Raw genomic sequence first — 128,850 nt, 5'->3', positions numbered from 1 at the left:
GGAGCGGGCGTGGGCTCAGCGTGCGAGCCGGAGCATGGCGGGCCCGGGGATGCCGAACACCGGTGGTGGGGCCGGCAGGGGGCACCCCCAAGCATCCCCTGGGCGGGAGGAAGCCCAAGCACCAGGGAGGCTGCCCAAGGGGCACTGGGGCATCCCAGGCACGGGCAGCGGAGCCACAGGGCAGCATCAGGCCTGCTGGAGGCACTGTCTCCTCCTCACAGCCCGACGGCACCCGTGTTCCCATGGAGATCGTGCTCATGGAGAAGGTGGGCTCTGGCTGCCACAACATCATCCAGCTCCTCGACTGGTTTGAGCTGCCTGACAGCTTCCTGCTGGTGATGGAGCGTCCGGAGCCATCGCAGGATCTCCTGGCCTTCCTGCTGGAGCAGGGGTTCCTGTGCGAGGAGATGGCGCGCTGGCTTTTCTGCCAGGTGCTGGAGGCCGTGCGGCACTGCACCGCCTGCGGCGTCCTGCACCGGACATCAAGCCAGAGAATCTCCTCGTGGACCCGGAGAGCGGCGACCTGAAGCTCATCGACTTCGGTTGCGGCACCTTCCTCCAGGAGCAGGCCTTCACGCGATTTGCCGGTGAGCCCACAGGCCGGGCCCTGCTCCCAGTGCCAGGCACTGCACGGCCCCGCTCCCTCCTGGGCTGCGGGGTGCGGCATTCAGCCGGCTGCCGGCTGCCCTTTGGCACGGGCCAGATGCTGTGCCAGGAGCCGCTGCCGGCCCTGCCCACAGAGGGGGCTGCCAAAGCCAGGCCCCGGCCGCTCGGCTTGGCAGGCCCGCAAGGGCTTGGGCTGCTCCGCTGGCCTTGTTTGCCTTGCAGAATGGTTTCCTGGCTTTGGCCAATTGGCTGGGGGACCCGGTGGCCTCGGGGGAAGTTGTGGCACCGGTGCAGCCCCTGGCTGCACCAGGCTCTGGAAGCCAGCAGCCTGCGCCTGGACAGCGCTGCCTGTGTCCTCTAGGAACACACACGTACAGCCCACCCGAGTGGATCTGCCTTGGCTGCTACCACGGCCATTCAGCAACCATCTGGTCCCTGGGCGTGCTGCTGTACGTCATGGTCTGCGGGAACATGCCCTTCCTGGAGGACCGTGACATCGTGTCGGGGCAGCTCTTCTTCTGGCAGCAGGTCTCTCCAGGTTGGTGTCCGGCCTCAAGAAGGCAGGCTTTGGCAGACGGCACCACGCAGCCCAGCGTGGCTCTCACGCAGCTGCGCGGGAGACCCATCTGCCTTCAAGGGCTGGCCGCAGGAGGCGGCCCATGACGACATGGTCAGTGTGGCCCGCTTGGCTGAAGGAGGTGGCCCATGTCCTGCTGTGCCACTGTCCTCAAAGGGCAGAGTCAGCCGGGAGGCTGGCACAGCTCTGAGCACACGCAGCACGGCCGGGCCTGTGGTGCCGGGAGCAGCTGGGCAGGAGCCTTCTGCAAGTGACCGTCGCTTTCTGGCTTCTCTCCCCAGAGTGCCAACATCTGATCCGCTGGTGTTTGTCCAAGCACCCCGCGGACAGGCCAGCGCTGGAGGAGATCTTGCGCCACCCTTGGGTGCGGGCAGGCGTCTTTGATGCCTTGCCGGAGCCTCTGCAGCACCTGATTACCGAGTTCCACGCAGGCCTGAGGACCCAAGAAATAAAACAACCACAAACCCATGCCGTTGTGTCAAGTCTGGTCCCGTTTAGCAACTTCAGCTAAAGAACCCTCTTGGGAAAAGTGGTAATCAGAGTGTTCCCTTCAGCCTTTGTCAAGCTTTTGATGCCTTTTCTCCAGGACGGTAGTTCTGTGTCTTCAAGCACAGGCTGTAGTACAGGCGGAGGGGCTGTAACCAGCCAAGAAAGGTAACAGTGAAACAACAGCTGCCCTTTCAAACTGACGCGGCCACTTGGGTTCACCAGAAGTGATACATGGGCTCATGTGTGCATTCCAAGGGCCAGCGAGTGGCAGGGACAGAGATGCTGCTCAGCTGCCAAAGCTGTGAGAAGAAGCAGAAGCGCCAAAACGTCATTTCAGGTCAAGCCCTAATGAACTCTTGCTCTTTCTTCCCCTCACACTGGCAGCAGGCAAATGCAGCCCGGTCTGCCTGGATTCAGGGGATAGCAGCATCTACAGGAGCTGTGCAGGGATGCGCAGATGCTGAAAGAGACTCTGGGACAGATGGACACGCTCCAGCAGGCTCAGCCTCCCACGCTGGGGCAGGGAAAGAGCGTGAGGAGACCCCCGTGGCAGAGGAAGGAGCGGCAGAGAAAGTGATCCCTAGGGACTCCAAGGGAACCCCCCTGGTGTTACCAGCCTCTAACCCCGTCTCACATTCGGGAGTTGTGTTATGTAACGGAGCGATTCTTGATAACTTTGTTGCACCGTGTAGCCCAGAGCTTCAGAACACTGGGTGGAAGGAGTGGTATTTCTCCCCAGCTCCCTTCTGGAGACTTTGCTATGCCAACAAAGGATCACTGAATGCTCGTAGCACCTCCTGTCCAGCAAGGGAGGGTTCTCCCTGCACTTGTGCACCCCAATACGGTATATTTTTGTCAGCTCTGAATTTTCCCTTCTCCACCTTCAGGATGAGAAAAAAGCCTGACTTTGTCTCTTAGCTTTCCTGCTCATTCACAACTGAAAGCTGTTGACATCCTGGACTTGCTCCCATGGTGTTGGGCCCATTGTGCCCCTCCCAAATATCTTCTTCTACCCTAAAACAACTGATGGAGATGGAAAGTGCAGTAACCAGTCTAGTTACAGGAACAGGCCCGGGTACCAGCTACAAATCTGTGCTACCTTCTGTCTACTGCCGTGACCTACCGAAACAGGGGTTGGTAAAAAAAAGGGGTTTTCATAAATGCGCCTGCTCTTTCATTTTTCTTTTCTTTTCTGAGGGCTGCCAACCCTCTTGTGCCCTGAATGGCTCTCCAAGTCTCTACCCAAAGTCCTGACCCAAGCTGTGATGCTTCCAGCCAGGATCCCACCGTGAGGGGATGGAGAGAGTCCTGTCAGCCCTGGTCTGGAGGCTGAGCTGGGGGTGACAATTATCCCTTTTCCGATGGCCTGTGAGCAGTGACTGCCAATTCTCCAAGGGCCGTGGCACGTTTCCTCCGGGAGAGGGAGGTCCATTGTTACAAAGCTTCCATTTTTACGGAGGAAACATCTTCAGTTTCATTTTCTCCCTGTAGTGGAAGAAGAAACATCACTTACAGCTACTATTGTAAATAAACCAAAAGCATTTCAGACAGATTTGTTAAGTAGAAGCTTCTACTCCTCAAGGCACAGCCCCACTCTTTTTACAAGGTTTCCATTGAATGCAGTGTGGAATCTGCTCAAGTAGGAACTGCTGGGTGATGCTTATTGAGATGTATTTTTTCTTTAGGATGCGACTGTCTCCAAACTGGAGGATATTTAACAAACGGTAAGTAAATGGGTGTTGTCTCATTTAAGGTATGGAATGGCAGAGCGATGCAAAGAACTGGTAGAAGCAGGATATGATGTTCACCAACCAGAAAATGTGACTCTTCTTCACTGGGCAGCAACAAACAACAGACAGGAGCTGGTGAATTAAGCCGGGAGTCCCTGTGGCAGTAACACAGCGTATTCTGCCACTGTTACCTATAATCGCTTTGTTGCTTTTGTACTTGAAGACAGAGAAATGCACTGCCTAAGAAGAAAAGGGCAGACAGCCCAGTTTCTTTAGACGTGAAATCATGTAGTACGTGAAATCATGAAATGTTCCCGGGTTTGGGTTTTTTTAACAAAGTGTCCTGTTTTAAAAGTTAAATGTCTGCTAAGGAAGTGGGAACCTTCCTGGAATGGCAAGAAGACCGTTTTCTCCAAATCATTATAACTTCGAAAATTATGGGGCTGAAAAAATGCAGGAAAGGAGTAGCAGTTCTGTGAGAAATGAGACAACTCTTAAATAAAAAATTAATTTATTGAAAACAGAAAAATTGAAAAATTACAGAAATTAGAAAAATATAAAAATTTGGGATCCTATGGCTCGGTAGATGCTATGCCCCAGGAGCACAGGGATCTGAGATCTGGCTGAGACAGCACTGGACCTCAGGTAGAGAAAAAGAACTTGCAGTGCTGGGCTGGCTTTTGGCTGGTCCAAAAGTAAAAAAAATTACTAAAGGCTCCTTAATAGGAGTCAGGCTTTTAATGCCCAGCGCCGACACCCACCGCAGCTAACCTGCAGAGAGAGAGAGAGGCCGCCTCTCTGTCTCGTTGTTTTATAGTGCCTTTGCTTCGCCCCAGTCTGCCCACAGCCCGCCCACAACCTGCCCCTTCGGTTTAAAGTGATTGGTGCTTTCCCTTTGATAGATCATCTCCGTCCACCAATGGCTCATCGTTGTCAGAGGGGTGGTATTAGTTGAGATAAGGGTGCTAAAATGCCTTCATTAAAATTCAGGTTGCCATGGGGCTTGCCTACAGAGTAATGGTTGTGGGGCTAAAAATAGCTGCTGGCTGTTAGAACTGGGGTTTTTGGCCTTGGAACCAAAGTGCAAGTAAAAATACCTTAAAAAAGTATTAAAATACATCCAACACATCTTAAAACACTTGTAAAAGTATACAGTAAACACAGGAAAGATAACTCTTATGGTGTACAGGTGGTTTGAAGTTTGAAAAGGGGAGCATAAGTTGGGATTTTTAACTGGGGAATTTTTAACTGGGAAGGGTGCAACTCTCTTAATAAACTACTTTGAACAATTGAAAACACTGATAATGGACCTTGATTTTTGTACCTGGGCTGATGGGTTAATTTTAACATTCAATTTAAAAATATTTAACTCAAAATTAATTAATTAAAGCACTTAATACGCAAAGACCAAGCACAAATAGGGATTTCATGTATGACAGTTCTTTAGTACAGAATATGCACAGAACAAACCCCAGCACACGCACAGGAGGTTCCCCCGGCGAGGGCCGTGTTTGCCCTTTGCTGCAGTTACGGCCACGCCCGGCAGGGGCCGCTGGCGGCTGCGGCGGGCGCGGGGCGGGGCCGGGATCCCGCGCGGCCGGCGGGGGCGGGGCCGGGGCACTCGCGGCCGGCAGGGGGCGCTCCGCTGCACGCTTGGCCCCTCAGCGGGGCGGGGGCAGCGGCGGCTCGGACACAACGGAGCGAAGGGAGCGATTCCCCGGGCACTCAGGGGACGGCGGACACAGCCCCGGCTCCAGGCGGCACACCGTGCACCGTCTGTGCATTCCCGAGCGGCAAGGAGGCAGGGAAAGCAGGCACATTCAATCACATTGCCGAATTGCAGCCTAGCAAAGTCCCGAAGCCGAATGCACAAAAGCTCCCGCAGCAACCACGCAAGCGACTGCCCCGATCCGCCGGCGGAAGGGAAGCAGGCAGTTTTACACCCCAGTCACTGAATTCCAGTGTGAAAAACAAGGTTCACTCTTCATAAAATTTCCCGAGAAGTTTAATAAAAGGGGAGAATTGGGAGACAATAGCAAAAAGGGTATTACGGCCGGGTGCTTTGGCAGAGCCAAAGGCACACTTCTACATCTAAAAGATCGTCTTTAAAAGTACAACTCTTATTGCATATTCAGCACAATCATGCATGATTCATAAATTCTTTGGAGTTTCTATGTATCATCCCATCAGCCTTATCTTCCTCCTTGGCTCCATTCTGTCTCTGCTCCCTCCATAAATTCTTCTCTCTCTGGTTTCTGGTTTTCTTCTTCTCCGATAAGATACTCCAGGAATGTGAAGACTTTTTCTGCCTATCTTTTCTAAATTGACTGCCTAAACAGTAGACATTCTATATCATGTAGGTAAAGTTTTTCTAACATTAAGTAACATGCAAAAGCCAACATCACAATACATTTATAACAATACCTCACTTTTCTTTTTTTTACAGATCATTTGGCTTGAGCTGTATCCCTTGTTTTCTAGCCTTTATTATTTGCTCATTTTTTTCACAAATCAATCTTGCTTCTTCAAAGGGGTTTTTGATATAATTTTGCTTCTTCAACACCATGATCTTTTGTGCCGTTCCAGATGTAGCCAATTTTGATTCCACAGGCATTGGTACTATTTGCATGCCTTGGACCACGGTAGATATTAATCGAATAAAACAGAGGATCAGGCAAGGGAGAAATATCAAGCCTGCGGTGGCACATAAAAGGAAGAAGCCTTGTAGAGAAATGGCTGAGTGAACAGGGACATGTGTACGTTCACAATCCAAGCTATATTAGTGAACTGTCCTTGACTAGGGAAAAAAGAGAGGAGCAATGCTGATGTGGCAAGCAACAGGATGTTGGGGAGGGGGATGCTGACCATAGAAAGAGAAAGACTTATGTTAGTTAGTCGCGTGCATATTAATCTGTAACCAATCGCTTGGTATTAAAGGCCATGTGACCAGTGGCTGTAACCCAATAGTATGGAGCTTGCTTACATGTGCTTGAGGAATTAGAGTATAACTATGGGTCTGACAATAGAATAAATGGAGTTCCATCATATCTCTATGAGAAGCGTGGTTCATCCCGGCAGATCTCTGGCTATTAAGCCTAGCTTCTTCCACCATTCTATTCCCAATACATTATCCCACCAGCTAAGTTTTAGTGTGGATTCCCACTTTTGGACCAGTACATGGGCTATTTTTCTGATATTTTTGGCTATATCTAGGACGGCATCCCCATGGTCATCTATCTTCAAACAACAGTCTGATGTATTAAATTTTCTACAAACACCTCCTTCTTCAGCCAATAGATAGTCTAAAGCCAACCTATTCTGATACACCACAGCTCTTGTTTGGCTCTGTTGGCTAGCTAGTAATTCCAATGCCTAACCAGTTTGGTTTGTTATTATTTCTACAACTGCTTGGAGTCTTATAATCCAATTCAGCATGTAAATTGGGGTTCGATACCCCCAACTCCCATCTTGTGCCCAGGTAGCTGGCCCATAGGTTTCAATTATGCACTCAGCGGGCCATTCCTTATCTCTCCATTTTTGAGATCCTCCAATCAATTCTCTTTTATTCCTTTTCAGATCCTCCTACACTGGTATTCCTAGTTGATCTCTATTACCGCAGGCCTGGTTCCTACGGTATATCACCGTGTCCCGCAGCCATAGGGAGGAGGAGGAGAGAAGATCCAGCAGGCAGGAATTGTGCAGCAAGATTGATTTATTTAATTATTTTACAAACTCTTTTATAGACTTTTTTCTTCATAGTCCAATTGGACAAAGGACCAGCCACCCCTTGGGGGTGATTGGCTAAAATCCTAAAACATCCATTGTCAAAATATTTTTCTACTATACTATACCATAAACAAGACTTTTCAAGGTTGCAGGTGGCTTGGTTGTTTACATTCCCTGCTACCTCTTCTGTGAGAGAGAAAAGTCTCTCACGGACTTAGAAAATAGCAAGAAAATCCTTGCTAGCAGCATTTTTGTATCTACAATTCCCCCTTTTTGTTTGATAAGATAACAACTCTACTATTAATCCTAAATAGAAATCTACATCAGTTATTAATTCTAAATATGTCCTTAAGGCTTTAACTATCTGACTCCATAACAAGAAATTTAAAGTTCAGTCTCTGCTTGTGGAAGGACCATCCCAGTCTCTGCTTGTAGAAGGACCATCTGCCTGATGGTTGACATCCTGGTCATCATCAGAAGAGTCATTAGGCTGATGATCTACATTCTGGTCGCCATTTGGATGGTTGGCATTCTGGTCATCATTTGGAGGTTGCCTGTTCTGCCTCTGGTGCCGTAGGTCAGGGCAAACACATTTTGCAGGTAGTCACCGTACCCCAGTATCTGTGGAAATGCAAGCATACCCACGACCCCAAACGATAAGCTCATGCAGGCCTTCCCACTGGTTAGTGAGTAAATTCCACACCCAGACTTTTGCCCGGGGAAGTTGTCTCTTGCCTGCAGACTGCAATGAGAGAAAATGATTCAGAATAACAGGATTATTTGAATTTTGTGGTACTGTAAGGTGATTAATTGTATACAAAGCTTTTGCTAGTCGGCTTCAGTAACCAAATTCAAAGGTTCCTGTGAGAATCATTGAAAAGCCATGATAACAGCCCTTAATTCAACTAACTGAGCAGACTCTGACTCGGATTGGTGTGTTAATCAACCACTGCAAAGGCAGTGTAGGATACCCTTGCGCACAGTGACCCCTGCTAAAAATTTGTCCCAATCTGTACGCCCCAAGCTGCCAACACGTCCCGTCCCCAAAGGTTAAGGGAAGTGGTAGCAACATAAGGCCTAATTGTAGCTGTGTGCCCCTCTGAGTCCTTCACCACCACAGGCTGTTCGCTTCAATAGCTCTGTGTGGTTCCTCCTAATCCTGCGATGGCCGATCCCACCAGGGGTAAAGGCCATGAGGGAGGCCACGCAGAGAAGGAGATGATAGTTACATCAGCACCCGTATCAATCAAACCTCGAAGCTGAGTCCGGGGTGGATGGGCGTTCGGCAGGATCAGGGTACATGTCATCTGTGGCCTTTGGTCAGAGATGTCTGCAGTCCAGAAGGCCTGCGGAAGTCCCGTAGATCCACTGTCGTTATCTTTGTGAGTTTGTTGTTCTATCCTGGGGACACAAGACTTAAAAGGCATTAATTTAGCAAGGCAGGTTTTCTCAGGAATAGTTACAGGGGGTTTTTGCGTGGAGACCATAGCGCAAATCTGACCTTTAAAGTCAGCGTCTGTAACTCCTGAGTGCACTAAGATTCCTTGATGGGCAACGTCAAGTTTTCCTACCAGCATCGCACTGGATCCCTGGGCTAAGGGTCATATGCATCCAAGGGAACTTATAAATACCGCTAGAGTCTAAGACGACTGCGGCTGAGGTATGGAGGTCAAAACCGTCTGATCCCTGGGTGCCGTCTCTAGGGTGGCTGGGTAGGCCTGTGCCTGTACCTGTGCCACTCTCTGGGGGAGCGACTGCATCGGAGAGCAATTCCCCCTCCTTGCACCCCAGTGGAAGTTTCCCGACAAAGGCCGACCATCGGCATGAGTCCGGGATCTACAGTAGCCCGAGCAATGCCCTGGCCTGCCACACCTCTTGCACTGGGGGATCGGTGTGTTCTCTTTTTGGCTCGGCTTAGGCCGCTTCCGTTTTTTCGCCTGTTTTGGTTGCTTTGGTTCACGACCAGAAGATGAGTGAACAGGCTGCAGGAACGCAGCCAAAGCAGACCTTTTCTGGTTCCCAGATCCCACCTTAGCGCAGGCTTCGACCATGTCTGTTACCTCAGGATCCCCTGGTAAGGCATCTATGATTTTTCTGCACTCCTCGTTTGCGTTATCTCTCACTAACTGCCTTAACAACAACTGTCTTAACCCGTCATCCTCAACCTGCTTCTCGAGAGAAGCAGTGACTTTCTCTACAAAAGAGAGGAATGACTCTGATTTCCCTTGAACTATTTCAGTATATCGCTTTCTAGGCGCAGACAACTCTATGGTTTTCAACAGGGCAGCCATGCCGACCTGTTGAGCTTGCTGCAGGATGCTAGAGGACAAATTACCCTGTAGGCTGGGATCAGAGAAGGGACCAGTCCCCATCAAAGCATCCATTCCCGCTGTCCATCTAGGATCGGCAGCAGGGAGCTGCATATTCCCTAATGCAGCCTTGTCAGCCAGCTTTCTCCAGGTTTTCTCAAAAACTGTAAATTGTACAGGTTGAAATAGAATTTGACCTAAGTGTCTGATATCAAATGGAGCAAGTAAATCTGTATTTATCACCCTTATTATCTGCATAACTTCAGCAGAACCTAGCCCATATTGTGCCACCTTGGATTGCAGGTCCTGGGCAACCTTCCAAGCAATTACCTCATGCTTATCACGCTCGCCTGAATTTGGGAGAGCCTTATACACTGGGAAAGCTTGGATCTCCCCTTTTGGGGAGTCAGTACCATCCTGAACTTCTGGCACAGCCTGTGGATGGAGTGTAACAGCTTCTTGATTACCCCCAGAATCCTCAAATCTATTTGGCGTTCCAAGTGTTTCCAATAACCTCCAGTCACCCTCCTCCAATGCTTGCATTTTAACTGACTCTAAGAAGCGACCGTAGTGGGTTGGATGCAGTATTACCGTGCAGTCCTGAAAGGTCCAGGGGCGAGACCGGCACAGCCTTTTCCTTCTCCACCCAGCTACAGTCGCCTTACGACCTGGGGCCAGAACCTCATCTGCCTCACTTCCCGACGAGGAATCATCAGGCAAAGGCAACTCTGAGGTGCTGGGAGCGAACAGAGGTGGACAGAGAGGGGCACTTTGGCTAAGTTCGCTAGAGGCAGAACAGACAGCACAGACTACAGCTGGCTGAGCTGCAGTTTTTACAGCAGCTTCTTTACAGGAGGCCATCTCAGCCAGTCCCAACTGAACCGGTACTGCAGCTGCTGCAGCCATCTCTGGGGCTGCAGTCGCACCCGGTGCTGCGCTTGTCTCTTGTTCCGCGGCAGCGTTCAGCGCCGTCGCTGGCCCCTGCGCTGCAGCCATGCCCGGCGCCGCGCTTGTCTCTTGCGCCGCACCGGCGCTCGGCACCACTGCTGAAACCGCTGCTGTTATTCTTGCTCCCCGGCCACATTCGGTGCCACTGCCCCCAGCCGCCGCTCCATAGCCGCGGCTGCTTCCAGGGTTTCCCGCGCAGCGCCACTTCTGGGTTCGCCACTGGCCATGCCACTTCCTGGTTTGGAGCCATGGCTCCCGTGGGCGGCGCAGGCCCAGCTGGCGTCTGTGGCAGCTGCTTTTGCAGGCTGAGCAATTCTCCCAGCTGCCGGGATATGTTTGGTAACTCTGTCAGCAAAGGCAGATGCTGTATTAAAAGGTCGATGGCTCCGTTCTGCAGCAGTGCAGAATAGTCCAGCGCCAAGGAGGGCAGCAGACCACACCCAGGCAGTCTTGGTGCAATCACGCCTGGTGCTATGCCGGCTAAGAAGTTAGATCCAGGCGATTTTGGCTCTGTTGGTGCATAGGCAAAGGGGCTAGGAGCTGCCACGGGGGTCCAAGTTGCTAAGCCGCTAATTCGCGGCCCTGGATAAGCTGTGGCCGCCGCCGAGCTGAGTGGCAAGACATATTGCGTGTCTGACATACTGTGCTGCCCTGACACCCCCACCTCTGCCGGCGCAGGGTCCCTGGGGGCCACAGAGTCTTGCGATTGTGCAGGGTGAGGTGGCGCAGGCTCTGCCTGTGGAGCTGGGGGGGTTTTCCGGATCCACCATCATTTGCCCCGGAAGCCTGGTCAGCAGGGTCCCCCTCAGACATTCGTCCGTCACTCATCACCGAAATAGGCGAGCCAGCTCTACTGACACAGTCGAGGTCGGTCAGCAGAATAAATAACGAACGTCAAGTCTGGTATAATTCTGACACTGCTGGGTCCCCAAACAGGAGTTCGTGCTGGACAGCACAGCCAAGTTCCTGCCATAAGGCAAAGTCCAGGGCAGTATCTCTGTCCATGGAAATCCCTTTTAAGGTAGCCCAATCTAATAATTCCCAAACTGCGTTTTCAGAAATTGAGGTTTCCAATATGCTAAACACACATTTCCAGACCAGTACCACAGGGTCGGTTTGTGAGCCGCTGTTCGCCATTCCTCAGTCACGTCGGACCTCCTGGTCCCAGGGGGGAAGGGGAACAGTGTACCTCTAGAAAAATCCGGCTTGGCTCACAGCAGCAGGACACATCAGAGAGTGCAGATCACGTCGGGCAGCACCAAATATTACCGCAGGCCTGGGCCCTAGGGTATTTCACTGTGTCCTTCAGCCATAGGGAGGAAGAGGAGAGAAGATCCAGCAGGCAGGAATTGTGCAGCAAGATTGATTTATTTAATTATTTTACAAACTCTTTTATAGACTTTTTTCTTCATAGTCCAATTGGACAAAGGATCAGCCACCCCTTGGGGTGATTGGCTAAAATCCTAAAACATCCATTGTCAAAATATTTTTCTACTATACCATAAACAAGACTTTTCAAGGTTGCAGGTGGCTTGGTTGTTTACATAACTCTGCTACCTCTTCTGTGAGAGAGAAAAGTCTCTCATGGACTTAGAAAATAGCAAGAAAATCCTTGCTAGCAGCATTTTTGTATCTACAGGCCAATACATTTTCCCTGCCCCTGTGCCAGGGCAATGCCCTGGGCCCGTTCTTCTGTGAAATCCCATACATCCTCAAACTCTCCTATTCACTCTCCTACCTCTGGGAACTTGGGATTATTGTGCTGAGTGCTTTTCTGTATTTTGGCTATTTTGTGTTCATTGTTTTCTCCTATGTGCAGATCTTCAGGGCTGTGCTGAGGATCCCCTCTGAGCAGGGACGGCACAAAGCCTTTTCCACGTGCCTCCCTCACCTGGCCGTGCTCTCTCTGTTCCTCAGCACTGGCTTTTTTGCCTACCTGAAGCCCCCCTCCATCTCCTCCCCATCCCTGGATGTGGCCCTGTCAGTTCTGTACTCGGTGGTGCCTCCAGCCCTGAACCCCCTCATCTACAGCCTGAGGAACCAGGAGCTCAAGGATGCCCTGAGGAAAATGATGACTGTATCTTTTCAGAAGAAATAAACCCTTTTTTTTTCTGTGGCAGAGCCTCCAGATCATAACTCCTTAAAATTTCAGATTTTCTTTCCCTATTTCTGCATTTTTTCATAGGTACCATTTCTTATTCTTGTTCTCGTGTTACAATGTTTTTTATAAAATACTGTAGTACTACTCTTAGCAGTTCTACATGAACATCTACCTTTCTTTGGAAACACAAAGACTTTCAGGAGGCTTCTTCCCTGTGCATTTGAATAAAAACAAGGGTCTGCCCTGACTTGTGTGTCCAAGGTTTGTTCCTCAGCCCTTCTCTGGCTCTGCAGGGGCAGTGCCTGTGGGCAGAGCTGGAGGGAAGAGACTCCCAGCACAGCAGCACGGCCAGGGACAATGGCCCTGCCTCTTCCCACCTCTGCTCTTCCCAGCTCCACACTCCCTTTCCCAGCCCTTCTGTGGGTGCAAGGCCGGAGTGCTCGGGCAGCTCGGTCACTGTCCTGCTGCGTGTCCGTGCTGTGACCACAGGCAGGGACAGGCCACGGGCACTGCTGGGACACAGCCGGGCTCCAGCACAGCAGCTCCATCAGCAAAGGGCATCTCCTGAGGGCAGGGCAGGAAGGCTTTGCTCTCCCTCCACAGTCACTGTCAGGAACAGGCCCGTGTGTGTGCACAGGAGCCCTGGCAAGAGGCTGCCCTGTGCCTGGGCCAGCAGGAGCTGCCTGAGGAGCCCCGGGGCCAACTCTCTGCTGCTGTGCTTGGCAGCGGGGCCCTGGGGCTGCAGGAGCTGCCCGAGCTGAGGATCTCCTGAGCATTCCAGACACAGAGTCACTGTCCCGGACCTCCAGTGCCTCCAGTTCCTGCTGCAGGGCCAGACAGGACTGGGCTTCTTTGCAGGGCTGGGGCCGGGGCAGGGAGAGGAAAACAATGGACCCTTGATTATAAGAGTCCCCACAGTGTCACAGTGCTCTCCATGGTTCCATGAGGCCTTGCAGTGTCACGCTGGCCCCTTGGTTCCTTTGGGCCCCACGGTGTCACTATGGCGCCCTTGGTTACACGAGGCCCCGCGGTGTCGCAAGGCCCCTTTGGTTCTCCCAGGGCCCTCAGTGTCTGTTTTGCCAGTGGGCAGGGTCAGCACCAAAGACACAGACACCAAGTTCAGGAATAGTGTAATTTATTATAATGCAAAACTGCAAAGAATCACAAAAGGAGAAGCCCAGCAAAGCACCCAATCATCACTACCAAAGATTGCGTGCTGTAATCAAGAAAGAGACAGCACCAGTCACCCTCAGACCTTGCCATCATCCACATCCTCACATCAGCTGGGGGAAGCTGTCCCAGCCAAGGACTGGAGAGCCATTCCCGGACCCTGGGAATTCCTGCAGCTGCCTCCAGCCACAGCTGAGGCTCCAACCCTTCTGGGAGAGGGCCCAGCTTTGACAGTGTTGAACAAACAAACTGACAGCACTTCTAGTGTGGGAACATCTGGTTTCATTCTCCTGTTTGGTTTCTCCCAAAGCCTGGCCAGGGCTCAAGGAGGAAGCAAGGGAGTTGACTTTGACCATACAGCCCCAAACAAGGCCAGATGTCAGATTTCATGGCCTTGTCCAGCTTCGAAATACAGAAAGGTCAATCCATGTTTCACTAATGGGTGGATACATCTATCAGAGTGCTAATGACCATGCACATTTCATTAATGAGCAAGTTCAAAGAGAACCTTTGCTTGGAAGGTTCATCCAGAGGTCACCTTTGGCTCAGGGCCTGTTATCCAGGCCTTGGTACTTTGGGGACATGGTTTAGTGCTGGGCTTGACAGTGCTGGGTGAACGGCTGGACTTGATGTTCTCAGAGGTCTTTTCCAACAGAAAGGATTCTATAATTTCATTATTCCATCTGCTGGATTCAGCTAGGTCCATGTTAGCAGCATTATTTTGCTCAAAAAGTTTCCTCTTGGTCAGCTCTTGTAGCCTAAGGCTTCAGCTCCTTTAGCTCCTGGTGCTGAGCTGCTCATGCTGAACGAGACGACTCGGAGAGAAGAATACAGTTCATCCAATTCCTTCTGGCACACAGAGAGGGGAGGCTGTGAAAACAGGAGCATTGTTTGCTGTGGCCTCCTCTGTGCCCTTCACGCCTTTCAGCGCTTTGAAACAGCCAAGAGCTTTCTCCAAGAGTGCAATGAAGCAGCTGTTCCTGCTCCCAGCTCTCACCCTTCCCAGCTCTGCACTTGACTGCTTTTGTCCCTCTTGCTATGCCCAAATTCTGCGGAGGAATAACAGAGTTATTCTCGTGCACTGGTGCATCAGCACTGCAAGTGCTGTGCCCGCAAGCACATGGTTCGAGATCTGCAAAAGAATTCTGCAACTCTTGACTGGGTCAGGATGTCACCAGTGCTGAACTCCACTTTAGTCCAAAGCAACCAGTTTACACCTCTGCTGGTGTCTGCTAGATTTTTTTCTTCAGGGTATCCAGACAAAAGGAAACAGAGGAGGAGCCTACATTTTCGTTGTTGAGCAGAAATGTATCTCATTTTGCTGTACAATCCTTTTTTAAGATGTGTTATCTCTTTAAAAAAAAGAAAAAAGAAAAGAAACAAAACAAAACCCAAAAAAACCAAATGTGTAGTGAAAAATCTTCTGTAACTTTGGATTAAGAGGTAACTGATCCTTTTAAAAAGAGAACTAAGTTATTTACTTTGCAAATGTGCTGATGGCATGGATCCATCTCACTGACCTCAGCATCCTTTTTTTAAAGATTTTGGGTTTTGTTGCCAATATTAAGTTATTTTAAATTGTGGTTGAAGCAATAGGAAATTGAAATATGGATTGTGCATGACTGTGTCTTGAGTGTAAAAATATTGCAGTTTGAAACTTGGACCTAAAGTATTGCAAAGAAAAGTTAGAAATACCAATGGATTGTGTGACAGCAGCTTTTCCTATAGCATGTGCAGCATCAGAAAGACTTCATCAGTGTGGCTGTGGGTGCTTTTAGCTTTGTCCTGTGCCACTCTGTGATGACATGAAACAGGACTTAACCTGCCACCAGCCCAGGCCACCCTTTGCCACCCCAGCTCCTTGGACCTTGTGTCCGCACAAGCAGACACAAAGTGTTTCTGCTGCTTCCCCCTTTTGCACAAATCCACAGAGAGCTGGGATTTTTCCCGGTCTCGTGTCTCCATTGTGCCATATTCCTAAAGAACCAGCAGCCCCTCCCGATGAATACGGTGAGTTACACAGATGCTTGTCAGCTCCACTTCCTGCCTAGAAATCTTGAAACTGCTTCTAAATGCTGCTCACTTCAGCTCTTGGACACCTACTCACACAGAGCTGGGACAAAAATGCCCCGCATGCCAGCTTACAAGGTGAGTTACGCCAAAGAAGGGCTATGTGGGAAATCTCTATCCATGCCTATCCTTTTAATCTATCTATCCATGGGGTGTGCATGGATGTGTGCTGTGCATAAAGGAAGGAGTGTGCAAGCACCATGACTGACACTTTCCCTCTCCGTGTGCGTTCCACAGCCACGGGTACACAGACATGATGGAAACCCTCGCACAGCCAGAGCCTTCTGTCCCTGTAGAATGGAGCGCAGTGGGTGGGGGCAGTTGGTGGGCAGCGAGTCCCGGACAGCAGGCGAGACCCCACTGCCCACCTGCCAGGCCCTGCTAAGGCTCAATGCCGGCTCCTCTGCAACAGCAAAGACCTTCAGCCTTGTCACTGCCCAGAGGGGCAGTGCTGGCCCGGCCGCACAGCTCGTTTTCCCCACAAGTTGCAGGAGGTGAGAAGGCAACACTTGCAAACACTGACTGCGAGCCACAGCGCCGGCTGCGCACCATTAACCTCAGCTCTGGGACCACTGTCTGCCCCAAGCTCCGGGGGATGCAGTGGGAGCCCGGCTGGGCTCTGCCCTGGGGCCATCCTCCAGTGACAGCTGCAAACAGGGAGCATTTAGTTGCCACCAAGAGCCCAGCCACGCGTGGAGGGGAGCTGGTGCAGGTGCGGCCTGCGCTGTTGCCTGCTGTGCTCTGGGGCTGCTGCTCCCCGCAGAGGGAACTGCACTGGCGTGCCAGAGGAGACAAAGAAGCTTCAGCTTAAGCCAAACTGAGCTGGGTGGCTGGGCTGGCAGGAGTGGGGAGGGTCAAGGGCATTCACAGAGCTCATCCTGCTCTGTGAAGAACGAGGAAAAGGGAGTGGGAACCCAGCAGTGAGCAGAGCTGAGGCCTGGAGAGCAGCTCTGAATGACACCCAAATCTCACCAGACCTCTGAGACATTGCTGTTCTTCAGCCAGCAATGAACACAAAGAGTGAACCTGGGGCTCACTCTTCCTCGTGGCCAGGGGCATCAAGGAAGGCTACAGTGCAATGGGGACTGCGGTGAGCTGGGAACTCACTGGGGGAAAGAGGGAGCACTTGTGGAGCAAAAGGCAGGTGGGGCAGAGAACTGTTCAGAGAAGGGCTGAGCTAAAGCTTGAGCAAGCTGAGAAATGTCATTTGGGGTCATCCCAGATTGATTTCATTTCACAAGTTATTGAACAAGTTTATTTGGGGGGGGTGTCATGTTTTCCCCTGGAGGCGTGCACTCTGCAGGCTTGAGCTGCGTTGCCGAAATGCTCGGGCACGTCTCTGCTGCAGCTCACACCGGTTCTTCTTTGGCTTCTTCCAGCCCGGTGCTGAGCCGCAGCAGAGCCCTGGCGGAGCCCAGAGCAGCCTCAGCATCCACAGAGCCCGGCTGCAAGGAGACAAAGCAGAAAGCGCCCGTCGGCTGAAGGCTCCCATTCCCCTTGTCCCAGCCGCCCGCGGTGCCCAGGCCGTGCTGGCCGTGCTCAGAGCGCTGCCCAAAGCTGCCCAGCATTGCTGCCTCTGGCAGGAGAGCAGGAGGGCAGGACACGTGCCCAGCCTGCAGCCGGCCGTGGCACAGCCACCTCCTCAGCAGCTGCCCAGAGCGGGATGCTCCTGTGCTCGCTGCCATCTCCCAAAAGCCCTTATCCCACCCGTGCCAAGAAGACGGGGACCCACCGCACGCCACCCGCCGCCGGAAGAAAAGCTGCTCCCAAGCGATGTCCTCGGCCTTCTCCAAGGCCACGTCCCATCCACGCCGCAGCTGCTCCCAAGCACTTCCCGATCCAGACTGGACACCACCTACAACGCTTCCTTGAAGAAAAACAAACAACAAATTAATGAAAAGGGATTACAGACCAAAAGGAGAAACAAGAAAAAAGGTCAAAAATCTTCTCTCTGTCGGGGGCCTGAGGAAGGCCCAACCTTCCCTACATGCTGGGGAAAAACCCACCCACGGGCGAGGGAAGCCCACGCTTTCTCCCTTCCCCCCTGCACTGCCCCCCAACAGGCACGGCGAGCCCAAAGCAAACAAGGGCAGTGGAGCAGCCCAAGCCCTTCCTTTCCTGCAAAACAAAGCAGCCCGTGCACAGCTCCTGGAGTGCCACCTCTGCTCCTGCCATGGGGGCTTGTTTGTGTCAGGCTGGCTGTCCCAGCCCCAGCCCAGGGCACAGTGGGTGCTGGGGGCTGTTGGCAGGGCCAGGAGCAGACTCCCATTTTGAAACCAGCCCAGCCTATCCCCCTAGCCCTGCCAAAAAGCAGCTTGGCAACCACTGAAGAATTGGTTGCATCCGCCCCAGCAAAGGGGGAACCTTTGGTGCCCGGCCAGGCTGTGCAATGCCCAAATCTGGGAGCATCCCCCTGCGTGCGGACTCATCTGCAAATTCGCTGTGGAGCCTGGCTTTGAAGAAGGTGCCCAAATCAAAGCCCATCATCTTCAGCTTGCCAGTGGCCAGGGCGAGGAAGAGCTTGTCATCCTGAATGTCATCCTCCATGTCTCCAGCAGCAGCAGCCCCACCTGGCACAGCTTCTCCAGGGGCTCCTTCTCCTTCCCTGGGGCTGGGAGCAGGCTGTCAGTGTTCTGCCCAGGGCCCTAGCTGTCAGTGAAGCAGGACAAGCAAAGCCAGCTTGGATGGCGGCCACCAGCGCTGGGAAGAGCAGCTCAGCTCCAGCACAAGGGCTGCCTGTTCCCATCTGATGATCCCTGTTAAGGGCTACAGGCAGGACAAAAAAGTCTGGGTTTCTCTGCTTCCTATTGCCAAGGCACGTGTGGAGCTGTAACTTAGCAGGTCCCTGGATCAAAGTGTGCATGTGGCTCTCTCCTATGGCAGATGAATATCCTGCATCCAAGGATCACAGAACAGGTCTTCTAATGAGGGCCTGTCCAAGGAGTGCATGGATAAACACCACCTTATCAGATCCTGGCACTCTGGGCAGAGAAACCAGAAACCACCAGTCACTCAGAGAAGGCTCCTGTCCGCTTTGTCCCACTATTCCCATGCCCAGGCCATGCTGTGTATGCTCAGAGCTGGGCCTAAACTTTCCCACCAATTCTTTGTTTTGGAGGAGAGCAGGAGAGCAGGACATGTGCCACCTCCTCGGCAGCTGCCAGAGCGGGATGCTCATGAGCCCGCTGCTGGCTCCCAGCACTGCTATTCCCCCCGTGCTGCAGAGACGAGGATCCACCTGGAGAGAGCCGTCGTGGGAGCGAGAGCCGGCCCCAGGTGCTGTTCCAGCCCCTCCTGAAAGGGTGCTCCCCGCAGACCATCTGGTGCAGCACGATGCCCAGGGACCAGACGGTCGCTGCCTCGCCGTGGTACCAGCCGAGGTGCGTCCATTCCGGGGGGCTGTAGGACGGTGCTCCTAAGGAATACAGATGGAGTTCATCAGGGGATGCTGCTACTCCCAGAGCCTTGTCCCACATCCCTGGGCACGTGGGGCTGCACCAGTGGCACATGGTGTGACCTGCTGCCCTCTCGCCAGCACCTGGAACTTCTGTACAAACTTGGGTTTGGAAAAGAAGCCACTGGTGCAGGAAGAGAACAGTGGAAGCCCTGGCAAGGCCCGAGCATTCCACGCAAAGGGAAAACCCGCTCAGTGCCGGGGGGGAAAACCATGCCTTCACCCTCCCTGCCTGCATTGCCCCAAAAAACATTCTGAAGCCAAGGCAAACCAGGCGAGCTGAGCAGTCCAAGCCCTTTCTCGCCTGCACACCAAACCGGCGGGTGCACAGCTTCTGGCCCCCCCCTCTCTGCTACCCCCACCCACGGGTGTGTTTTTGTCACGCTGGCTGCCCCAGCCCCAGTCCTGGGCAGAGTGGCTGGCGAAGGCTGCCAGCAGGGCTGGAAGATGGCCCCCCACCCACCCCCGCTGAAAAGCAACTCGGTTGGGGAGGGGAGGGAAGGGGAGGGGGCGGCGCCGCCCGGGGCCGGAGGCATGGCCCGGCCCAGCAGGGGGAGAGGGAGACCGAGGAAGGGAGGGTTAGAGCACGAAAGGGAGAGCGGGAGACGGTGCGGGACACTGGGAGAGGGAGAGGAGAAGCCAGAGTCGATAATCGAGTCACTTCTTTCGCTGCTTTCGCTGCTGCTGCCGCTGCTGTGCTGCAACTGAAGCGCCAGGGCTGTTTGTGTGTCTGTGTGTCCGTTTGTCTGTGTCCGTGTGTCTGTCCGTTGCCCGCTCACCCCCTCGCCGAGCCCCGCTCGCCCCGGGGGCAGCCCCTGAGTCTGTGCAAACACGGGAACTTTGCCGTGTCCAGCCCGGATCCAGAGTCCTGGCTCCCGCACGGTGGCAGAGGAATCCCCTCGGCTGCTGCTGTGCCTTGCTCCTGCTGAGGGTCAAACGCTATCGGAGCACATTCCCTGAATTTAGAGTGTCTAAAACTTGCTAAGTCATAGATATTAGAGGTGAGATCTATTTGGAATTAATGGGATGGTGTCATAGGTTAGCAAGCATAGTCCCGGAAGGGATGTCCTTGCTAAGGGGTGCTTACAGTTTCCTCTGGGAACTGATAGAACCTATCAGCTGGCCAGTTTGAATATGGACAATTCTCTAAGCCACTTAAAGTTGTGACCACCTCTGTGATCCACATTTAAGAATAGGCAAACTCCCCCTCGAAGCTCTCTCTCGTTTCCAGTGCTGGGACAGGTGGCTGCGGGCCCTATGTGGGGGCCAGCGGGCCTGGCCAGGCCCTGCTCGGGCCAGGCCAGGCCGGGCCACCGCCATCCTGGAGTCGATGGACCTGTTTCCAGCCATGGAACCCCCCCCCCCCCCCCGCCACTGCCTTGCCGTGGGCAGCCGGAGCGGCTCGGCTCTTCCCCCTCTCCACTTCGATAAGAAAAATTCAACATTCCAGCTGCAAAGCTGCAAGGCCGAGGTGAGATTAACCCTTCTTATTGCTGTGAAGAGCTGAAAACCTGAGGGAAGAGAGAGAGGAGATGCTTAAAGCTGAAATTCCGTTGTGAAGCTATGATATATCAGAGTATCCTGTTGTAATTTCATGAAGATATGGGGGGTGGAGTGTCCAACTCGTAAGCAAAACCACCTGCACTGAGATAGGCAGATGCTGACGCAGCTGTAATTTCATGAGAAGTTTGGACAGGGAGAGATGAACCAGATGAGGACTTTTGCTCCAAACGGGAAAGGAGAAAACCTCAGTCCCTAGAGATGCTCCCAGAGATAGTCCTAACGATGAAGATGATGAAGACCCTTTGCTCCCAGGGAAGGAGAAGGGCCTCTGTTTTTGTTCCTGAACGGCTCAACCTTAAAATTGTACCCCAAAAAACTTCAAGAGTGGACCCTCGAAAGCAGTTGCGGGAAAAAGCTGCAAGTCGGGGGAAAGGACTCACACGCAGGCAGAGAGACTCCTCTTCCTAAATGGACTGAACAATATTTGGAAGTGGGTGGCTGTCTCGTTGGGATAATGTTTTCATAGCATGAGCAAGAAGAGACTTCTCTTTCTAAATGGACTGAACAAGGTTATTATGGAAGTGGTAAACAGACTGAACATCTTAAGGGTTGTCTTTTTACATTGTCAGTGGGAGAAGGGAGGAAGGTGGGGGGAGGAGGAGAGTTCTGAAGGTGGTATAATTTTTTTTTTTTTCTTTTTTCCCTCTTTTAGGTCTGTTAATAAACTTCTTTATATTCTTTCAAGTTTGGTGCCTGCTTTGCATTTCTCCTAATTCTTATCTCACAGCAGATAAACAGTAATGAGTATTTTGGACCAAACCACTACAGATGGAGAAGTATTGCAACATGGCAAAGGGAAGCATAGAAATAAAAATAGAGGAAAACATCTTGGGCTGTTTCTTTCCGTTTGCATGTCACTTCTGGGAAGCTGTTTTGGTTTTGCAAGAATCTTGTCCACAGTGATGTCTGCTCTTTTCAAGACCCTTTCCTGGAGACCTAGCTCGAGCTCCTGTCACAAGATGTGCCATCACGTGCAGCTTCTCTTGGCTTGCCACACTGTGCGTGCAGCACGACTCTTGCAGCAAAGCAGGACCAAGGTTTTGAGAGCTTGACAACTTGTCCTTTCTCGTCCTGGTGGACTAGCGAGTTGTGCGGTGGGTAAGGTTTTCATTGTGACTGTTCTAACCTAAGAAATCAGGAGGTGGAACCAGGAATTGTTAGGCACTGCAACCCTGGCTGAATTCAGAGAAAGAATCCCCAGAGCCTGCAGCCAGAAATGGAGAGGTGTGTCATAATCATTCCCACATCTCCATGGACATCTGGAAAGTGATCTAGAACATGAAAATGGGCTGACAGAGGTACTTTGTTTCTGTGTTCAGTTTAGATCAGTCTACATCTCTTGCACTGGTATAAATCAAGAGCACAATCAGTTCATGCAAGCTGGACCTCTCAGACACTGAAATAAGCTGAAAAGGAGAAATGCAGGGAATGATTTTGTGAACTTTGTCTTGAAGAAGGGTGATTTTTTCTAATAATTTCTAATCCATTTCCTCTGCTTTTATCCTTCCTAACAAGGCCATTTGCATCCCAGATCAAATGAGAAGCCTGAGCTTGTGGAAGTGCCTGAAAGATGCCCTGTTCTTCTGCAGGGACACTCAGGCTGTAAGAGGAGCCGAGCCCTTTCTTGGGAAGCCTCCTCCCAGCTGGAATTTGTGCCGTGCTGGGAGAGCAGGAGGGGGAGAGCGATGGGATGGGCGCTGTGTGGGAGGAGCAGGAGGTTTGGGCCGCAGGACGTTCCCTCTGCGCCGCTGCCCCGCAATTGGCGGCCGTGCCCAGGGCTCCAGGCTTCTGAGCATTTCAATCTGGGCTCAGGTTCTGCTGGGACTGCGGCAGGCTGGGCTCTCGCTGTGCTCAGCAGCAGCGGGAAGTACCTCTGGACATCCACGTCTCCTGCTGCTGGGAAGAAGCAATGAAGCGAGTGCAGAAGTTCTGCTTCCTCTTTCTCCCGGTGGATTTTTTCGTTTCATTCCACACTCCAGAGGCAATTTCTGTGCTGGCCTCTGTCAGCTGATTCTATTTCAAGAGCACCAGCAACAGGGCTGTGTTTGAGCGCTGTGAATGTGGCCTGTATGGCTTTCATTCTCCTCGACTTTTTGCTTATGGACCTGTGAAGATTTCAAGATCTGCAAATCAGGATGCCTGCACCAAAACACCTGAATTCCCCATCAGAAAAGCACTGTGGCTAGCACCGATCGAAAGAGGCAATTGCAGTTTTATGGATAAATTCTGTGAAAAACAAGGTTCACTCTCCTGTGAGAATTTAAAGAGTTTAATATAAAGACAAGAGACACATAAAATAAAGCAAAGGGGTAACGGCCGGGTGCCTTGGCGCTCTGCCAAGAGCACACCTGATGCTCGAGGTGAGTCCTTTTTATACAATTTTTACTGTCTGTTCTCTATTCATATTAAAACTTTTCCAGGAATTGATCTGCATGGCCACTCCTTGGTTCAGCCTTTTTAGAGCATGCGTAGTCTTCTGCCTTGTGGTTTTATTTCTTTTGATTCTTGGGGTTGGGCCCACTAGGTAAGAGTCGATGGATCTCTTAATTCTCCAGACAGTCAGGGCTGATTGCAGCTTTGGGCCTCTTTGCCCCCCGGGCAGAGTGGTGATAGCGGCTCTCAGACTCTCCTGGCCGCCCGTTCTCCTCTCCGTTCTCCGGGCGGAGCAGCCTTTGGGCCCTTTTGTTCCCCGGACAAAGTGTTGATCAGCAGCTTCTCGGGCCTCATCCTCTGTTCGCTTGGAGGTTCTCTTACTTGCTCACACTTGCTAACATTCTTGCTAAAACAAGAAAAAACTACATCCACACAGCAAAAAAGCATTTCTAACATTATATAATATCTACCTTTATACTTTGCGAGAAGCCAATATTATAATATATGTTTATAACAATTCCAAGTGGCAACCAGAAGAGGGGGAAGAGCAGCCATGATCTGTAATTCCCAAGGCAAAGGCAAGAAAAGCCTCCTGCTGTCACCTGAGGATGAGTGAAACAGTGCTGGGAACAGCGCTGGAACCTGATCCTTTCTTTCTCTGAAGGTTGCATCGGGGCAGCACAGCCGGGCTCTGAGGAATCAGGTCTGTTTGTGGGTGATTGTTGCTCTAGTCCAGAAATTCACCGGGAAAAAGCTCTTGGGAAGCCGAGGCACAAGCAGGTGGGAAGGGGCTGGCGCTGCTGCTGCTGCTCTTGGCCGGGAGCCCCGGCTGTGCGGGTACGGGCCAGGGCCCAGTGCACTGTGGCTCCTGCTGCTGGCAGAGCTGGGCAGGTCTCAGGGACAGGGAATGGACATGGGGGACAGCAAAGGCTGTGGGGGGCTGCAGTGATGTTCCCACTTGGGCCAGCGCCAGCACAGAGCTTCAGCCCCGCAATCTCCCAGAGGGAAGTGCTGGAGATAGGTTTCATTTCAGCCTTCCTTTACTCATCACTGTGAAGTGACCAAAAGAAAAGGAGAACAAGCAGAGCCCGATCTCTTCTCCTTCGGGAGGAGTCCCACGCCTTGGGCTGTGAGAGGCCATGAGGGGCTGTGAAGGGCTGTGAGGCGCCATGAGGGTTTGTTAGGGGCTGTGAAGGGTCATGAGGGGCCATGAACTGTGAGGGGCTGTGAGGGACTGTGAGGGGCCATGAGGGGCTGTGGGGGGCCATGAGAGTCCAACCCCTGTACCACATTGGGCCATTGTAGACCTCTGAGCTTCTCATAGCCATCTGAGGCCCCCACTGTTAATCCCAAACAGGATGCAGGCTCTTGCAGCCCATGGCATACAGGAAATTGCACTCTAAAGAAAAGCAAGACTAGAAGTCAGGGAAGAGAATGAGCTGGCTGCATGATCTACCCTGGACACAGGCTAACACATCTTCCTACTTGGATTGGTTGTGATGGCATTGTCTTGTCCACACACAGCCTTGGAATTAGAGCTGTGTGCAGGACTCCTGCCCATAACCACCCAATATCGTATCTGAAAAGGTGCTTCCTTAGAAAACCATCAAAGGCATAGAAGGCTCTGCAGGAATTTTAAATAAATCAAAATCTCTCAAGTAGTGGAAGCTCCTCTCATGTTAGCTCACAGTTCATTAAACACTCCACCCTGAAATCCAGCGGCATACCCACCATCCGCCCTGCACCACTGCTGTCCGTCTTCTCTTCTAGGACCCTGTGAACTCCGCATTGACCTGAGAGACTTTGAGAACAACTACTATTTTGCCAAGTATGCTTCGTTCAGAGTTTTAGGAGAGTCAGAGAAATACAGACTGGTGCTAGGAGACTTCCTTGGTGGAAACGCTGGTAAGTTTGAGGCAGATCACTGGGAAAGTCTGTTTCCTAGAGCATTTCAGAAGTGTTCAGCTTCTATGCAGAGATGTATCATGCAAACTCCTTGTATCAGCTACATTTTGGGTCAATTTTTTTAAAACTGGCCATGGGACCTCTGGGTACAGAGATGGAGGGGGACACCCATCGCCCAAAGAAGTGTGACTCAGAGCACTACCTACAAGCCCAGCCATATGGTTTAACAACAAATGAGCCTGCTCCTGAGCAGCACCCAATCCAATTGACCTTTCCAACAGCTCTGCAGCGGCCAGGTCAAGTTCTGCTTTTGGTTATGGTGGCAGGAGACACTTGCCCATGAGGTTTGGCATTTCCAGGGCTGCGGTGCTGTTCAACACTTCCAGCATCAGCACTCCATCCTCTTAATACCTGATGTTTTGTTGTTTTTTTTTTTTTTTAAGTAAACAAATCTTCAAAATTCAATATCCATCATTCAGGAATGAGTGAAATCAACACCTGAGAGAGCAGTGCTCTGGGTTTATGTGGCTTTGTACACTGCAACCCTGTCTGGTAATTCAGACCTCAGTGTGTCTGCAGAGAACCTGAGCATTGCAAGAGAAGTGACACCTGTGTACCTGTGAGAATATCTGGCCCATTTGATTCACAGGCATAGATAAATTTTCCATGTGTTTTAGCAGAGCTCAGGATACTTCTTTTGTCCAAGTGTCGCGGGTTCGGTTTGTAACCGGGCAGAAACACCAATTTAGTGTAGTGGTTTGGTCCAAAATACTCATTACTGTTTATCTGCTGTGAGATAAGAATTAGGAGAAATGCAAAGCAGGCACCAAACTTGAAAGAATATAAAGAAGTTTATTAACAGACCTAAAAGAGGGGAAAAAAAGAATTATACCACCTTCAGAACTCTCCTCCTCCCCCCACCTTCCTCCCTTCTCCCATTGACAATGTAAAAAGACAACCCTTAAGATGTTCAGTCTGTTTACCACTTCCATAATAACCTTGTTCAGTCCATTTAGAAAGAGAAGTCTCTTCTTGCTCATGCTATGAAAACATTATCACAACGAGACAGCCTCCCACTTCCAAATATTGTTCAGTCCATTTAGGAAGAGGAGTCTCTCTGCCTGCGTGAGTCCTTTCCCCCGACTTGCAGCTTTTCCCGCAACTGCTTTCGAGGGTCCACTCTTGAAGTTTTTTGGGGTACAATTTTAAGGTTGAGCCGTTCAGGAACAAAAACAGAGGCCCTTCTCCTTCCCTGGGAGCAAAGGGTCTTCATCATCTTCATCGTTAGGACTATCTCTGGGAGCATCTCTAGGAACTGAGGTTTTCTCCTTTCCCGTTTGGAGCAAAAGTCCTCATCTGGTTCATCTCTCCCTGTCCAAACTTCTCATGAAATTACAGCTGCGTCAGCATCTGCCTATCTCAGTGCAGGTGCTTTTGCTTACGAGTTGAACACTCCACCCCCCATATCTTCATGAAATTACAACAGGATACTCTGATATATCATAGCTTCACAACAGAATTTCAGCTTTAAGCATCTCCTCTCTCTCTTCCCTCAGGTTTTCAGCTCTTCACAGCAATGAAAGGGTTAATCTCACCTCGGCCTTGCAGCTTTGCAGCTGGAATGTTGAATTTTTCTTATCGAAGTGGAGAGGGGGAAGAGCCGAGCCGCTCCGGCTGCCCACGGCAAGGCAGTGGGGGGGGTCCCATGGCTGGAACAGGTCCATCGACTCCAGGATGGCCGTGGCCCGGCCCAGCCCGGCTCAAGCAGGGCCTGGCCGGGCCTGCTGGCCCCCACACGGGGCCTGCAGCCACCTGTCCCAGCACTGGAAACGAGAGAGAGCTTGGAGGGGGAGTTTGCCTATTCTTAAATGTGGATCACAGAGGTGGTCACAACTTTAAGTGGCTTAGAGAATTGTCCATATTCAAACTGGCCAGCTGATAGGTTCTATCAGTTCCCAGAGGAAACTGTAAGCACCCCTTAGCAAGGACGTCCCTTCCGGGACTATGCTTGCTAACCTATGACACCAAGACAAGAAGGAAACCTGTGCAACCGAGCAGGTTTTATACAATCTGCCTTGCACCTGGCAAGGGCCGCTGGTGCCCCGCAAGGGTGCACAGACACGTCAGGGTCCCGTTTATGATTCCTACTGCAGTAACTGTCAATGTGTGCTCTCTGCAGGAGACTCTTTCTCGTACCACAGGGACATGCCATTTTCAACAACAGATCAGGACAATGACATGAGCTCCTTTAACTGTGCCACAGAATACAAGGGAGCGTGGTGGTACAATGACTGCCATTACTCCAACTTGAATGGGATGTACTGGATGGGTCCACATGGGAGCTATGCTGATGGCATCAACTGGAAGACAGGCAAAGAATACCACTACTCCTATAAGCGAACGGAAATGAAGTTCAGGCCAGTTTAACGTGGCAAGAGGGTGCCTGATAAGCTCCAAGAGGTGCCACTCACCAGTCAAGAGAAGACACAAAATATAATGTTGTCTGGGGACAAAAGTGGACCTGGAAGGATATTACAGGTTGTGCCTTCTCCCTAGAGCAGGATTTTTGAAGCCAGAAGATACCGGTGCTGGTTTGAGCTCCTCCTGTAAGCACCAGACCCTGCTGCTTACTCTCACCCTCTCACTCCCACCCTGACTACCTCCAGCAGCCTCACTGATGCTGACTGAGCCCAAGCATCTTTTTCTGAAAAGTGCATTACCTTGATTTAAAGACCAACTGATGGGTGGGGCCAGTGCACCTCAGTAAAGCTCTCTGATATTATTACCCTAAATGGTAATTACTGGTAATTTCTAGTCTAATCCATGTATATGAAGCCTCCAATATACTTTCAGCCTCTTTCTGTTGGACCCAAGAGCCGTCTGAAAGGCACTGAATTCCTGACCTGTCCCACTCTCCCTGCAGGCTGTGATGGAGCCACGATGTAGAACAGCATGGAAAAGACTGAGCTTCCAGGGCTGAGCGTCCAGGGCTGAGCACAGGGCTGCCAGTACTACCAGTTTCCCCCTTCCCTCCCCAAGTGTTCAAGGACCTCAGGTGGGACCTCAGCTCCTGGAACCACAGCAGAGTTGCTCAGCACTTCCCACTGGGACACAGCTGCAGCTAGGCCCAGAGCCAGCTTTAGCCGCTCTTCCGGGCATGTTTCTAGATCTCATTAGCTGCTGTGGACCAAGAGCTGCATGCAAAACAGGCTGTTCAGCAGCATGTGTGGTACCAAGACACTAGAGCATCTCCAAGTCACTGGGTCTCTTCTTCCTGTGCTCGTGCTGCTGGAACTCCTCCCCACAGCTGACACAGGAGGGCTGATTGCTAACTCTTCACTGCGGGGACAGACAGAGACAAGTGGAAACAGAGTATCTCTTTCTGTCATGTTCCTAATGGTCCCGGGTTTATTTCACTACATATTGCACAGATATGTAGGAAGGGCAGCTCCAGCCCTACAAGACTTAATCCAAACCTTGTGGGTGAGAAAAGTGAGGAGGTCACTCAGTCCACCACAGCAGGTCAACAGTGTGCTAAAAAATAAACCTGAGGGTTTGCACCTCCCCACTTGCTGGGTCCTGTCTTAGTTTACTCCTTTTCAGTTACACAAGGAAGTGTGTGTCTGAGCAGAGAAGTGCAGAGCCACAGTCTGCCACCTCTGCACGATGTTGGTCCAGAGAGCAGGGGTGGCCAACAGAGCCAGTCTCACGCTGGTCACGCTCTGTGCAGCCTAGCCCCAGCATCTTGCAGCAGCTTGCCCGGCTGAGCAGTGCAGCCACATCACTCCTAAGTGAACCGCCACATCATTATTACAGTGCCTCCAAACCTGACCTCCTGAAGAATCTTATCGGGAGGCTGGTGCTGTAACAACACTTTGTGCAGCTTTTGGCAAGCCTGCACGTGGACTGACATTACCACTTGGTCACCTGGCTGGCGCAACCTGCATGATGCCACCCGCACACAAGGCTCAGCGCTGTGCCACTCCCAGCTCCCTGCACTCCACAGGGATCTGGCTTCTCTGTCCCTCCAGTGCCGTCATGCTGAGCTCTGGCTCAAGGCAGCAGCTAGCACAGCCCCAGAAACATCCACTCAGGACTTTACAGGGATAGCAGCAGCAAAAGACAAGGTCAAACCTTTCTTCTGATGTCCACCATACCAAACCAAAGACTATGGCAAGGTTTTCCCAGTCAGACATTGCAGCCTTTCACATCACAAGCTCACTGAAACAAGACACCTATTGATGAGCGGGAAAGACTCCACTACTGGAATAAGTAGTAAAGTAGGTGTGTTTATTCCAGCACTGGGACACATACAGGATAGCTCCTCCAAAGCCATGCATGCCGACAGCTGCATTCAGCTTGGTATTTATCGGGTTACAAGTTCCATATTCATTGAGTTTCCCAATACACCTATACATATTAATTACCTAGCCCCGCCCAGCCTCGCTTCGTATTACAATGAGCCCAAAAGTCATTTACATCCGCGTTGCGCTTGCGCAGTGTCGTCTGGTGGTCTTGGGCAGGGGTCTCCGAGATGAAATAAGAGTCTTCCTCAGATGAAGTAAAGGGTCTTCCTCATCCTAAACTTTTCACTCCTCCCTGCGCACACTCTTTATGCCCCTGGCCCAAGCCCAAACTTCAAGACTGGTTTGAGTTAGTTTTAGGTTAAAAACAGGATCTTTGGTCAAGATTCCTTCGCCTTATCAATAGTCTCGTATCTTCTCATCCTGCTTTGGTAGGCACAGTTAAGTGTTGGGCAAGTGCCATGCATTGCTTCTAACAAATCAATTCTTAGTAAATCATTTAACCTCTGCTCCCATCCCCGACTGACTATCCCACAGCATTCTCCTGGGCTACACCAATTCTGCAACCCTGAAGAAATCCAGCTGTTGCTTGAAGGCACGCCCTCACCTTCCCCTGCTTCAGCTGCCCCTGCCTTCCCTCCTGGGCTGGCAGGGGCATCTGCATGGACAGTCCTGTGAGCCAGACCTGAAGACCACTCCCTCAGAAAATTAATTCAACAGGAGAAAAGCAGACCTCCTTTTCAGCTGGCTCAGCTCCCTGGTCCTGTTTTTTATGCAATGGCACGAACGTGTGCCTGGGACGGACCACAACAAACACCTGATCGGGGAGAGGGTGCCCCCTTCTCTTAGCTCTGACCTAAGCGTACACAGGATAGAGTGGCCAAGTAACCTTTGCCTTGTTGTAAACGAGGCTGAGACTTTTAAAGGAAAAGTCAACTCGTTTATTTGTTAACCGCTGAGAGTGGGAACCCAGGATAAGCCCAGGCTCCGCGCGACAAGCCAGAAAAAAACAACAGTGTGACGCACATGGCGTTCCTCCGGACTCAGGTTCCTCAGGAAAACCCCGCCGCGCGGGGGCTCAGCCCCGGGGCCGTTTTATAGTCCCTCTGATGTTATGATTGGTGGAGCTCCGATCCTCCCTCTGGTGGCTCGTTGCTAGGGTCCTCATTGGCATTCAGCTCCATCAATCTCTGGGACGTCGAGTGATTGGTTTGCCCTCTAACCAATAATCCTTCAAGATGTTTACATCATAAACCATGAAGTCATCTTAAGAACATTCGAGAACATTCTCCACTTTTCTGTAGACCTACCACTCTTCCCCCATTTGGTGTCACCATCTAGCGATCACATAGCAGCATTACACCTGTACACTCGCAATAATAATCAACTTAACTGTGTATAACAAGTAACTATTAACTTCTTTTTAACCAAAAGAAAAACTTTTAACCATTTATTACAGCCTCATTGCAATTACAGGACCAGCTTCCCACAATTGCTGCCTTTTTAGCCTGTGCAGTACACACTGGCACCCCCGTCCACCCGGGAGGCTCGGCAGGTGGCGCGACGGCCCGGCCCGGGGAGCAGGGCAGGGGGGCGGGGCAGGGGAGCGGGGCAGCGGAGCGGGGCAGGGGAGCGGGGCAGGGCAGGGGGCAGGGCAGGGGGCAGGGCAGGGGGCAGGGCAGCGGAGCAGGGCAGCGGAGCAGGGCAGGGGAGCAGGGCAGCGGAGCAGGGCAGGGGGGCAGGGCAGGGGGGCAGGGCAGCGGAGCGGGGCAGCGGAGCGGAGCAGGGCAGGGGGGCAGGGCAGGGGGGCAGGGCAGCGGAGCAGGGCAGGGGGGCAGGCCAGGGGGGCAGGGCAGCGGAGCAGGGCAGGGGGCAGGGCAGCGGAGCAGGGCAGCGGAGCAGGGCAGGGGGGCAGGGCAGGGGGGCAGCGGAGCAGGGCAGCGGAGCAGGCCCGGGGAGCAGGGCAGCGGAGCAGGCCGGGAGCAGGGCAGCGGAGCAGGCCCGGGGAGCAGGGCAGCGGAGCGGGGCAGCGGAGCAGGCCCGGGGAGCAGGCCCGGGGAGCAGGCCCGGGGAGCAGGGCAGCGGAGCAGGGCAGCGGAGCAGGCCCGGGGAGCAGGCCGGTGAGCAGGGCAGCGGAGCGGGGCAGCGGAGCGGGGGCAGCGGAGCGGGGCAGCGGAGCGGGGCAGCGGAGCGGGACAGCGGAGCAGGCCCGGGGAGCAGGGCAGCGGAGCAGGGCAGGGGGGCAGCGGAGCAGGGCAGGGGGGGCAGCGGAGCGGGGCAGCGGCCGGCCCCAGCCGCCAGCACGGAGCCGCAGCGCGCGCGGCGCTCGCCTTGTCACGTGAAGGGACGCTGGGTCACCACGTGATCCCGAGGCTGGGTGGGTCACGTGATTGTGCCCGCGCTCGTTGTTTGGTGCGGAGCGGCTGCCATGGGCTCCGTGCCGCTCCTCCCGCCGCTGCTGCTCCCGCTGCTGCTGCTCCTCCCGCCGCTGCCGCTCGCCCGCGCCGCTCCCGGTGGGTGCCTCGGGTCGGACCCTTCTGCATGTCCCTCCGCTCCTCGGGCCGGATCCCTCTGCCTGACCTCCTCCCTCCCTGGCCAGAGCCCCGGCCCTACCATGGACGGGACCCTCAACTAGCTTTCCCGGGCCCCGGGCGGCACCCCGAGTCGGCCTCGCTGGGCCAGAGCCCTCAGCCAGCCTGGGGAGCGCCGGGTGGGCGCTCCGAACTCCCCGGGCCCCGGTTCCCAGGCTGGGTTGTGCCGTATCGGGTGACAGCGCCTGTTGTCGGTTTCCCCTGTGCTGACGATGCCCTCTCCAGCTGCCCGGGTCGTGCGACCCGGCCTGGAGGAGCGGCTCTTCCCGCAGGTGCGGGACCACTTCAGCTTCGAGACCTGCGGCAACGAGACCTTCCCGCAGCGGTACCTGGTGTCGGGTAGGTCCCGTGGGTGCTGTGGCTTCGGGCTGGATTCCTTTCTGCTTAACCTTTAACTGCCTCTGTCCCGAGGCGGAGCAGGAGCTAGAGAGTAGCACTGGGCATCCAAGAATCAGTGTGAGCAAAGGGCCAACCCTATACGAGCCAAACATTCCCCCGCATTGTCTATATCCTCCTCTCCTTTTCGTCCACTTTTTACAAAAACACGTACTGATAGGACAAGGGGGGCTGGCTTTAAATTGAAAGAGAGTAGGCTTAGATTGCATGTTAAGAAGGAATTCTTCCCTGTGAGGCCCTGGCACAGGTTACACAGAGGAGCTGTGGCTGCCCCATCCCTGGAGGTGTCCAAGGCCAGATTGGACAGGGTTTGGAGCAGCCTGGTCTAGTGGAAGGTATCCCTGCTCATGGTGGAGGGGTGGGGGACAGGGTGGGCTTTAAGGCCCTTTCCAGCACAAACCAGTCTGGGATTCACTGCTTGCCTTCTGTTTGTTCTGGCTGTGTGGTGCGGGGGGGATTGTGGGGACTGGACTCTCTGGAGCAAGAGTAGATTAGAAGCAGGAGCTGCATTAGGTTTGCACCGGAGCTGGCTCTGTGTGTGTGTGTCTCCAGCTGACCCCAGCATCTCTTACAAGTGCAACTCAGCGCTCTGAATGTGTCAGGCAAAACAAATGGTGACTGAAATGTTGCGCTCTGTACCGCTGAGTTTTAGGCGTGAGGGTAACTCCTCTTGGGTCAGTGGTTTGTGTTATTTAAAATCGTGCAACTGTAGATAGCTTAATCCATGCCAAAGAATGAGCAGTGCCAGCAAGGAGCCAGCTGTGTCTTCCTTCTGTGTCACTGACAATAAAAGAGAAAAGGCTTTTCTAAGCAGCACGTGACCAAAAACACAGCAATTTCCATAACCAGTGTCACATGTTTTTCAACCCTGCCTATACAGAGGAATTGGGGAGCAATCTGCAGGGAGAGAGCAAAGGTGGACTTGGGAATAGCAACAGACCTGAGCACTGCCCAGCTTGGTGCCCACCTGCTGCTGCCTCCCAGCTGCACTGGGGTCTTCAGATGCTGCAGCTCACCTTCATGTCACCCGTTGCTCTGCAGCTTGTTCAGCACCTGTGCTAAGTCGTGTGTTTCACCAGGCACAAATTCATGAATCAGTTCAACCCAAAGATATGGACGCACTAGTGAATTTTGAGAGTATATCCAAGCCTGAGATTTTGCTAATTAAGTGGCCCTTTTTGAGCAGAATGTTGGGATTACATAGTTTAAAGCATTGTGCAACTTTTATTTGTTTTCTTTTAAAGTGTTACATTTTATCTGCGAGTCCTGGGCATAGCTGAAATATATTTGTGAGGAGCGAAATATTAACATTGCAGTTCTGCTGGTTTATAGAGTTTCTTACTCAAAATTCCTGTAATTCCATTTCCCTCTACTGTTTTTTGTGCAATATGAGACTTTTCAGATTATCAGCAAGAAAATGAAGACTAATTTCACAACAGGGAATCTGACACTCTTTGAGTCTAGCTGGCAATTCACCCGGATTTCAATCTAAAACCAGATACCTTTCTGAGGAGCCCATCTGGTTTGGTTTTGGCTCCTGTGATGGTTGTTTACTCCAGGAGCCATGAAGCATATCAGGAGAAGAGCCAGAGGAAAGAAGACACCGAGCACTCCAGTTACCTACCCAATACCCAAAGCAAATGCACTCTAGAGAGTCAGACAGCCTCTTTCTTAATGAAGAGGAGCAGTTTCACTCATAAACCATTTCAAATCTCATTCCAAGCCAAATCTGGCTTTGGCAATTCTGTGCTGAGAATGCCAAGAATTAAATTTGGGCCTCTCCCTCTCCGCTCATGAAAGCGGCCTCATGTGACAGCAACATCCATGGGACAACTGCTGTGGAGGGTCCTTTGGATGATGTGTTGAAATCAACACTTAACTGACAGTCTGAGGTTTGTCATTGAAGAAAACTATTTATTACCCCTCTTAATTCCTGTGCAATTTATGACTAAACTAAAATCAAATGTTTGTTGTTAGCAAGTATTAGAGCAACTGTTTGTTAGATAAGCTAGTGTTGACATCATGGCTCAGCTTGTCCTGCCAGACTCCATTTGCCTTCAGTTATAAACTGATCTGGGGATGAAGCACATCATCTCCATATATCATCATCATATATATATATATTCATATATTTTCATATATATATATATATATATAAATATGACATACCATGTGAGATATATATGTGTGTGTGTGTTACATATATAACATGTATCAGCATATCCTGGGCTCCTCCCCACAGTGTGGGCAGCGGGTGTGCAGGGGGATTCTGTTCCTCTGCTCAGGTGAGACCCCAGCTGTAGAACTGCCTCCAGGCCCAGGGACCTCAGCACAAGGGTGTGGGGCTGCTGGAGTGAGTCCAGAGGAAGCCACAGAGATGATCTGAGGGCTGGTATAGCAGGGCATCTCACCCTCTCCTAAGAACTTATCTGTTGTTTGTTAGCCAGTCAGGTAACTCAAACAGGGCAAGCTGTGTTGTGAGTTTTTTTGGGCCACAGGGTTAACACTGGTCTGGTATTTCCCAACTGCCAATAAATACCTTACTGTTGAAGTGAGATCTGACAGGATAAGCTGGTTTTTGACTGACTGACAGCCATTCACTTTACAACTACAAAAGCCACCCTGAACTTTCACAAAGCAGAAATCTGCTATAGATTTTTCTGGAAATGCGTGGAGTCTCTCCTGTGAGCAGGGACGTCTGCTTCACGGTTGCTCTGCAGGGGTTAAGTGAAGGAATCTGTGTATGTTATCATCATTTCGGTGGTAAATTACATTTGACTCCTAATCAGTACTATGTCTTTTGCCATCTTTAATATAGGTACCTTGATATAGTGCACTGTTTTATGTTATGCTGTTATCTACTAGTAGTTCTTTAGTTTTATACTGTGTAGTGAGTAATTCTAATTAAAATCTTTTGTCTGTTATCTCTTGTCTGTTTAATAAATAATTCGTTTTTATAAGTAGATCTGGTTTGCTGTCATTAGAACTGTGAAACAGGGTGATTCCTTAAATTTAAAATGTTGCCAAAATTTGAGGCTAAGGCAGGGCTTATCTGAAGCTTCCCCTTGTCCCGTGACAGCTGGAGCTCCTCTGCTCTGGAGACAGTCTGGGCGAGTGGTTGTGGTCAGCCTGGAGAAGAGAAGGCTTTGGACAGACCTTCTTGTGGCCTTTCAGTACTTAAAGAAGGCTTGTGAAAAAGAGGAAGAGTGGCTTTTTACCAAAGCCAGTAGTGATAGGACAAGGGGCAATGGTTTGAAGTTGACAGATGGTGAATTTGGATTGGACATAAAGAAAAAATTCTTCCCTGTGAGGGTGGGGAGGCCCCGGCACAGGTTGCCCAGAGAAGCTGTGGCTGCCTCATCCCTGGAAGTGTTCAAGGCCAGATAGGACAGGGCTTGGAGCAACCTGGTCTAGTGGGAGGTGTCTGTGCCCATAGCAGGGGCCTTGAACTCGATGGTCTTTGGAGATCCTTCCCAACTCAGACCATCCTATGATATGCAATTTACAACTTTATGCGTCACAGCAGGAGCATCAGAAAGATGCAGGCAATTCCGTAATGTCAGTTTTGTGTGAAAATTGAGCTGTGCAAGTGTTTTGGAGTGAGTTGGGCTAAAACGGGTATATAAATGGGAAAATCACTCTTTTGGGGGGAAGCTGTCTGCAAATGACTTGCAAAACTTGAAATTTTATGTATTTTTCAGGCAGAAGTGAAATTTTCAGGCCATGTACTAATCTTGCAAAAAAGTGGAAGCTGTTATTTATTGCCATCCAAATGAGAGATTTCTGGAGCCTAGCCTTTCTAACACCTTTGTGTCCCAGCTCAGGTAGCAGGAATCATCCTATTCACAGAGTTCTTCCTTGTTAAGCTCCTGCCCAAACTCACCAAAAATGGACTAATTTTGTGCACATGTTTTTTGTTGTGTTTTTGGGAGTTTTATGTGTTTTCTGTGAGTTTGGGTTTTTGTTGTGGTTTTGTTTGTTTGTTTGTTGGTTTTTTTTTTTTTTTTAATTTGCTTCTTTCAATTGCCTCAGCAAAGTTCTGGAAGAAAGGATTTGGACCCATCTTTTTCTATACCGGCAATGAAGGTGACATCTGGACTTTTGCTCAGAACTCTGACTTCATATTTGAATTAGCAGAGGAACAGCAAGCACTTGTCATTTTTGCTGAGCATGTGAGTATTTTAGTCATTATGCATCCTTTAGAGTCCTGTTCTGTTCAGCATTACTAAATTCAGCTTTCTGCAGGTCTGGAATACTGGTACCATTTCTTGCCATGAAGCTGAGTCAGACCTGCTGTAAGCTTTCTCCCCATGACAACAGATCTTCTTTCCTTAATCATGGCTTTTGAATACTTTTTTACTATGCTTCCCAGCACTCCAGAATACAGACTGCTGTTTCAGTACAGCCTATGCCACAAATGATTTGGTTTTGTAAGTAGTTTCTACAGCCCTTGAACTCCATGTTGGAGTAGAGAGGTACTTTGTTTGGATAATATTTAATCTCTCTAACCTGCAAAGTCCCAAGCCAACCTTTCCCACACTACTCTATTAAATCATCTTAGGCGTGAAGAGATTGTCCTGTTCCCTTTTGTAGTTGGGGGACTTCAGGAGAGGTACACGTGCTGAGAACACACTTGGCACCCACTGAAGCAGCTTGTTAAGTACAGGCCATCCACTCCAGGATCTGTCCTGAAGGTGTCTGTGTATCAGGTGCTGGAGACAAGGCAGTTCCTCAGTTATGGACAAGTTAGAGGATGCCTCATGCTCCGTTACCTCTTCCTATTAGTGCACACTTAGCCCAGCTCTATGGTGAAAGCAGAGAAGACCCACACCAGCGTTGCCACAGTGTACCTCTTTCATTTCAGAGGTACTATGGGAAGTCTCTTCCCTTTGGACTTGAGTCAACGCAGCTGAAGAAGACTGCTCTGCTCACTGTGGAACAAGCCCTTGCTGACTATGCCGTGCTCATTACTGAGCTTAAGCAGCAGCTTGGTGCTGCAGACTGCCCTGTCATCGCTTTCGGAGGCAGGTAAGGGTTGTGTGGGCTCCTTCCCTTCTCTGCATCCTTTCCCAGCCAAAGTTATACTGCCGTAAATCTCTTAGGCTCTCAAGGAAGTTCTCAAGGCAGAGCTTTAAGCTATCCTATTGAGAGCAGATGTGTCTGTGTCTCAGCTCCCATGAGCTCATCACCAGGTCCCACTCTGCTTTTCCGTCAGGAATTAGTCTCCATTTGTGGTTGCTTTGGAGAAGCACCCCTGACTGGTTGTTTCTAAGCTTCTTCAATGTATGAATCATCCAGTACTGCAGAAAAAAAAAATCAGTCTGGAAAGGGTAAAGGGAAAATACCAGGCTTGCCAGTGATGAGAAATGGGATGGTGTGCCAAAACTTGAGGAAACAAGCACTAATGGGGTCTCTCAATCTGCTTCAGGAGGTGTTGGCTACAATGAACCTCATCTGAAACGTTTCTACACTAATGCGTGCAGCATGAGGAACAAACAAGAGGAGCTCAAAGCTTTGGCCTAGGCCCAAAGATTTGGCACCACTAGCAAAAGTGAAGTCTGGTAGCATAAGTCCTGTGACTAGAGTGCCCTGTTGGATGCTTACAGGCTCTTCAGGAGGGATGGGCAGCACAGAAGAGATGAGGAGATGGCGTTGTATGTAATGGAAGGAATAGAATGTCTGGAGGTCACGGTTGGCAATGGCACAGTTGAAAGCCTCTGGGTAAGAATCAAGGGACAGATAAATAATGCAGGTGTCACTGTGGGTGTCTCCTTTGGATCTCCCAGACAGGACGATGATGCCAACAAATTATTCTTTGAGGAACTAAGGATGCTTTCAAGTCAACTTTCTTTGTCCTTATGGGGGACTTCAGCTTGCCAGAAATCAACTGGGAGGATCACACAGGTGGTACAATCTAGGCCAGAAGATTCCCTGAAAAACCCAGATGACAACTTTATGGCACAGTTCTTAAAGGAGCAGAATCAGAAAGATACCCTTCTTGATCTACTGCTTGTCAACAGAGAGGATTTTGTGAGCAAAGTGGAGATTGGTGGCTGTTTTGGCCACTGCAGCCATGAAGCCATCGAGTTTAAAATCTCTGTTGACAGGAGGAAAAGTGCCAGCAAAACCTCAGCTCTGGCCATGAGGAGAGCAGACTTCAGGCTGCTCAGGGAATTATTGAGTAAAGTCCCTAGGGGAAATGTTTTTGTAGGTGATGGGGTCCATCAGTGTTGGTCACTTTTTAAATATCACCTGTTAAGGGCACAGGAGTAGCAATTCCCTAATGTTGAAAGTCAGGCAGGTGAGGCAGAAGGCCAGCTTGGCTGAATAGGGGTCTTCTCTTGGAAATAAGGTGGAAAAGGAGGTTGTATGCCCAGTGGAAGCAAGGTCAGGTGACATGAGAAGAATACAGAGATACTGCTCCCCACTATAGGGAGAAAATTCATGTGGTTAAAGCTTAATTGGAGTTGAAGCTGCCAGAACTGTGGGGAATGATAAAAAGAGTTTTTTAAATACATTAATGGCGAAAGGCAGTATAGAAATAACATTGGCCTGTTCTAGAATGAGGATGGTCACCTCACAAATGGGGACAGAAACAAGGCAGAGGTGTTTATTGCATTCTTTGCCTCTGTCTTCACCATGGGTGACAGACCAAAGGGCTCCCAGTGCCCTGAGCTGGAGGACCACGAATGCAGGAAAAATCAGCTCCCAGTTGACCCTGAATATGTGCAGGATCTGCTGCTCCATCTGTATCCCTGCAAATCTGTGGGGCCTGTTGGGATTCATCCAAGAATCCTCAAAGAGCTGCTGATGTCATTGCAAAACCTCTCTTGATGATTTTTGAGCAGTCTTGGGAATCCAGAGAGGTCCCAGCTGACTGCAAGCTGGCGAACATTGTCCCAGTTTTCAAGAAGGGCAAGAAGGAGGACCCTGGAAACTACAGGCCTGTCAGTCTCACTTCAGTGCTGGTAAAATCTGGGAAAATCATGGCAAATACTATTCTGGGAGGTATTGAAAAACCACCTGGAGGCCAATGCAGTCATTGGTCACAGGCGGGTTTAGGATGGGAAAGTCCTGCATGTTGAACCTGTTTTCTTTCTGTGATGGGGTAACCCACGTGGTTGATCTAGGAAAGCCAGTAAATGTCATTATTTTGGATTTCAGCAAACCTTTTGATGCTATCGCTCCCAAAGACTTTTCTGGGCAAAATGTCCAGCATACAGCTGGAAAACTGTGCTGCATGATGGGTGAGCAACTGACTCACTGGTCGGCACAGAGTTATAGTGTCTGGGGTAACACCAGGCTGGAGTCGCTAGTGGGATTCTGCAGGGCTCCATCCTCAGCCCTGTGCTCTTCTACATCTTCGTTAATGACCTGGATGCAGGACTTGAAGGAATACTAAATCAGTTTGCCAACAACACTAAATTGGGAAGAGCTGTTGACTCCCTTGAAGGTAGGAAGGCCCTGCAGAGGGACCTCAACAAATCAGAGCGATGAATGGTCACCAACCCTATGAAGTTTCCCAATGGCAGATGCTGAGTTCTTCACCTAGGGCAGGGCAACACTGGCTGTGTGTATGGAGTGGGGAATGAGAGGCTGGAGAGCAGCTGCGGGAGGGGATCTGGGGGTCCAGTGGCAAATTGGATATGAGTCAATAGTGCCCTGGCAGCCAGGGGGGCCAACTGTGTCCCGGGGGGCATCAGGCCCAGCATCGCTGGCTGGGTCAGGGTGTGCTCTGCACTGAGGTGGCCTCACCTTGTTTTGGACACCACAATGTAAAAAAGACATTAGGCTATTAGTGTCCAAAGCAGGGCCATGAGGATGGGAAGAGTCTGAAGGGGAGGCCTTACAAGGAGTGACTAAGATCACTTGGTTTGTTCAGCCTGGAGGAGACTGAGGGAAGACCTCACTGACCTCTTCAATATCCTTTGGAGGGGTAGCACTGATCTCTTCACTCATCACCAGTGACAGGACTCAAGGAAACAGCATGGAGCTGTGTCAAGGGAGGTTTAGATTGGATATCAAGAAAATGTTTTTCACCCAGAGAGTGGTTGAGCACTGGAACAGGCTCCTCAGGGAAGAACAGGCTCCTAAGCCTATTTGAGTTCAAGAAGTGTTTGGACAACACTCCCAGGCACAGGGTGGGATACTTGGAGTGTCCTGCACAGGGCCAGGAGTTGAACTCAGTGATCCTGATGGGTCTCTTTCAGCTCAGTATATTCTATGATGCTATGAAAATGAGAGATTCCTCCTGCAGGATCAGAACTTTTTACATTGTAAACACAGGAAACTGATACTTGGTAAAATATTCTTTCAAGGGGCCACACAGCTTTTTATTAAACACAGCCTCTTTAACAGCATCCATCCATTTTCATTGTAGGCTTTTTCATAATTCTGCTCTGCTGCTCCTTGGTTCCTTGAAGCAGTCCTTTCCCAGAGTGCTCACTGTGCTGCAGCTGGGTGGATGTGATGTCCTTGTTTCTTGATGGATCCCCACTCTTGCAGTAGAGGGGTGCTTCCCTCCAAAAGTCTTCCAGAAGTACAGGGCTTCATTGCAGTGAGCTAAAAAGCATTTGACCTGATAGTTATCGTTAATCCTCCAGCTGGCTGTGGTGTGGTGACCGAACTGTTGACCTCGTGGGGGTTTATACTGTGACTATCAGGCCAGTAGCTAGTGTAGAGAGGCCCAGAAGCTGCCCTGGGATGGGAAGATGGGAGAGGGATTCAGCAAAACCTCCTAGCTGGCTGCATGTTAGACTGCAGCTCTGTGTGTGTAATTGAGGGCTCAGTCTGCAGCAGCCCTGAACACACTAAACACAAATGAAGAACTGAAATATGGCAGTGCTGGAGAAGCACAGCATTTCGCCTGGGAGGTAAAAGGTAGACTTATTCTGGTGCTTATAACTGTGCCAAATTAACCTGAAATTACTTGCAGCAGGTTTCAGGTAATGCCTGTTCCCAAGACCAGGGCTAGAGAAATGCAAATCGCTTTACACATGGGTGTTGTGAGAACGGTATTTACTGAACCACTTGAGGTGATGGGGAGGGAGCTTGAGTGCTTTTAAGCTTGAAGTTAGACCAGGTTTAACCTGTGTTTTGGGGATGTCATTTGTCACCCCCAATGGCCTCAGAAGAACTCTGCAACCATCAGCAAGTTAATGACTTCTGTCATCTTGGGTCTGTCTAGCAACCCTTGATCCATGTGTAGATTGTGGCCCCAGCACTGGAGCTACCAAGGTAGCTTTGACTTTTCTTGCAGCATTTGTTAACTTTTCCCCTTCCCTGTATCTGTGCTGATCAAGTGTCCGTTTCCCGCGCTTCACGTGTCGGAGGAAAATAACTTTAAGGGATGGGACTATGCAACTACACGAATTTATTGTTTAAAATAACAAACTCATCAGTCGAGGCGTGAGATTTTACAACACCTCCGAGTAATGGCAACTAGTCACAAGATTTAGGGTTACATCGTAATTTATAACTGTCTAATCCAATAGATACTTAAAACGACACTTTGTTTTAGATTAATGACCTATCACCTGTGGCACTTCTTACTGCAATGCAGCTATGTCTTGGCCAATAACTTCTCATGTCACGTACACACAGATGTCTCTCTTATACCATCTACATTCTTAACTTACACTATATAAAACCACACTATTATATTTTAAAACCCTTCACCAAAACACCCAGTGTACAATTTTACTTATAATGATAGGAACACAAGTTTGTAATCCTTTTGCTTAAAGTCCACAAATCTCTCTCAATTAAGCCAGACCTAGTCTCTTCCAGGGTTGTAAATCAAAGCCTCCTTTAATTGCAGGAGTTTCTACTCCTCTGTCTTCCACATCTCCCCTTCCTTTCTGCACCAAAAAACCTCCTTTGATGGATTTATCAATCATTCGCTGTACACATTGAAACAGACATGGCACCATTATGAGAACTATTACTATGACTGCCAAAATGTATAGGCCTGTTGTAAGACATTTCTTTACCCATGATGCTAAACCCCATCCACTAAATAAATTATCCAGCCAAGTTCCATCATCAATTCTTATTTTCGACACACCCTCTTTAAGTTGTTGTATGCTCTTATAAATAGACTCTGAGTGGTCAGACAGATTCATACAGCACATCCCCTGAAAGTCTTTGCATCCATGTCCATGGGCTAGTAAAAGAAAATCAATGGCTGCTCTATTTTGCAAAGTTGCATGCCTCACATTTTTGACATCTGCCAGAAGGCCACTTAATGCAAGGGATGTGGCATTAGATTGTTTACTCAGCCAACATCCCAACTGCTTTAACGCAACTACTGAGGCAACTGGTGGCATAAGAAGAGATGTTACAAGCCTTTTTCCATAGCCCCATGGGGTAAAATCATCTTTGCAATCTGGTCCATATTGATGCAGAGTAGATCTTTTTTGTCTGTGTCTCACGTTGGCAATTGTCTTCATATTAGGAGTAAATAATGTAAGCTCTCCCAAAGTACACAGACCACCCTTAATGTTTGAAGGGATAGCTGGCCATGCTCTGTCTCCACATACAAAAAACATTCCTCTTGGTAATTGCAGAGGAATAGAGCTAGGTGCAGATGAAACTACAAACGTACTATTACACCAAAAGGAGTGGTTCTTATACACAGGGTGATACGGAGAAACATCTCTCATCAGTGATTGATTAATGTCTGTAGAATGGAACTCAACACAGAATTTCACTTTTACAGAACCAAGGATTTCCAATTCTTCAGGTTCATCAGAGGTTTTAGGATGATAGGGAGTCCACCATTCCCATGTATTTACTGGAGTATAGTGTTCCCAGACTTCTGATCCTGCAAAGGTACCTCGTAAGGCCCTGTCAATTTTCTCTGGGATTGGCCAATTCTCTATTGGAACATTGACTAGACAAGTTGAAAATGGATTTTCTGGAGTTGTGGAGACAGACATAGAGTATCCAACCCTGAAGCATTAGCTAAAGTCACCCAAACATTGGTCTTAGGTTGATCAACCAGCAAAGCTGTCCCACCGAAAACAAACAAGACAAACAAAGCAAAAAAACCCCTTAACATTTGATTAAATTTCATGTTTCTTGAAAGTTCTCTTGGCAAAAGACTCCTTCTCAAATTTCAATCTCTAAACTAATTTGTAAGAATATTTTTTTGTATTTCCCAATTTCACTTTCACTTCATCTAATGATGAGGCACAAAAATATTTTATACCTTCTTTAAATAAAAAAATGAGGATTATTTGCCAAAAGATCTTTACAACACATTTGCTTATGCACTCTTACATCAATCTAAACCCTAAAATTTACAGCTTTAACAATAAAACAAAGATTGCAGGTATGGGCTGTAGTCTCTGCGAAGTTCACGTCTGCGTACTCTCTTCTCTACTCATAGAGTTGTCAGCTTCTTTCTGTGCGTGATATGGTTTCACATTCTTCGCAGGAAGCCACCTAGGTCCCGTACCTGTAGAAACACAAGCAAACCCTTTGCCCCAGGTTATTAATGGGAATGGACCTTCTATTTGTCCTGTTTCTGGATTTCTAATCAGAACCAAAGGATTTTCTCTCAATTTTGCAAGTGTGCTATTAGAGAAATGCCTAAATATTGGAGGATCGGGCTCTGCAGAAGAACTATTCAAAAAGTTATAAACATACAAAGCTTTACTTAATCGCATCTGTGGTGTTACTTGTGCTAGATCTCCCTTTTGCTTATCTAAAATACACTTCAAGGAATGATGTGTCCTTTCTACAATTGCCTGACTCATGGGCGAATAAGGAATGCCAAAAGTATGGCAAACACCCCAATTCATCAAAAATGTGGCTACCTTCTGGGCTGTGTAAGCAGGACCATTATCTGTTTTTATTTCTTGAGGTACCCCCAAGGAAGCGAAAGCTTGCAAAAAATGCTGACACACATGATTTGCTGTCTCTCCTGTGTGTACAGAAGCAAAAACTGCATTGGAAAATGTATCCACTGACAGATGGATATTTTTATATTTTCCAAAAGATGGATACTTAGTAATATCCGTTTGCCACAATTGCAAACTCTGTAGCCCTCGAGGGTTTACTGCTCCCATGGAAACAAGAGGCTGCACCAGTTGGCAATCTGGGCAGGTATTTACAATTGCTCTAGCCTGATCTCTGGAAAGACAAAACATTCTCGTAAGAGCTTGTGCATTCTGATGAAAAAAGGCATGACTCAACTTTGCTTGTTCAAAAATATTTGGCAAGGTGTTCACTATGGCAACTGTTAACTTATCAGCCCTGGAGTTGCCCTCCGCCAGGAATCCTGGGAGTGAAGAATGAGCCCTAATATGGGAGACAAAATATTGATTAGTTCTATCTTGCACGAGTGTATAAAGACATTTAAGATGACGATACAGAGCATTATTACTAACATCCTTCAAAACTGATCCTTCTATTCTCTTAACTATATTAGCAACATAAGCAGAATCTGTAATCAAATTAAAAGGCTCCGGGAAAAGCTGAAATGCTCTAACTACTGCTGCAAGTTCTACTACCTGGGTTGAACCCTCCACTATTTGAATATTCTGTTTCCATGTTTTAGTTTCTGGGTCTTGCCACGTTACCACTGAACGATGTGTCTTTCCTGATCCATCACTAAAAATTGTCACAGCATCCAAAGGCACTTCACTTAACAGTGGTCTTTCTCTAAAGCTTAATTTGGCCTGAAATAAGTTATGACTAGGGAAATGAACAGAACAAGTGCCTGGATAATTCAATAATGCTATCTGAAGTTCTTCTGAGTTTAGTAATGCCCAATCAAAATATTGCTTCTTCAGAGGCAAGTAAATTATTGCAAACTCTTTGCCTGCCATAGTTAACAACCTTGACCTGCCTCTGATTATAATCGTTATAATTTCCATCGTTGTGAAGATTGTTTTTGGAGATCTGTAAGGCAAAAAGACCCATTCTATTATCAATAAGGGATCTTTGGCAGAAGCATCCCATTGAAATATAAGACCATACAATTGCATTTTTTCCCCCAGTACTGCAAGGAAGAATGGTTGTGAATCTACACAACGATGTACTTGTCTTTTCTGAAAAGCCTCTGTTACTCTGTCAAGTGCCTTTAGAGCTTCAGGTGTGAGGGTTCTTGGGGATGTAATGTCACAATCTCCCTTTAACAAATCAAAAACTGGAGCAAGTTCATCTTTAGTAATCCCTAAAGTAACTCTAATCCAATTTATCTCTCCCAAAAGCTGCTGCAAATCTTGTAAAGTATGAACTTTAATTCGAAGCTGTATTTTCTGTGGCCTTATTGACTGTTCAGTCATTTTCCATCCCAAATATTTCCACGGTGGAGTTTCCTGTATTTTTGACGTAGAAATCTCAAATCCAGCCCTTTAATCTCTGTTACAACACTGTCACGAGCTTCCTCCATCTCGGGTTTGCTCCTCTTCTCTCATATCTCACCGGCAATGCTAACAACGATTTACGAGCTGGGACAAGATCATCCTCTTTAGATACCTCCCGATGTATAACATTCCAATTTGTTAAAACAGGCTTTTGTCTTAGATTTATTTCTCTCTGCTTATCGGCAGAGGAAAGCCTATTCATATCTTGAAGGCTTAAATTAGATTCATCCACTGATGGTAAACACTCATCCTGAGTTTGCACATCTGCTGTGCTACCGGCATCCCTCCGAGCTGTCATGGGGGCATCCATCTTTGCCTTCATCACTTCCGAAGATGCCATTTCCTGAGATGTAATTTCCGGGGTCTCCCGCCCTCTGGCACCATACGTCACTTCCGAGGGCTCCCCCCTCTTTCTTCACCACCCCCCCTTTCGGGTGCAATATCGCAAGCGGCCGGAGGGGGCGACTGCAAGGGAGCCCATGGCACAGTAAAATTTTCAGAGCCGCCATTAATCACTGAGCTGTTCAACAATTCTATCACCACCCGGCAAGCAGGGATTAACACAGCCGCCGCCTTATTGCGTTTTGAAGCGAGGTCGTAAAGTCTAGTTGCAATATCATCCCAAACTGATTTAGTAAGAAGAGGGTCAAAATCAACGTCAGGGCAATTACGGAAAACCCAAAGCAATAAATCTTTCACTTCTTTGCTGGGAAGAGGCTCAGAATGTGACTTCAGCAAGGCATCTAACTTATTATAAACATCCCTCTGTTCTTTTGAAATATTCTCACCCATCTCTTAACCTCCCCGGCCCCTGCCTCCACTCAACGTTGAAGACAGTTCTCCTACCGGCGTGCTTTGGAGAAATCGGCCCGCGACCCTCCGTTTAAGCTTCCTTTCAGCTTCAGCTCTCGCCGGATCACCCTTCGTTTCAGGGTTTGGCTAACTCACGTCAACCGGGGGAATCCTCTTCATTCTACTCCGACCTCTGCTCTGTAAATCCGCCTCACACCGGGCACCACTTGTCCGTTTCCCGCGCTTCACGTGTCGGAGGAAAATAACTTTAAGGGATGGGACTATGCAACTACATGAATTTATTGTTTAAAATAACAAACTCATCAGTCGAGGCGTGAGATTTTACACCACCTCCGAGTAATGGCGACTAGTCACAAGATTTAGGGTTACATCGTAATTTATAACTTTCTAAGCCAATAGATACTTAAAATGACACTTTGTTTTAGATTAATGACCTATCACCTGTGGCACTTCTCACTGCAATGCAGCTATGTCTTGACCAATAACTTCTCATGTCACGTACACACAGTTGTCTCTCTTATACCATCTACATTCTTAACTTACACTATGTAAAACCACACTATTATATTTTAAAATCCTTCACCAAAACACCCAGTGTACAATTTTACTTATAATGATAGGAACACAAGTTTGTAATCCTTTTGCTTAAAGTCCACAAATCTCTCTCAATTAAGCCAGACCTAGTCTCTTCCAGGGTTGTAAATCAAAGCCCCCTTTAATTGCAGGAGTTTCTACTCCTCTGTCTCCCACAATCAAGTATGCAGCTGTTATTTGGGGTGCCCAGGGAGGATACTCTCCACTTTCCAGGAGTCGAGAGGGCTGCCTGTTCTGCCATGTTGAAGGACATCCTTTGCCAAAAGCCTGGCAAAGTTTTGACTAGTTCTAACTAGTTCTTGTCATTCTGTATGCAAAATGTACAGTGTGTCTTCTCTCTTTGAACAGCAAGCGCTTCACTCAAGCCCTGCTTTGCTTTGCTGTGAAGCTGTGGGGACACCCTCAGGATGGTGCAAAGTTAAATACTGAGGCAGGATTTACATTTGTCTTCAGAAACAAACTGAGCTGCTGTGTTCCCATCAGAGCTGGTGTGAGCATTTGGGGAAAGGCCAGTAAGAGCACAATGCTCATTGGCCATAACTGGATCAACATGAGGATGAGGCACAAAGCATCACAGATATCCATGAGTATCATGCATATCACAGAGTACACGCGAAGACATGAGGCATCACAGATATCCCTGAGCTTCTTGTTACCGTGGGTTAGGGTTTACTGGTGAGCCAGTAAATGTTGGCCTGAACTTCTGAGTTATTACGGTAAAAGTTGTCTGTTAAAGGAAATAACTTGTCTCTCCTTGGCAGCTATGGAGGAATGCTGAGCGCTTACCTGAGGATGAAATACCCGAATGTTGTGGCTGGAGCATTAGCCGCCAGTGCTCCTCTGCTGTCTGTGGCTGGGCTTGGAGACCCCACCCAGTTCTTCAGAGATGTCACAGCAGTAAGTAACATCTCTTTTCAGGAGCAGTATTTTCTTCCTTTAGGAGTGCTGTTTCTTTTTGCTTTTCCAGGTGTTTAAATAGACATCTATCTTAACAGCATCACTGCTAAGCAGGGAGTGCAATTAAATGGGAACCTGCAAGGAAAAGCAGCAGCTGCAGGATGGCTAAGCACTGCCTTAGCTGGGGCAGCTCAGGGTCCAAAGATGCTGCTCCAAGCAGCACAACTCTGTGCCAGTACCTTTAGTACCACTAAGAATTCACTTTCCCATTTCTAGTGGCTTGACCATATTACAGCCTGAAATTTTTCCCTCATGCCTGACTGAACCCCTTTTGGATAATTTATTTTTCAAATCCTCTCCCAAAATGCTGTATTTTGCATTGGCACGAATGATTCACAGGATCTCCTTAGTCCAAGGTGATTGCATTTCAGTGAAGAACTTGGAAATCTTCATTTCATAACTAAAAATGTGCAAGGTGTCCCGGGATCACTTAAACTAAAGTTTAAATGTGGCTTTTGCAGTTTAAGGCCATGAAAAGTTGGTTTTAGAACTGACTTATATTTATCTTGTAAGGAAAGAAATGTACTACCTGGTTGTACTGAAATCTTGTGACGGTGTCTGTTTTTCCTCTTTTTTGACGTGAATTTCTAGATCTGGGTGACACAGATGGCTTTGTATGAACTACCTTTGTTATCCCTCAGTTGGGGCTGAGGTCTGTGCCCAGTGCAGGAGCCAATGAACACACAGAACTGAGACCTTTCATGCTCTTCTGCCCAGAATTAGTGCTAGGCTATAGGTCATTAAGCTGGCACCTCTCTTTGGGGAGTTTGCAGGCTTTGATACAAGTTACAACAATGAAGTTGCATAGAACTTGTTCACTGGTCGACTTAACCAATGCTTTTCTGCACATGCTCCAGTCAGTGCCTGGTTCACTATACCAGAGTGGTCTGACATTTGCATGTGAGATGCCTCAGCGGTGATTTTTACCTTGCTACTTAGTCTTGGGTTACCTTTGGGCCACCTTAGCATTCTTCTCCCCTATCCCTCTGGTCTGGAGGTGATTAATCTTTGTTGACATATTCTTGTCATTCATGTGTTACTTTGCTGTTATTCTCCACTTCGAACACCACACCTGTGTATGCAACTTCTGATCTTTTTGTTCTTATTTATATACATGAACAACTTGTTTCTATGCAGAGACTTACACAACAGATAGCTTTACCAGTAAGTATAAAGGAAAGACTGTTATATGAAAATAAACATATTTGAAACTCCTAAGTGTGTAAAAGAATAATAGACATCTCATCTTAGAGTTATACATTTTAAAACAAAAAATGTAATATCATTTTGTGTGGAAAAATTCACAGCCCCAGAGGCTTATGTCCAGAAAGGAGACAGAGGAGTCCTGTAATTTTATTCAAGTAAAGGGGGAGGCCATGGGGCATTTCCCATGGGGTCTTTCAAATTTTGGGGGGATGCAGCCCCCTTTTTATCCTAATTTCCCGGATGCATCACCCTCTTCCTTTCCCCATTGGCTGAGGTACTTGGAAGGTACAGAGTTTCCAAATCACCTACTCTATGTTCCCCTTTGCTGTGCACCCCTCCTTTTTTTTTCTTTTATATAGCAAAACACTATTCATAATTCTATTAAGTCTTTATTCTTTTTCTCTAAGTTTAGGAATTTAACACGGCCTTGGCCGAGCAATGGTCCATGTCAAGTAGTAACATTTTCTAGAACTGACAGTTTCTTCTGTTACTTCCCTATCTATAAGTCCCTGGCCCTATATACAAGCAGATTCACAGTCTCTTTGTACAGACACATTCATCTTATTTCTTTCAATTTAGTCAGCTAACAGGCTCTGCAGTGGGAATTCTTCCTTGGTGGAAACTAACTTCCTTTCAGCAGCCCTGTCTTGCTTCAGCTGTGAATCATTACACACCCTCAAACTTAGGGCTTTAACCTTTTCATGTGAAAAAACTTTCCAGCTAATTTAAAAATCTGTTTTCTCTGCAGCAGTAAGCCAAGCTCTAGGCTGAGCTCTTAAGCAAGCACTATGTGGTTTCAAAGTACTCCCTTCCACCTCCAGTGTGGAGGTTGCTCTGATTTGCAGTTTATGCATCTGAAATCTGAATTGCTCTTCTTGCTGAGAACACCCGTGAGAGCTATTAACCCCAATGAAGGCACGAACCTTTTATGAGTCACTGTGGAAGCCCTCTCTTCCCTCTGTCCTACCCTGTGACTCAGAGTGCATTGTCTGCACTCTGAGCCTCCAGCTCACGGGGAAGGTGACCCAAGGGCAGAAAATTGATTTTGCATTCATGTAGGACAAGGTTATATATGCCAGCTGCCTGCAGCTGGCAAAACCCCTGGTGTGAGTGCTGCAAATACAGCCCCTGCTACTTCCCTTGAGGTTACTGTTGCAGCAGCTGCTCAGGCCATCAGCTCAGATCACACATCCGAATTGGGTGTGAGTCAAGAGTAAAGCTGGAAGCCTGGAGGGGAATAGCTTTCCTTGGAATGGCTGCAATTTCTCCTGCCTCTGCTAAGCCAAACAGTTTCTGGTCTGTAAGGGTCTGGGGGTGAGCTTGAAAGGGTCCTCGTGCCAGGCAGTGCCTGGCAGCAGCCCAGCAGTGCCTAGAGGAGAGCTCAGCCATCACAGCAGCCAGAGCAGGCCTACTCCTCTATCCCAGGCCAAATTATCCCCACACTCCAGTTAGAGCCATTAGTAGGTGAAGATCAATAAGCACATCCAGAAGGATATTTGGAACTCCTAAAGGGATGCCCAGGTAAACCCCACAATGTGGAAAACCCCACAATGATTTCTTTAAACATAATTATCAGACAAAGGCAGAATTAGGAAGAAAAGAAAGGTCCCAAGCCTATTTTTTAATTGAGGCTGGGTCTTTATAAGAAAAAAGCCTAGCTAGTGATTTGTGGTTGCTTACCTTGCTCTAGCAGGGTAAAGGGACCTCAGAAGAGCCCTAATAATTCTTGTTACAAAACACTGGTTGCCAGCCAATCTAAATCTGCCTTACAACTTGAGAGAGTACAAAGAGCTTGAGTTCCTAGAGCCTTCAATCACAGAAGCAACTTGATCCACTATAACCAACCACAGCTCTTCAAACTTAACTTGAAGTGCTTTTTCAGGATCAGTAATGGTTTTCCCAAGAAAAAGGACATGGTCATTTTGCAGGCCACTAGCAGGCTTAAGAAGAAAAGCAGATCTTGGTCTTGTACTCCCAATGCATAACTGACTTCTCCCATGGCTCCTTCTCACAGATAAAGTGCAGTTTCAAGGACTCTGCTCTGTGTTTAAAAACAACAAAACCCTTATGGCCCTTGCAGCCGGGCCCCCTCTCTGAGGCATGCTTCATATTCTCTTGCTGCTTCATGTTCAGCCTGATGTTCCATGAAGGGCAGAGTGGTCTGTCTGACAGCTCATCCCAGCCAGACCTGGTGACACAGCTGCTGCTTGGCCTAAGCTGTGCAGAGCATTGGGTTCTGCAGAGACATACTGACTCTCTGAAGGACAAGGCAGAAGTGCTGGTGTCGCTGCCCCTGGAAATGCAGATGAGGTCCTGACCAGTGGGCCAATAACCCCTGCATCTTCTGGTCCTTCTGGCAGCATTTTCTGTTGCAGCCTCTTCAAGTATCTCCTCTGGGAAACCGTCATCTCCTATCTTTCTGTCCCTTCAGGATTTTCAGAAGTCCAGCCTAGGATGTGTCACAGCTGTCCGTAAAGCCTTCCAGCAGATCAAGGACCTGTGGCTGAGTGGAGGTAAGAACAGAGCCCTGCAGATGGCTCCCAAGGGCAGCCAGCATTCCCAGCCACGGGGGAAAAAAATTGATACAGCTTTACCTCAGCTAGTTGTTCAGATAAATCAGTGCAGGTGCCCACATGGCTTCCTCTTTCTGCTTGCAGAATTTTTTTCTTTTTTATTATTAACAGTTTCAGTTAGCATTAAAATCAGTAATCAACACCAGAATATAAGTAGCTCTGTGGAGCTGTGCACAGTGTTAATGAAACCATTTTTTACTGCACCAAAGTGCAAAACCACTTGCAGGTGAAAACCACCAGTATTTTATGCTAGTAAAGCCACATGTTTAACCAGATACTTGGCCTCAATATCCACACCATTAAGAGCTGTTCTAGTGGGTATGACAGCTGTGTGGCTCAGCTCACTGGACAGATCTGAGAAATACATGGAGGGCAGTCTAGGTCCTGAAGCAATCATCCAAGTCCCTTCCATCTCCAGTCTTGGACAGTTAGGACAGACTGGTGAAGACCTCTGAAATGGCTCCTAAGTAGGCTGGACCAGATGCCATGGGCTGATGCAGCATCTTCTGGAAGCTGTGCGTGGTGTTGGGGCAGATGTGGTGGCTTCTGGGCCTGTCTTGAGCTTTGGTCTGTGATGCTGTGTGTTAGGAGCTGTATGCCTCCCAGCTGCTGCTGCTGCTGGTCCTGGAACTGGCAGAGGAGCCCAGGGATCAAAATGCCATTTTAGCTTTGGGTCACAGCAGGAAGAATGTTACTGTTAACTAGTCGAGCTCTTCCAGCTGTGCCTGGGGCCATGCTTCCTGCAGCTGGGGGTAAGGTGGTCATATTTAAGGCTTAGGCCCTCAAGTGTGTATCCAGAGTCAGGCCGCAGGCCGTGGGTTTCCAAAAACAGCCGTGCTCCAGTGGTCAGCTGTAGAGCAGGATGGGGACAGGAACTGTGACTCCAAAATGTGGAGGATGAAAATGAAGGGAGCAGTTTTCCACAGCAGAAAAGCAAACGTGTATGGGTACATCTTGAAGTAATGTCTTCAAAGATGAATGTCCTGACCCCAGCTAACTTCTGCATCCCATTGATGTTTGAAGGCATGTCTTGAGAGTCCTTTGTGAGGACTGTTCTCACTTGGCAGTCCTTACTGCAGATGCACCACCCTCCTCCCAAGGAGCTCTTTTTTTTTTCTTTTTTTTTTTTTCTTTTTTCTTTTTTTTTTTTTTTTTTGGTGGGGAAGGATGGCGTTTGTTTGGGGTTTGGTTTAAGTTTTTTTAGTTGGTATTTTTTCCTCCCTCCCATTTTTTCCAGCTTTTGAATCTCACTGGGTCCTATATGCTGTACCTTGCTCTCCTGCATGAGAGCTTGCCTGGGGAACCTGCCTTGCGGGACACAGCAGCCCTGCCAGGGAAAGGGGCGTGCAGGCGTGAGCAGGAGCGGCCATCAGAGCACTGGTGAGGACAGGCTGTACCAAGGTGCTCTGCTCACTGTTTCAGCTGGGACCAGTTCTGTCCCAACAGCTGCTGATTCCTCCAGGCTCCCCAGGGAGGTATCAGTGGCTCCATGAGGGGCAGAGCATGGGCTGTGGGCCACACAAGGTTGTGACACTGCTCAGGGAGGCTGTGCCTGAATATTGCATTCACATGTGTAAATTTAGATGTAGTGTGTCCTTTCCACTAAAAACTCACATTACAGCATCTTCTTACTCCTGAGTGAAACAAGATGCTGAAGCTTGGTGTTACTTTCCTCTGTTGAAGTTTGTGTCTTTTCCTTTCTTCTGCAGCCTATGATGAGATCAGCAGCAAAATGGCCACATGCAATAAGATCTCTAACAAGGAGGATGTTTACCAGCTGTTTGGGTTTGCTAGAAATGCCTTCACCATGATGGCCATGATGGACTATCCATACAAAACCGACTTCATGGGTCACCTCCCTGCCAATCCAGTGAAGGTGAGGACATTGGTGTGAGTGGGTGCCTGGAGCTTAGGACACTGTGAGGCACACACCATTGGTGATGGTCATGGCAGTAGTGGTGGATGTTGCAGCCTTTCCAGTCTGACAGTAAATCTACACAATTGAAACTTCTCTGTGATGGTGACTACTGTGTTTGAAATGTGCTTCTGTGAGGTTTGGTGGAGTCACTTCTACCGTGCTCGGCTTTTACCTTAGACACAAAGACCTGTGCAAGCTTGTTGACTTCAGCTTATAAACACTAAAAACTTGTAGCTTTAAAAAAAGAAAAAAGAAATTTTGTTGTAGCCCATCTCAACGTGCTTTCAGAGATGTGTTTTCCTTGGTGGGTAGGGATGGAGATGTAAAAATCAGGCTTTTTTTTAAGTATTTCCCAGGAAGCTGACATACCTCAGGTATAATGCAGAAAAAAACCTGCTGCTATGGAGACTGGGAAACATGTGAACTTTCAAGAGAATCAGAGATGGCAAAGTGTGGGAAAAGAGCCAAGTTCTCAGGGGTTTACAAAAGCCTCTAAGACACCAGCTGCTTTTGAAAGGTACCAGCTTTGATCCCAGATCACCAGAGGCTGTTGCAATTCTTGGTGTCTCCCAGTGTGTTGTCATTTGCCTCTGGCTTTGTGGCATTTAGAGTTCTAGTCCTACCTGGAGCACACTGTACAAGGGGTCACACAGGCTCTGCTGCATTGGGACTCTGGACATCCTGCCTCTGGTTCCACTGGGCACCCAGTTTCCTTCTAGGGTCTGTTTAATGACCTCTAAAATGGAAGCAATTATTCTGCACATTCCCCCCACTCCCTGGAAAGGGCATTAAAATACTCTGATGATAGGAGGAACTGTTGTGTATCACTGTGGCCCCTCCACAGCTCCCTAACTTGGTGAAGGAACCGTCTGCCATTTTCCTGTCTTCTTGTGTCTATGTATTTTGTTGCTACAGGGGAGAAAACTAAAAACTTCAAGACCTGTTGCATTAAGCCCTTGGAAAGCCACTGAACCATAAAATGTGTAAATGATAATTTTAATCAATCTTCCAGCTTAGCCCTTCCGCAAAGCAACTGGTAACTGTTCTGTCTGCCATTTGCCTGTAATGTGTCTCATCCAGGTCGGCTGTGAACAAATTATGGCCCACAAAGACCCAGTTGAAGGCTTGGCTGCTCTTGTTGGTGAGTTAATATTATTGGTTTGATCTTTTACGTACCACCACGTGTTCTAGCAGCACTTGTCAGCAGAGCTGTCACATTACTGTGTCAGGGGAGCTGGTATTACTCTGATCTCCCTCTGGGACATTTTGCCCCTTGCTGCTTTTGTCTGTCAGGATGTCTCACAGTGGCCCAGAAAAAAAGATTTAAGGACTTCTTACAAGTTTAATGCAATTTAGTACGACTGGGAGCTAGGTTTTTTTTTTGTCCAAATAATGTATGTGCACCAAGTCAGAAATGTACCAATCCTAAATCACTGCTAAAGATGTGTGGCTGGCAGCTAGAAAAGTTGTTAGTACACTTACATCTTGGCAAACACTGTCAGATCTACTGGATGTATTCACATGCTACTTCTTCTGTGAGACAGAGTAGGAGTCTTGTTTCTTTGAGATGAACGAGCCAAGGGTGGATTTCTTCCTCCCAGTTGCAGGGGAGCACCTCCTGCCTCTCCCTGTCTTCCCAGCTGCATTCACTTGGTGGAGTTTAATCATGCAAGAGGAATGATCCACCAGAACTTTAGGCAGGGGACTGGCTTTTCTCCATACTTGCCCCTCTGTGTCATACAGGAAAACACTGTCTTTTTTCTGCATGCTCTGCAGCAGCCCACCTCCTGCCAGGTAGAGCGTAGTAGCATAGGCTGTGATGCTGAACTGGCAACAGGTGAATGGGGACAGCATTAGTATTGTCCACTGATTGCTTCCAGGACAATAATGCTCTGTCTCCTTAATGTGAATCCATTCCTTCAGCTGCAGAGAACCAGACCGGCACCTACTCATCATACCATGTCTCAAGTGGTATTGCTGTCACTTCAGGTTTGCTTGGTTCATGATAAAGGAAACAAACCAGTGTCCTAACATCTGTTTGAATATTGTAGGGCTCAGGGTGCCAGATTTTTGATCCACATTTAGCAATCAGAGCCTCAAAAGAAACTGAATAAAATACCAGAATGGCATGGCCTGGAAGGAGTTTTCTTCTTGGGAAATCAGAGGAGTAAGCTGAGCAAGGTGCCAGAGGGACCTGCTGAACCTGGCATAGCTGAAGGCCTGCCTGCTATCCAGGCTTTTGACCCATTACAAAGGAAATTGTCTAAACAGGACAATATTGCATTGAATTGAGGGAAATAACCAAGTTTGTGTCATCTGGAGGAATTTGTCACCCCCTGTATAAGCGTTGCCATAAAGCTGGACTGTAACCTCACACAGTTACAGGCTCTGTGAGCTCTGTCCCATCCTTGCACACTCACTCAGCCCTTGGCTTGGTTTTGGCCATGAAGTTCATGTGGGAGGCGGTGGGTGAGACAGCAAAGTTACTGACTGGTTTTGTGCTGTGTTCCCGCCTGGTAGGAGTGTTCTACAACTCCTCTGGCTTGGCACAGTGTTATGACATATACCAGCTGTACCAGTCCTGTGCTGACCCCACGGGCTGCGGCATCGGCTCGGACGCAGAGGCTTGGGACTATCAGGTAAGCAGATGGAGCCACCAACAGGTTTCAGCTGCTGTCCTGGTTATGCCCCTGCCCCATGACAGCTCTTGTGCTTCTCTTAGGTTTGCACTGAGATCAACTTAACATTTAACAGTAACAATGTGACAGACATGTTCCCTGAGATGCCCTTTACAGAGGCCATGCGCGAGCAGTACTGTTGGAACAAGTGGCGTGTGAGGCCACGAGCACACTGGCTGCAGACAAACTTCTGGGGAGAAGGTGAGTTGTGCTGATTGCTTGTCCCTTTGTGTTACCCTGTAGCTGTCTCCCTGTTTCCCTCTGTCCAGCTGAGCCCCATGAGGACAGGCACAGCACACTAACGGTAGAAAGTCACAGCCTTGTGCTGATTTGAGCCAGACCTTTCTGTATCTCTTTGGGACAGAAGAGGAGAATGTAAAAACTACCAATAATTTGTCCAGTTCTTCGATATTTTCTGTGCTTGGCCATGTTTGCTGCAGAAGCCAAACACATTTGGATAACTGGGTGGGAAGGAGACCTCTCAGTTATGAACTCTCTGAATTTCAGACCTGAGAAGTGCAAGCAACATCATTTTTTCAAATGGAGACTTGGACCCGTGGGCTGGAGGTGGGGTAAGCATGTGCACTCCTGCACCCTGAGCACAGAGCAGCCTTTGCAGGTGACATACTGCCCTCCCTACCTTTCAGAGCTGCACTGGCAATTCAGTTTTAGCCTGAGTTTCTGTGAGCAGCTGTTTCCTGGTGAACCACTGAGGAATCTCAGGACTGATGACAGACACACTGAGTAGTGTTCATCAGCCAGGAATACTGATGGAACAAATGTGGCTTCACTTGTGCAGACACAGCAGGACCTTCCTTAGCCCACACGCAGGGTCTGAGCCACGGCCTGGTGTGTTTCTGCATCCACACGTGGTCTCAGTGCTGTCAGCCATGTGCTCCTGGCTCTCTCCAGTCCCAGCACACTTGGCGAGACCAGGTGGGTGCTATGAGCAGCAACTCGAACCAGAACATATTTTGTCTTAGATCCCACAAAACTTCAGAGTGCTGTCAGTGTCCAGTTTAAAATGTAAGAACAAAAATGACCCAGGACTGGATTTCAAGTTAATTGAGCTCTTGATTAAATACAGAAGATCCTTGTTTTAGGCTGGCTTGGAATCCCAGCTGCAGGAGCAACAGGCTGTTTAGGGTGCATGGGCCCAAAGGAGACCTGACTTCGAACTGCCTGTGCTGGAATCAGTGGAAAGTTCCCACCTTGGGGAAAACATTCCCTTCATTTGAGACAGGTGATCTGGGTCATTCAGACTGTTAGCTGTGGATACCAGCCCTACTAAGGATGTCTTCTTATGCTTCTCCTCAGTCTTGCCCAGATCATGTTCCACTTTTCAGAACTCATGTCCAGTTTTTCCCAGTAACTTGGTGAGAATTGGTCTTTGCTCCTTCTCCTCCCAGATAAACAGCAGCCTCAGCCCTTCACTGATTGCACTGACCATTAAAGGAGGTGCCCATCACCTTGATCTCCGGTAAGTACCGAACTCTCCTTTGGCTGGCAAAATCCTGATGCCCTGGGTACTTGATCTCAGCAAGCCACAGCCCAAACAATCAGGAGATACTTTAGAATCACAGAATCATAGAATTGTTGAGGTTGGAAAAGACCTCTAAGATCATTAAGTCCAACCATCAACCCAACGCCACCACCATGTTCACCGCTAAACCATGCCCTTGAGTGCCACGCAAGTTTTTTGAATGCTTCCAGGGATGGTGAATTCAGCATTTCCCTGGACAGCATGTTCCAGTACTTTACAACCCTTTCCATGAAAAGATTTTCCCTAATCTCCTGGTTCAACTTGAGGCTGTTTCCTCTCATGCTGTCCCTTGTTACCTGGGAGCAGAGCCTGACCCCCACCTGGCTACAATCTCTCATCAGGGAGTTGTAAGAGCGAGATGGTCCCCCCTAAGCCTCCTTTTCTACAGGCTGAGGCCCCCCCCCAGCTCCCTCAGCCATTCCTGGTGCTCCAGACCCTTCCCCAGCTCCATTCCCTTCCCTGGACACACTCCAGCCCTTCAATGTCTTATTTGTCAAGAGGGACCTGAAATTGACCTCAGGATTTGAGGTGTGGCCTCACCATTGCCTCCACAGGGCAAATACTTAAAAGAGGATGGGTACCAGGCTGTTGCAGCCCAATGTGGAAGAGTGATCTTCTTCCCCAGCACAGGGCTCCAGGGATGCTGAGCTGTGCAGAACTTGGCACTCAGCTCACCTACTGTCATTAGGTGGTGTTCTTGCACAGGGGTTGGCACAAGTGTGAGACAGCCTGCAGCACTCAGTCACGTGAAGCAGTCCAGTGCCTCCTGGCATTAACCATCTGCCTTTGGGCCTGGAGCAGAGGGGGCAGCAGTCAGCAGTGCAAGGGCAAGCTTGGGGCTGCTGCCCAACTGCACTGGGGATCTGACACTGCATCTTGGTGTCCAGGGCGTAAATGTGAAGCACAAACCAGTCAGTCTCTGTCCTTAAGATCACAGCCTCTGCCTGTGCAGGAGGCAAAAACCCACTGTTCAGTCCCTGACACTGCTCTGCTTTCCCCAGGGGACGCAACCCAGCGGACCCCCCGTCCGTCACGGAGGTGCGCAAGCTCGAAGCTGGGATCATCAGCAGCTGGGTGAAATCCGCAGGCCTGGGGCGGGTGCGGGAGCAGCCCGCAGGAGCTGCAGCAGGCCGCCAGCCCTGAGCCCCTCCGTCCCCACAGCCCCTGGGTGCCACTGCCAAAGGACACAGTAGCCTGCTGAGCTGGTTCTAGGCTGGCTGGGACACTATTCTCTCCTCTGCCATGATGGTGGGAACTCCCTTTTCCTAAGTGTCCCACCTACACCTCATTGAGCTTTGAAAGAAATGCAAAAGGCCAAATCACTGACAGAAGCCAAAACTACATTGTCTGGGCTCCATGCTTGCCTGCTCAGAATGAGCTGTTACAAAGGGCAGCAATATGAAAAGCTTGCCTGGAAGGTCCAAGAACCATCACAGCTCTGAACAGGATCATTGCATGAGGGACCTTAAGGTTGAAACAATTATTTTTAGAGAAAAAGGAACTAGTAGAGAGCTAGTGGAAGGGCACAAGTATGGTTGTGACTGACACAGGGTCATGATGAGCTCCACTAGTGACCAGTTATCTAAAACAGACTATCAGTCTTAGCCATGGTTGTGGGTTGGGGATGTTTTAGTTTTGGTTTTAACTTGTTGTTGGGGTTTTAGTTTAGTCCTAGTTTTTTTTTTTTTTCCTGTTAAAGGAATTTTTTCCCATATGCATGTTGCTAGGGGACAAATGGCTGTGCTTAAGGAAGACAAAGGGGCTGCCCATTGGGGGTGGGGTGGGCCTGGCTACTCCTTTGTTTCACCTGGGTGTGGGGTCAGTTCGCTCTCGGAGTCTGGAGAGAGAAGCTGCAGAGAAAGGAGCTGCTGGTTCTTTTTTTTTCGGCCGTTTTTCTTTCTGCTGGAAACAACGCCGGGATCCCAAAGCCGCTTTCCTGGCCCTGCTGGAAGCTGGGCTGTGGCCACCCTGCCCGGCTGCTGCTTTGAGCTTTCGCTGCGCTGTAGCTGTGCTTGCCCTGCTGCCCGACCTCCGGGCGGTTCCCCGTTTGGATACATCTCGTCTGGCCTCTGGGATCTGTGCTCATCCCTGCTGTTCCAGCCTGCTGTTCCCGAAGCTCCAGCCGGCCACCGGGATCGGCTGCCCAGGGGTTTGTGAAGCCTTTGTTCCATCCCTTCCCGGGATCCCGGGGCACCGGTGCCGCGTGCTCCCCGAGCTCGCTCCGGAGCGCCCCCTGCAGCCGCGGGGGAACCATCGCACCTGCCCTGCTCACCGGGAGCCGCCAGCGCCCCTGCCGGCTGCGAGCGGAACTGCACCCGAGGGGAAAGGGCCTGACAGCCGAGAAGGCTGGCACTGGGTTTGGGATTGTTTGCTGTTACTGCCAGAGTTATTGCTGTTTGTTTGACTGGGTATATATATAATAGTAAAGAACTGTTATTCCTATTTCCCACATCTTTGCCTAAAGGCCCTTGATTTCAAAATTACAGTAACTCGGAGGGAAAGGGGTTACATCTGCCATTCCAAGGGAGGCTTCTGCCTTCCTTACCTGTCTTTCAAAACCAAGACACTTGTGCAAGAGATTCCAGTTGCTGAGGTGAAGATTTACACAAAGGAATCCTGGTGTGCACTGCTATCACTCAAGTGCAGTGTACTGGTGACCAGTAAAGCACACTTCCACTCAGACGTCTTCACAGGAACTAGATAGATTGGTACAGTTGGACCAACAGACTCAGCTAAAAGACAAGACATGTTTGGGAAAGTGACAGTTTATTTCTTCTCTCCTTCAGCTCATTAGGAAATGAATTATTACTCTCAAGCCAGTTGTAAGGCAAAAAAAATAATGGGAGGAACATTAACATTCTGCACTGACTAGTCATGTCCTGTCAATCCCAGGACAGGATCCCTCTGATGCCAGAAAAATGTGCATTTAAATAATTTGTTTTTACCTTTTTAAAATTTGACCTTTGTAACATTTCTGCATTTCCATTAGTACATGGAATGATAAATAGTGGTCCCAACAGTAACTCCAGCAAACAGAATGGATCAGCATAAAATGAATAAAGATGCATCTTACTTTACAAATCAAAGGTTACAATTACTATAAAATACCTCCCTCAGCCACTAGAAAATGAACCTTTAGAGTCAAATTCAGTCAGCTCCATTAACGGCCAGGGGCCCCTGGATTTAGTGGGGACTGCACCTCCTGGCCCTGCCCATCACAACCCCTGCCACAGCGGGAAAGAGACTTTCAGTGAGACAATGAACATTCATATGAACAACCACATTTCTGAGATCTCATCCATGAATACAGGACTGTCCAAATCCAAAAGGAAAAGCACTCCAGAAAGCTCATTTCCAAATTCATGGCTTAAAATCTCTAAAGTGTGCACATACAAAAATGAAAGATCCCAGGGCTCCTGTAAGAGTCTTAAAAAAACCTGGGTCTATTTTGTCTTCAAGTAACTGAAATTAATTTCTCCAATTCTACTGGGGCCTAGAACTGCTGTAATACCTTTCAACTGTCTGCTTTTAACACTACTACTGAAAATACCCAGTGTACTCCTAAGGAAAACAAATAATTGAAAATTTCTCCATGGTCCAAGAAATTATGAGTAACAAGAACTTTGCTGTACAGCTGTAAGCTTGTTTTGAGTCAAGAAACACCCACGATGTGATATCTGAACTGGAAGGGACGGAAGGAGGCTGATACCCAATATGCTCACAGGCTTTCCCAGTGCCCAACCTCAGAAAGCAGCTTTCAGTCAGAATACCTGAGTCTAACTGATGCAAATAAGATACAAAATGCACGTGTTTTACTTGCATTTCACATTATCTCCCGCATTCCTGCAGGTAAGTTAAAAAACTGCATTACCTCTACAAAATTATATACCACTTTCAGCCAAACCAGCAGCAAATTCTCTTTAACCATTCATTTCAGCCAGAGCTTGAATAGACCATTCAAAGTGCTCTACAAAACTAAGACACTATACAACAGATACTCTGCTGCCTCTTCCTTCTCCTAAGGTGATGCAGCATAGCTCGGGAGTTTGGAATGAGATCGGAGTACCAGCAGCAACACTGACAGCTTCTCCCTGGGACAGCACTACAGCTCTTTGTTTATTCCACTTTCCACCTGAACCACTGTCACAGTCTGACAAAGGAATGGCTCTGTAATCCAGTGTTTCAGTGAATCCAGAATAAACCAGAAAACTGTCAGCTTATTCCTGCTCTCCAGGAACAACCCTGTGCCCTAAGACAACTTGCTGTAGTCCCAGTATTTAATGAGCATTTAGTAATACTGACATAAGTGAGTTCTGGGTCACCAGAGCCCAAGAATGTCATGGTCCACGGTACAATTACCAGGGAAACCGGCTTCATATGGCACAGCTTTGCCCATCCCAGAACCAGGGATTAGATTTAAGACTGACATGATTTCTTCAAACCAGAGATGCTTTTCCAAAGCTTTTGTTTGTCATTTGAAGCCAAAAAAAGGTGCATTATAGCATCTCTCCTCAAACCCTGAAAAATAAAGTGACTTTAAGATAAAAATGCCACCACTGGAAGATCCACTGATGCAGAGTCTATGCTGGCACCCAGATAGGGAGTGGATGAGCCTCTGTGTTAAAAATGTATTTGTCAAGGTTGATTAAGTCTATGTCATCTGAAAACAGCAGAAACATGTATTTGAGTGTTTCCCCAAGGAAGAAGCTCTCCATTTTATCCCGTGGCTCTGGATTACTGGGATTCTGAACATTGTTAATGGAAGTATAACCACCTGTAGGAACCTGTGGGGGGAAAAAAAATATATATATCTTTACATAACCTAAAATAAGTTTTTACTTCTTAACATTCAGATGCACTTGGAGAAGATAAATGCTAAGAAAGAGATCATCATGTTTTCATGTTTTTCATTTCACACTTGGTTTTCATTTACATATAAAGCTTCAGTAATGAAAAAAAAAAAATCTCATTGCATTTTAAAAGAAACCAGAACGATAAATGAAGCAAAATATCCATTTGTACTTAGGGCAGAGAAGTACCACAAAGAACATCCCTTTGAAGTTTCTGGACAAATATACAGAAAGGAACCAGCGATTCCTACATTAGAGCTGGCCCAAGCCTTGAATCCATTTCTCTTAAGAGCAGACCATTGATATTTGGTATCACACTTTCACAGCATATCAGTGACATCTCCACGAGCACTGTAGTCAGAATGAATAGAAAAACCTTCTATTAAACCATTAATGCCATTTTGTGTTAAATTTTTTCCTTTGTCAACTTTAATTGAAGAGTTCTTTCAATCCAGCCATGTCCTTCTCAGCTTCTGAAGTCTAAATACTAGAGATTCTAACACTTTGATAGTCTTGCCTACAGCTTCTGCATTTCACTTTTTCATCAATGCAATACAAGTTCTTTCACTATATGGACTAAGCAGTGTATCTCAATCTGTAAGAAAACGATTTTTCTGTATATACTTACAAATTCCCCCCCAGTTATCTGATGAAACATAGTGTGTTTTCAAAGTTGGTGTTACAAAGCAAGTGAGCAAATACAGTCCTGACAGAACAAGGTCACTATAAGCTGGCCTTACCCGGGTATATCTGTTGAAATTCTGCAAGATTTCCCAGCCCCAGTCTTGGTATTTCTTATCACCAGTGAATCTGTACATATAAAAAAGGCTTTCCACAGTTTCTGGTCGCAGTAAGTTGTGCCTGTCTGCAGGCTGCAAGAGAAAAAATGGCAAGAGTATTTCAGACAGGAAATTTCGTCAAGGATACATGCAGGGAGAAAAATAATTATTCCCATCTCCATCTGCTCCTAAGAGTTAGCTACACATAAGTCAGCTTCTAAATATACTTCTGGGTTAACTAAAACCAAAGCCTAGGGTAAAGCTAGAAGGCAAGGCAGCAAAAGAATTAACTGCTCCACAACAAACCCCATCCCTAATATCTGGCCAGGAGTTCAACAGCAGAATAGAGCTATGGAGAAATCATGGAATTGGAGTTCAGGCCAGCTATCTGCTCACCTTGATTTCCACATCCTTGTGGCCCTTCTGTGCATGGAGGTTGAAGTGTACAATCTCTGGGCTCAGGCCTGTCTCTACTTGAGCATACATCTGGTAGCAGGTTTCTATAAGGGCTTCAGCCAATTTCATATGATCAGCAGCCAGTCCATTGTGAGCTCCCAGTGCTAAAGTACCTGGCAAGAAGCAAACCAAGTGATCCTGCAAGACAAAACAACTCTTACTGAGAAGTTACACGTCAAGCAGCAAGGGGAGGTAGGGAGGACGTGAGTGTACCTTTGTCTTTTTAATTTTTTTATTATTTCTCTTCTTCAAAACACATTTCTGGTACCAACAACTTGAGGGTAACTTTTTAACAATCTCATGTAATGTAGCATGAGGCAGGCAGCAGTATTACAGAAACCATTAATTTTAAAAATGTACAAGAATGCATTTTTATGACAAGTTTCTGAAAAGAAGGTCTCAGGTCATGTTGAAGGGAAGGAGAGTGTCTTTTGGTTTACCAGAAGCATGTATGTCATACCAGCTCATGCAAGGGGTCAACAGAACCACCTAAAGGTTTGGCTGTCCTCATTCTGGAGCTAATCTACCATTGATACAAGAAAGTAAGCACTGCAGATTAATGTCACATATGGGATCTCTAATGATTCTCAGCATTCAGAATCAAAGCTCAGGTCTCATCACCCAAAAACATAATAAAACCACTCTGATGCCCCTGTACGGACCTTTGAAAGCTTTGTCCAGTCCTTAAGGGAAGTTGAGGGTTGTAGAAGTCAGCACAGACACAGTAGCCAAACACCCCCCATTTTTCCAGCTGGCCAGGGTAAGAAACCTGTCCAGCCTTTCACCCAATAATAATGGATTAAAACCAAAATTCTGACTCCCTGAAACAGAAGAAAGTGTTCTGACACGTACAGACACCTAAGCCAAATCTTATCTGTCTCAATTCAATTCTGTCCTATCTTGGGATGGGGCAGCGCCCTCTACCCAAAACCCAAACTCTGGTCTTACAGCAGGTTTTTTGGAAAGTTTTTGGGAAATTCAGATCCAAGAAGCACATGCTGAAAACTAGAACTGAGTATCTTAAAAATACTACATCAGGAAAGGCTATACATATATTAATAATACATCACTTGTCTTTCAGACAAGCCACACACATATACAATACCTGTACTTGCATGAGTTTTTTAACTGAAAGATCTTAAAATGCACAAATTAGGAGCAGAGGGTTAAGATCAATCAATTTTCCCTTCAGCAAACAGCATACTGTTTTACTCAAGAATCTTCCAGGTAGGAAAATAAAAAGATGTTATTACTAGACAGAAACCTCAAAAATGATTAATTTTTTTTTTAACCCCATAATACAATATTAGATGACATGCTGCTTTTGAAGGCAAATCTGAAAACACAGGTGTGCAAGTGTCTACATGTATTTTTGAATTATGGAAAATGAGTAATACATAAAATAGGTATTGTCTCAACAATTTCAGACACTGGAATTTTATGACCAGAACAGAAAAAAAGAAAAAAACAGAAAGAAAATTTAATTCCAGCACCAAAATGTTTGGTGTTGAAGGAACAAAATGGGTTTGCTAGAGTAACTCGCAGAAAAGGCCCCCGGTTTGCACATGTGGTTAGTATCTACAAGCCAGTTACTCATTACTGCCATCACACTGGACAGATGTGCACATATATATAGTCTTGGGGTTTGGGTTTTTGGTGGTTTGGGGGTTTTTTTTGCTTTGGAGAGGGAAAAGCTTTGCATTTGCCTCTGTGTTGGGTTTTACTTAAACTTTGTAATGGTTTTTCTGTTTTCTTTTGCAGTTGTATTTCTTACCATCTTGGCACTGAAATGGCCATGAGCAAGCTCTCCTACAAAAGTAAGCTTCTTGGGTTCTGATCTCTGAAGAAGATGCTTTTTCACTCCTTCTATGGCTCTCATATAGTCTTCCAACAGCCTGTGAAAAAAATCATTCCCAGTTGCCTCACATGCGCGCAGTCAGAACATGTTTGATCATAGCTGATGTTCAGCACAATCTTTTAGGTGACTGTTACTTCAGTCGAAAGAATAATATTTAATTAAACGTGAAAACTTAAAAAACCCCCTCAGTAACCATCAACATGACATTAATTGGTTATCACTACCATGTAGCAATACTGGGTTTACTTGCAAAGTAAATAATAATACTTTACTACTTTTTCAAATATTAAAGAAAGCACCTGCAACTGTTTCTAGACAATAACCAGATTTTATTTCAAAAATCCTTGGAAGCAGAGTTATTGAAATCACAAAAAATCTAGGCTGGGAAGGACCTCTGGGAGGTCTTTACTTCAACCCTCTGCTCTGAGGCAGACTCAGACACATCAGGTTGTCTGAGTGGTTATTCAAGCAATTTTTTCGTACCCCCATCCAAAGATGGAGATTCAAAGAGCTTGAGCAATCTTTTCCAGTTGACCTCTCTCATTGTGAAACATTGTTTCACATTATTTAATTTGATTTTTCCTTGATTTTACATACTTTCAATATGGAAAACAACCTGTGTATTAATACCACTGTGAGGCTCACAAAATGCCATTGTGGTCCCAAAGACACCGGTTCTCCATTTACAGTGAGGTAAGGCTTGGAAAGAGCAGTGATGAAAGCTTTGTTTGTAGAAAGGCATCTGCTCTGGCACACAGAAATGCCTCCAAGAGGCACGTTTTTCCTCTGTCTGCATTAAACTCCTTGAAATTAACAAGTCTAACATAATTAGCTTATGTGCAGACTTGTCTTGAAGGAAAGCCGCTTTTCCAACATCTTTAACTCCTCCTTGCAAACACTCTTCCACTAATGCAGTACAGATAACAGAAACATACGAGACTTGTAGAGGGACTTTTTACAAGGGCATGTAGTGATAGAGCAAGGGTCTTTAAACTGAAAGTAAGTAGATTGATATTGGATATAAAGAAGAAATTCTTCCCTGTGAGGGTGGGGAGGCCCTGGCACAGGTTGCCCAGAGAAGCTGTGGCTGCCCCATCCCTGGAAGTGTCCCAGGCCAGGTTGGACAGGGCCTGGAGCAACCTGGTCTAGTGGAATGTGTCCCTGCCCTTGGCAAGGGTGGGACAGGATGGGCTTTAAGATCTTTTCCAACCCCAGCCAGTCTGGGATGCTGGAATTAAAGAGAAGGTAACACAAACATCAAACTTCTGTCTCCTTTCACCCTTCACTAACAAACCCAGAGCAAACACAGATATCACTGTCGAAAGGAAATGCCCACATATTTCAGAAGTGTCTAATTATGCTCGATATCTATTGCAAAGACTTCATTCTCATCTCCTGTCTGTGACACTCCTCACATTTGATGACCTGTGGAAGAAAAGGTTTCTGTGGAGAAGGAGTTTTGAGACTAAGTCTCCTCATGTTCTTTCATCAAGTTACCAAAGGTCCCTCTTTATGCTTAGCTTGCTTTTAAAAACAGTGATAAGTTCAGCTGACTCTTGGGCACATGCATTATTTTTCTTTAAGCAGCAAACTACAACAGAGTTTTACAGCTCACCTAATTCTCACACCAATATGAGAAGTGTAAAGAACTTACTCATTTTCTTTCTTTCCACCCTGAATCCACTGCTTGAGCAGATACTCATAGTAGCTGTCAGCTCTGGCTCCCAGAGTGTAGACCCCCAGGTGGGTGAACTGCCCGCTGTTGGTGTTTATGAACATAGGCACGAGGCCATCGTTTTTCCCTGAGAGGGTGTGAACGTGCTTCATCACCTCATCTACAGCTTTCTACAAGAAAGAAAATGGCAAATATAAATTATAGGTATAAATGAGGTACAGAACTGTGTCTAGTCACTATAGTCCAGTAACACATCTGTAACTTTGCTTCCCCAAATTAGCATCAGGGACATCAAGTTCAGCTAGAGCAATATATTAAATTCAAGATTTCAAACTTTTGGACTCTCAAAAGATGATGTTCTGGGTATGTTCAAGTACTCTGAAGCAATTATAACTGTTTCCTTTCCTTGAAGGCAAGCCCACTCAAAAGCCAGTACTACAGCACTCAAGATTTACTCAGATTTGTAAAGGAGAAGTCCAGCAAAAATAACAACTACATGAATCTATTTAGCAATAGCTGAAGTTCTTTAAATTATTGCATTCTTCAACACTGAGCTGTGGATACAGTTCAAAATAACATCAGCAGACAAAAAGAAAAGTGGAAAATATTATTTTCTCTGAAACTATTTTTATTTCAACGAACTTTTCCCTATATGGTGACCTGCTTTCAGGCTCTTATCTGTTGAGTGAAATTTTAGTTCCTTGGATGGTAACATTTCAGTTTTGTTCTCTGCATATAGATAATGGCATCAAGAAACCACACTCAGAAATTACTTTTTTAGTTAAAAGCTGTTTCTGAGGAAGAAAAATAATTGCTCATCTCCACTAGTACTTTTGGTATCCAATAAAACAATCAGAATATTTTGTTTCTTTTTCTTCCCTTGTCTAGAGTTTCACAACTTATTTATCATAACTTACAGACTCCTGAGACTGAGTATTAATGGAGAGTCAGTGGTGGAGCTGCAGAGAAATGGAAAAAGAGAGAGACATCAACTGATTCTTTCATACCTTGAATTTCTCATCTCCAGTCAGACGAGAGAGCTCCCTAAACTCCAGCTGAATGCTGGTCACCTCTGCCACAGTGCTGTCAGATGTCCAGCGAGGGGGATGTGCAGTGCCCCGACCAATGTTGACATCAGAATATGGTATCTTGGAGGGGGTCTTGAATGCTGGCATAAGCCTGTTTCCAATGTCTTTCTAAAGACAACCCAGGAGCACAGGACAAAACAACAAACAAAACAAAAATAAATACATACACATGTACATCCCATTAGATTTTCTTCACAAAGCAGATAGAAAAAGATAGAATAGCAGCTTAGTTTTAGATGATGCAAGCAATTAAAGAAATTTAAAAAGTCATGAACTTATTCATAGTAATGAGCAGAGTTCCCACCTTGTCCTTAGCACTGCAGGCCTCATATGAGGCTGCAACCCCTATTATGCAGTCACTGGCTGATCTAGCTAATGTGATGAGGTGGCTGATGCTGTTAAGACACACAGAAAGGGCAACAAAAGACAACTATTACCCTTTGCCAATCATTTATTTCCTCTCTTGTTTCATGAGCTTTATGATGGTCAGCCATTCATGAGCAGAAGAGCAGATAAGAACAGGTGACAAACAGGGCAAGGCATTGAGCTTGTACAGAGAGCAGAGGTGAAGGCTTCAAAGCTTAACGGTAAATGCCTTTCCCACCACTTTAAATATGATACTGTTAAAAACCAGCAACATTTAACTTTCTGAGGAATCATCCCTCAACTTTGTCCAGTATGGAATACATAAGCAAGTTTCATTTGTAAAGCCAGTCACTCACAGCTTTTTCCAGGAAGAGGCTATCTCCAGAGAGGTGGTAGGTGCTCAGCAAGCCACCCAGAATACGGATAGTGCTCTCAAACAGGTTCACATCCACATTTTTATCAAATACTAAATCACTTGCTACCCATTTTCTTGCTTCTTCAAACTCTGCAAGGCATAAAAGGTAGTTCACTTAGGAACTTCTGGCATGTTCCAACAACTAGAGACATGAGTACTCCATATATTCATGACAGTTACTTATATTTGCCTATAGAGATCATAATTTTAGATGGAAAATCAAAATTAAGAGCACATGCTGTGTAGTGGTTTGGTCCAAAATACTCATTACTGTTTATCTGCTGTGAGATAAGAATTAGGAGAAATGCAAAACAGGCACCAAACTTGAAAGAATATAAAGAAGTTTATTAACAGACCTAAAAGAAGGAAAAAAATTATACCACCTTCAGAACTCTCCTCCTCCCCCCACCTTCCTCCCTTCTCCCACTGACAATGTTCAAAGACAACCCTTAAGATGTTCAGTCTGTTTACCACTTCCATAATAACCTTGTTTAGTCCATTTAGAAAGAGAAGTCTCTTCTTGCTCATGCTATGAAAACATTATCACAACGAGCCAGCCGCCCACTTCCAAATATTGTTCAGTCCATTTAGGAAGAGGAGTCTCTCTGCCTGCGTGTGAGTCCTTTCCCCCGACTTGCAGCTTTTCCCGCAACTGCTTTCGAGGGTCCACTCTTGAAGTTTTTTGGGGTACAATTTTAAGGTTGAGCCGTTCAGGAACAAAAACAGAGGCCCTTCTCCTTCCCTGGGAGCAAAGGGTCTTCATCATCTTCATCGTTAGGACTATCTCTGGGAGCATCTCTAGGAACTGAGGTTTTCTCCTTTCCCGTTTGGAGCAAAAGTCCTCATCTGGTTCATCTCTAGGGACTGAGGTTTTCTCCTTTCCCGTTTGGAGCAAAAGTCCTCATCTGGTTCATCTCTCCCTGTCCAAACTTCTCATGAAATTACAGCTGCGTCAGCATCTGCCTATCTCAGCGCAGGTGCTTTTGCTTACGAGTTGAACACTCCACCCCCATATCTTCATGAAATTACAACAGGATACTCTGATATATCATAGCTTCACAACAGAATTTCAGCTTAAGCATCTCCTCTCTCTCTTCCCTCAGGTTTTCAGCTCTTCACAGCAGTAAAAGGGTTAATCTCACCTCGGCCTTGCAGCTTTGCAGCTGGAATGTTGAATTTTTCTTATTGAAGTGGAGAGGGGGGAGAGCCGAGCTGCTCCGGCTGCCCACGGCAAGGCAGTGGGGGGGGGTTCCACAGCTGGAACAGGTCCATGGCTTCAGGATGGCCGTGGCCCGGCCCGGCCTGGCCCAAGCAGGGCCTGGCCGGGCCTGCTGGCCCCCACACGGGGCCCGCAGCCACCTGTCCCAGCACTGGAAACGAGAGAGAGCTTGGAGGGGGAGTTTGCCTATTCTTAAATGTGGATCACAGAGGTGGTCACAACTTTAAGTGGTTTAGAGAATTGTCCATATTCAAACTGGCCAGCTGATAGATTCTATCAGGTCCCAGAGGAAACTGTAAGCACCCCTTAGCAAGGACGTCCCTTCCGGGACTATGCTTGCTAACCTATGACATGCTGGCAGAAGTTTGATTACCATTGGCTTAATTCTTATTCAGCACCCACCACAGATGCATAGCCAGAAATAGCCACCGAAACAGAAAGTCCTTAATAGCTTAAGAAAAGAAGAAATAGAGGAATTCTTTATTAAAATAGTCCAGAAATTAAAATATTTCAAATCCATCCATTTGACTTATCAGATAATCAGTTACACTTCCACAAAGCCTTCTAATTTTAATTAAATCTTTTTCAACCAAAGCTGTTACCTACCAAGACAACGGGTAACATTTTCAGTTAATAGCTTTAGCCTAGCAATGTCCTCAGGAGCCTGCTTCCTGCTTCAGCATCTAACACCCAAAATCCCAAGACGTTGCAATTTTTTTTCTCTAAAAACAAAAATGGTTGTTTATCACATTACTAACTAAAAAAAAAAAGTTTAAAAGAAAAGCTGTTTTAGTTCATCAACCAGCTGAGCAGCAGCATCACTCAATGACTGCTTTGGCACAGGGTCTCTCTCCATGGTGCATGTGAGTCAGCTTAGCCCTCACAATTGGAGGCTGAGCTATTTCAGTGATCTCACAGCTTCTAGAAACTCCTGCTTGTGAGAAGCAGCAGAACAACCAGTTTGCCTGAAATGGAAGGCATTCCTTAGGAGATAAACTCTAAAGCAAATAGATGCCTTTGTGCCCTCCAGTCTTGGATGCTGGGCAAATACAGGATGTTAGGCACATTGAAAAGAATTACAGAAAATCTCCCTGTCAGTGTTGTTAGCAGTACAACAGCAAAGGCGAAGTTCTGTGCCACAGAAGCTTTTGCATTCATCAGCTGATAAGAAAGACTAGCAGCCTTAAACAGAACTTGCATTTACATAGCATTAGTTAATCAGAAGAAACCCCAGGACCTAAGGCAATCAGCAGAACTGATATAAAATAGGAAGAAGCCCTCATCAAGAACCCGTTTTCAACACATCTCTAACACTAAAAGTTTATTTTAACAGCTCTACTCAGTTCACAATTAACTTTTTTGGGGGAAAAAACAGCAGCACACAGACAACTTGATGAAACTTCAAGACAGCCTGCTCAAGCCTAGAGCTGCACACACATGACACATTACTTTACATAAACTTCAAAGGTAGTAGTGACAGAACCATAAAATACTTTGAGTATTTATTGTACCCTCACTGGCAGCTCTGTTCTTCCTATCTTGACAGAAAAAGTTGCAAGATTAATAAAAGTTTACAAAGGTGGCTATCTACCATGCTTAAATAGATACAGTTCCAGAAATTTTTAAATACCACTAAAAAAACCCTCTGCACCACCAAAAAAAAAAACCCAACCAGCCCAAACAACCAACAAGAAAAAAAGGTCTTAAACACTAATTAAGCATTTAAGTTTTTTGCAACAGAATTGCAAAATTTTTTGGCTTAGTTTTTAAAATCTGTTTGAAAGTTTTCTAACATGGTCATTTCCAAAATAACTCTCAAAAATATAGACAGCAAAACAATTCAGGAAAGAGGTACTGAGCACTCCCTTTCTCCACCCATGGATTCCATACAGAAACAGCCTTCTTAAATTCATATATGAAATATTGATATTAGGTGTGATAAAACACAAGCAAGGAACGTACAGGCAAACTACCCAAGAGTGATGGGCAGAAAGCCTCCAGTGGCTGTATAATGGCACAGAGGTAGCACTGGGGTTTTAGTACAGACACAAAGACCAGGAAGTTTATTAAAACTTCCCTCAAATTCTACCAAACATATACATTGTGTATACATATATATGTATGTATGTATTTACCCTCACAGGAAAGCTACACTTATAGGCCACAGGTAATAAATATTCCCTTCAAAGAACTCTGAACATGCACTGCCTGAAGAGAAATTAAGGAATTATTCTAGAGGGAAAAAAGTGGAAGAGGAAAAAAAATTACCTTCTTTTAAGCCAAAAATCCACATGGTATCCAAGGCATCAATTAAGGTAAGCCCAAGTCCAAACCACTCGCTGTAGGACTTGGACAAAGGCTTCAGCTCATCGTGGCCCCAGGCAAATTCCTTGTACCCTTTCCAGGCATGGCGGAAGGCTTCGATCACAGCCAGCTGGCGCTCGTTTATGGGCACTGCAGAGGACAAACAGCACCTTGCTCAGGACTTCTGCAGGGCACTTATGGAACTATACCACACACCACTTTGCTGCATTCCACCAAAAATAAAATTTCTTCCAAACTAACTGATCAGTGCAATGGAAAAACCACCCTCGGATTATTCTTTTCAGAGCAGCCTTTCCTCTGCAGAACAACCAGTCAGTGTTTCTAGTCAGCAATTCAGCCAAGGGGAAACAGATTTCTCCCCGGCAACAAAACTGTCACTTCTGCAAATAAAACATTAAAATAATCACATGCACAGTTGTAGATGAGTATCACTGAAGCCCAAAGAGATGAAAGTCAGGAAATACCAGATTAGGATCCATGGTAATTCAGGTGCCGAATACATACGTTTAACAATAAAATCCTCAGCTAATTCAACACATAACATTTTTTCTTCATCTTCCCTCTCCTACTAACTGCTTTCTGTTAAATTTAAAATCACTTCTACAAAACTATTTCTATTGAACTTTCTATTTAATACCAAAGTAGAAAGAAAATTTACGTTTTCCATCTTGGCAAAACCATGTCTTTTTCCACAGCTGTACTAATTTTTTGCTTGCCATTTGCCATGGAGTTTATGTTACACACTGAACATGAAAAATTTCACGCCTGTTAGCTGAAATTTTGGAAGATTATGAACAAAGACTTCTAGAGTGGGAAACACCAAGCAGCACAACCAACCCCATAAATATTAAGCTTGCAAAAGTGCAAATATATCACATTGAAATATTTATCACAAATTTATCACATTGAAATGTTTATCACACCAGAACTTCCTGGTTTCTTTTCTGAACTCAAAAAAGAAACAATAGGTTCTTTGTTCCACAAGCACAGCAACTTCAAAAACAACTTCTGCAGCTTTCTGGTGAGCCCTAAAAAGAGTTCCATTTAGTTCAGGGGCAGGAAGTCACTTTCCCTGTATTTGCAGAACAAAAGAAAAGGCATGGCTGAAAAGAAAGCTGTCTCTTTTATGCCCTCCTTTAGATTATCCTGTCCTGCAATATCTGCCTCCTCCCAGAGGCTGTATTTCAAAGATTTGTCTCTAAAATTTATTTTCAAATTCTGAAGGCTAATAAGCATGAAGGCTGGCATAGTGAAATAAGAACACTGAAAAACTAGGATGATCTAACAATCTCTCCTACACTTTCTGTTTCCTCTAATCTAAATAAATAAATAAAATAATGTGTATGGGGAGAAATTGCACAACTTCAGCCATAAAAGCAAACCAAAAAAAAAGGTATCATTAGCTGTCCTATTTACCTGGTTCTTTCTGGTCTTCAGCTTCCATAGATGAAGGTTTTTCTGGTTCCTTTATTTTACTGGATGGAGGTTCAGTGCTTTGGTCAGGTTCTATCACTGCTCCTCTCCAGCTGCAAATACAAGGGACTGTAATTAATACTTATTTTGGTCACAGAAAATCATGCAAATGAATGGGACTTATCTCTGCATTTCCTTTATCCCACAATACTTTGATAAAACAGAAGTTAGATTTTATATCAAGGATCAAAGTAACTATGCTGCCCACTAGGTAAGTTTTCTGTTCAAAGAGAGCAATTTTCTTTGCAGAGGAATTTTACTTGATTAAGAAATGTGTGTTACAAGCTCTTGGAATTTCATTCAATATCTTGGCAATGGAATTTAATAAAAAACTTCTTAAAATAAATCAAACACCTGAAAATGCTGTATTACAAGCAATTTGTTATCTACCAGCTCTGAAATGACCACAGTAGCTACTAATGCTAAATAGTACCACACAAATGATGATCACCAAAACTCATGATTAAGCACAAAGGATGAGATGCTCAAAGTACTAACTTTGCTATCAAGGGATCACAAGCCTTCTCTGCCACCACAGATGCCTAAATCAGTTTTGACAGGTTTTTATGAAGAATCTCCTGAAGGAGAAGTCTTTCAGAATGGACTTCAAGTCAAGCCAAGTTCATATCAAGATCAAACAATATCAACCATACCATTTAATATAAAGGTATGTTGCCTTTGAGCCCATTATATGCTTCCTAAGGGAACCAGGCTAACAGGACCTTTAAAGCTTATATTGTTTACAGTCAGCATATCTTCTGACTTAGATAAATACCATATTTCATTTCTTACTTTCATTCTTTAAATTTGTAACTAGTCTATGTTTTCATTGCTCTTGTAAGTTCTCTTGTTACCACCTGTTTATGAGTTACAAGCAAAAGCGAAACAATAAAACACTTTCAGAAAACACTGACAGCCAAAATACTGAGGTAGGCACAGTTCTGATGCTATGATCAGCTCATCTGAGCCAGTGCTAAAGAGAACACAAACACTTAAAACCCCCAAGCCTCATGTTCCAAATCTGAAGAACCTCTGCTGAACTTTTCAGTATCCATATTACTTTCCTTCACTTATTCCCAAATCAAAACACTTCCATGACCATAGAAGAACAGACCTTCTGTTAAAGACCAGATCCGTATAAGGGATGAGATATCTTGTAAGAAAGAAGTGAGCACATGCTGTTAAACACACACAACTGCATACACATGCGTGCCTGGGCCCACTGTGTTTAGTGGCACCAACCCACAACCAGCACTGACACTGCTATCACTTTCCAAGCCTGGCCCAAGACAAAGACACTTGTAGCAGCACTATTATATTGATACTGTTACATTAACATTTATTACAACAAACTACAAGCAGAAACCTCTGGACACGGAGAATCCTTCTGAACATTAAGAGTGTCTAAGTGCATTAGAAATACAGCCAGCCTCGCAGGGCTTCAAACCCTCTGCAGCTGTGGGATACAAACAGCAGAATCAGAGACTCTGCACATTCATCAAAAAGAAATCTATCTAGCCTAGCAATATCAGCAGCTATCAGGCCAGGCCTGAGAACAAACCCATGCAAAGAAAGAAAATAACCTCAGACATAGACAACAAAAAGCCCTAAAAATTTTCACTCCAACGCTCAATGGGTCTTGGCGGGGGAAAGGGGGAAGCACTGTACCTTGCCTGAAACATTTCTACCTGATAATGGATTTCTCTGTTTTCTCTACTTTATCAGCTTCGACCAGCTCTTCTACAGCCCTGATGGTATCATGTCGGGTCTTCAGCCTCATGTCTCTCCGTGGTGCCTTGATCTGAAGATTGGAAGGACCACGACGAACATGAGGTGGTTTTGGTGGCTTCTGAGAATATAAAGGAAAAAAAGAAATATGTGCTTGGTAAGTTGCAGAGATGGTAAAATTTCAAACCACAAATCAACATCATTCCAGTATTAAACATAAATTCAGATAAATCTTATTTTGTTTCTTTTGCAGCAGGCAAATTCTGACCTGAATGGAAGGTATGCTAAAGACCCTTGTGGTTTTGTTTGCTTTAAACATTTGGTAAAATTATCCAGTTCTTAAGTTTACACTGATAAATTATTTTTAAACTACCTCTACTGCTACCAGATATTCATTTGACACAAGGCAGTGACAAAGGATTGTAAAGATATTTGATTCCATTTTACTAGGCACAGTAAATTTATGAGAATTAGCAAAAGGAATGCAAAAAAAAAGTTTACGCAATGCCAGTGTAAATACCAAGAATTACTATACAGCAATCCATGTACATTTCTGCATGATGAAGAAGAGATTTCATACAGAATTTTGTATTCATTAACTGAAAATCCCCAAATTCATGAGATAAATCCATGACGAGCAACACAGTAACCAGTATTCCTCTGCTCAACTAATCCAGAGTCAGCTGATATTCCTTGCCCACTGCATTCCCCACAAACATAACCCTTCAAATCCTCCTATCATCTGCTCTTTCTGATGCTATTTCTCAAGCTCCCAGGTAAATCATGACTCCAGGCTCCTCACAACAGTGGAGACTGATGCACACAGCACGAGTGAAGCCTCAAGCAAGAGGTCACTGTGACCTAAAGTCCTGGTGCTCCTGGGGCAGAGCAGTGAATAAGAAACAGCATACAGAACACGTAAATAAAAAACATAAAGCCAAGAAATACTACACCAAAGCCCTTCCTGCGAGGAGAGCATTCCACCAAGAGCACACTTTTATTACAACTTCTAACTCCTTCCTCCACAACAACTGCTGGAATCAAGCACTATTTGCCTTCACAAACTCCTTGTGGCGTTAGAAAACTAACTTATTCTCACATTACCTGCAGTGAAAGCTCAGGGTAGTCTCCATGGTTGGCATCTGCTTTCTGGGGTGCTGGTAGAACAGCTGGATTTGCCAGCTTTAATCCAGGAATTTCTTGTTCTGTTCTCTGCTCATCCAACGACTTGTTTGTTATACCTAGACACACAAAACTACTCAGCACAAGGAATCAACAGTTAAGGCTGCAGTTAGAAATTTGTAACAGTTTGCTGCATTCAAGCAGTAGATGCACCTCCAAAAAGTGTTTGCATTCACAAAACATTGATGAACACATACTAATTGTTAGATAAAAAGTGTATTTTGGTATTAATCCTCTCCCTAATATAAAAGGAGGCTGCTAAAAGGCACATGGGGATTTTTTCAATTGCTACTATTTCAGTTTTTCAATACAATTACTAAGATAATGTCAGAGGTAAATGTGCCTTCGTATTATACAAATGCTTGGAATGTCTAAACTGACAGGCAGTCAAAACCAAGAGAGGATTATATTATTCTAGTGATTGGGTTTGAGCTACCCATATCTACATACAAACATAATAAAAAACCACACTCAAAGCCTTCAAATCTTAATCAACTGTCATAGCTTAGGAATGGTACTCCCCAATTCAGTGCTCTCTGAAACCACAAAAACGACACTGCCACTCTTTCCCTGGCCTGTTTTCCTCTCTCCCTCCCCTTCCCTCTGGGGTGGGTGGAGTTGAAAATTGGATGCACAAAAGGCAAAGATCACAGGTTGAGATAAGAAAACAAAGAGTACGGGCAACAGTATTAATAACAAAAGGTAAAAGAAAAAGAAACTATTTACAGAAGGCACACATACAGACAGCTGCCCCTGCCATGTTTTCTCCATCAGAAGGAACCCCTTCTCCCCAGCATAGAGGGTCCCTTTCTCCCCTCTCCCATGCCCAGCAATGACTGAGGTGGTACAGAATAACATCCAGGCCTTAGCCACACCCCCTCCCAGCTACTTCAAAAAATCAACTGTCCTGGCTGAAACCAGGATATCAACGAAAACAAAACGTTGCTCTAGTCAAGCTAATCAAAGAAAAGGCATACAAAAAATATTTCTGATTAAGCATTACGTCATTCAAGCATCACATAAAATCATCTCAGCACTGCACTTTAATGAATACACCCAGTCATTGCCAATAGAAATTAAAACTGGTTATAAGACCCACAACAATCTCCTAACTTCTAACACCTCATTTTGCCAATTCTGAGCTGTACAGAACACATACTTTTCCATGCTTCCCCCATGCTTGTGTACGAAATGACTCCACATACTGCCAAGAATGCAAACAGGAAGAGAATGACACTCCGCTGGAGTCGGGACAGCTGCTTCCATTTCTTTAGGAGAGAAGTGAAAGAAAGAACATTTAGCATGACATTAAGAGCCTACTTGGTTAAAAATAAATTCTTATTGGTTCATTCAGATTAAAATTCACAAAATCACGTAGGTTTAATTCTACTCTGTTTCCAACTGCATATATGCATTGCTTAATTTCTTTGATGACAGAGAAAATAGAAATCCAACCGGCCAGCACAAGGCACAACAAACTCACAGAAACATAAGAGCCACTTAATGCAAGAACCTCAGAACCTGCCAAGTGCCAAGACTCCCAGAAAGCTTTAACTACAGCTGACTCTGATCACAACCTCCACTGGCTGACCTGAGCACCTGCCCAGGTATCAACTGGGAAATCAGCCAAAAGCCTCTTTCCTCCTGGCTGGGGAGGGACTGCAGAGTGCACACGCAAAATTAGAAGAAAATGGTAAGAAAACTAAAAATGTTACTGCAGCAAAGAAGAAAAGCTCAAAACAAGCTGAGCACCAATCACTGGACAGGCTGTGGGTTTGATCCTCATATGGGCCGTTTGCTTAAAGAGTGGGCCCCTTCCAACTGAGGATATTCTGTGAATCTGTGAAAGAGAAGTCAGGCATCCTGGCTCTGACAAGCATGGGAACTGTCACACAGAACAAGTTCTGCACCACAAAAAAAAGTCACCAACCTGCAGCAATGTGAAAATGAAGTAAAACACCAACACAGCAAACAAGACAAACCCACAATCTTTTTGAGTTTAGTCCTGGCCAAAAATGTATTGTTAACACTAAAGTATATGCAACAATCACTGAAAATTTGACAGCAAGTGCTACATTAACCTGGAAGAGGCCAATGTACATTAGCCTCCATTTACAGAGAGAGAAGCTGGAGTTAAACATTAAGTGCTAAATTGTCACTGTTACTTTTCCAACAGTCCTCCTGAAATTCACTAATTCTGGTTTTGGTATAACTTCATAGCCAATGCTACGCTTGGGAACAACCCTTCCCACAAACCACACAGCACTTCCCATAGTCCTCATCCTCTTAGCAACAGCCAGAGGCCGGGAATGTCTCAGGGCAGACCTGTCAATGTGCTCACACTGTGAGTCCCACAGCACACAGCTTCCTGCCTTCCACCTGTGCTGTTGGCTGTACAGAAACACTGTACACCCTTCTCTGTGCACACTGCAAGATGCTGGTCGCACTGTGTCATCTTCAGTTCTACCTGCATGGCAAACTGTATGACCCTCTCCCCGTTGCAGAAAGATGCTTGAAATCCAGCAGCCCTGTGGTTCATCAGGGTAGGATGGGAAAAGAAGCTTTAACTGTGGCGTCTTGGAACGCGTAGGAATGAGGCACAAGAACACACGAGGGCATTCATCACCATCTCACTGTTTTTTCGCTCACAAAGAATAAGAATACAATGAAGGGCGATGAGTCAGGCCCATATTTCTCTAGCTGGTAATACAAAGAGAATTTTGAGACTGTGTCCCTAAACAGGCTCTTCATACACTTCATCTGATGACCTGTAAAGCCTCTGTAGGTGACTATACATCATCTCCTATCTGTAACAAGGGTTATCTTGTCCATTTGACTCACTCTTTCCCACAGAACACTCTCCAGCCCAAAACTCCCCACATGAAGCTGCCTGCCCACTCCACCCACAAGCAGACAAGGTCACTTCCCAGAGCTCTGCCAGAGGACCCCTCTCCTCACACTCAGCTTTTCTACTGAAAGCAAAACTGTTCCCTGTACTCTACTAGGGCAGAAGACAGGACTCTCCCCTTCAGCCTTAGTACGGGGAACAAGGGCACAGAGACCAAATCTCACTCCCCTCATTCCTGTCCAGGGAGCACAGCGTTGCCCCTCAAATGTCCACTAGCAGAGGGCAGCATTTTACCGTATGCCACCGTCCCAGCTTTGTTCGTGAAAATTAAGACATGACGTGGAGATCCGTCAGCCAGCCCGCGCCCTACCCACCCGTACCCCGCGGAGATCTGCCCCGCGAGCACTCCGAGAGCAAAGCCCAGCGCGGGGCCGCCCCAGCGCCCAGGGCCCGCAGTCATGGCTTCAGCCCGACTCGGAACTGGGGGACCACGCCAGGTCCCCCATGACAGTCCAGCTACACCTAAGCCCAGGGACACTCCTGATCGCCCGGCCCAACAGCCCTCCCCCATAGCCAGGTACCCCCCGCAGCCAGCCCGTGGATACTCCCGGTACCGCACAGCTCCGCGCGTGGCCCTCACCCGCCAGCAGGAGCGCCGCCGCCAGGCCTTGCTGTTGTTGTAGCCACCGACCCCGATCGCCTCCTCCGGGCCGAGAGTAACGGAGATGAAGTCCCGGCGCGGCGGTCCCGCGGCGGCGGCGGCACCCGAGTACATGGCGGCACCTCAGGGGCCGCCTGCCGCCATCGCCCCGCGGGACGGAGCGGCCGCTTCCGGCAGCCGCTTCCGGTGCCGCTCTGGCGCCGGCGCGTCCGCGCTCGGTGGCACCGGGACGGGGCGGGACCCAGCGCGCCCGGCGGCGCCGCGGAGGCACCGGCCGTGAGGGAGCCCCGGCGGGACGGGCCTCTCCGCGGGCGGTCAGGAGGAGGTCTCGGCCCGCGCTGCCCACTCGCCGAGGCGCCCCGAGGCCGCAGCCCTCGGCGTGGGCCCGGCCCGAGTCCCCCGCCTACTTCACGGGTTCCGCCTTCAGGCTGGGCCGGGGGTGCTCGGGGCTGCGGTGATTTTGCCCTTGCCTCCCGCTGTCCCGGCGCACCTCGCCGAGCCACGCCCTGCCCAGCGAGGACCGTAGCTGCCGGGATGGGCAGTGAGGCAAAGGAGAGGCTGGGAATTCTCGCTGTTCTTCGGTGTCGTGAGATTACAACATAGAGACCAGTCACAGAATCATTGGCATGGAAGAACTAGAAAGGAAAACGTGCACGTGGGAGGTCATAAGGAAAATCAACTCAGTAGATGGCCTGCAAGCTCCCATGGAGCTGGGAGGAGGCCGCTGTGGTGAGGCCCAGCCCCGGCACAGGGCACTGGAGGCGGCACGGACACTGCGGCTCCCCCTGGACAGTGAGCACGGCCAGGGAAAAGCCCGAAGTGCTGCTGCCTCCGAGAGGACAGGGAAGTGCTGTCTGATATCATTATCACCTACCACCGAAAAACCAAGACACACAGCTTTCCAGCAGGCAATGCGGGAACACGGGCCTGAGAGCAAACAACTGGAATCTGTGAGAGGATGGATGGATGTGAGTGGGTAAAAAGCAACTTAACCAGTTATGTAAATAAACCGTTCTATAAGACCTGGCACTGAATTTTGGTATGCAGCAGGAAGCACTCATCCCACACAATTCCTTCCTTCAGCCGCTCCTCCACAGTCCCCCAGCCCTGTGTCACTCCCTGTGCAATAAAAGAGTTCCCTACATCTTCCCTGCAGAGAAGGAGGGACATAGTTGGATTGTTTAGTGATGTACACGTTCAGAGCCATAGCAGGACCGGGTTTGTAATAACTTCTAGCTCAGGTTCATAGTCCAACGGGAAGAAGGCAGCATTGAAGCAGCTGCTTTAAGAGTGCTGCTCTAAGTGCTGGCACTGAATTCACCTCCAGCTGTGCCTAAAGTGGCAGGTTAGGATGCATCATTTGAGCCTTTACATTTGGAATACATCTCACACTAAATTTCAAGATAAAACTGAAAATGTTGTGTTTTCTGAGCATGATTAAGAAAACTAATCAATCAAAAATTCTGATAGACAGGAACAGCATAAACAAGCAGAAGAACAATTTAAGATGCCTAAAGCATGCATTCATTTTTAGCATTAATTTTCCTATCACAAGAAACTACTGATTCATCTAACTTAAAAACACATTTAAATCCCCAGCAGCCTTCACATGGATGTCAAGAGATAAATGGGGGGAAAGAAGTAAGAAAGGAAGATTTGCTTCTGACATTTGCTGGGTTCAGCACTAAGCCCCCAAATGAGGGCAATCCACCATTTGTGAGGTATTACTGACTTTCCCTACTGATTGTGCTATAAACAGAGCCCTGTTTAAGAAGTGCCTGTCATCGGAAAGCAAAGTAAAAGTTGCATTCCAGCAAGTGCTCATTATCTACACACCAGCTGCCAAACTGACTCAGAACCATATTACTCAAATCGACTTGAAATAAAACAACCACCTGCAATTAGACTCCCTTCCCTCAATAACTAAGCTGAAAAGCTTGGGGAAAATATACAGGCATTGCAAACAAGAACACAATATTCTGTTTTCTGATGGAAAAAATATATCCCACAATGTCAACCCCCTTCAGGAATCACCCCCTGCTCAGTTCCATATGCCCCTGTAATCTGAACGGTGGGCACTGCAACCTCCAGATGTACCACCAGTGACACCATCCTGCAGCTGTGGTGACAACATTCATAGAGACAAAGATAACAAGGGTGTCTTTCTCACATACAAGAAACACAGACAAACACATAGAAATCACAGTAACATCTTTATTGTTAAAAATGCTTAGATGTCCAGAAGTTTCTGGAGTACTACAGGCCTTCCCTTTGTTTCAGGTACTATTTTTCATTTTATAATGCATACAAAGACTTTGTTACTTATAGGACAGATTTTTTTTGTTAAAGTTCTCTCAAAATTATTTCTATATTCCAGTTTAAAATGTGAAGAGACATAGAAAATAAAATTAAAAAAAAAGGGGGCAAGGCATTCAGCATTCTAATTTAGCTTCTGCTTGAAAACAACCTTGAAAACCATGTCAGCAGCTCTGTTCTGTGTGCATGGAAACTGAAGCGTCAAAAGAGAAAGAACTTTATTATTTGCTATATTTGCTTTTATTAGAAAAAGCAAAAGAAATCTTCCTTTATAGCACAGCACAGTGTAAAACAAGCATGTGCTCAAATTGCTGAGCAATACTCACAAATATACAACACAACTTGTTCTCAAATATAAAACTTGACTGACAGGAATGGAATGTGTCATAGAAACACTGTGCAAAAAGACTACAGACAAGGACAAATGCTTCATTAATACTAAAAATGTGAATTACTGGCTGCACATGCCAACTGAGGTAATCAGAACTGTCATTAGCTGGTCTGCGTGTTTGAAAGGATCATTACTCAAGTTCATGCAGAAACACTTTACAACCAAAACCTCTGATACTGACATTTAGATGCTTTCCTTGGAAAACTTGAGCATACTTACAAACTGTATTTACTCTCAGAGTAATTTTTATACTTCCCCATTCCCTTCTCTATTATTCTGAATAGAATGTCACATCAGAAACTGTAGAAAGCCATGGAAGTTATTTATGCTTAATGAAACAGCATAAGCAATTCCTCAGTAGAAGGTGATAGCGTGAAATAACATTTCAGATTAAACATTTTTCTCACTACCTTCCCTAACACCATGTTTAGGAGAAGAGTACAGAACATTTCTGATGCAAAGGCCAGCCACCAGAGAATGCACCTGATGCATCCTCACCAAGGCTGAAACAACTCGGGGATGCTCAGTGCGGGTTCTACATCAGATGGGCTTGATCTTCCTGGGGCAGTGTCCAAAGACTGAACAGGAAGAATCACTGGTGGGTCGAGGGTCAGGGCTACCCTGGGACCCCTTGGCCAGGGCTGAGTTCACATGCTACATTTGTTCTGACAGTTAGTGTCCTTCATTAGCTGGCACTTATCTTCACATTATGGTTAGTAACATATCTAAAAGAAAGGCATCTATGGAATTATTTCCTAAGTGAAAGAGTGCTGGAAAATCACCTGGGCAAAAAGTGTAGAAGCAGAGGGTGGTGTTTTACTGTGTACCCTGTTGATGCTGAGAGTAAGTCTTTTTTTTTGTTTTGGTTAAGCATTAAAATCTACCACTGGGATTTTTTTCTCTTACTACTTTCAGGTACCTCAAGAGAGCCTTGTCTGAGGGATTTGGTATATATTAAACAGGAAATGGAAAGGAAAACTGTTATAGTCAGGAAGGGCAGAGGGTTGTAAAATATTCTTTTTTTTTTTTTTTTTTAATCAAAAAAACCCACTACAACTGTAAGGAGCAATCAGTCTAGGCATGGGACCAGCAAGCCCAGATACAAAACTAGTCTGTTCTACTTTGGACTCCAAGCCCCAAGCAGTGCTAAGGCACAGCAACATCCCTACATAGAGCAGACTCTGTATGATCTGCTTAGAGGATGCAATTGCTGAATTGGATCTTCTAATCAGGACATGATTAGGGAAAAAACTAACCGCTGGAGAGAAAACCTCAGTACCCAAAGTCCTTCCATACTTTTCAGGATGGGGCCTCAAACTGACTGCAGCTGTGCACACAATTTAGAAACAAAACCAAACCAAAAAAAAACAACCACACCAGCACAAAGAAGGTAACCTAACAAGGCACTGAAGAAATTGAATCTTCTTGAATGCAACATGATTTATCAGGCCTTGACTGGCTCTTTTCCAAATTCATATGAAACAGTAAGTAAGAAATACAGGATCTGTTTAGCACCTAGAAAGTGTTAATCCTCACTCACATCCAAGTACACAAAACAGACTGAGGTAAAAGGCGCAGCCTTCAAAGTTACCAAACAGCACTGGGAGCTCACACATCTGTGTGTAATCACAACTGCTGCAAAGATTTGGCATCAATCAGACACTGCAAAGCAATTTTTTTATAATGCACTTCATAGCTGACATTTTAGTACTGTCAGTTCTTATAATGGATCTCACAAACACAGATCTGATTTGAGAGGGAAAGGCTTCCCACTTCAAGAATTTTCCAGCATTTCCACTTTGTTTTCATCGAGTACAAAGGGAGAAGGGAACTCTTTGTTCTTCATGTACACCTCCAGACCCTGAGAAGGTGTGAGAACAGTATTGTTAGGCTGTAAATGCAGTACTTTTAAGTCCTCAAGGAATGACTGGCGAAGGTCAAGGACAGGCAACAGTAACAGTTTCCCCAGTGACAGAAAGTGTTTCTGGGGTTCAACAAGCAGAGGCACTAGGAACCATAAGATGTGATGTCAGAAACAAGCTTCTTGGGGGGGGGGCAGCATGGGAAGGTGTGTCCTTAACTATCATTAGAATAATCCCAGCAAAGTCAACTTCAATTGCCTTGTTTACATTTTGTTCTGACAATGTATTGATTGCAACAAGTTCGCCACCTGCACGTGTTGAGGAATATGCCTAGTGCAGGTAGCTGGCTTGTAAGTTAACACGTGGAAACCTAGCAAACAGTGTCCACACATGCTCCTGCAATCTACTATTTCTCACCCTCTCCGTCCAACACAGGGAAGCTCCTGTTCTCACTGCTAAATGGAAGCAGGTTTCTCAGGATCAATTCTTTTCAGAGGGACAAACTTGAGTAATGGCTTCCCTAAAGCCAACACACATATCACACTTCTCAGTCAGGATTCACTGATTGTGGGAGATGGGCACAAATGAGGACAGAACCCATGGATTTTCTAATTTGAATGTTCTGCACTTCTCATTAAGATCTCAAAGTGCTCATGAGTCTTCATGAAACCGCAGCCTCATCGCAAATCTCATTTTACAGATGGCTAAAACTGAGAGTGAACAAACTGCTGAAGAGTAAACCATAATGGAACCACATTATGGTAACACAGAGCCCAAGTCCCTGTTTCCTTATCTTATCATTTTTCAGCAAGTCCAGGCTAAAGAAAACACCTGTGTTTGGAAGGAAATCAGATGTATACCTGCACACTCTTAAAAATGCCTCCATAGATAGTTATTCTCACCTCTCCAAAGTAAGACACTAATGGAGAAATCTCACACACAGCCGGAGGATCTTCAGTTCCTGAGAGACTAATGAAGAGAACACAGGATTAACTTCCTGCCATGCTTAAAAACCAGTGCAACTTCTTCAAAAGATTGTCCAGAATAGGATATCCAGAAGGATAAGACATTTGTTGTAGTCACACATTATGTGAAAACAAAGTGTGAAAATAAAAAGGAATTAGCAGGTCCCAAATGTTACTCAGCAAAACCAAAACACCACTTTATAGAGATTTTCAAATAAAATGAACAACTTGTGGGTTTATTGAACTATGAGTTGATGAAGTAATGGCCCCATGGAGTAAAAGCAGCTTCCCATTATATGTGATGCAGGAAGTATCTGTACTGGTAATCACTCTAACAGCCAATCCTTAAGCCCACCTGAGAATCCTGTTGGGGCCACAGTCAGAAAAGCTGTCAGGGCCTACAAATTAAAATTCCTTGCGTTGCTAAATCCAGAGTGATGGAAAAGGCTGCCCCTGTCTAAAAAGGTGCTATAGGAGGAGCCAACTCATTACCCCAAGAGCAGGGATCTGCCAGAGAGAATGCCCAGAGCCCTGTGTACTAACTACCTGGAGCACCCACAGTCATGAGAGGAGCAGGAGCTGTAATAGACATCAACCTGCATATCCAGAGAGGATCAAAAATCACGCTGAGCCACCCTGTGACTACACTAATGCCTGGTTTTGGAGAACCCAGCATGTGCCACTGGCCAGCTGGCACAGCTGAGCACTTCCAGCAGAGAAGCTGCAGAGAAGGTCACAGAGATTTATACCTGAGTTTTTCTGGTATCCTGCAACCATTTTCATCCACAAATCTGGCCCCAGCCTTGAGGGCCCAGCGGTAATGCTGGGCCAGGAGGGCTTGCCGAGCAGTGGTAGGAGTATCTTTGTCAGCTGTGTCTGCATTTTTTAGCGGTGAGAACTCCTCTTCTCTCAAAACTTCAAATGCCACAAAATTCCTATCAGGAAAGGGAAGAAAACAACGATCATGAAAACCAGAGCTAGTCATCAGCCCTGTTAATGCAACAACAACATTCACGGGGAAAGGCTCATCTATATTTTAGGGAGCAGCACCGTATGCAGCCTGAGGCAGTCAAGCCAAGGGAAGCCCCACTGCCCATCTGAAGAGCCAAGGAGTACCAGGGCTGTAGAATGGAAAAACACAAGAAGCCTTGTCTCTTTGGGAACATAATTACAGCCTTCCATCCCACCAGAGCTGTGCTCAGAGGAGAGAAAAAGAACAAGTTCTGCAGAGATGCCATAGAAACATCTTCAGGCAGTGGGTGGCTCCCAAACAAGACAGGTCAGAGCACAGCAGGACAGAGAGCACAGCATTGTCCAGAGCTTGGACACAGCACGAGCAGTGCACTCACTGCAGAGCACCCCACCATGCCCCAAGAAATGCCCCCTGCATGGGGGTCTGTAGGTAAGGACCAACTAAGGACACCAGTTCCCAGGGACAAACAAGCAACAAGGGAGGCCTCACAGGTGAATGTGAAGTACAGCTGTTTACCAGAAATGGGAATGCAAATTAAGAAGCGCCACAGCAACATCTGTGCATTTCTGCACTTCATGTGTGAAGCACAGCTGCCAAGGTGGTTTTGAGCCATTAAAAAAGCACAAGGAACCACTGCTTGCAAATGAGTCCTGTCACAGCTCAGAACTCAGCAGTGTTCCCATCACCGTGGTTTTGTCTTTAGTTCGATACTACTTTATTGAAGGCAGATCAGGAAACAGACTGGTTCAAACCTTGAGCTCTCTATTCTAAAGGAAATCACCTAAAAAGAGAAATACTATCCCCAAACAAAGATAATTCAGTTTGCCTGAGGTCTCTCCTTTCCATTTATTTAAGCCTAAAACACAATCTTCACTGCTGAACTTGAGACCTTGGAAAATACATTCTATAAGAACACTTATGCTTAATTGCTAAAATCCCACATTCCCTAGACACAAGCACCCCTGACTACGTATGTCACAGCACTCCCAACTATGTTGTAGAACTTGGAAAGTGAACACTGACAGTTCCCACAGCAACAGTAACTTGGCCCTATGGTGTTTAAGTAAAGAGTTTTCTGAGCACAAAGGGTGCGAGCTGAGCCCTGGCATAACAGCACCCAAAATTGTAACCAGAGCTGCAGTTGCCATGGCAGCCACAATGCTGAAAGACCCAATTTTTGCAAGTCTGAACACTCCAATATAGGCTTCATTGGCTTTGCACTCAATTTCCTTTTATTTTTCCCAGGCTGGCAGAGGCCAGGCCAGCCACCACATGCTCAGCAGGATGACCAGTCTGGGAGCAGGGTTGGCGCAAGCACTGAGTACCCTGCGAGCTCCCCTTACAGCCTGCAGCGTTACTGTTGGATTGGAGCTGGGTATAGATGCAACAACCTTCCTAACAAGCCACCCACAAACCATGTGCTCCCTGGGATGGGTTGTTTCAACCTACAGTCATTCAAACAAACACTGAGAAGGGGAGGAGAAAAGTAAAATGATGTCTGTCACTAACTTAGAGAACTGGAACACATCAAACACAAACTTCTCCAGCTTTATCCCGTTCGGTTTTAGTGGTTTTACCAGATTTCCCTCCTTGTCAATGTAGGGCACCTTCTTTATGGCTACATGATGCTTCAGCTGCGACTCCCATTTCCTGCAGAAGGAGAAGAAACCATTTTATTTAGTTCAAGCCCACTTAGAAAAAAAGCAATACACTTGAGGGAAAGCAGATAGCTCATTACTGCTCTGGGTCAACTCTCAACTGTTGTGGTGGTGTTGCTCCCTCCCAAGTGATAGGGGTCACATCCAGGAAACACTCTCCCGAGCAGAGCAGCCTGGCCACAGGCTCTCCCTGTACCACTGGGCCATGACAATCAGAAGAGAGGGAGAACTTTGCATCAAGCTGAAATTGCAGGCAGAGGTTACAAAAAAAAGAGGCAACCCAAATTGTTACCTGATTGGGATGAAAATGGGGCAGAGCAGATCCCTCACCCAAGGGTAATTCAAGCTCTTCAGGAAGGCTGTGCAGCTGCTCGCTGAATGCCCAGCATCACATCCCCATTCCCCCCAACACCACTGTGCAGAGTCTACCCGCAACTTCACCCTCTCTTGCAAACTCTCTTCTCCCAGGGGTTGGCATGGGTGACATTCCCACTGGAAATCCATGGGGTGAGGCTGCATCACTGACCACACTGCAGCCTGTACAGCTGCTCACCCTTGAAGGCCCAGGAAGATCATGCACTGGTATATCTCAATTGATTTAGTTACAGTGACCCTGGGAACCTCTTCCTTGGGTAGGGCCTGGAGAGCATGCTGGGGCTGTCAGAAAGGGGACACAGGTGTTTGGAACTGTTTGGAAGAGAGAGAAGGCAAAAGGCAACACAGGGTGGGTAACCATAACTGAAATTACAGAGTGGAAACAGGAACACCCACTCTTGGAGGCATTTCTGGGCTGCACAGCTACCTAGAAGGTCTGCTGGGACTTACTGGGCCACTGTTTCCAGGAACTCAACAGTGAAGAAGTGGTTACAGATATTGCCAGCACTGAACATTAGTCCCCCCTCAGGGCGCTGCTGCTGTGCAGTCTCTGGGCTGATCTCGCTGTACTCCACCACCTGGTACACCCCATCGACACAGCACACCACCCCAACAGGCTCCGTGGGGTAGGCCTTCTCCACTACCTGCAGCCACAGGACACAGGTTTATGACAAAGAGGAAGAAAATCCCAGGACTATTCCAACTCCCAAGTACAAACAATCCCACAGCAGTCCTCAGGGCTGTGCAAGGGGCACAGAGCAGTCTGGAAGCACATTTTCCCCAACAATTCAACATAAACCCCAGTACTCAACTGTTAATTGAACAGTTTCTCAGAAGACAAACCAGTTAAAAGCAATCAGCATCCTGGGGGGCAGTTTTCTTATCAAGGACTAGGATCTGGCATTAGAAGAAAGCTGTTTGCAGCTATGAGCCTTCAACTCCCCATTTGCCTGAACAGTGCTAATGACTCAAGTAACATAAATTTCTCTTCAGGCACCTGCTGCTTTAGGTTGACAAAATCCAGGCTGTTTCGGCATTCCCCATCTTCCACAGCAGAGCGTAAGAAATGCCTCCATTAGACTTAAAGGTGCATTTATAAAATGCAACCCAGTCCAGTATGGCTTCTAGACAGCCCAAGTGCCTTTGTAGAAAGGGGTGGGCATAGAGGGGAAGCAGTTCCAGGGTGTAGTTTCCTGTGCAGCTATAGTCCTTGCCCTAACTGAAGTTTATTTTCCACAATACTCTGGGAAGAACAGAGGACACCCATGGGTAGGGATTTGGAACACAGTGCAGGCAGCAAGCAGCTCTAAATCTGCTCAGAGTGAGCTGCTGATGGGCAAAGGGTTGAACACCCCAGGTCATGTAAGCTCCCCGCAGCCAGCAGCTTCCAAATGTCATCGGACCCAAACTCCCTGTGGGAAACCAGCCCAGTGGTAGCACTGCTTCACCTTTGCACCGCAGTCTGCCCCTTTGGAAATACAGAAACCTATGAAGACTGGATCTGCCATTTTCACGAGGATATTGTCCACACAATATACATGGACATACTGGATTCCACGCTGCTTCATATCATCCAAAATTTTATTATCCATCAAAGCACGGTATAAGCCACCATTGCCATCTATAATGCAAGAGAAAAGAGAAAGTCTTGGCTTATTAGTGACTTTGGGGTGGGTTTTTTTGTGTCTAACAGAGCAAAACCAGAAAGTACCAAACAAGCTTTCTTGAACAGAAGAGCAGGGAATGTTTTCTAGTCAAGAGCCAGTGCTACCAGATTTTATTTCCAGTTCTGCCACACAGTTCAGGGGAGTATGTTCCTCTCTTCACCCCAGCTCTCTCACTTGCAGAATGGGACCATGGGGACCAGCCTCACTGAGCAGCATTATGAGACTTTATGAAGGCTAGTGAGATCCTCAGAGGGAGAATACTAAAGGGCAAATCTATGCAGAGGGTGGGAAAAGTCTTTTACATTTCTCCTCCAGTGCAGGGCAAAAGCTTGTTTCTTCTCTTTCTTGGAGAAAGACTAAAATAAATCTTATTCTCTGTTTATCTTCCCCCCACAACTTCTCAATGCCTTTTTAAAGGCTTGAACTGCAGCTGCACAAAAGACACCTGCATGTTTATCACAGATCACCCATTTACAGTTCCTTCTTGGATGCCCTTATCAGCTCAGGAGAACCACTCTGCAGGTGCAACACAGTCCTAACAGGGCTGCCGTCACCAAGTCTCTTACCATGTCTAGGTTAAGAGAACATTACAAGGTGAGACATTGCTGTCATTTTGAAAAGAGTTAATCTTCTTGCTGCTCTTTTATCCATTTCCAGCTATCAGCCTTGAGCTCCTGACCTTCACCACGGGAGGCAGCACTCCAGAGACCTCATAGAGAGCTCTGCTGATGCACCTTTTTCCTACCCTGCAGCCACAGCACTCCTAATCCTACCAATACTCCTAGACTTGGATAAAAGACATGTGCTGTGGTCAAATCTCCAGCAAGAACTAAACAGAGCTATGCTCCTGATTACCAGCCTGAAACATTAGCAGCAGCTTTCCACATTAACTGGAAGCATGAACCCTGACCTCCAAAGCCTGCTCTGTGTGCCCAGCTCGCTGATGGCCCATAGCAACTATCAACACACATGACAGTACTACAGTATGGAAGAGCAAACAGCAGGTACCTGGAGCCATGGCAATTTTCCCCTTCTCCTCCAAGATGGCTTTCCCATCAAAGGTGACAGCAGGCAGCATCCTCTGTTCAAACATGATGACGTTGGATCTATCCAAGTTGAAGTAGTTGTGTTGTACAAAAAACTCTTCTGTCGGCCCCAGTGTGAACTCACTTGTCATGATGTACCTGGGCAGGAATAGGGGCTGGGCAATGAGAAAGAACAACACAAGCGAAAGGCAAAACTTCAAACTGAACACAAAAGAGAGGAATCCCAGGAGTGTGAAATGAGAGACACAGCAGCATCCTGTGGTGAGCAACTGCACACGAGAGCTCACCTCCAGAACTCATCCCCAGAACAGAAAGGCTGCAGGGGGTCCTATGACCACATCAGGGTATGATCTGATATGATATGCCAGGACAGAGGCAGAGCCTTGCCCTAAATGTGAACAACATCTGGGTATCTGGATAAGCTGGAAAACAAGACAAAGGGCAGAAAACAGCTTCATTTACTCTAGATTCAAACTGATGTTAAGTGTCTAAAGAAACCCTGACCAGCTCACTCCACCAGCACCTCTTCAGTGCCAAGGCAAACAGCAGTATTCCCATATGTTGGCTGCATGGTTTGTTTTTGTCTTAGGTTTTTCTATTTCCTCCTTTCCTTTCAGCTCCACATTGCTTCTGTCTCTTCCTCCATTATACTCCTTCACTACTGTCTAAAAGCCACCTTCATCATCTACCTGTCAAGGTCTTCAACAACTATCAGCACAGAATACAGGGTCCTCTGTCAGCATGACAGAGGAAACAACGCCTGGCACAGGAGAGCCTGGACCTCAATCCCCCATCCCCAGTTTACACCTCTGCAGCACAGCATAGCCTGGGCCCAGGTGTATTGGAGCAGCAAACTGCTTCAACTGCCTCCTCAGCTGTGGGAGGGGAACTGGAAACAGATGTGGCATCTTGCAAATAATTCATCCTGGCTTCCAGGAGCACCAGGGATGATGTATTTGCAATTCAGGTCCTGTATACAAGGCTTCAGGAAGAAGGACAATATGGACTCACCTTCCATAAGGAAACAATATATCAATAGACTTTGACTTCCAATTTGTAAAACAATGTGGCAACCTGAAGCCCTCAGACACCTGCTCTTTCACTGTGGAAACCTTGCCTCAGACCACACACTGATACCATAAGGGTATTTCTGCATAATCTTCACGGTCTAACAAAGAACATTTAGCAGAAAACATTTCCAGACACGTCTGCAGTGCCTTCCTCTCACCCACCACATCCCATAGGAAATTCACATTTTGCACTGTGCCCAGAGCTCATCTCTTTTGAAAGCCAGGAGCAGCCAGCAGAACTGGCAACTGTAAACAGTGACAGCAGGAGGTGGCCTAAACACAAAGCAAGAGGTTTTTTGCTGTGGCAGAGATTATGGACAAGGGTGGGAAGAGTGGCTCAGAAGGCAAGCTCTAGGTTGTCCTCCATGCAGGAACCTGAGAAAGCAGAAATGGATGAAATTTCTTGTAAAGCATCTGAAACCATCACTGAAAGGTGCTGTTGACAGTGTTGCCAGTAACTGCTTGGAAAGCCAGCAAGGTACAGCAGTTAGGGTTGTGGTCAGTGATGCAAAGGCAGCACTCAATCCCTCAGGTCTGCAGACATGGACCTGCCACCTCCCATCCCTCTGCACCCTCCTCCAGCCACTGGCATCGCAAATCCCACCAACAAAAGGCTCCCCCCGACCTGTCTCTGTACAGCACCCAGCTCAGTGCTTCTTGAAGACAACATGGGCAAGACTGGAATGCAAAGAGCCCTGCACTGCAGATCTGGCTCTGCGTCACCTACCAGGGAATGGCACACTTGCAGTGGTGTCTCTTGCCAGCAAGCTGCTCCACTTTGCGGATTCTTTCTGCTTGGATCTGATACAAGTTCTTGCCACTGGGCAACCCCACATTGTACATGCCTTTGGGATAGCTGACTCCCAGGCGGGTTCCTTGTCCTCCAGCCAGGAGCAGCACTGCCACCTTGTTCTGTGAGATCTGATGTAAACCTGAACAGGAAAAGAAGCCCAAGGGAACATAAGAACCTCCAAAGCAATCAACACCCCATGTTCTTCTCCTGAGCCTTTCTTCAGAGCTCAGGCAACAGCCAGAAGCTGCCAGTTCAATGCTGGCAGCTCAGAGAGAAATATGCCACTGCACACACAGGAGAAAATTCATTTCACCTCCTGGATGCAGCAGTTTCCTCATCTAAAGCAACAACTGGTGTGAAAACAGACAATAGCCATGAGCTGCAGCCTAGGAGATTCAAACTGGACATTAGGATACAAAGTCTTTACTAGGGAGGTAGTGCAGCACTGGAAAAGACATCCAGAGAGGGGGGAGATGTCCCCTAAGGTTTTCAAGGCTTACTTTGGTAAAGCTGTAGCTGCTCTGGCCTCGGGCTGTGTACAGTTCTGGTCCAAATGGGGGTTGGACTAGAGACCTCCAGAAGTCCCTTATCATTTCTACATCGCAAAGAAGCCAAGTCTCATTATCTTGAGTAAAGCATGAGCATTTCTGGAATCTGCCTTAAACAATTATCTGGACCTGTGCTCCAGTTTCAATAGAAGCTGAACAGAGCTGCAGTCAGGGCTAGTAACACAGCCAAGCCTGCAAGAGCTGCAACTTCCACAATCTAATTAAAACCAGCCTCAGTGCTCCTGACAAATCAGGGAAGTCCAGAATCTGGGGAAGAACCAGACACTCAGCTCACTCTCAGACTTTGGTCCCTGTCTTCTCCGAAGCCAGCATCACAATAATGACTGACAACTGTGAGAAAGATTTTTCATTAGGGAATACTTTGTGTTTCTCTGGGAATGCAAGGAGCACTGCCCATGTCAGAAGCCACATCTCTGCTGCAGTAGCTATCAGGGCCTTCTGCCACTGCACAGCACTGAACTGCCACCGCTCCTGCAGCCAAGGACAGCCTGTGGAGCACCCCAGCCTTCAGCAAACACCCCACATTAACCATAGCTGGGGCTAAAACACTCTTGATTTGGACTGAAAGATATGGGGACCAAAGAAATTGAATTAGAAGAAAAACAGGATTGGGTTTATGTTAATCTTTAAATAATTGGCTGTTTAAATGAACAGTAGAGCAAAAATACCAATTGCTGTTTTAACAACCCGGCTCGATTTTAATTCTGTTCAGAACTGCAGCTTTCAGCAATTTTTTCAGCAAAGACTTAAGTCATCCATGACATTGCAGTAACACGACTCCCCTTCCCAGGGTTACAAGTTTCAGTCTCACCACAGCAGTAACACAAATCTTTCCCTCTAAACACACCCCCTTCCAAAAAGGCTGGTAGCGTCCAGGCACACAGGGAGCTGGTTCCACAGCCATGGTTCTGCTGCAGAGCAGCCTCTGGGGTCACAGGGCCACAGGAGTGGAAGCTGGAAGCAACCTCTGGAGATCTTCAATCCTCCAAGTGGGATTAGGGGAGCTCCCTAAGGAGAAACCTGTGGGTGGAAATCTTGGGATTTCAAAGTTTCAGGAGTCCTTGGATAGCAGGGGAAGCTTGAATAGCTTTAAATTTCTAATGTAAAAGACATGGAGCATCTGGGTGAGCTGCATGGTGATGCAAATAAGACAACCAGCATTTCACAACCAGCATTTCACAACAAACCACAAGCAATAAACGGCTCCTTTGTGCCTCCACTGAGCTGCCCATGAGACTCAAAGTACAGAGCAGAGGGTCTCAGGCTCTCAGTGGTCCCATCACATGGGTTTTCCTGCGTGCTCAGCTGTTTGCCAGTGCAAGGCACCACTGCAGGAGAAGGGAAAGAGCTGAGTGGAGGGGCACCAGAGCATGGCCCCAGATCTCCTCGTGCCCTGGCTTGGGTGGTGCTGTTTCCCTACTGGGATCCAGCACAGAAAGAATTTATGGAGGGGGAAAAACAATCCTAAAAAAGTTGCCCTGTGGGACACTTCCAAACTGTTCTGCCCCATCCCTAGAAATGTTCAAGGCCAGGTTGGACAGGGCCCTGAGCAATCTCATCTAGTGGGTGGCATCCACACCCATGTCTTTAAAGTCCCTTCCAACCCAAAGCATTCTCTGATTCTATGAAATGGGCAATTAAAACATTTTAAAAAAATATTTTTCTTTAAAATTATCTAGAACTGAAACTGCTTGAGCTAAAGTATTTCACATCAATTTATACCAAAGCTACTTGAGGTCTGAGCTCAGCATTTGCTGGTTTCAGTTGCTGCAGCATGGGGAGTCCTGCTTTGGGGTGCAATTGAGATTCACCCACCAGCGGTACAAGTTGGGCACTTGCCCCGCTGCATCTCCCCCCTGCACTGCCAGGCTCACACCAACACACACACTCGGGTTCTGATGCAACAGACCACATCCCACAGACCCCAAATTAGAGGTTTCTACAAAGCAGCAGATTGTGACCAAGGGGATCATTCACCTGACACTCTGGAGTGAACACTGTATTGGGAAAGTCAAGGAGGCCCCCGCTTTGTCCCACAGCAGCAAGGAGCTACAATTCTCAGCCACAGCTCACAGATGCCACAGCTGGCATCACTCCACTGAAATGCAGATGCCCCAAAGGAGATAGCAGTTCTCAGAAGTTTTCCATGCAGTGACAAGGGGATGGGATCTGCCCAAGGGGGATTTGGCATCTCACACCCATCTCCTGGAGGAGCCTCTCACTGCAGGGACTGAAACCTCAACCTCATTGGGATAAACCCAAGCTCAAAGCAATATCACTGATAACATCAAGGATGTCACTTTTTCCACAATCCAGCAGACTGACAGGGCCATATTCCAGGAGGGCTCACCATGGGGCACATGAACAACCCAGAAAGGGGAATGCTTCCCATCATTTATGGCATTCTCAGTATTTATGGTACAACCCTACAACCCAGACAGTTTTTCCAAGTTCTGATCCTAGGTCACCAAACAAATAACTCCAAAAATCTGAGTAAGTAGCTCTGCTCTGACTTCCCAGCTGTAAAATTACCAATATTCACAACTAAAGTTCATAAGAACTGACTCATCTGGCTGCAATGGAAAGATCTATCCCCTTAAAAAAAATCCACCTTATTTTGTGCAGCATGTGAAATACAAACAGCTCAACTAAACCGAAAAAGTGTTGGCTGCTGAGATACCCACAAATGCTGCAGCCAGTCCTACTCTGCATAAAAAGTAAAATAACAAAAATAGATTTTGTAGGAGGAACAGACTGGTCTTGCAAGAATTCTCTTACTGAACAGCAGTCAGCAAGAGAAGAGTCCAAACTTTTCAACTCTGCAGAGCAGTCAGATAACCAGAATGGCTCATCAAACTCTGATGAAATGGGTACACCTCAGCCCATGGCCATGACTTAGATTTCATTAGTAGAACACTGACAGAATGTAAAAGTGCTTGTATGTGTGTTTGATTTATACCATCATCCCTAGGGCTGCCTGGAAAATGTGATTGTTAAATGTTGGCATTTAAGATCTGAAAGCAAATCTAACCAGGCAGTTTCGTTGTCTGAGAGACAATAATAGTAGTAGTAGTTTTTTAACTATTAAAAAATATCTCAGGTGTTCCCAAGACAAGTTTTGAGTTGTCTGTTTTGAGGTTCTTTTATCCATCATTTTTTATCATAGAAAAAGGGGGAGGGGAAAGGAGGAGACATCATTTCAGCTGTTCAGTCTTTGGAGGATGCAATGCAGGTGGCAGCTGTGGAGAGCTCAGACACCCACGGACAGAGCACAGAGCAGCTCAGCTCAGGGTGACAGTGACCCCACAGCCACAGGCTGTACCAGCCATGCAGACTCAGGGATACTGGGCAGCAGGTTGGGACAGCTCATCTGCTCCCACCCTGCTCAACACCACCAGCAGCTCACTGCAAACACAGGCCTTCCAGAGCTGCATCCCCTCAGGGACCCACGATCCCGCGAAGCCTGTGCCCACAACATGGGTTCCACTAGGAAATGCCATGCAGGGACGCTGCTGGTAACAAGGCCACGTCTGCAGGGACACACAGCAATGCCTGAGTTCAGCAGAACAAAGCCTTTGCTCCCAACTGCCCTCCTTAAACCAGATCATAAAAACAAATCAAAGGAAACAGAACATCTGTGTGTACCCCTTCTGGTAGAAATTCAGGCTGCCTGTAGGGCTGAGGTGGCCTGGAGCCATCAGACTTTAGGGCCAGGTGATTTGGGCACAGTGGCAGGATCCCAAACACACTAGACCTGGGCTGCTGCAGGCAGTGCTGGCAACCAGCAAGGCCAGCCCACACAGGCAGCCCAGCCTTCCCTTCCTTTCCGTGCTGCAGCCAGTGGCACAAGGCAGACACACCAGCTCCTCACTCGACAAGTGACCCAGCTTGATAAAGCTGTTAGTTTAACAGCAGCCCTGACCCAACCCCATGTGCCTCTAGGGCTCAAAGGGTCCCTTCCTCCTCACTGTGATGTCCTCAAACAGCCCTGCCAAGATGGACTTGGGGGTGTGTGTGGATGAGAACCTCAACATGCCCTGACCAAGTCCACTGGCACACAGAAAGCCCCTGTGCCCTGGGCTGATCTCACAAGGGGCAGCAGGTGAGGAGGAAATTCTCTGCCCTTCTCAGGTGAAACCCCACCTGCAGTGCTGCCTTCAGCTCTGAGGTTGTCAGCACAAAAAGGACATAGAGTTGCTGGAGTGGATCCAGAGGAGGCCATGGAGATGCTCCAAGGGCTGGAGCCCCTCTGCTCTGACGCCAGGCTGGGGGAGCTGGGGGCATTCACCTGGAGAAGAGAAGGCTCCAGAGAGACCTTAGAGCCCTTTCCAGTGCCTAAAGGGCCTAAGGAGAGCTGGAGAGGGACTTTGGACAATGGCCTGGAATGACAGAAAAAGGGGGAATGGCTTCACAATGACAGAGGCCATGGTTAGATGAGATATGATAGATTGTTAAGATAGATGAGAAATGCTTCCCTGAGAGGGTGGTGAGGCCCTGGCACAGGTTGCCCAGAGAAGCTGTGGCTGCCCCATCTCTGGAAATGTTCAAGAACAGGTTAGACAGGGCTTGGAGCAACCTGGTCTAGTGGAAGGTGTCTCTGCCCATGGCAGGGTGTTGGAATGAGATGGTTTTTAAGGTCCCTTCCAACCTAAACCATTCTGGGATTCTATGATTCACTGTACCAGCTTATGTTCCCTCCATCACCACTCAGCCCCATCAGTGCAGTCATTCACAGCAGAAAAGCTCCTCTGCCCTGTGAGCCCGATGCTTCTATTTCTTTTTCTGCTTGGAAAATTTGACTCCCCTGCCCACACATCCTCACCTCTTTACTGGCAAGGTTGGGTCAAAGCTGTGCAGCCAACTTGTCAAAATTTAGGCAAGTATTTCTACCAACCATAGGTGGGTTTTCCTGGCTTTTTTTTTTTAATTAAAATTATTTTTTAACAGGGCTATTATATTTTATAAAGAAAGATCCAAGACACATGCGAGCCCTTACAAATAAATAGGACTGTACACTTAGAAAAAAGCACAGGACATCCATGTAAGATTTACATGCTGTGGGAAGAGCACATCCAGCCACCATCTCTCCCATTACCCCTACCTTTCACACACCCGCATCTACCAGGCTCCAAAAACCACGGATTATGGACTTTCCTGGGCTTCCTTCATCCACTTTTCTCCCAGATCCCATCAGCCTTCTGCCACACATGACACAGCATGGATGGGGATCAGCACCTGAAACCGGCCTTTGCATCTGTTGGTGGGCTGGGAGCTCATCCTCCCACAAAGGCAGCTACCCAGTTCAGCAGCAATGAAACTCCCCCTGCTCCCACCCTCCCCAGGGACTCACAGAGTCATAGAATGGTTTGGCTTGTAAGGGACCTTAAAGACCATCTCCTTCCACCCCTGCCATGGGCAGGGATACATTCCACTAGACCAGTGCTCCAAGCCCTGTCCAATCTGGCCCTGAACACTTCCAGGGATGGGGCAGCCACAGCTTCTCTGGGCAGCCTGTGCCAGGGCCTCACCACCCTCACAGGGAACAATTTCTTCCGCATATCTCATCTAACCCTGCCCTCTGGCAGTGGGAAGCCATTCCCCCTTGTTCTATCACTCCAGGCCCTTGTCCAAAGTCCCTTTCCAGCTCTCTTGGAGCCCCTTTAAATCCTTTAGTATTACATATTTTTCATGACAGATACTGAAAACCATTTTGACAGAATAGCCCTATGCCCTCTAAACAGTATTGTCAGTGTCACGTCCATATGTTTTTTGAACACTTCCAGGGATGGTGACTCCACAACTGCCCTGGCAACCTGTGCCAATGCCTGACCACCCTGTGCCAATGCCTGACCACCCTTTCAGTGAAGAAATTTTCTCCAATACTCAAACTGAATCTCCTCTGACACAACTTGAGGATCTTTCCTCTTGTCCCATCGCTTGTTATGTGGGAGGAAAGACTGAGACCCACCTGGCTATCACCGACTGTCACGGAGTTGTAGAGATCTGATCCTACCGGGCACGGCCGCGGGGCCTCGGCTGCTGCATTTCATAACGCAGAGTGAAAACTCGGTGTCTCACCCAGTGTTCCCCGGGTCGAGGACACCGGCTGCCGGCGCTCGGGCCGGGTGTGGCCGTGACCCCGCTCTCTCCCTCCTTATCCAACCCGCCGTCCCTGCGGCTCCCACCCGCCGGCCGCCGGCCTCGGGAGCACGCGGTGCCGGGGCGGGAGCACGCGGTGCCGGGGCCGGACCACCCGGTGCCCCGCGGTGCCACCGCAAGAGGCGGCTCCTGCCCCGGGGCCCCGCCGGGCGCAGCCCCGCTCCCGCACCGCTGGGGCTCGGCGGAACGCGGCTGCCCCCGAACCCCCGCGCTGGACCCCGGCAGCCCCGGGACAGAAGAGACAGGCGGCCTCGCGGCCCGCTCACCTTCCGCCTCCCAGTGCTGCAGCGCGGCGGGGCCGCTGCGGCGGGCGCTGCCCAGCAGCTCGGCGGGGAGCGGCTCCATCCGGCCGTCCAGGCGCTCGGGCGGGCCGCGCTGGCGGGCCCCGGCCGCCGCCGCCAGCCGGCAGTGCTCGCCCAGCCCCGGCGGCAGCGCCGCCAGCAGCGCTCCGCGCTGCGCTGTGTCCAGCTCGGCCCAGAACCGCAGCAGATGGCCCTGTCCGCACCGCTCCAGCCGAGCCCGCACCTCCTCGGGCGGGTCCATGGCGTGGGAAGCCCAGTCTGAGCGGCACGGGACACGGCGGGACCGGGCCGGGCCGGGCCGGACCAGAGACGCTGTCCCGCCCCCCCGAACCCCTCCCCGCCGCCCGCGGATCACGAGGTTCCCGGAGCCGCCTCCCGGCTCGCCCCAGCCGCGGTCCCGCAGGGATTGCGGGTAGCGCGTGAACTGAGAAGTCAAGAACAGGAGAACACTATAAATCAAACTAAAATGCCAAAGAACAACTTTGTTTGAACTTTGTGCTCATGAGCATAGTAAAATCCTCGCCCACAGGCTGTGATTGCCCCTTACAGTAGCCATCCTGCCTGCAGTCAGAGCCCAGCTGGGTAGGAGAACATGAGAAGACAGGCAGCAGCTCAGACACAGCCACGTCTCTGCATGTGACTGGAGTCGGGGAAGCGAGACCCCATCCAGATGTGACCATCAGATCAGGAAGAATCCCTGAGAGTTGTCAAAGCTTCAGTTTCACATTCTGTTTCTTATTTTATGTGACTTGACACAGCTTCTGCTCCTAAGAGCCTTGGGGTTTTGAAACCTCCTTGCTCTGCTCCCCTTTACATGAAATCTCTCCCTGCTGTGGTGGCATCCCCTGTCTGCCCAGGTCCTTCCACACAGGTGGTGCCTACATAACCACCAGCCCTTATCCATCCGGAAAGGCCAGCAGAGAGGCAGGGGTGGGCCAGATCTGAATGGCAACTGGTGTTTCCCAGTAGCTTGAAGGAAGGAGAGCTGAATAACTGCATTGTTTATATAAAAACAGACATCTCTGTTTGTCAGAAGAGTCTGGGCTGGCCCCAAGATAAACTGTATAGTGAGAGAAAATAAACCCTCCCCTAAAAAAACACGAACCCCCCAAAAGTCTTTTCCAAGAATATCCAAAATCTCCCTAACTTCATCCACTGGGCCTGGAAATGTCAGTGTGGATGGAAACGCCAGTGTGTCTCAAAGCAGCTTGTCGAGGGCAGTTTGATACAGAAAACGCAGCAAGAGCAGAGCTGCCATCAGCAGTTTTGTCCCAACTCCCTGTGCTGGAGCAGGAAGCTCCACATGGACAGCAGCGAGAGTATTTCAGCTGAACTTGCAGGTACAGTAAACACCAGGAGCTGTGTCTGGTATCTCTGGTTCACTTTCCTGGTGGGATAGACTGGCTAGGCAGGGAGATTGGACAAAAGACATTAAGGTCGTTCTGATTTCCCCCTGTTATTCCTGTTCCACAAGGTCAGAGATGGGGGAGGAACCTAGAGGAAACCCCCTTTTTTTGTAGATCAAGCCTTTGCTGAGCATAATAGCCCACGTGCTGATGCTGCCAGAGCTGAGCAGCACCACAGTGACTGCCTTGTTTTTCGAGTAGGAAGGGAAGGGAAGCACTGGTTCCTTCTCCCCGTATCCTGAGCAGGTGCGAACCTGTTCAGTCAAACACAGCTAAGCCAAGCAGAGATCTCAAACAGGTAGGACAGGTCCCGGAAATTTCTGAAAAGGAATGAATTAAAGCAAAGCAGGCTGTGAACAGCTCAGCAGCAGCACAGAGAGCAGATGGAGCAGGACCTTGGTAGAGAAAAGCCCCCTAAGAGTCTCCAGAGGCTGCTGTGATTTACCTGGCAGCCTGGGGCTGGGAAGGCTGAGTGTCCATGGAGAAGAGGAGTGGCAAGAATGGAATGAGAAGCCAGAAGTAGGACCAAGGTGCTGAAGACACCTGGATGCAGTCTGACCTGGACAGGGAATCTGATGGCAAGGGGAGCATAGCAAGGGCCATGTGGGTGGGAGAGCTTGAGCCCCAAGTAGCTTCCACCCTCTTCCTTCGAAGCCAACTCAGAGCTAAAGGGAATCACCCCTGGTACATGGCACAAGGAGATGTCCATGACACAGGTAGTGTCACAACCTGAGCACTTGAACAGTGGTTCATCACCTTTCCTGACCATCACCCTTCTCCAGCAGGCTTGCTCCCTGACACTCCTCTCAGCATCATGAGCATCAGACCAGGGTGGGGGCTCTGAAGGTGCTGGCATGCGGCTGCCCAGAGCCCCTTGAGCAAGCTGAGGTGCCTGTGACATGGGAATCATGACACCAGGGCTTTGCAGTCTGCTGTGTTGCAATGGACTCTCTGGTCGAGGGGGTTTGCAGAGGATGCAGGACCTTGCACTAGGATTAACATGCTGCTGCATCTAACAGACGCAGCAAAGTTCCCTGTAAAGTAGAGAAACTCATTCTCTTACCAATGCCAGTGCATATTAAGTTTGTAAAAGACAAGATCCAAATCCTGTTTCTCTCACTTGTCAACACTGGTGGGTTTTTCCATCCTTTTTTCATGTCTTTGGTTCAACTGGGCTTCTACCCCATCTCCTGCTGTCTGGTGCCCACTGGTGCCTTACCAGCCACAGCATTGGGATGATGGGACTCATTTTATTTCCCCCATGGCACCAGACAAGTACACCACACAGGACTCCTCCATGCTGGTGCTTACATCTCCCTCCTGTAGGGATGCTACATTGACTAACACTTCTTGGGTGTATTTGCAAAGGTGGCAGTAAGAGTGAATGCCATCACTGGGATTCTCCTTGTCCCTGTTCATTAATCACATTGGCTCTGAAGTCTTTAGAAATTGTGCTGGTTTTGACTGGGGTAGAGTTAATTTTCTTCGCTGTAGCTTTTATGGCGATAGGTTTTGGATTTGTGCTGAGAATATGGAGACCAAAATATTGTGTTGATAACATGGAGATATTTTTCTTACTGCTGAGTGGTGCTTGTACAGACCCACGGTCTTTTCTGCTTCTCACCCCACCCCACCAGGGAGGGGGATGGGGATGCATAAGGAGCTGGGGGGATACACAGCCAGGACAGCTGACCCCAATGGCCCCAAGGGATATTCTGGACCATACGACATCATGCTCAGTATATAAAGCGGGGGGCAGAAGGAGGAAGGGTTTGGCGTTTGTCGCGGCCCCTCGACCGCAGGGGAGGGCCCGGCTCCCCCCGCCAAGGGACCGGGACCCACCGCGACCCGCGGCCCGGGGGCGGGGCGGGCGCCGCGTGCAACTCAAACTGCCGTGCCCCCTCTTAGCCAATGGCCGGAGCGCCTGCCGGCCGCCAGCCAATAGGAACGCGGCACTTCCCGCCGCCAGCCAATAGGCGCGCGGGGGCGGAGTGCGGAGTAACGCTTGGAGCGGCGGCGATGGCCCCGGAGCGCGGTGAGCGTTCGCTCCCCGCCGGTACCGAGGGTCTTCCCCGGGTTTTCCTGCAGAGCCTGCGAACTCTTTTCGATATCCTGGATGACCGGCGGCGGGGTTACGTGCACCTACGGGAGATCGAGTCGCGCTGGCGGGGAGCGGAAGCCCAGGAGCTGCCCGCCGGGGTGATGGAGGGGTTGCGGCAGGCGGCGCCGGCCAGCGGGTACCTCACCTTCGAGAGGTTCGTCCTGGGGCTGCGGGCGGCCCTGCCTGGGGCTGAGCCCCCGGTGGAGGGTGGCAGCGGCGGGCGGCGGAGCGTGGAGAAGCCACCAAGCCCTCGCTGTTCCGAGGAGCGGCGGGGGAAAAGCAGCGGGCAGCGGGAGCCGGGGCACGGCCAGCCCCGAGGCCGCGGTGAGTGGCAGCACTGGGCAGGGGACTTCGGGCTCGCAGGGGTGATGGCAGCGCCGGGGCCGGGGACTGGCGCTCGGAGGTCGGGATGGGATCCCGCGGCTCGCCCCGCTCCCCTGTGCCCTCCTCTGGGCTCAGAGCCAGCGATTCCCGCAGGGCCGGTGTAAAACTCCCCCAAAGTTACTGTTAGTCCCAGTTTGGCTTTGCTGAGCTCCGATCCCAGTGCGAATATCCCAGCGCCGCCGCCCGCCCGGGGCTGTGCTCCCCTCGCGATGCGCTGGGCTATTTATAGCGCTGACAGGAGGAATTAAGGGCTTTGCCGTAATGTGTCCGTGGTTGTCCCCTGGCTCAGAGTCTGTCCTGACCTTCCCTGGGGGTGGGTGGCACAGCTGGGCGTCTCGGAGAACGGCTGGGCCCTGGGGACTCCCGAAGCCGAGCGGCTTCGCTGGGGTGAAGCTGCGGTCACGGAGCGGCCGTGTGCTCGGTGGGCTCTGCGCTGGACTGGCCCTCAGGAATGATTCCTTCACGATGTCATGCATGGTTTGGACAAATAAAAAATGCAAAACCTGATCCAGGTTTTTGGTTTGGATCATTCCACAGCGCTATTCCCAATAATAAATAATTAGTCAATTAATAAATGGGAGAGCAGCACCAAGGCGATGTGCTCTGCAGTCGCAGGCTTTGTCTGTAGAGCTCACCTGCACATCCCTGTGGACTCTGCCCTTTCCTTGGGATCTGGGCTCCCTGTGCTGGCTCTGCCAGAGCCCTCCAGGGTGGTACACTGACCTTGGCATGGGGGAGACTGTTTCACTGGCATCTCGATTTGTTGCTAGTCAGTAGATGTTATAAGGAAGCCAGGCTTCTGGGCTTACCTGGGTAGGTAATAATTCTTTATCTAGGTTTGTGAAGTGCTTTCAGATCAGGGAGACAAAGTCTGTGTGAGGAGCTGGTACTTGTTATTGCACCACCTCAGTGCAGTGACTTCCTCCACCTTGGGAAGGTCAGGCTGGTTTGCCTTCCCTTCCCAACCGCTCCCTCCCTGTCCCTTCTCCTGGGTGGAGAAGAAACTTTTAACTGTGACTGAGGTTCTCTGCTTTCCATTTTGCCTCCAGACTAATCACTGGAGCTTCATCTAAGGGAATATTATTAAGCAGACTAACTCTTCTATCATCAAGAGTGTAAATCTGGAAAAACCTGAAAAAAATCCTGCTTGGTGAACAGGCAGCAGATTGAAAGCTCTGCCCTGGGCTGACTGCAGCAGCTTTCTGCTTGCTGAGGATTTTTCCATTACAGGGTGATGTTCCATAACTGTCCAGAGCCTGCGGGCAGGGTTAGTGCTTCAGCCCTTGCTGCCAGCATCCCACATTGCAGGGCAATTCTGGCAAGTGGCCTGAGTTTCAGGTTCATTCAGCAGCTTAGAAAATGGTACAACTCAGTTATTCCTGCTCCTTTAGCTCCAGATCCTGCACAACTGCCCAGTGTGCCCTTCCATAGATGGTTTCCCAGGGTGCAGTTGAACAGGTGGATGTTCTCCTCTGATGGATGCAAGGAAGTTGGGCAGTGCCATGGCAGGATATGTCTCCATCCCTGCTGCAGAGATGTGTGGTGGGTGCTGGGAGCTGCCTGTGGCTCTGGGAAGACCTGTCTCCACTAAGATTATATTATTTGGGTGTGAGGCTACTCTGAGCCTCCAGCTGTATGTGGTGGCTTCTGTAAGACCCCAACCAAGTGCAATGAGATGATGTATCAGTGCTCATAAGCTGCAATGAGTTGGAGGAAATGCTCCCTGCCTGTGTTTTGGGGGAAGAGGGTGCTCACAGGGTGCCTCCCCAGCTATGCTTTATGATCTGAGGAGCATCTGCACGTGTCAGAGGCGATTTGGATGTGACTCGTGGCAAAATGGCAGAGTTTGGGGCCAGGTGGTTTTCCTGGCACGTCCAGGGGTGCAGTGAGCCAGTGGGACAACAATTCTATCTCCTTTCCCACACTAACCTCTCCTAGCGTGTGGGCAGAAGTGCTTCTGAAGTCCCTGCTTAAGTCAGCTTCCAGCTTCTCAGCCCAGCAGTGCTGGTGCAGTCTGCAAGCTGCTGCTTGGCACCGCGTGGTCCCTGGGGAGCCAACAGCACCCACTGGACACAAGGATGGTAAGGTGGATATTGGAGAAATCACAGGGTGGGGAAGTCACCATAATGATGTCCCTACCTCTGGTGCCTGGTGTCTTGTCACAGCAGCGTCTGAGCATATCACTCTTGGGGTCTTTACCCCAGTATTTCCCCTGTGAGCTGGGACCTGGGGAAGTCAAGGCACACAGCAGAAGGAGCCCAGGAAGTGTGTCATGGCCCTGGGCACTGGCTCCTCCCCAGCACAGTGCTTTCCCTTGCTCCAGGGGTGGCTTGTCTCTAGCAGCTGGAGAGCTGTTGGCACTGGCAGGAGGGAGGGGATGGTTTGGAGGGGCTTGTCTGGGCCATTGCCAAGGACAATGTGGAGAAGTGTAAAACAACCATGAGGTGTCTGCTTGTCCTGGGCAGAGAGGGTCCCAGAGGGAGGAGCCTGTCCATTATCTCATGGCAGGATCTCTTCCACCTCTGGTGATCTGGTCCGGTTCTTTCCGTAAGAACAACTATCCCAGCTCATTAGCAGGGGTCCTGTTTTAGCCACTACCTTGTCAGCTCAGGTGTGCAGAGCTCAGCTGGTTGACCAGGAACTCCTTCTTATCACAGGTGCAGCTCAGCTCAACCCAGCACTTTAGGTAACTGCAGCAAAAAGTTTTCTAACGTGTATTTGTCCTGCAACTCCTACCAGAAGTGTTCCTGTCTTTGCCTTAGGATTCTGACTGTTGAGAGTATCCTTTGTTTTGGGGCTGTTCCTCAGCTTTTCGAGCAGGATATGCTACAGGTCTGCTAGGACAACTTGTGTGTGGTCACACCAGTCTTGCTGGGTTCCTCCCAGATAGACTTGGGTGTATGAAACCAAAGGGAGCTGGCAAAGCAGATGGATGGGTGGTATCAAAGACTGTGTTCATTGATGTGCTAGAGACCTGTCTGTGCCAGAGTACTTGCTGGGAGGTGGGGTGAGATACTGTCATGGAGCAGAAGGAGGATTTTTCCTATGGCATGGTGGCTTCTTTCCCCAGTGACACAAAGTGACAAACTAAGGTGTCGTGTTGCCTGCTGCCCCCTGAGCCTGTCTCCTGTCACTGAACCACTGTGACTGTGGCAGCACAGGCAGCCCTAGTACAGGGCTCCCACACTTCATACCTTCAAGATGAAGGGTGGCTTCTGTGCCCATGGCTGCCCTCTCCTGCCTCATATCCTTCCTCTGTCATGTCCATGTGCTCAGCTGAGGAAACCTATGGAGCAGAGGGAAGAAATGTGCCAGCCCATGTGGTGCCACACACCCTGTCCTGTTATTCACAGCCCTTCATGTGCCTGCAGCAGGGAGTGTGCCATGCCTGTGCCAGGCAGCTCTGGTAGAAGGATGTGCAAGGGGTGGGGGTACCTGGCAGATCTGTGGGGAGCTGTCCTGGGAGGAGGGCTTTTTCCTCAGCTGCCTGCCATCACTTGCCAGCTCCCTGCTGCTCTTCTTGAAAAGCCAGGTTGGGAAAGGAACTCTTGAGGAAACCTGTGCGCAGGGAGCTGGGAAGCTGTGGGGCCGAGGGGGTGGCATGAGACAGGGTGTGCTGGGCACTTGGCTGGGGACTGGGCCAGGAAGGGAGGAGCAGCAGGCTGCTGCCCAGACTTGCCTGGGGATGTGCTGGCTGCACCCCTGGCTGCCCTGACGCTGTGGTTTGGGGTGGTAGGGTATCACGGTGCTGCTCTACCAGCTCGGCTAGCGGTGGATCGGAGCTGGCTCGGCTGTGGCTGCGGGGCTGGGTTTCTGGTGAGGGCAGGCAGTGTGGGGCTTGTATGGTCTTCATTGCAGGTGCCATGGGAATTTCTGCCCTGGCCGACAGGCAGGAGGTGCCTGATCCAGCCTGGAACCTGCCAGTATGTGCAGGCCAGTATGAACTTAATCTTCAAAAATAGGTTATGCATGGATTTGCATCAGCACCATGTGTTTGTAGTAGATTAGTCTTTTGCAGGATAGGATGTTGGGGTTTTAATAAAATTTTGGAAAATCTACAGCCTGATTTACTATTGCTCTATGATTACATCGTGGACATGGTGTCTGGAGTGGATGTCCACATGGCCAAGTCCATCACCAAGCAGGAGCTGCCTTCAGGAAAGGTTGGGTTCCTGGCAGAGCTGGTGCCACCTGAGTGGAAGCCAGGTGTCCCATGAGGACACATGAGGGCAGGCAATATGACAAATGGTTTAGTTTCCTCTGCTGGGACTGGACCAGCTTTGTCTGGAAGCTGCTTGCTCTCTGCAGAAGATGACATTGAGGTCTGTTGCCAGCCTGGCACAGCTGAGTCAGCCATTCCTGACACCTGTCCTGCCTGGACAAAGCCGGGAGCAGGTGCTCAGGCTGGTGGTTTGCTCAGTCTCTCCCAGCTTGCAAGACCACCCTGCAGATCATCTCACAGAAGTGGCCCTGGGGAGGATTTTGTTGAAAGTAGCTCCTGGCCTCATGCCTTCCTCTGTTCCAGGTGGTGGTGCAAAGTCTGGGCAGTCCCAGGGAGATGGTGGCCACCCAGGGGCTGGGGACGCTCAGAGGCATCAGAGAGGCCGTGCAGAGCACCGGAGACACACCATCACCAATGGCGTGGACTTCAGCATGGTAAGGGAGTGTTGTGGGCTCCCATGAAGGGGAAGGTGGATTGCAGGGGTCCCTCACTGCTGACATCATCTCTGGGCTTTTGGCTTCCTCCCTGCCCACCCTGCACGCGTGAGCTGTGGGGCATCGGGCAAATCCTGATATTTTGGATATGAGGCTCTGTTGATGTATGTGGACATTCTGTCATTATTTCCAAGGAGCTTTCCATCCTGAATTGTGCCAGCCAGGGAGGAGGTGCATGCCTTCCCCCAGAGTGGGGTCAGCCCATGAAGCTAGTGTGCTGACTGCCTTCCCCTTGGGCAAGGTCTTGGGAAGAGGAAGGCAAAGGTGGAGGTGTGGAAACAGGTGGATCTCTGGGCCTTTAGGGCACCCCAGAAAGGGTCAGGTATGCTTTGCACTAGCAAGCAGTGGCGCCAGGCTATGTCCCCTCCCAGGTGTTCCGTGTAGATCAGGGCTCAAACATGCATATCCTCTTGCCTCCCGACAGACTTTTTGCTAGCAAAGCAGAGAAATCCACATGGAATTTATCCAGGCAGCCCACGACAGAGGGGTCTGCTCCCCTCTCTCTGCTGCTCAGTGGAGAGGCTCGGATCAAATTGCCTGGGTGAAGGGATCTCATTGCTCCCAGGTGGAATGGAGTAGCTGCCTGGGCACGTTACCCACAGGCTCAAGTTAAATTGTCCTGGACAGAGAGCCAGGACCAAGCCTGCAGGATGAGTACTTGGTGGAACTGTCACCACTGCACTTCCACTTCTCACGCCCTGGTGTCACCCTGCTCCTACAGCCCAGCAGGCCTGATCAGCAGTGCCCAGCCTGTCGCTGACTTCTGGGGACACAGCATGCCAGCCTGGGGAGAGGATGTTTGTGCAGGTAGTTTGCTGGGCTTGCAGCCATGCGAGGGGCAGGGGCCCCCTTGGGCCGAGGGGCCTCTGCTGAGAGGTGCTGACAAGGAGTGATAAATGTAGCTCTTTGTGTCTGGGATTGAGGGCTCTGCTTCTTGGGGTTTTGGGGGCTGGGGACTGCTGTTTGGAGACAGGAAGGCTCTTCCCTGTGTGTGCAGCTCTGGGCTGGAGTCCATCTCAAGGTCCCAAGCTCAAGGTCTTAACCTTGTGTTGCTGTGAAGGGGCTGATGGCCACCATGTCTGTCCCCAGCTCTGCCATAAGCACTCTTGCTCTGGGCTTGTGTTGCTCTGGTCTCTATTCCCCCAAGTTACCATGAGGGCAGTGGGAGGGATGTCCCCTCCTTCCCTCTCTCCCTATATGTCCCCAAGTGCTGCACTGCCTTTTTGTGCTTCTAACCCCAGAGAAGGGGTGTCTCAGCCTTCCCTGACACCCTGGGCACAGTCTTCAGTCACTGGTGCCATTTCCAAGCCTACAGAGACAGCTGGAACAAGTTTGAGTCCAGCAAGGACTGAATCCTTGTACTGTCACCTCCCTTACCCCTCCCTGCCCTGATGCTGGGCTCCCAAGGGACAAGGAACTTGTCTGTCATTAGACTAATTTGCCTAAAGCCCATGGGGGATGGGAGCACTGGTGTCCATCCTGCATCCCAAAGTGCACCAGGACTGATTCCTCCTGAGCAGGGAGCAGAGCTGTGGAGGCCGTGCTGCAGCCCCAGGACCCTTTGCACCATCTCATCTGGTGCCCACTTGCTCAGCTGGTGTTTTTCCAGCCAGTCCCTCATCAATTGGCCTGATTGCCCTATGGCCACAAGGGTGGCTGGGATGAGACCTTCTCTGAGAGGTGGAGCGCTGTCATTTGTAGGCAGCCCAGGGCACAGCTCTGTCCCCTCCCCTTTACCAGCCACCAAGCACCAGCCAACTCCAGCACTTTGTCTTCCTCCTGCCCCAAATGTCTCATTCTGGCGATATGCTGTCTGTCCCCACACCAGGCAGGGCTGGCAGTGTCCCTCTGCTCTGTGGGAAGCTCCCTCTTCCTCTGGTCTCTGTGCTGGTCAGCAAGCCTGGTGGGAGGAGGGCAGGCCAGATGGCAGTGGGCTGTACCCCCAGCTGGGTGGGGGTCCTTGCTACATACAGCACCTTCTTTGTGCCCCTCAGCAACAGCAACAGTAACAGCACCAAGGCGCTGCACCTCTTCCTCTAGGTAGGTCCCTTTGGGCCATTGGAGAAGGGTGCAGGAGGAGTTGTTGTGTTGCAAAAAGCATTTCCAGGAGCAGCAGGAGCAAGGGCAGGCCCAGTGTAATGGGTGGCAGATATGGGATGTGGGGAGGCTTTGGGGCTGGCAGTGAGGACATGGAAATGCTGATGGCCTGAAGAAGGTCTTGGTATGGTGCCACTTGTCCACGGGGTTCTGTTCAGGGTTGTTTCTGAGCTGCACCACTCCTCATGCTCTCCGAAGCATCAGGAGAGGTTCTGGTACACCCAGCATTTTCTGGGTGACCAAGATATTTTCTGGTGCCTGGAGAAGACTCTGGAGCCCAGGCTGTGCTGGGGGTGAAAGCCAGGCTGTGTTGTGGCAAGGAAGGCAGAGGCAGTGAGGCAGGAAGCTCCCCATGCCCCTGGGAACTGGGGGAGCAGCCTGGTATTGAAAAGGAGAGAAGGGCTGCAGGCTCACGGAGTGACGGTGATGAACGGGTCACCGCCTCAGTTGCTCTGTTCCCCAGGGATGTCCCCTCATCCCTCTCCACCTCTCTGATTGCCGGTGGCAGCGCAGTGCCAAGGGGTAGCAGGAGCAGAAGGTGGCAGTGGAATGAGGACCCTGTATCCCCTGTGGATGTGGGCTGAGCCCCCTGCTCTGCAGCAGCCTTGGGTCATGCTTGGCCTATTCCAAGGGGTTGCTCTGGGGGCAGGAGCCCCAGGCACCCTTGTAGCAGCTCTCTGGGCACAGCAGGGCCCCCACTGCCTCTCCAGGTGATGCTGATGCTGGAACCTGAGCAGCTGGCAGAGACCCTCTGTAGAGAGGTGTGGTGTGCTATGCTCTGCTCAGCTTCATGTGCCTCCAGGGATGAGGCAAACTGGGGGCAGAGTGCTGGGAAGACAGGGCTGCAGGTTTTCCCTGACTTACAGCCTGCACAGTGAGCTAGACTCTTCACTGCTCACTGAAATCCAGGTGTGTCTGTTCTGTGGCTGACACTCACACCCCAAAGGGAGCTGGAGACAGCTGCAGGCACTGCTCCTGCTTCCTCCCTGGGTAAATAGGTGAAGAAACCTGCACCTGCAATGGTGAGCAGGAGGGTAGGGGTGACCTGAGTGTCCTTCACACACTTTGGTTCTCCCAAACTGGAGAACTTTTCTTCCAGAAGTCTTCCTCCAAAGCAGCATCAGGCAGCAGTCATTATCCTGCTCTTCTGTAGCTTTTCATGGGGAAAGGGGCTGAGACCCTTGCCTGTATCCACATCCCCTCACACCTCATGAAGAAACCACCTGGGTTTCTTGACAAAGCCTTGGTGGGGAGTGGGTGACATCCCTCTGCTCTGTCCTGCAGCTGAAGTACATGAAGGAGCTGGAACAGGAGAAGGATTTCCTATTGCAGGGCCTGGAGCTTATAGACCGGGCTCGAGAGTGGTACCACCAGCACATCCAGCTCATGCAGGAGCACCAGCGACTCCTGGGGAAGAAGAGAACCAGTGCTGTGAGTCTGGGGCTTCTTCTGGCTGCTTGTGGGTTTGAAGAACAGGGCTGGGAATTGGCTGGACCTGGAGCTGGCCCCAGAGCTGGCCCCATGGTAACCTCCAGCATCTTCTTCCTCCCCATCCTGCAGGATTTCCCTGAAGGTGGCCAGAGCCACCTGGGGCGCCTGGTCCCCAAGCTGCAGGAGGTGAACCGCTGCCTGGGTGACCTTCTTTCCACTGCTGGCAAGGTGAGAACAGCACATCAGCAGCTTGAGGTTGTTTGTGTAATCTTAGAACCCATCCTGTCCCCGCCACGTTGGTGACTGGGCTGACATTGGAGCTGCCAGAATTTCCCCCAGCTCTGGGAAGGTGACTTGGCTCCATGGGCAAAACAGGTGATGGGGAACAGCCAAGAGGACAGCACAGCTGGTCCTTAGCTGGGCTGGAGGATGCTTAAGGCATTTGTGGGGGTTTAAGGAGATCCCCAAAAAGGTGTAGCCATTGTCAAGAGAACAAGGAGCCCAGCTTCCTGAGGCGCTGAATCAGACACTTCAGAGCTGCCTGTCCTGCCAGGCAGGAGCCAGGCACATTGGCAGGAGCCAGGCACACTAACAGGAATGTTTCCCCATACTGCCTGGTGGGCTGGAGACCCTGTGATGGCCTGTGCTGAGATTTTAATCCTCTGCTGGGCTCCTCTCAGTTCTTTGTGTGCAATAGAAACATGTCACCTTGAAGAAGGGCTGGGAAGGGCGACAGGGGAGGAGGCTCAGTGTCTCATCCCTTCATCATCTCTACAGACAGCAAACCCCTCCCCAGCCCCGAGCAGGCTGGTCCCTGTGACATCCCCAGCCTCCACAGGCTCCCAGCAAGCCATCAACATGCTGAAGGAGCAGAATCGGCTTCTCACCAAGGTGAGTGGGGGTATGGCTGGAGGAGATGCCCTTGGGGGTGCTGGGAATGGAAGGGGATGGGATGGGGCCGGGGAAGGAGTGACAGACAGTGGGAAGTGTTCCTTCAGCTTGGCCAGACTTGGTCATCCCAGAGAAGGGTGTGTGGGCTGCACGTGGAGACCCTCTGGCACACAGCTGTGCCCAGCTGTCTCCAGCTGTTTGCTGGGTGAGTCAGTGGCAGGGATGGGGCATTCCTGACAGAGGGAAAAGACTATGACAAATGGAGGTCACAAGAGAGTGCAGAGGCTGCAGTTGGTGGCTGCCAGGGAAGGGATGGTGCCCCTGCCAGGACCAGGCTCACTGCTGGGGTTTCTGTCCCAGCACGTGGCCACAAAGATGCTCTGGGGGCTCAAGTCCCTCTGCTCTGGAACCAGGCTGGGAGAGCTGGGGATGTTCACCTGGAGAAGAGAAGGCTCCAGGGAGGCTTCCAGGGCCTGAAGGGCCTCTCAGAGAGCTGGAGAGGGACTTTGGACAAAGGCATGGAGGGACAGGACAAGGGGAAATGGCTTCCCCCTGCCAGAGGGCAGGGTGAGATGGAATACTGGAAAGAAATTCTTCCCTGTGAGGGTGGTGAGGCCCTGGCACAGGTTGCCCAGAGAAGCTGCCCCATCCCTGGAAGTGTCCAAGGCCAGATTGGACAGGTCTTGGAGCAACCTGCTCTAGTGGAAGGTGTTCCTGCCCGTGGTGAGGGGCTGGGATGAGATGGGCTTTAATGTCCTACTCACACCTACCCAAAGCCTGTGATTCTGTGGTTCTATGAAATTTTACCTGCAACACACTAGTTGCCAGCATTTTCCTCCTCTAACCAACATATTTCTCCCATCTTGTGCAGGAGGTGACTGACAAGAGTGAGCGCATCACCCAGCTGGAGCAGGAGAAATCTGCCCTGATCAAGCAGCTCTTCGAGGCTCGTGCCCACAACAACCATGAGATGAGCCAGCTGGACTCCACCTTCATCTAGCACATGCCTCCCCCTCCCCATCCCCATCCCCAGACTTCCCCTGGGGTTTCAAGGGACTCTTGCCCCAAACTCATCAGACCTGCTGCTCCAGGTGTTGTGTCTCCAGGTCTGGGGCTGCTGGTGGCATCTCTGTGGGAGGAAACTGGAACCCCTCCTGGGGAGCATCCCTGCCCTGCTGATGGCTTATCAGCCATGCTGCTCTCAAGCTGCTTCTTTTCTGTCTCTAAATGGGCTGCAGGGATGCTGTCCCCAGCCCTGTGACCCCCAGCGTGTGGGAGACATGGCTGCTGCCTGTGCTGCCTTTGTGGGGTGAGCTGCTGTGCCCTTGCTGACTTAGGCTGGATTTTGGCTGCTCTTGGGAAAAAGTGATGCATCTTCAACACTCCAGCCAGCATCTCCAGACAAGCCTGGCCCTTAGAGGGTGCCTGCTCCTGCTTGTTCTGCTGTTGGAAGACAAGATTGGAAACCCAAGGAGGCGTGCCTGGCCTCTCTCTGCTGCCCATGTTCTGCCTGCCAGAGACACTGTCCTGACCCTGTAGTGCCCAAACTGATGGTCCTCACGGCAACCCCTCCGTCCCATTGGTGGTAGTGATACCATAGTTGCTGTTTACATGTCTGCAGGCTCCTGTAGGGAAAGAGCCATAGAGCCAACCAAGGTAGCCTACACCTCTGAGCTGCTGTTTCGGGCTGTTGACAAGTTGAAACAGACACCTCACCTTTTACTTGGCTTGACCTGGCAAATATTTCCTGATGTCTGCCAGGATTAGATTCTTTTCATGATGTCTGTAAAAGGAGAAGTGATGTTCCATAGCCTGAGGATGCTCACATCAGCCTGACCTCACAGAGGGGCTTTAGAACTTGGTTTTGCATTTAACTGCGTGTGGGATAGAGCAGAGGCTGACGGGCTCTTCCCTGTGCACATCACATGGAGAAATGGCAGCTCTGCCTCGCATGGTTGTGGGTGCTACTGCCTGGGATGACATCCTGACTGTGAGCTGCACTCCTCTGCAGGTCTCTTGAGGGAGTGTGGTGGTGGTCTAAGATGGGTCCTATTAAATGATGGTGCATCTCAGGACTCCTCCTGCTTCCCACCCAGCTCAGTGATGATGCTTGAGCTGAATGACATTCGACTGTGGCTTGGTACTTGGTATCCATTGGAGATCCCTGTGAACCCCATGTAGCACAGCCTGGCCCTCTGTACCCCCAAGGCCAGGACCTTTCTCTGTGGGGTTGTTTCATGCTCTGACTCTCCAGGCATGATTCTGTGGTGCTGAGCTGGGCAGGAGGTGCTGGCTCTGCCCTGAGCTGACACATGCAAGCCAAATCTGTTCTCACTCCTGTTCTTATCTGTCAGGACTCTCTGTCCCATCCAGCTGTTCTCTTTGAGACTGATCCTGAGCTAAAGCTCACTGCAAGGAATGAATCCCTGCTCTGCCCTTGTGCCTGCAGCTGGAGTGGAGATCATCAGAGTGCCAGGGAGATGGTGGAGGAGGAGGAACAAGGCCATGGCTAGTCATGTCCCATCTGCAGGAATTCGGTGTTAGTTGTCCCCTGGGTATCAGTGCCAGCCATCCTTTTTGTGATGCCTCCTCTGGTGTCCAGTGCCTGTTTTGCCTGAGGCTTAATTAGAACTGACCCCTTTTATGAGGGTTACCTGTCTGTAGGGATAATAAAGTGGGATAATATTTATCTTTCTGTCTCTCTCCCTAAATCAGTGCATCTACTGCTGCCAGCCCTGAAGTCCCTGACTGTCCTGTCCCTCAGGATGCGGGGGGAGCTGAAGCTGCAATCTGGTGAGCACAAAGAGCCCAGGGATCTCTGCACCTGGACATGTTTCCGTGTCCTTTCCCGTCCCCTCTGGGCTTCCCAGGGACTGGGGATTCCCTGTCCCCTGCTGTGGGGCAGGGTCTTAAAGCCAGCTGCACCCTTTCCAGTGATGGAGCCTCATCTGTCTGCTCTTCCAGAAGCTGTGCTTGGGGCTCACACTCCTCAGGTGGTGCTGCTGCAATTCACAACCTCTCGTTTGCTTTTAAGTGCCCTTTCTCAAAGCTGCCCCACAGTGCTGGGAGCAGTGGCTGGTGCTCTGCAGTGACTTCTTCCCACAGGGTCAGCCACAGGGGACCTCAGTGGTGTAGCATGTGTGGCACGTGTCCCTATGCTGAGATGGCAACTCACATGGGGTGAACCTGAGGCTCTGCACTGATTGGGGGTACCCTTCTTTCAGGCTGTGGGGCAAACCCTGCACCTGCTGGGGTTGAGCCTCCTCTGCTGGGAGCAGAGCCAAGAGGGAGACCCACTTACAGGCAGAGGGATCTCTGCCATGGCCTCCTTCAGGTGGTGCTTAGGGCAGCCACAAGTTCCAGCTGGGGCAGGAAGAGGGTTGGTAATTGCCTTTGGTTCCCGTTTCATGCCTTTGCTTGGGTGTGGAACTCATGAGGGCTTCCAAAGGAAAAAGAATCATGGTTCCCACTCCAGGCTGCTCCATGCAGAGCCAGGGCAGCTCTCTCTGCCCCAGCCCGGGGGGGTTGTCCCAGCCCTGGCCAGCAGCACTGGCCCCCAGCCCACTTTCTGTAAGACTGCTGCAGGTTGTGGGGTAGCCTTGGCAGTGCCACGGCCCACTGGGACCAGGGCTCCCCTGGAAGCTGCAGGGCTCCCCTCGAGCTGGCACTCTGGCTGCACTGTTTCTAGGTCCCTGATGGGCCTGACCCTTCCCCTGTGTGTCTGGGCTGTGTCCAGTTTGGCACCCTGAACTGTGGGGGCTGCCTCAGGAGCCATGAGACCTGCGTTTGGGGCCAGGTCTGTAAGTGATGTGTATGCTGGGACATGTGGGTGAACACCTTCCATTCTCTTTAGGCTTTGTTCCTGCTGGAACTTAGTTTGCATAGATCTGTGCTGCCTCTAGGGCTCTGATAACTGCTGGAACCCACTGTGTGAAGCTGTGGTTGCTCTGGGGACAGCTGAAGCAGGGCTCTGCTGTCCCCAGCCAGGACAGCTCCTGCCAACCCACCTCACCTCCCCACAGCCCTCCACGCTCACCCCAGCACATCCCTGGCACCCCTGCATCCATGGCAGCTGGAGGCCTGTGGCTGATTCTGGAGAGGTTCTCGGTGAGGTCTGCAGGAGCAGCTTCACCCCTGCAGTGTCCCACACTCTGCACTGCCCGGACACCTGCACTTGGCAGCTCCCATTTTACTTCTCTGTAAATCCTAAGGGGATTTTCCCAGCCCAGCCATTTTTCACATTTTTCTTGGATGAGTAGACTGTTGCATCACTGCCAACTCCCAGAAAGTCATAAATCTCCTTAGGCCTCCTAAAATCAAGAAATAGGAGGGAAAAAAAAAAAAGAAGGAAAAAACCCAACAAAAGCAGCTTTTGTAAGCAGTACTTTTAGGAGAAGGTGTTTATTTCTCTCCAGGGTCCTCAGCCTTCTTCTCTCCCTTTGCTCAGCTTCCCATGCAGTACCCGCCTCCAGAGGGAGCCCAAAATTACTAAAACACAGGGGCTATGAAAAGTTAAGTACTGCAAAACTTAATTGGGTTGTTGGGGCTGCGAGGCTTGGAGCAGCTCATCCCGCAGGATCCAACACCCCCAGGATTGCTTCACATCCCGCAGGACAGCTCTGCCAGGGGGGTCTGAGGAGGGGCAGAGCTCCCACTGTGGCTGCACCATGTCCTGGGAACAGTGGAAGCTCAAAACCCACCCACCCATTCTGCCCTGGAGCCCATCTCCAATTCCCATGGCTTTTCCAGACATTTCCACCATTTTAGTGGGGGCATAAGCTGCTTTTCCTCCTCCTGCCTCTCGGTGGGATTGGCAGCTCTCCCTGCTCACAGGATGCTGTCATGCTAGGCTCAGGATGGGATGTGGGTCTGCATAGCAGGATCCCTTCTTCAAGGTCCCCAGCCCCCTGGGCCCCTGCTGCCCTGTTGCTCCTGGCTAGAGGCACCAGGGTGATGCCTTCAGGGCCAGGGAACTTTGGCCCATCCTTCCAGCTGCCAGACCAGCTGCAGGGCTGAGAAATGGCTTTCCTGTCCCTAGTGTGTGCCAGTGTCAGGCTGTGACAGCTACCTCAGCTGACCACTGCCACAGCTCAGCAGCTGCTGGGTGCTCCAGCACTGCTTGTGAGCATGGTAATGACTCCCTCCAATGACAGATGGATGGGGGAATGCTGCCACAGACACTGCTTTGCCAGCCTTCATTGCAGTCCTCCGGGAGATGCTCAGGGATTCAAGCACTGCTAGAGAAGTCCTCTGCCTCTGGCACACATAAGGGCATGAGCACAGCTGTGGCTGTAGACACTCATGCTGTGCCAGGCTGTCCTGTGGACATGCACGTGGTATTTGTGCACATACTGTGACCGTGGTCACGCCAGGTACATGCTCATCCTGTGTCTGTGCTCACATTGCGCTCACGGGTCACACTGTCCATGGTTGCATGTATCCATGCTCACACCGTGGCCCTGCTCACACTGTGGCCCTGCTCACACTGTGGCCCTGCTCACACTATGGCTGTGCTCACACTGTGGCCATGCTCACACTGTGGCCATGCTCACACTATGGCTGTGCTCACACTGTGGCCCTGCTCACACTATGGCCCTGCTCACACCGTGGCCCTGCTCACACCGTGGCCCTGCTCACACTGTGGCTGTGCTCACACTATGGCTGTGCTCACACTGTGGCCCTGCTCACACTGTGGCCCTGCTCACACTATGACCCTGCTCACACTATGGCTCTGCTCACACCGTGGCTGTGCTCACACTATGGCCCTGCTCACACTATGGCCCTGCTCACACTATGGCCCTGCTCACACCGTGGCCCTGCTCACACTGTGGCCCTGCTCACACTGTGGCTGTGCTCACACTATGGCCCTGCTCACACTATGGCTCTGCTCACACTGTGGCTGTGCTCACACTATGGCTGTGCTCACACTGTGGCTGTGCTCACACCGTGGCCCTGCTCACACCGTGGCCGTGCTCACACTATGGCCCTGCTCACACTATGGCTCTGCTCACACCGTGGCCCTGCTCACACTGTGGCTGTGCTCACACTGTGGCTGTGCTCACACCGTGGCCCTGCTCACACTGTGGCTGTGCTCACACTGTGGCTGTGCTCACACCGTGGCCCTGCTCACACTGTGGCTGTGCTCACACTGTGGCTGTGCTCACACTGTGGCTGTGCTCACACCGTGGCCCTGCTCACACTGTGGCTGTGCTCACACTGTGGCCCTGCTCACACTGTGGCTGTGCTCACACTGTGGCTGTGCTCACACTGTGGCTGTGCTCACACCGTGGCCCTGCTCACACTATGGCTCTGCTCACACTGTGGCCCTGCTCACACTGTGGCTGTGCTCACACCGTGGCCCTGCTCACACTATGGCTCTGCTCACACTGTGGCCCTGCTCACACTATGGCTGTGCTCACACTGTGGCTGTGCTCACACTGTGGCTGTGCTCACACTGTGGCTGTGCTCACACCGTGGCCCTGCTCACACTGTGGCTGTGCTCACACTGTGGCTGTGCTCACACCGTGGCCCTGCTCACACTGTGGCTGTGCTCACACTGTGGCTGTGCTCACACTGTGGCCCTGCTCACACTGTGGCTGTGCTCACACTGTGGCTGTGCTCACACTGTGGCTGTGCTCACACCGTGGCCCTGCTCACACTGTGGCTGTGCTCACACTGTGGCCCTGCTCACACTGTGGCTGTGCTCACACTGTGGCTGTGCTCACACTGTGGCTGTGCTCACACCGTGGCCCTGCTCACACTATGGCTCTGCTCACACTGTGGCCCTGCTCACACCGTGGCCATGCTCACACCGTGGCCCTGCTCACACTATGGCCCTGCTCACACCGTGGCCCTGCTCACACTATGGCCCTGCTCACACCGTGGCCCTGCTCTCACTACGCCAAACTGTTGCCCTCTCATTCCTGGCTCTCCAGCAAGGCAAAGAGGGAAGAGCTCCTCCATGGGCAACCAACCAACTGCTGGGGCTCGATGTCCTCCCCTCCGGTGCCCCTGGACACCCTGGACGCATGAGCACTGTTGGTGTTGTGCGGAGAATCCACCAGGCGAGGCTGGGGGAGGCAGCTCATCCTGCAGCAGCCTGGGAAAAACAGGCTGGGGATAAAATTAGCTGGAGTTTTTATTACTGGGATTTTATTTTTAAAAGCAATGGAAAGTACATCACTGGTGGGAAAACCCCAGAGGTCCAGGCCAGCCTGTGGGATGATTAGCAGTATGCCTCTGCTCTGTGGTGGATATCGTGCTCACCCCAGGTGGGATGTGAGGTGGGAGCTGGCTGTGGGAACAGTCAGCAAGGCAGCAAGGACCATGTGGGGGCTGATCCTGCTCCCTGGGATGCACCAGGGTGGTGCAGTGGCACACGGGGCAGCAGGGGCAGCTGAGCCCTGCCAGGAAGCATCACATGGCCATAGGGTCCCTGGGAAACTCTGGTGGGAAGGAGCCTACCTGTCTAAGCAGTGGTGGTCCCTCCAGCCAGAGAAGATATAACTGGGGGTCTGGAAACTCAGGACAGTCCTGGAGAGATTGGAAAGGGATAGAACCGCCAGCTCTTCCAGTGTATGAAGGTAGAAGCCAGATCCAGCTCAACCTAAAGCAGGCAGCTCCCAGTGCTGGGGTACAGCAGCTCCCTGAAAAGGGATGGTGCTTCTGGAGGTTTGCCTGCACTGCAATAGAGGGGTTTTGACAAGTAAAGAGAGGAGTGATCTACTGAAGGGTGTAAATCAGAAAATCATGGCTGGCTCAGGAAATCCCCCCAGCTGAAGAGAGCTGGAGACAGAGAGAAGGCTCAAGGCAAGTGTCCCATATGCTTGCTGTCACCTTCCTCATTCATGGACACTGCTGGGTGGCGGGAGGGCATGGTGGGAATATCACAGCTGTGTTACTGCTGGCTGCTCCCAGGCTTATTTGCTGAGAGCAATGTGTGCTGGCCAGGAATGTGGCTAGCACAGGCTCCAGCTGGATTCTGATGTTATTTTTTAAACAAGTGGAACTTGCACCTGTAAAGATCTCACCTGAAAGTTTAAACCTACTGCTAGGAGTCTAAGCAAGTGCCTGGTTCCCTGGTGAGCTGCCCAGTGACTCCCAGGAGACCCCAGTTATTCCAAACACTGGAAACATTGCTCCTTGTGTAGCAACCCACTGCTAATCCACAGAAACCGGCGTCCATCCTCTCCCTGCCCCTCAAGAGTGATGGTTCTGGCAGATTATTGAGAGGAGCCTGAGCAGCACCTGCAGCCTGGCACAGGACTCAGGCGCTCCATGCCTCTGGCTGGAAGTGGCTGGGATGTGGCAGCTGCCTGGCAGCTCTGCTTGACCCTGGGTTGGAGAAGTCCTGCTGTGATTGGGCACCCTCCTAACCACAGGAGAACTGATACTGCCGATCTCGGGGCTTGCTTCCAAAGAGAGACGTGCATGGGGTGTTGGAAAGGGAAGCTGAATCCTTTAGCAAGGCACATAAAGCCTTCCTGCATGACAAGGTGGGGGTAGGAGACAGTGGCAGCCAGGCAGGCTCCCAGCACCAGTTTGGCTCTCAAACAGCCCTCAGAGGCTGAGCAGGCTCCTGCCATGGGAAGGCAGAGGTGTGGAATCCTCCATGGGCTGCAGGTGGATATCTGCTCCACCATGGACCTCCACAGGTTTCAGGAGTACGGCTGCCTCTTCATGGTCATCCCCACGTTCTGGCACCTGGAGCATCTCCTCCTCTCCCTCTCCACTGAACTGGGATCTGCATGGCTGTGCAGTGGTTTTTACTCTTTCTTAAATACATTATCCCAGAGTAACCTGGTGGGCTCAGCTTTGGGTGGTGATGGGTCCATCCTGGAGTCAGCTGGGTCCAACACAGGGACAGCTTCTCACTAAGGCACTCTACAGACCCCCACTGCCTAAACCTTGCCAATGCAGTCCCAAGGACATGATGTCCCCCTGGCAGGATGGGGACCAGGCTAGAGAAGAAGGGGGATGCACTGGAAGCGGGATGTGGATGCTCATCCACAGCAGCCTCTGCCCAGCTCCTGTCTGGTTGATACATAGCAGGCAGGAGCATGTCTGTCCTGACAGAAGCTTCACACACCTGGGCTGATGTCAGCTCTCCTGAGCACTCACCAACCTGGGCAGCTCCTTCAGCACCTGGTGCAGGGGAGTTCAGGATCTGGACCTCACCGTCCGCTCCTCAGAAAGGAGACGAACGGCTGCTGAGCACCTCTGGCAAGCTGCCTGCACCCCAAGCTGCTGCCAAATTTCACTCTCATGCAAGCACTATGTTTCTGTTCTGAGGGTTTAAATTCAGCTCTGCCCAGGGACTTTGAGCAGAAAGAAATCACTCCAGTAAAGAAAGTTTTTCCCCACAACAGGGTAGTGCCTCCCTGCAGCAGCTGTCATTAGCCCATGAAACCATGATTGCTCTTCCACCTCAAACTAAAATCCACCTGAAACTGGAAAATTTGCACTCAGTAGTTTCATCCAAGTCACCTGCTGAAACCTGGGAGCAGGAGGTGGGACAAGCATCCTTCCTATGCTCTCCTGGGCATGGCCCTATCCCTACAGGCACAGAGGAGCGCATGGAGGTCACTGCCAGTTTCCTTCGAATGAACCTGGGCAGGTTTCTCTTTTCCTTTTGTCCTAGGAACAAAGCACAAATGTATCTTAAAAGGGCGGGGCCATGGCCTTGAGTGAAGCATTAGCAGCACTGAAGGCCTGAGATCATCCCAGGACACAGCTTTCTCCATCTCCTTTCCCCTCATGGTGACCCCATCACCTCTGCAATCTGCTTCAGCCTCAGCGATGCGTTTAATTGGTGCCATCCCAGGTGAAGGTCCTGATTGCTCTCTCGTCCTGCAGCACAGAACATCTGTCATGGGACCTTTTCTTCAAAATATTTTGCAGATCAGAACCACAGAATGGTTTGGGTTGCAAGGAACCTTAAAGTCCATCTTGTTCCACTCCCTGCCATGGGCAGGGACACCTTCCACTAGACCAAGTTGTTCCAAGCAAGGAATGGACCAAGGTCCATCCAACCTGGCCTTGGACACTTCCAGGGATGGGGCAGCTGCAGCTTCTCTGGGCAACCTGTGCCAGAGTCTCACCCACCCTTACAGGGAAGAATTTCTTCCCAATATCCCATTGAGGCCACTCCCCCTTGTCTTGTCACTCCAGGCCCTTGTCCCCAAGTCCCCATGCCCTGCTGCCTGTCCTCCTGCCACTCACGGGGACCTTTGCAGCATCTCATGGCTCATGTTTACTTCAGGCCTCCAGCTGATGAGCAGCAGGGTTGGCAGAAGGGCCCCTCAGCTGCCCCCAGCAGCCCCCTGCTTGGTCAGAGCCCTCTGATGATTTGATGTGGCTCAGTGGGGACAGCCTGGGTGTCTCAGCCTCCCCCAGGGAGTCCATTCTTGCTGTGGCTCTCCATGGGGCTGTGGTGATGGCCATGGGCTGCTTCAGTGAGCCTGCTGCCCCGAGAGCCAGGCAAGGGCTCAGCCTCTGTGTGGCCCAGGTGCTCATCATGGCCATGGCCTGGTGCTTGTGGGGATGAGCTGACATTGTTCAAAATATGGTTTCTCACTTGGATTTGGAGCCTGTGGGTAGTGTTGGCCAGTTTAAGAAAAGTGACAAACAGTTCCCTGCTTTATTCCAAGCAGAAGATAACTTTCCCCTCCATCTTGCGAGTTCTGTCCCCACCCCACCACCACCTCCCTCACACTGAGGATGGGGATCAGTCCCTTGCCACAAGGCTGCCCAGGAGGGTCTGCATGTGGTGCTCCCTTCCTTCATGTCACGTGCATCACTTGTGTTCACCCAACGTGTCCCATAGGCTTAGGGACAGGGAAGCCTGCAGTGGCTGCATGGAGCCAACAGGATATCACCATGACCCTGGGCCTCCATGTGCCAAGGACACCTCTGCCCTGGGGCCACAGTGTAGGGGACAGATGTTCTGCTGGCAGGTGCAGTGTCCTGTGCCAGCATCTACAGGCTCATGTCCCAAGCTTGAGGAGAGAGCTTGTCAGGTGTTGTGCCAGGGCTGTGGGAACAGGGCTGTCAGCCTGAGGGGCTGCTCTGTGCCTTGATACTTCCTGGCCCTCTGCCCTGGCAGGAGAGGGCTCCTGGCAAGACAACCAGGAGAAACCAGTAGGGCTTTTCTGGAAAAGCTACCTACTTCCTGGCTGGTTCAATGCCAGGAAAACAGGGATCCCTGCCCATGGACCCCCTCAGGGCTTGTATCACACAGACACAGGCCTGGGAAACAGGAGACAAAAAAGGGTTTAGAAAGTGAAGCAAGAATAGAGACTTGTACTTGGGCTTGATTTTCCTTCCAGACACGGATCCTTGCCAGGAGGGGGATTATACCCTTGGATACACCAAGATCCTTCCAGACTTTCAGTGCCTCTAAGAGGACAAGATCTGGGCTTGGAGCCGAGGCTGGAATACATCAGTGGGCTCCCACTCACAGGGTGCAGAGGCTCAGCAGGAGCTGCACTCAGTCAGGAGCTCAGTCCTGACTGATGGAGGTTGTTGCATTCCCTATTCTTTTACTCTACCAGTGCAAACACTGGTTGGATTTGACTGGCCACAGACTCAAGAACACCCCAAAATGCCTCACACATGTGCTGTGGCCTTACTCAGTGCTGGGCATCCCCAGCAATTCCTGACAGGTCCTTGCTTTCATTCCAGTCATGTCTGACTCCAACCTTGTGCAGGTAGAGATGTGGGTAGGTGCACTCTGAGCAAAAGCATCTTTCTGGCTCCAGGTTCACGCATCTCTGCTGGAATGTGGGACACACTCAACAGCAGGACAGACAGCTGGGAGGTTTCCTGATACCCCACACAGTATTGTGACTCCTCCATGCAAGGAAACGAGACACTGGGGAGAGAGTCAGCCCCAGCAGCTGGGGAAGCCTATAGACATCCTAGTCCTTTGGTTGGTGCAGGACTCAGCTGGCCTGGAGGTCCCTGAGGAAGAGGCACCTCTGAGCATGCACAGTGGCCTTCATTGGCCTGCACTAGCCAAAAAATACACCTGATGTCTCAGCTGAGTCCCAGGGTAGGTCAGTCCAGGTCCTGGCTCTAGCTGGAGTCACAGAGCCCTGGGCACTCGGAGCAGGTTCCCACTCCTCCATCTGTCTGTGCCTCCAGTGCACCTTCCAGGCAGAGCTGAGCTTGGGAATGGGAGTGGGTTTGGGGTTTGGACTGAGAACAGGGCTAGGGGATTTCTCCCATGGACCACAGCCTGTGGACAGGTGAACAGCCTCAGCCCAACCTGAGGCCAAAGGAACAAGTCCCTGCCCTTATTCCCTGGTCTGTGCTGCAGAGGCAGATGGGGGCTGTTCTCCTTCTGGGAACACCTTTTCAGCCTCATGCTGTCCCAAATCTCCTGGCTGCCACAGGGACTAAGCTGCTCTCCAGCCAGCCCCTCTCTGTCCCTGCTGGTTCTTGACCTGGGTGCCTCTGCAGAGGAACCCCACTGGCTTCCTGACCCTCCTGAGCAGGTCAGGACCCCTGGGCCTTCTGCCAGGGCTGAGATCAGTGTTGTGCTGGAGCAGCTCTGGAGTGTGTTGTGGGATTGCTTGCGCATTGCTCATGGCTGGCCCGTGCTGGTGGCTCATCCCAATCCCAAAGCTGTTGAATGCTTCTGGATTGAATGGTTCCCTGCACTTGCTGTTTGCTAAGGAGCTCACAGATGGGAGTAGAGAATCCTGTCCCTAACCCCTCCCTTTGGGCCCCAGCCTGTTGCAGTGTCTACAGGCTCATTGTGTTCTTCCTGTTATTTCCCAACCACATATGGAGCTGCAGTGCCGCCCACCAGTGCTCCCAGATGTGCTCATCCATGTTTTACAAAGCCGTTGAGCAGCCCTGAGTCCCGCAGCCAACAAACCCCACCTCTCAGAGCCACCATCGACTTCCTTCTCCTGCTCCAGTGTGTTCTTTGATCCCTCATTCAACCCTGCAACCCTCGCTCAGGTGGCCCCACCTCAGAGGCTTTTGTTGGAAGAGATGGATTAGAAAACCTCTCTCCTTTGTCTGGGAAAGTGGCGGTCCCCCGAACTGCTGGGTGACTAATGCACTCCCCACCTTCTCCTCTTTGTACTCACCTTCCACTCTGCCCCCAGGGATTATTTCCCCTGCTTCATGGTGGGGACAAGCTTTTCTGCCCGGCTGGGATGGGTGCCAGCATGCCCTGTCTTTCCTGGGGACTCTGTGCCCATGCCTGTCCTTGGAGGAAGGCCGTGTCTCCCGAAGTCACTGAGCTGAAGCCCATGTCCACACCAGCTGCAGGGGGCGTAGAAATACAGACAAGAGTCCTCAGGTGCCTCAGGCATGCTGGTGACACTTCCTCATCCAGCTTTACCTGGGCTTAAGCTCTGAGTTTATTCAGGTATGGGGTGAGCCAAAGACACCAGCACAGTGGGGAGCTGGGGCTCCTGAGCTGGTTTCCCCTTGCCTGGGACACCCATCCCCTCCTCTGGGCTCCTGTCCCATGCCACAGAGAATGACAGAACCATAGAATGTCCTCAGTGGAAGGGACCCACAAGGATTACGGAATCACAGAATCGTTAAGGTTGGAAAATACCTCTAAGGTCATGGAGTCCAAGTCCTGGCCCTGCACAGGACACCCCAACAATCCCACCCCGTGCCTGAGAGCATTGTCCAAATGCTCCTGGAGCTCTGGCAGCCTTGGGGCTGTGACCATTCCCTGGGGAGCCTGGGCAGTGCCCAGCACCCTCTGGGGGAAGAACCTTTTCCTAATATCCAGCCTAAAACTCCACTGACACAGCTTCATGCTGTTGCCTCAGGTCCTGTCACTGAGCAGCAGAGAGAAGAGATCAGGACCTGCCTGATCTCACAGGTTAACCTGGTCCCTTGCTGCTGTGGCCCCATCATGGTGGTAACACCCAATTCACAGGCTGTAATCACAAAAAATCGGCATTAAATTGTGGGGAACTTACTGCTGCCCCACAGCAAACACCGCTCCTGCACCTGGTGGATTATCTGGTTATTTCAGGTTTCAGTGCCATTTTCATATCTGGTCATGCTGAGGGGATCTGTCCCTCCCACTATCAAAGCCGTTCCCTAAAAATTCACCGTGTGCCGCTGTCCCTGAGAATGCTCAAGGCAGGATGAATGTATGGAGAGCAGCGCTGTGCAGATCAACAGAGGTGACAGAGGTGAGAGGATGGCAGGCAGACAGATGGCAAGCAGGGTGGCAGGCAGACAGGTGACAATGTGGCAGGTGGAGAGGTGGCAGAGTGGTAGTGTGGCAAGCAGGCTGTGCCGGCTGGCTCCCCATGCAGCCGCTTGCTCATTGAACCTGCTCATTTGGGCAGATTGTGTGCTTCACAACCTGAGTCCTGCAGAGGTGACATCTGTTCTTGCCTTTCTTTGATGGTGCCCAAAACCCACATCCCTTTTTCCTCAGACAAACAAGGCTGCTCTCACCTTCTGGCATTGGAGCAAGCTGCCTGCTTTGTCTTCCATGGCAGAGAAAGCTCTCCCTGCCTCTCACTTTCTTTTTCCCAAGGATCTTTCTTGTGCCTGCAGCTCAGGCATTGCCCACCTGGAGCAGCCACCTCAGCACAGACACCTGCTCCTCCCCCAGGGGACACAGGCTGGGTTCCCTGTGAGTGGCTGGGGCTGCCCACACACCATGGGCAGAGGCACTGCCACCCTCGGTGCCCTGCTCTCCAGCCTGTGGTGCCTTGATGGGGCTACACGGGAAAGGAGAAATGACATGACTCCCCCCCCTTACTGGGGCAGCAGCTGGCAGTGCCCGACCCTG

At 49.3% G+C, this 128,850-nt stretch overlaps 4 protein-coding genes and 1 long non-coding RNA gene across 8 annotated transcripts; 3 read left to right on the top strand and 2 right to left on the bottom strand.

The window, feature by feature from the left end:
- Window positions 1–179: 179 nt before the first annotated feature.
- On the top strand, window positions 180–3,740 carry LOC120410886 (serine/threonine-protein kinase pim-1-like). Its single transcript, XM_039561415.1, is given in 4 exon segments — window positions 180–474; window positions 477–587; window positions 968–1,144; window positions 1,465–3,740. Coding segments are annotated over 4 exon segments (750 nt in total). The 5' UTR covers window positions 180–242; the 3' UTR covers window positions 1,695–3,740.
- A 13,199-nt stretch (window positions 3,741–16,939) lies between these two features.
- On the bottom strand, window positions 16,940–17,940 carry LOC120410922. The gene is made up of 2 exons (XR_005603277.1): window positions 17,459–17,940; window positions 16,940–17,171 (listed from the first exon to the last, which is right to left on the bottom strand). It is a non-coding gene; the product is annotated as an uncharacterized LOC120410922 (long non-coding RNA).
- A 13,722-nt stretch (window positions 17,941–31,662) lies between these two features.
- On the top strand, window positions 31,663–59,467 carry DPP7 (dipeptidyl peptidase 7). 2 transcript variants are annotated; one of them, XM_039561569.1, is made up of 13 exons: window positions 31,667–31,838; window positions 32,142–32,255; window positions 36,345–36,484; window positions 37,177–37,340; window positions 47,857–47,992; window positions 51,690–51,771; window positions 53,541–53,707; window positions 54,830–54,890; window positions 56,270–56,388; window positions 56,472–56,628; window positions 56,935–56,999; window positions 57,837–57,907; window positions 58,972–59,467. In XM_039561569.1, the coding sequence occupies exons 1-13, from the start codon at window positions 31,754–31,756 to the stop codon at window positions 59,111–59,113; spliced, it is 1,503 nt and encodes a 500-aa protein (XP_039417503.1). In that variant the 5' UTR covers window positions 31,667–31,753; the 3' UTR covers window positions 59,114–59,467. The 2 variants fall into 2 exon arrangements, with proteins under 2 accessions (XP_039417504.1, XP_039417503.1); XM_039561570.1 differs by lacking the exon at window positions 56,935–56,999 and having other exon boundaries at window positions 31,663–31,838; window positions 58,972–59,062.
- A 1,250-nt stretch (window positions 59,468–60,717) lies between these two features.
- On the bottom strand, window positions 60,718–101,371 carry UAP1L1 (UDP-N-acetylglucosamine pyrophosphorylase 1 like 1). Of its 3 annotated transcripts, none has more exons than XM_039561566.1 (20): window positions 101,004–101,359; window positions 93,944–94,148; window positions 92,109–92,284; window positions 90,882–91,054; window positions 89,884–90,077; window positions 88,910–89,050; window positions 87,177–87,362; window positions 86,365–86,431; window positions 78,544–78,652; window positions 77,307–77,443; window positions 76,163–76,323; window positions 74,418–74,527; window positions 72,945–73,130; window positions 69,399–69,547; window positions 68,596–68,784; window positions 67,568–67,758; window positions 65,830–65,950; window positions 63,996–64,193; window positions 63,561–63,692; window positions 60,718–62,754 (listed from the first exon to the last, which is right to left on the bottom strand). In XM_039561566.1, exons 1-20 carry the CDS (start codon window positions 101,278–101,280, stop codon window positions 62,551–62,553), a joined length of 3,306 nt encoding a protein of 1,101 aa, XP_039417500.1. In that variant the 5' UTR covers window positions 101,281–101,359; the 3' UTR covers window positions 60,718–62,550. The 3 variants fall into 3 exon arrangements, with proteins under 3 accessions (XP_039417500.1, XP_039417501.1, XP_039417502.1); XM_039561567.1 differs by lacking the exon at window positions 60,718–62,754 and adding an exon at window positions 62,769–63,171; XM_039561568.1 differs by lacking the exons at window positions 60,718–62,754; window positions 63,561–63,692; window positions 63,996–64,193; ... (7 more) ...; window positions 77,307–77,443; window positions 78,544–78,652 and adding an exon at window positions 83,088–85,461 and having other exon boundaries at window positions 101,004–101,371.
- Window positions 101,372–104,341: 2,970 nt separating this feature from the next.
- On the top strand, window positions 104,342–116,754 carry SAPCD2 (suppressor APC domain containing 2). Its single transcript, XM_039561894.1, has 6 exons — window positions 104,342–104,870; window positions 109,456–109,586; window positions 113,028–113,174; window positions 113,304–113,402; window positions 113,952–114,065; window positions 114,937–116,754. Exons 1-6 carry the CDS (start codon window positions 104,357–104,359, stop codon window positions 115,063–115,065), a joined length of 1,134 nt encoding a protein of 377 aa, XP_039417828.1. The 5' UTR covers window positions 104,342–104,356; the 3' UTR covers window positions 115,066–116,754.
- The last annotated feature ends 12,096 nt before the right edge of the window (window positions 116,755–128,850 follow it).

This window comes from Corvus cornix, chromosome 17 (genome assembly GCF_000738735.6).
Source record: "Corvus cornix cornix isolate S_Up_H32 chromosome 17, ASM73873v5, whole genome shotgun sequence".
In the NCBI taxonomy this organism is placed as follows: domain Eukaryota; kingdom Metazoa; phylum Chordata; class Aves; order Passeriformes; family Corvidae; genus Corvus; species Corvus cornix.
The sequence above is the reverse complement of the archived record's forward strand: the minus strand, read 5'-3'. Positions and strand labels throughout refer to the sequence as shown.

Excerpts from the sequence above, each read along its gene's own strand:
- DPP7 (XM_039561569.1), top strand. The coding sequence starts at position 31,754 with ATGGGCTCCGTGCCGCTCCTCCCGCCGCTGCTGCTCCCGCTGCTGCTG. Across the intron at positions 36,485-37,176 it reads TTGTCATTTTTGCTGAGCAT|AGGTACTATGGGAAGTCTCT; the intron begins GTGAGTATTTTA and ends CTTTCATTTCAG. Across the intron at positions 37,341-47,856 it reads GTCATCGCTTTCGGAGGCAG|CTATGGAGGAATGCTGAGCG; the intron begins GTAAGGGTTGTG and ends TCTCCTTGGCAG.
- UAP1L1 (XM_039561566.1), bottom strand. The coding sequence starts at position 101,280 with ATGGACCCGCCCGAGGAGGTGCGGGCTCGGCTGGAGCGGTGCGGACAG. Across the intron at positions 90,078-90,881 it reads GGGCAGACTGCGGTGCAAAG|GTAGTGGAGAAGGCCTACCC; the intron begins GTGAAGCAGTGC and ends CTGTGGCTGCAG. Across the intron at positions 62,755-63,560 it reads ATTTCAACAGATATACCCGG|GTTCCTACAGGTGGTTATAC; the intron begins GTAAGGCCAGCT and ends TTCCCCCCACAG.
- SAPCD2 (XM_039561894.1), top strand. The coding sequence starts at position 104,357 with ATGGCCGGAGCGCCTGCCGGCCGCCAGCCAATAGGAACGCGGCACTTC. Across the intron at positions 104,871-109,455 it reads CGGCCAGCCCCGAGGCCGCG|GTGGTGGTGCAAAGTCTGGG; the intron begins GTGAGTGGCAGC and ends CCTCTGTTCCAG. Across the intron at positions 113,175-113,303 it reads GGAAGAAGAGAACCAGTGCT|GATTTCCCTGAAGGTGGCCA; the intron begins GTGAGTCTGGGG and ends CCCATCCTGCAG.